We start from the raw sequence: 144,179 nt of genomic DNA on the forward strand, positions 1-144,179 counted from the left end.
AACAAGTAAATATGCATCTCGAGACTTACATCACAAGTAAAATTTTCATCTTTATCATAAATGTTAATGCTATTCAAATAGCCAGACAATTAGCACCACCGTACACGTCAGACTAACGTTGGGCTGTTTGTCACACGGCATTACGGACCAGCTACCGACGGAGAACACACCCTACAGGAACAACAGTAACCATAGTCCCGAGCTCCTGTCAAGAAAGTGTCGACTAAGGCTCTGCTGACCCGCTTGAAAGGTAGATTGTTAAACTATGTTATGACAGACTGCAATAGATGGCTGCGCCGAGTATCAATATAATGTAGAGACAATTAAAAAGCTCAGCATGGCACCTAAATACCGCCATCATAATGTGTCGTGAATCTAAGCAGTATGACTATGTGAATGCCAACATTCCCCACAAAATTTGTATCTGTGTCTGTATAGCCGGTATAACCGCCCTTCCGGTGTAACATACCACACTCGTTCTCATTCAAATGTACAAAATGCTGTCGCCACTCTTTACGACTAGGTCTGAGCCAAATCATGGACCTCATTGTTGCTTTTTTCACTTTCCCACTACACTTACTATGTTTTACGAAAAATGTACCACAAACCTAGGTTTGATTGATGACTTGAGAGAAATTATGGTCGCGGGTTGGATTTCTCCCCCTAAAAAGCGGCTGTCGCCTGAGACGAAATAGAAACTTTAAAAAGCAGCCTAAAACGTAGCAATTTGATTACGGCAGTAGTTTTCTGCCTGGTGAAGTCGGATGGCTAGGCCCTCTGATTGATCAAGTCAGATCGCTCCTGTCACTATTCCTGTACGCCGTGCGAGGTGTTTCATACCTGTCGCCAAGTTCTGTAACATCCGTTACCGCTCAAGTAAGACGGTCGTGCAGTTTAGATAGAGTCACATATAAAACATGAAATTGCCATTTTGATGACTTTTAGCAAGTTTTCTAGGTTTCTAAGAGAAGAAGAGAAGAGTGTGTGCTGTCATTTATAGCCACATTCGCTGAACAAATTGTTTTACAGTAATAAATGTAACATCCGTTACCGTTGTTTTTACTTTCTAATTTTAGTTTCTTCACCTGGTATATAAAAAGTCGCCAGTTTAAAATGTCCGTACTTATGTCCCCTTGTTCTCAATGATGAAGATAAAAACTGCAGATCTTCTTGGAGAAATAAACAAAAACGTCCGTTTTGTAACATCCGTTACCGGTAACGGAAGTTACACGTGTAGCGGAAAAGACGTAACAAGAGATTGAATTTCCCTTCCCTATGCACCATAAACATAATAGTTGGAAATAAAGTGAAAAAATATGGATCCGAAGAAAAATAACCCTCTGTGGCGTCAACAGACTCAGATGTTCTACTCTTCTTTGCTTCCAAAGATATTTTTTCCTACTTCTATACACTACACTGTGCTATCTTTACGTGTTCAATACGTGTATATTTACCAGTAAATAATGAGTTGACAGAAGCACTTTCATAGATACTGACGCCTAAACTAAAGGCTTTTGAAGTGATGTCATGAATACAAGCTTTATCGTACACCCAATTCATGTTGATGTTCCAGCGTTTTTGCCGCACAAAAAATTGCATTGTTTACATATGTCTTATCTAAGTGCATAAATTTTCGGTAACTTCCCATGGCAATTAAGCTGTCCTTTTTTGGTAATCATTAATTGAGATGTTTTCCTAAAAAATAAGGTAGGTTTGCCTGAAAAAACAGATCATCGATTTTTCAACCAAAAAAATCACCATTTTGTACATTTCAATGAGAACGAGCCACCAGCTTCGCATGCACGAGGCGCGGCGGCACCTGGCTGGCACCAGTTAATTAGTCATTTTGTGCATCATTCATAGTCTGGATATTTTTCGTCTGTCTTCTAGCGACCCTCACTGTAGGTTTCTTTTCATTTTCGTTACACTTCTTCCGTTTTATAGTTGTTCGTGCAGAATCTTGAAGCTTGATTCTGTACCCTTTCCAGTTTGTCTTTGTCTTTCTTTGTATACGGATCCCATACTGTCGCGTAAAATTTCAAAATATGTCTGTACATTTTGAAATCGACAATGGAGCGCACTTTTATGCGAGTCGTTTCAAGGGTCTGAAATACAACGTTTGCCTGTCTCATAATCAAGACAGAAATCTGATTCTAGTTTGCATTTCTCTAATACCAGGAATAACAAAAACAAGTAAATATGCATATCAAGACCTGCACCACAAGTAGAATTTTCATCTGTATCATAAATGTTAATGCTATTCAAATAGCCAGAAATTCAGACAATAAGCACCGTACATGTAAGAGGACATACCATGTTGTATCCAGAACCGTGCCTTGTTCTGGATATTCGACGCGTATCCAAGACCGTGCCTCTGTCAAATCTAGCTACGTTCTTAGATACGCGGGGACATCCAGAACCGTGCCTGGCCGCGCACAGTTTTACACACACACGGGCCTTAATAACCAAAGCGTGTTTGGAGGCGGAGCTTGCAGTCTTTTCATCGTGTTGTTTTGCTCTTTTTGTTCCGCCATCTTTTTTTTGCGGCCTACCTTAGTACTAGTTACGAAGTAATCGCTTTAATTCCTGCCCTGTGAAGTACATTGTTCATTTCAGGCTGGTCCTGGATGATTTAGATTTAGCATCATTCTGCTGAAGTAAAAATGGTCATAATATATAGTACATTTGGTATTTAACTTTATCAGACAATCAAGAGGTCCATATTACTTTCTCTCACAATTCAGGACTGGTTGCTACACAATTCAGACATTTCAGGGGAAATCTGCTGAAGCATACGTTCTATAAGGAAAACAAACCAGGAGAAAATACAGTTACTGTCAAACAGGGTCTATGAAGCTGTTCCAAATTACTGTTGTTGTTTTTTGCCAAATAACTTACATTTCTTGATTGTCTGACAGTTTTCCAAGGAAAGAATGAAAAAAAATTCTGGGATGATCATTCGTGCCTTACCACATATTCTCTTCTTTGTACATGTAGAGCAAAACTTTCCTCTTACAACCATCTCATCTTATCATGTAGATTTTCCAGTACGTATAGTGTTATACTTTCAACGCATGAAGTTGAATGAATTTGGCCTTACAAGGATGCTTCCTGGTCTTTCTAGGTGACAGGGCACCATGGGAAGAAAGCTGCGACACGTGCTTATTTTCCTTCTCATCATCCTGAAGGAGCCCAACATGCCAGAAGCTGACTGCAGCTGTGCATCATCAGAAAACTGCACATGCATTGATATGGGCCTGACCAGCATCCCTCAGAACCTCCCATCATCTCTCTCTTGCTTGAATTTAGAACGTAATTGTATAACAGCTGTAAACCAGGCCCTGATGCGGAGGTACAGGGGTTTGGTACACTTGAGCTTTTTTCAGAACCAGATAGCAATGATCCATCCACGTACATTTGCAAATCTACCACGACTGTATTCGTTGGAGCTGGACAGGAACAATATAACAATGATTCAACCAGGTACATTTGCAAATCTACCACGACTAAAATGGTTGGACCTGGACATAAACAAGATAACCATGATTTCGCCAGGTACATTTGTAAATCTACCACGACTAGATGCGTTGAAAGTGTCCGAAAATCAGATAAAAATGATTCAATCAGGTACATTTGCTAATCTACCGCGACTAAGATGGTTGGACCTGGACGTTAACCAGATAAAAACTATCCAACCAGGTGCATTTGCAAACTTACCGCGACTAGAGAAGTTGGAGTTGTGCGATAATCGGATAACGATGATTCGACCAGTTACATTTGCAAATCTACCACGACTAGAAGTGTTGAAATTGTGCCATAACCAGATAAAGATGATCCAGCCTGGCACATTTCAAAAGCAAACACTCAAATCATTGGACTTGAGGAAGAACCAGATAACAAATATTCAGCCAAGTATATTTGGACTTTTACCCAAACTGGCAAAGCTCCAACTTTTGCGCCTTAGGAAAAACAAAATGTCTGCCATTCTCCCTTCGGATTTTGGCCTGTTGCTATCTCTTCCACATCATAGCATTGAGCTTACGCAGAACCCCTGGCTGTGTGACTGTAGGATGGCTCTCTTTAGACTGAATATCATGAAATTTCATTCAATTAAAGACGAGATAATATGTGACCAACCCCCCAAATTTCAGGGACAAAAGCTACAAGATATCAATCCTGAGGAAATGTGTGAAGAGCCAACCATATCTCCACTAACTCTATATATCCAGACCTCATCTGCAGTGACAGTGTCAACAGCTTCAGTTGACAGCAAACAAAGCGACCCTGCAGGCCCTTCAAGCAAGCCAATAGTAACACTAACTTCACCCCTTGCAATTACTAGTACTTCACACAAACCAGAATCTGCCCCCAGTCCCTCCCTACCTGTTCTCAGTATCTCTGTCTGTGGTTCTCATTGGCTCTGTTTGTGGTTTTATGGTTCAGTAGCTGCCTTTGCCCTGATTAGCATCCTCTTGGTCACACTTTGGTACAGGAGGAGGACCAGGGACCCTCCTCCTGGACTGAATCCCAATGCTTCAGGTGGCAACATGAACAACTCACAAGCTATAATGACCAGCTTTCATGACCACCAGTATGAAGACATTGACAACCAACGCGGCCAGTATCAGACCAACTCTGAATCCACCCCCCAAAACACAGCCACCATGACCAGTGTTGAGGATCACCAATATGAAGATATTGACAACCATCGTGATCATACAAGACAGGGTCAGTCCCAGGCTAACATTCGACCTCTATCTCTAAAAGCTCTAGCACATAGCAAGGTGCTCGCTGCGTTAACGCCGAATACCATGTACCCAGGTGTGCAAATACCACCAAAGGACCCAACATCTACCAGCAGTCGTAGCCAGACAGGGCAGATCCTGTCTCAGGTCATTATTGAATCTAACACAAACGCCACAGGTAGTTTGATGGCCAGTGGCCATGATCAGACAGGGCAGAGGCAGCCTCAGGCTGACATTGATCTATCTCGGAAAATTGGTGACGTACCACATACCAAAGTGCTGCCTAACGCTATGTACATGTACTCGTATGCAGCTGCAGAAATACCACCAAATGACCCAGCATATACAAATGTGACCACTGGTTATGAAGCACTAAAGGGTCTATCTCAGGCCACTGGATCCTTGGATGCTGGGAATCTATCTTATTCCACAGAGCTGACTACCCCTAAGCCAAATTCTCTGTACAAAAATGTAGAAGAACCATGACTAAATCGACATTTCCACAAGAAAATGAACGTTGAGCGATCGAGAAACGACAAAAAAGATCGATCCATTATATCATTCCAAAAACCACTAAGCAACTTAGAGATCTTTAGAAGAACTTGGAGGTCATTGGGTACTCACTGAAAGACCACTGAGTGATCTGTTTGATTTTTGACTGTGATCTGTTTGATTTTTGGCTCTCGACAGTCTGACAATGGCCTCAAGTTACAAGTAGAAGGAGCAATAGTAGTAGTAGACTGGGGACTTCAAAAAGTTACAGTTAACACAGAGTTCAAATGTTAGATTTAACAATGCACACTGTGCAGTAACAGTTACTTTTATTGTCTTTACTAGTCATGGCCCAACTAAGGAGAGGGATGGTTGTTTTGCCATCCTGTGTTAAGTTATTATTAATGGCAGTCTAAGTTGGAAAACCTTGGATCATATAATCTATATGCACTACTGCAGAAACTATTGAATATACAAATTACCAATCCAATACCAAATTACACATTTTGAACTCGTCATCACCACTGCTGAAGTTTTTCAAAATGATTGCTGCCTTTACACACGTTATAACAACAGCTGTTTTTTTTCTCAGTTTTTGGAATATTATGTAATGAGTCTAGATCTTCGAAAAACATAGCTGCCGGCGTTTGAAAAAAATGAATATTTTAACCATATGTATAATATACACATATTAATGCGTAATGCATACATAAACCAAGGACATTATTGGTTAACAATACGTATATTTGATTATAAGAGAATAAGAATGTACTGACCCCACCTTTCGATTTAGGTTTCTTGAGTGAATAAGTCTAGTGTTTATATTGCAACGTTCATGTTGTGTGGTGTTATAATGAGTAAGTTGCACTTTTGTTTGTGCTATCTGTCATATTATGGTTATGGTTACATCATTGTGGTAGGGGTTACATTGTAACAACATTGTCCAAACAGACAATATTCATCAGCGGGTATACTGATAAAATAGCCTTTATGCCCTTGGCCCTCCTACATACCGTGTACATTAGGTGCCCATGCACTACCAAATATTGATAAAATCCAATTCTTCTTAGCAAAAAGTATTTTTATCCGTTTTTAACCTCGTACAATGCATGTGTATGTATGTATGTTTGAAATGAATGTATGAAAATAAATACTCAATGGCAAGAGTATTGAATATAACGTTATTACTGAATCTTTATTGATGCTCGCTGCCACATAACTTAGGTGTTGCCTGGCAAAAGGACTATCATTATTGTCAGCAGGGGTGTTGCTGTATGTAATGATGTCGCAAACTACAAATCCCTGTTCCTCAATTAAGTTACCACATTATTTGAAGCTAAAATCAAAATTCAAATTCATCACATTTTTAACAAATTCATATATTTAAAGTAAAAGCAATTACGCTTTATAGTTATCTGTAATATAGTGGAGATTGATGGAGAGTAACGATGTATTTAGATGCAAACTTTAATGATGGAGACTCTAATAATTGTACATTATAAAGTCCCACTGGGCTAAGTACAAGTCACGCGTTTACAACCACACACATACACATACACATGTTGACATACATGAGATATACATGAAGTGCATTCGGCTTTCTCGAGTAATTGTATAAATGTACATGTAGGAGACTATATCAGTTACAATTAGTTCACCAAAAATGTAAGGAGCATTAATTTTAATGTGCAAACCACGTGATTTCAAGGACAATCTCATTATCCTTCAGTCGTAGCTACTGAACCAATAAACACTCGTTTCTCACGGAGTGACTATATTCGACATAGTTAGTGTGAAGCCATCTAATCTAATTTAATACAGTTAATACAATCACAATACAAGAAAGAGCCTGCATGTTCTGTCGAGATAAATACCGAGGTGGATTATATATGATACTTAACGGCTCTATATACTGCATATCTTCTGATTCAAATTGACTATGTGACATGATTAATGTATAAGTTCAAACCGAGATTGATAGTTACAATTTCTTGCAACAACTTGATGCAACTAGTTTTATACATGTACATACAATCGCTATCTCAATGAGTAATGCAATGAGACCTTATAAATTACGGTTCATTTCAAAACGCCTGTCAAGGGCCTTGCAGGGCTGTATCAGCTTATGATTAAAAGCTCAATGAACCACGAATGAATATTGACGACGGGGGTCTCAATAAACTTTCTGCAACCTATGATTCACTGATCATCGAGTCATGATCCTCACGAGTTCTATATTCAAAACGTAACGTCACAGAAGCGGTGGATTGCTCAAGACTGGGGTTTGGGTAAGTAACATTTTTGCGTTGAAACTTACAGTTTAACCTTGCTCCAGAATTGATCCACCGGCACAGATGAACGGTTTAAAGCTTGGTCACACGTTTTGGTTTTTGGTCTTGCTCACCAAACCGGGGCCTGTCCGGGCTGTTTGTGAGAATGAAAAAAATGATATTAAGAATATACACAAATAGTAGTAAAGTTTTTTTTTCTTTTTAACATTTTTGTATTTTTATTTTTTTTATGTCTTTGTTTTCAAGTTCCCGTAAACTGCCCGACCGGGCCCCGGGTTAGTTGAAATAAGTCTACTCAAACCGAGCTTCTGGATGGAGACCGGGGCGCGGTGGGGGGCCTGGCGGGCCCTGAGCGGGTCATGCAGGACGGGGCGGCGTCTCCCACGTCCCGGTCGTCCGCCTCGGTGCGGATCTCCATCTTCTGCACGATGAGCCGCAGGAGCTGGTGCTGCTGAACCAACATGCTGTTCATCTCCTTCATCCTATAGGTGGAGAAAATACTATTGAAATTACGCAATATACTTAATACGACCTTTGAGCAACTGAATATTGAGATCGTGGGGTCGTGTGGCTTAGCGGCACAGTGCTCGACTCGGAACCTAGAGCTAGAGGTCCCGGGTTCGAGTCCTGACATGCCACCGATCTTGTGCCCTTGGGAAAGACACTTTACACGACTTTACTCACTTCGCTCAGGTGAAAATGTATTGTCCTCTGTGTTGGTAGCGGCATTAATATAAGTTTGAAAAACTTGAGTGTGCCGTCACCACGTCTTATGATTACATGTTGGAAATTATAGAAAAAAAGATATTGAGATCACTCAACGAAATTAACACCCTCTGCAGCAACGTAGGAACATGACAAGATAAGTATTTTCGAACTTGGACTTTGTTTCCATAACCGCTACTCACCTACCAAATATCCATTCTCAACTTCTCGAGTTATGGTGAACACATACATAGACCGTCGCAGTACCGTTGGAAAAGCCAGGTGGACCATTTTGAACTTGACCTTCATTTTTATAACAGGTACCAACATACTAGCCTGGGTACCATCCTACTTGTATGCCGGGGCTCCCACACTCGCTTCCCTAAGGGAAGCGAGTGTGGGAGCCCCGGCATACAAGTAGGATGGTACCCAGGCTACCAACATACCAAATATCATAAAGATTCATCTACGACAACTTGAGTTATAACGTTGACCTACATACACACCCACACCACAGCTGCTCCACCAGACCCAAACCGAAAACATACCCTTCTGACGAAGGTAATAAAGACCGAACTTGTCAATGAATACATGTCTTAGCATGAAAGTTCATCTGTGTTGGTACAAGTCATTATGAAATAAAGACTAAGCTTTAACTTCCAACACTTAGATTACGGAATTGGGACTTACCCAAATTTTCGGTTGACTCCATCAACCTTGTTCACGGAATGGACCCGTCTACTCTTGGAACGTCACGTCAGAGACACGTGACCGTAGTAGCGGGTCATGCCGAAAATTTGGGTAAGTCCCAATTCCGTAATCTAAGTGTTGGAAGTTAAAGCTTGGTCTTTATTTCATATTTTGTGCTTGACATAGAAGCTAAGGTTGAACCCACCTTCTCTTCTGCTTGTCCATCTCGACTGCCAGGCCCCGGGTGCTGACCGTGGCGTTCAGAGCGTCTCCCCGGGCCGCGTCGTGATCCACAGAGTTCCCGTCGTCTATCCCCATCCCGGCCCGCAGCTGCGTGAGGATCTGAGGAAAAAAGATAGAAGATGAACTTTTTGTAGTAATATATAAATGAGGATCTTTTCAATTCAAATAAGTCCCCGCATGTATCTGCAAATAAAAAGAGGAGCAAAGATTAAAGAATAATATAACATGTGCCTTCTTTACTCTAAATGCTGACTCTACATGCTAACTTGACGTCTTTTTCTGAAATAGGGCAAGATAAAAAATTCAACTTTTTCTGTAATGTGTAGGTTTTATGGCGTTTAGAGGATACTGATTTTTTTTACACGTGAAATGACACACGGGAAAGCATGCTAAACCAAGAAGTAAAACTTAAAAAAGAAAGCTAGAGAAAACTGCCATCTACTCGGATTCTAATTAATTCTAGTAATATCTGTAGTAATAGCTACATATATAACATTACTGTAATGATATACATGTACATGTAACTACTTACGATACAGCTGTGGTACTACGGGGCTACCTATATATACCTACATGTTTGCCTATATGAAAAGATACTTACGCTGGCTATTTTCCCCTTGCAGGTGTTTGGGTAAACCGTCACCTCGTTTCTATCCACCTTCTTCACCAGCATCTCCGGCAGCTTTGCCTCCAACTCAGTGTGCAGCTCCACCTGTCAAGATGCGCATAGGTTTAATATTTGATTAGAATTAATTTATTAGGCTGCATGAAATGATATACAGCCAGGACTGACCATCAAGCCTGAGACTATTATACAGAGTTAGCCATGGTAACTGGGCAGTATTACCATATACCCATATACCCATATATGCCCATTCAAGTGCGTTGACGCAGGATAAGCTTTTCACGTCGTGGCCACTTCCATTTCAAAACCACCACAGCTTCATGATATCTATTTCATTAACCTGTGCTTTGTACAAAAAGGAGTAAACTGGCAGTATTGATTGGTTAAAGAAACATTACTGTTCATTTCAGGATACCTCACGTGAATAAACGTGTCGCAGTTTTGTATTCAATCATCCTGATGTCTATCGTACATCTTATCTTAATGATTAAAAAATTAACACCAAATCCCCAGACGACAACGGCTTACATACCTGCATGGCCAGACGTTTGAGTTGAGCGTTCCTCTGAACTCCGGAGATGTCCCCGACTGCCAAACCGATCTGTCAAAATATTTTTGTCTTATTACTTGACAAGTCAATCATTCAATCATTTTAGGTGTATTTCTGATCCATGTTACCGTTAGTTCCAAGTTAACAAGATGTAAAACCTCGGTCTTGCCGAGTCTCAGTGGTGTTCTCGCTTGTGCTGTACATTACTATTCTGTAACAATTTACTATTGACCAGATGTGCTTATCACTGAGATTCTCTGAGAAAGATAGTCTGATAGTCATCGAAACGGAAGCAGGTAAGAGACATTACTGGTCGTGTAAAAGAAAAACCTCAATATCCTGTGAAATTATGTTCGGATGTGAAAAATACTCCGTTTTCTCATCAGAAGGTCCATGAGCAGAACGGGGTCAAACCCAGGACCTTTAGATACCAAATCAACAACGATGACCTCAAGACCACCCTGCCACCTACATTACATTAGTGAAAACTACTCTGTTTTCTCACCAGCAGGTTCATGAGCAGGATGGGCATGAGCAGCGCGAAGGCGATGATGAAGACGATGGTGAGCTCCGGGTACAGCAGGGTTTTCTGCACGTACGGCACGATGACGTTATCCACGGCGTCAGGACCCTCCATGATCATCATCGAGGTGCGCAGGAACGACAGCCCCGCCGTGCTGTGGGCGAGGGTGTCCTGGGGGGTAAATAAACAACGATGTTGATGTGATTAATAGATGATCCACTCTTCCAACTTCTACGATCAAAAGAGAATGGAATTGCAACCAAATTCCATCTTAATGTTACCACATTTATTCAAAAAGACTAAAAGAAAACTACTGTCCTCTTAACATCACAGAACCCACACTTAATGTAATACGCAGGATACTTCGTCTTCCACTCTTCAAGACGTCAAAAACACCAGAAGTTTGAATAGAGTCAGCATTTGGACCAGAGTTGTCACATACTATATTTTCTTTCTTGCATCTTGCATCTTTTTACGTAACTTTCCATCGGGAAAGGATTTGCAATAAAGTTAACATAAGGAGTGCCATTACGCCATGATTGAGTGGAATCCTATCTCGTACTTACCGCTGACATCCCGAGGATGTAGAAGGCGAGTCCGAAGGCGATGATGAGGAAGGAGAAGACCATCAGGACCTGCAGCAGAGTCTTCAGGATCTCGATGTACATCACGATGAAGATCCCGAAGATGTCAAACCTGCGGATGGAGAGACAGCCCTTGTTTGTTTGCTTGTCTGACTAGCCTTTGGGTGTGACACGCCCCGCCAGTTTTGTGCAGTTGGTACTGCATAAGGCCGTCTTGCCACCTCGACAGCTTTACGACATTCTAAACCCTGCCAATATTTTTAGTCTTTACAGCTGTACAAATTCTTTGATATTCTGATAAATATCTATGATAGTCTCTGCCAGACCAACAACGGCACGTGGGTTCGAAAATAGGAAAATTTAGCCAAATATGAAGAGTAATTTGCAACCGTAGAGTTCATTTGCCAGAGGGGGAAATGAAACCCTGATGGTGCATGGACCGCTCCCCTGGTCAGTTAGACCCTATTGGTGCCGAATTCTAGTATCCTAATCGCCTTAGGAAGGCCTGGTGGAGGCTAGTTTTACGAGATCCTTACCTCTGCAGGTACAGCATGAGGTTGAACCAGGCCAGGAACACGGCCACGGCGCCCATCTGCCACTGGAGCCGCACGATGTCCTCCCTCTCGCAGGCGTCCGTCAGGAACGGCACGATGAACACCAGCGTGGCCACGTACAGGCACCACTCCAGCAGGTTCGTCACGTCGCTGAAGTACTTCTGCCTCTACAGAGATAAACAAGGAAAGTAGCCGAGATTTCAGACTTCTTGGTAAAGTATATCCGTGAATAATCAAATAAGGTTAGTGCATGATTCGAAGTTTCGTCGAAGTTTCAATGAGCGTCTGTCATCTTCATCAGGGTAATTATGACTTGTTGACTGGCAATTGATTGCCCTGATGAAGGTGACACACGTCGGCATGTGTTAAACAAGTGGTTGTGAAAAATGAAATCTGTCTGAGCAAACAAACATACAAACAGATACATGAACTCACAGTTTAGCCACCCCAAACAATACTTCCGTACCCAGTATAGTAAACATATGAAATAGCAAAATATCTTTGGAACGTTGAACGTCGTAGCTTATAGGGCAATGAACTACTAGCTTTCCAGTTTCGAAATGCCGATTATCTTATTTGTCCTCCGACTTGTCTAGGACATCTTCTTTGAGGTGAATTAAGAAGTTACCTGGTGAAGCATCTGAACAATCTCCTTCAGGACATTGAAGGCGCCAAAGGCCAGGCAGATGACGATACAGATGTTTTCCAACCAGTGTCGCTGTAAAGAAGAATGGAAACATTTAGACAACAAAAATGAAGAATGAAGAAGTGTCCAACACGACAAAATACCCCAATGTCACGTTCGCTTTAGAAGTGTATCCGATAAAATTCATTTGAAAGCTGCTTTGGTACATCTAGTACAACACCCATATTACATTTTAACACGTTCATGCCTCTTTGAGTATTTGCAAATTAACTGTTTTGTCGCTGTACGCTGTTGTTCTTACTGGCACTTCATCTAACGTTACTTTATCTTCATAAGATCTGCCGATGACAAATACATTTCTCAGTAACATAATGCCCGAAAGATGCAGATTCAGACGAAATGTAGGACAAACACGCGTTGTTGTGATTTTATGATACAGACGGTGCAAACATGAACATCCACATTCACGTTCCAGTGTTACCTGCTCGTGAGATATCCATTGGAAGCCGCTTAACTGAACGAAAGGAATCAAATTTCAGTACACTTAGAAAGAAATCATTTAAAACTTAAGTATTGATAAATGAAATCTAATGTTTAAATGTGCTTAGTCGTTTATATTACACATACAACTTAATATAGTTCTTGGTGTGCTGGAAAACTGTCATAACTAAGACCCGGTTGTACCATTACAAAGTGAATGCAATCATGCCATGGAAGAGTTGTGCAATGTGCTGCAAACTGCAGCTGTCTTACATGTGTCTTAGGTCTTTTTCAGTGGTTGGATATACCACAACCTGCTTGAAAATTCTTAGGCACGTTTGTAGGGCTAAGATCATAAGATGACCTTCGACGAATGTAACCGCGCCTTTACGTCAAGATACGGTCTGAATTACCCACTATCGTGTCAGGAACCGTGCCTATATAATTCTGTGCCTGATTGGTTAGGATTAGGATCAGGGCACGGTTCTGGATAGTCGTGGCGTATCTTAGAACATACGCTCGGACTATCCAGAACCCTTACCTGGACACGTTTCTGGATAAAGCGCGGTTCTGGATTAAGCACGGTTCTGGATAAAGCATGGTTCTAGATACAGCACCCACCTCTTTGAACTGGCAGATGTTATGCAGAGCCGTTATGCTTCCGTTTACGCTACTACTGCCGTTCACGCTGGTCCCGTTCACACTGCTGTAATTCGCACTGCTGTTGTTCCCGGCAGCTCCGCCAGCGGCGCCTCTCACAAAGTCGTGGTGGCTGGTAGGGTGAGCCGCGGTGGCCACGAATATCGTCAGGAAGATGAGGAAGATGGCGTAGATGATCAGGTTGCTGAGGTACACAAATCGACCGTACGCGTTCCTGGATGGAGAAAACAAAATGGATTAGGATGAAGAAGAAAAGAGTGTCTAGGGACCAAGAAAATCTGGTGTACGTGGATATGTGTTCACTATACTTGTGTCTATGGAAAAATATCCAAGGGACCCTTTCTTGCCCTTTCACGACAGATTTGGGGCTAGCTGCCATTCGGCGTTTCAGTTCAAGGCTGTAGCATGGTTTTAAACTTTTATGCTACCAAACGGAAGTGGCGTACTCACCATTTCATATCCAGGAAGTTAATGCAGACCGGATGTGACAACAGCTCAACACGGTTGGCATTAACCATTTTCTGAAAAGGGGAAATGTTTTTTAATTACTGGATGAATAACTACACGGTTATTTTTAAATATTTACTATTATTATTCTACTAACTACTTTTATGGTATAGTTATAAAGAAAAAAATAGATAAAAATGAAATAAACAAATATGCAAACTTACATTTAAAACAGCTAAAGGAGGAACATCCTTGATTCCTTCCTTTAACATCTTGTACCGCCACTCAAGGGGACACTGCAGGAAGTTGTACCTGTACTTGATCTGTCATTAGAAAAAAAAACCTCATTATCATATCATCAAACTAATTTGAAAACAGATATCAAACAGATATCCCATGGTGCTTTGCTTGGTGAAACTTCTCACACAAGTTGATGGTTTATCACATACCCAGAATTCCGGGCTCTTCTCATCACAAGTGGCCGTTGTGCGGCATTTGTCCAGCACATTCTGTAAGGCGGGAAACATCAAACAACGTCAAGGCTTGGTGGGAATTATATACCTGACGATAGATGCCATGTAATTCTGATAGTTAGATGGTTGCTATGATGAAACTATACAAAGCTTGAATTGCAACTGACTGGCGTAAGTCACCAACAAACACTTGGTTGCGTAACAAGAGTCTCTTTCTTTAAATAAAGCCTTGCAAATGTATAGAATGAACATGAAATGATTGTCCCGCTGGGCTTTGTGTGATCTAGAACTTGTAGACTGTCATACAAGAACAATTTATAAAATAATAGGCATATTTCTGACCATGCAGATGTCTGGCAGGACATCGATGAGTCTGTACATCGGCGGGACGTTCTCGAGGCTGAACGTAGTCAGAGCCTCCGTCCACCTGCAAAGAGACAAGGCATGGAACATCATTTCCCAGATTTTACGTTTCACCTGTACACTCTGTGCGGGGGAAAAACGATCACTAAGCAGTCATTGAGTTACCGATTTTTAATGCATGTAAATGATGTAAGATGTGTTAGTGTGATTTAAGAAGACAGCATAACACATCGCACACAAAACGAGAACAAACTCGCTTTCTATCTATCTATTTGTAAAATTCGATCTGTAAAATATTCAGTATCGTTGACAGGATGTGGTTAGCGCCTTGATGATAGTAGTACATAGTTGTTTGTTTGTTTGTTTTTTTGGTTTTTTTTTAATAAAAGTTAACCACAACAGTTCTACTCACCAAAAGTGCCCCATTTTCCCAGATGTTTTTCCACCTTTTCTTTTCTTAAAGCAATATAGTATTCAACTTTTCTAAAGAAATTTATATATCGAAGAAAGGATTCAAAATTTACTTTGTTGGACTTTCTATTATTGTATATAAAGATTTTTGCTAACAGAATAATTAAATTTTGGATTGTAGGGGTGCTAGGAAGCAGGTTTCCAAAGATAATGATAAAACTATTTAAATAAATATGTTGACCTGTTTTTTGAAAGTACCAAGTTTTTATTTTTCCCAAAAGCTAATTAGATTAGGGCATTCCCAAATGTTTGTTTGTTTGTTTGTTTGTTTGTTTACTCACCTATCATGCCCTACAATCGCATTGGCGACGTCCCTGTTCTTCAGTTCGATGGCGTCCTCGAAGAAAGTCTGCTTGTTGTTGTTCAACTTGAACTCGGCTTCCTCAGACATCAGGAACAGCACGGCGGATGGCTTTCCCTCTCTCGCCGCTAGGTGTAACGCGGTGTTCTGTCCGGTCGTGTCAAAACCCACATTAAGCCATATTGAAAGCCGTACTTTATCTAGGATTATGCTCAGGTACGGTTCTAGATAGTCCACGCGTGTTCAGAACCGTGCCTGGGGCAAGATCTATGCTCCTGGATATGTGGACACTATCCAAAACCGTGCCTGATCCTAACCCTAACCCTAACCCATTCAGGAATAAAACTAGATAGGCACAGTTCTCTTTTTGTCAGTAGACGTGCAAACAATTAGGATGGAATATTTGATGGATGAAAAGGCTTCCCACTTCTTGTGTTTTCATCGTTGGCTTGCTGTTCATTACCAATTGTTAGTGCAATACGATGACGACATAAAATTTAAACGACCAATCAACTCACCCCTTCCTTATCAGTCTGGTTCAGCAGGTGCGCATGCGTGCTGAGCAGAACCCGCATGGTCTGTGTGTGACCTCCCTGTGCGGCCAGATGAAGGGCTGTCCGGCCGCCTTGGCACCTGAGACCGCATGGAATGGTTATTACAGGGTTAATGTCCCGCCGTGAGGTGTATACAGTGTCACAATTCATGGTCAGTTCCCATAACCACCGAATAAATGACCGAAGTCCGTGAAGTTCCAGAAGCGGACGAGGCCGCTTTTGAGGTGGCTATATGAACGGACCATAAATTATGTCGCTGTGTACCAATCTGACATAAAGACATAAGTGATCATGAAACAACTTGTTTAACCTGTAAATCTTGGTTGTCATCGGAACAAAACGCATTTTCCATTTGGGGTCACCAGCGACCACAGGATGATGATGATGATATAGATGATGAGATGATGTTTCAGTACCCCAAACTAAGTTCGGTGCCTAAAAGCCATTTCTTGGCATTGCACTTAGCAACTGCGTTATCAAAAACGAACTTTCTGATGACATACTTGTGAATGAAGGCTCCCTTCTGCAGCAGGAACTTGACCACCGCCGTGTGCCCGTTCGCTGACGCCATGTGCAGCGCGGTGTCGCCCAGCCCGTCCGGGTCGTTGATGATATTCGGGCCCTGCGGACTGTTCAGCAGACTCCGGACTGTGTTCAGTCGCCCGTATCTGTAGACGTGTTGAATGCAAAGGATTCATAAAGCACGTTTTGTTTGATTATGACTTTGCCTTGCTGTATAATCTTTTTCGGCGTTCTGTTGGCGTTCTGTACTTTGGGTCCTCACTTTCTAACATTATGTATCTCTATCCACACACAAAAAATCCTAATCTGAAAGTTTAGAATAAATGAAAGAAAGTGAATACGAACCAGTTTACCTCCGTGAAGTTGAAGAAATAATCTTCCAGACAGACACTATATACAGTACTTACAGGTTCATATTCCCTAGGAAATTTTTCTAGCTATGTTCGACAAGTATACGAGTTCCCGTGTACATAAGCCGTCAACACGAAGGATTTGACACGTACTTAGCCGCGAAGTGCAGTGCTGACTGCTTCTCGTTGTTCTTGACCTTAGCGCTCGCCCCCTGCTGGAGGAGTAACTCGATACTCTTCAGGTGGCCCTGCTCGGAGGCATAGTGCAGCGGCGTGCAGCCGAACTCGTCCTTGGCGTCCAGTAGGTCTCTCAGGCTTCCCTGGGATACAGGATGAAGGGTGGGATTGCAAGGCAAACAAATGATAAACATCAAGAAATTGACGATTTCTCACACCATGAACTTTTTCGAGTTGTTGTGAATTTCGTTTTTATTGTAAATTTCTCGCCGATTCTGTATATGCACTTTTCCACTAGCTTTCACTAGGCAACACTCTTAAATATAGCACGAAACTGAAGATAGAGAATGAGGTAAACTTTGTACAATTCAACCTTCCGGTAACACCATTTCCCATTCCACAGGTCTTCTCTATTGCATTAAAAAAAAAACTACGCTCGCGCAGACACAGACAGACAGACACACACACATACCGATAGCAATACCTCTGTACACGGAGATAATAAGTAGACAGTTACCGTGCTCAGCTCGCCGTGAAACGTGGCCACCCCTCCTCCCCCTAGTATGGAGAGGTGCAGGAAGTTCCGCTTGTTGAGGTCGCGTAGGTTGGCGTCCGCCCCGCGGGACAGGAGCAGCTTCACGGTCTGCCAGGCGCCGCGGGAGGCCGCCAGCAGCAGCGGGGACCGCTCCTCGTTATCCGTGCAGTTCACGTCAGCACCCTAAAGGGATGAATAAGGTAAATGTAAATGAATGTCCCATAGCTTTTTCGAGCCTGTAGTGTTGGTCGTCTCCATCCTCCAAAGGACGGATATCAAAACGTCGGTTCTTGTTAATCAAGTGGCCATGATCAAAGAACTTTGCTACTCCTGGATAGCCTCTTTTGCCATAACGGGGTGAACATCCAAAGATTTCTCTAAGAACTCATAATTTTTTGCTACAGATATATAATTTTGCTAAGAACATTAGATTTTTCTACAGATATACGTTTTTGCTACGAACGGATTTGTAGCTTACCTCTTCCAACAGGTACTCCACAGTGCCAGTGTGATCAAACATGGCCGCCCTGATAAAGGCAGAGAAAGCAAAATGAGTACTAAGCAAAGTTAGTGCCTTCTTGTATGTGGCTTATGAATCAAATGCATTGGTGGTGCCGATTTCAGCACATCACGTTTTTGAAACGAAATGCATCCACCACTGATTGGCACCAGTGCTAGCTCAATTTGTCTCTTACGGCGCGGTTAGAAGGTCTACAAGGATCAAAGGAAGCTGAATTTTGCAAGCTTAAGACACACCGATGACTATCCCTAGAAAGCGTTCAAGAAGTTTGACTGAGATCGCATGACGATCGTATCGTACAATGTATGTAACCAGGGGCTCACTTGTGCAGAGGAGTCATCCGCTGGATGTCGCGGAGGTGGATGGTCTGCCTGTTCTTGTCCGCCGTCTCCATCATCAGTTTGATGATGTCCAGTGCGCCCTGCGAGGACGCCAGGTGCATCGGGGTCGACTCGTCATCCTGGGAGGGGAGTGGAAAAAGTGGAATGGTAAGTGAGCAGTCGGATCTACTTTCATATGGAAGAACGGCATACGATTGTCGGCAGGAGCAGACCACGAGACAACTCCTTCTCTGCCCCATCCTGCCTGAACCTTGCACCAAGGAAGATCTGGAAGTCCTGTGGTACTAAGCAGTAATAGTTAAGCAATCAAGTCTAACATTACATGAACAAGAACACGAAGCAATGGGTAGCAAAGTTCCTCAAAGTCACAACCACCTGTTCAAGAAGAGCCGACGTTTCAATGACTGTCAGTCATCTTCATCAGGCAACCAGTCATAAATGCCCTGATGAAGATGGCTGATAGTCATTGAATCGTTGTCTCTTGCTAAATAAGTGGCTATGAATAAGGAATCCAATCATTCACCAACCTGGTGAAATTATTCACAGAAGAAGTAATGGGTAAGAAGTACCTGTTTGGCGTCTATCCTGGCGCCTATCCGGATCAGCCTGATCACCGCCTCCTTGTTCCCGCCGTTGACGGCAGCGTGTAGCGGCATCTGGTCCTGCTTGTTTTGAAGGACAGAAGGTCCTCTCGCTTGTAACCCTTATTTTCAGCTGTGGAGAACAAAAGCAGTATTACGTAATACAAAGTACATTAGAAACTTTTAACGTACCATTTGCAAAGCAATTGTACAATATTTACCCCACACAGTCTAGCCTAACAAAGTACTGATTTGTCTTACTCCTACGCATGCATTCATATGGTGACCAGCCTCTCCATCCTGCCACTTGCTACATAGTGTAATCCACACAATACAACATCTGCTACAACACTGGTTACCATGTAAACATAATAAAGCTACTGGACAATTTCTCTAAAGAGAGGTACAGTCCACCCTCTTTCACCAATGACTGCGAATGATTCTCGGTCACTGGCAAAAGAAAGTGGATGCCATCATTAGTCAGTGTAGCCTGGGTGTCATCGTCCATGGTTACTGTCGGCTTCTTGTTGTCGCTGTCCGTGGTAGCCAGCCACGACAGCAGGTAGCCGGCGGTAACTACGGAAGATGACACACAGGCTGTCATCTATGACAATCTTCCATCATTTCTACAACATTTCTCACATGATTTTATGCTTCTTTACTGTTGTTTTGCTTTCCAGGTCTTAATCAATGTCTCTTCGTGAGATTCTACTTCAGTTTCTTTTCTTAACATCCCGTACGATCGTTCCTTGCCCGGTCCCAATAGCTTACACAATTCGATGAGATATTCCAGCGTTCCGCAACAAGCTTTCATGGCAGCCATGTGAATGGACGTGCACCCTCCGTCACACCGCAAGCATGGAAGGGCGCCGTTTTCTATCTGCAATCAGACAAACAACAAGCAAGCAGGCTTGCATTTTGTCAACAGTAAACTGCACCGGCAAAACTCCTTGGGGAGAACGGCCGTTGTGGGGATGAGTGTTACAGAGGGCGGTCTATGCAAGGAGGTTTTTTTTTACCTTCATGGTCTATGTTAGGCATTCATTTTGGTAACTTTTTCTCCAAGCAGATTCATTCGCAGACAGGGGACGATCAACTTGGCCACCGAGTTACCACATCTCCGCGATGCTGTGGCGTAATGGATACTGCCTGACCAATTTGGTACTAGTGCTGTATTGCCAATTTGATAATGCCTTGCCCATTTGATATACTGCCCTCCTTGAGATCTGATTGGACTTGGAGGTTGCAGATTAAACTTTTGCCGCTCTACAGGTGCAGTTTACAGTCAGCGGTTGCCTGTTTCCAGATAGAGAACAGCAGTCCCACCACCCCAACTCGTTCGTCCCTTACCTAATTCTATGAGATACTCCAGCGTTCCGCATTGAGCTTTCATGGCCGCCGCGTGAATGGACGTGTGGCCGGCGCTACACTGGATACAGGGCCAGGCGCCGTTCTCTATCTGTGAACGGGCACACGTACGTGTACATCTGTCGTTTGCAGACTGGGCCAGTTACGGCATCAACGCCACTTCATTTAGATCAAATCAAGAGAGGGGAGGGGGGACGATATATTGTGCTTGACTCAAACGGTTACGGAAATAAGGTACGTCCGTTCATACAGATATTAAGTAAATCGTAGAGATTTAAGTTTTCTATTTTATTGAAATTTCAACTCTGGGCAATACAAAGGCCATCCAGAAAGCGCCGCTGATGTCGATGGCCTTCCAACTAATCTTCAAGCAGTGACCGCAAATACAGTATCGAATTGACCAAACAGTATCCATTAGCCACCCGAGATCTGGTGGCCAATGGATACTGTGTGGCAAATGGATACTGCATGGCCAGTTCGATACTGTCTTTGAGGCCACTAAGAGATCTGCTTGGAGATAAGAAATTATCATGACCTGACGTATTTATGGTTTGTGCCCTCGCTGTGGTATTTTGCCATGTGTACAAACCAAGTCCACGACACCCGATGAAAAATCACACGTACCAGTAGCTTCATGCACTGCTTGTTGTTCCCCCACGCGGCGTAGTGAAGTGGTATCGCCCCGGCATGGCCCGGCAGGTTCACGTTCACCCTGTCGGGATGGTTCAGCAAAGCCTGGGGAATACAAACATCATCTTCATCGTAAGGCCATGTTCTTGGTAAGGTGTTATGCTATTAGTGTCCGCTTTCTACTCGAGGCAGCGACCATTGCTTAAGTCAAGGCAAAGTTCCTTTCCGCACCTGTATATGGTACATAGAGCGGCGCCCATCTCCTGTTCAGTAGCCCATAGGCCACACAGTTGTGTAATCACTACAGCAATGGGCTATAGCCTAAAGTCTTTGGTATGACTTGACTTCTGAGCGACAAAAAAAATGACCGATCGCTCAACGAATTTCCTACATACAGAACAATCTTTTTAAGGTTTTGTTGATCAAGTTCTCACCGCGTAAGCTGCCCTTACCTTCAGACATTCCACCTGCCCGGTCTCCACGGCAGTGTGGATGGGCGCGGCCTGTTCCTCGTCCTGCACCTCCGAGTCGGCGCCGTGCTGCAGCAGGAGTTCCACCGCCTTGGGATGGCCCTCCTTCACCGCCCAGTGGAGCGGCGTCCTCCCGTGGTGGTCCTGGGCGTTTATGTCAACCACTGCAGGGCGAACAGGCAAAGGTGTTACATTCAGAACCGTAAATATTACGATCCATGCGGTTCTGGTTAGTCCACGCGTATCCACTACCGTGCCTGGGGAAAATCTACGTTCTTCGATACGCAGAGAATATCCAAACTAGTGCCTGATCTCTAACTCATGCATAGAACTAGATAGGCACGGTTCTATATGTATATATATATATATATATACAATAAAAGGTCAGTTTTCAGACTGTACCTGGTAAACTGTGTCCCTCATTTGTTATCTTCCAACGACTTTAAATAGCCTGTGGGAGAATCGTATCTTTTAAATTGTAGGAGGAATGTTCTTGATAAAACTTTTTTTTCGAAAGAGATTTCTAAAAAGATTTTGGTCTCACCTGTAGGTTTCTTGTCACCAGGTTTACACAGCACACCCCACCCACCTAGGGAGAAAATAAGATGACAACATCAACTCCATCCATTGGCCAGACAGTGAATTCATTAATACGTGATGTGTATAAAAACACTCCATAATCATCAAGAATATTGCCATCATCGACGAAAAGTAGCGGATGCAACTTGAAACGTCTAAACGTTTTCAAAATCTACCCACTTGGATAACTGTCTGCTTATGTATGTGCGTATCTCATGTCTACCTGGATGTCTAACCTCCATGGAGGACCCTTATTTACCATTGACGAATTTCAATTGAACTGGTCTCCAACTCAACAACAAAAATTTTGGTCATGAATTTTACCAATTCAGATGAACTTTCATACCAAGACCCTTACCATTGTTTATCCTGAGGATGTACTCCATGATGGAGAGCTGGTTATGTCCGGCCGCATGATGTAACGGGGTAGCGCCCTTCCGGTCACGTGACTGCAGGCGGGCGGGGTCGTGCTGACACAGCTGAGTGAAGTCCGCCAGTCGTCCCGAGGCAGCGACCTGGGAAGTAACGAGAACATGTTCAAGTTTAAACAAAGAAACCGGAGATTTCAGACCAGCGGAGTTCTCGTGAATATACAGGAGCTGTGGAAAGTTCATGACTTAAGAACACACACACACACACGCACGCACGCACGCACGCACGCACGAACGCACGAACGCACGCACGCACACACACACACACACACACACACACACACACACACGCACACACACACACACACACACACGTCTCCGCGTATTCAAGAACATGTATTTGACCCAGCGGCTCTGGATACCATGGACTATCTAAAACCGTGCCTGAGCATGGTTCAGGGTGAAGCATGGTTACTGACATGTGTTTATCAAACAAAGGAAAATGGAAAGAAACAAACGCCAAAGTAGGCAAATACTCATTGAAAGGCCTCAAATTTGGACGATAATGATTAAAAATTCCCTGCCGTGCGCTAATTTACTTGGGCGGGAGGGCAACCCTCCCAGCACCGCAGAGATACCGGGGAGCTACCGATGGCATGGTTACCAAACTAATCTTTCTGCCGACAAATGTATACCAACCGGGAAAACGCTCTCGTTCAGTTTTTCGTCCGAGATACACAGTGCAGGCGACGTCCACGCCGCCAGTGCTGAGATAGCCGGCTGCGACTCCAACTCGATCAGAGTCAAGTCGTCCTTCGGGCACGACAGCGGTCGTATGTCAGGCTTTAACTTACGTACACTGTCCCAGAGAGGCATCGCTGTCGCCTGGTGGATTTTGCGTAGTTTCACTACCGTTCACTGTTAGATCTGTTACTCCGCGGCCACTTTTGTACGTTGTATAATTTTTAGTCAGGCTGTGACAGAAAGAACCGCCGACAAGGATCACAGTTATCCTTTTCTGTAACAGAGCAGCTGAATTTGGTAAGACGCTTGCACGAGCTCGAGTATACCGAGAATGTCCTCAGTTCGCGACCAGGCACTTAGTCACCAGCAGAACAGTTGCGCAACGAACTAAACAGGCTTGCAGACGAAAAAGGGCTGTCGTATGGTAGGTTCTGTCCGCCTTGTGAGCCCACTATTCACTTGGAAGTCGTTGCTTGTAGTTGCTCGGCCAGCACTGTTCCGAACTGTTGAGAGCGACGTCCAGGTACTGACGGAAGCTAGGAGAAGTGGAGAAAGCTGTGGACCGTCTTCCGACACGACAAGAGCCCAAGACTGTTCTGTTGCTTCACTGACGTCGCTCAATGTGGGACTCACTTGTTTATAGCGATTGGCAACGGCGTGGATACATTCGTCGTAGGTCAACCTATGCTGTAGAATTTCAGGCAGGACTCTGACAAAACCAAAACATGCCGACAAGTTAGGATCTAGGACAGCCCTTTCTGTGACAGGACAGCTACGCTTGCACGACTATCCGAAAAATGCCCTCGGTTTGGGAGAAGGTTCTTCATCGCCACCTTTCAGCAGAACAGTTGCGCAGCGGACTAAACAGGTTAGCAGAAGAGAAGGGTCTTTATAACGTTATTGACGTCACTGATCACACGGTTGTTTTGTTTCTTTGCCGTTTTCTTAAAGCAGATGGTTTCCAATTCTGCCGAGTCACTGTTAGATAGCCAACAGGCCTCCTTCGTTGTCGAGTTCAACTTCTGTGCCTTTGTATTTGTCCACGTTTGTGTGACACGAAGTTTCCCATGGCCGAGAGGTGCGTACACCGTGGCGTTCGGGTCTAATGTAGCATAGACCGTGAACATCTCTCGGCTCCATCCGGCCGTGTGGAAATGTAAAGAAAGAGGAGCGGCTCATTTCTTACAAATGGAAATGCGCGCTGACCACAGAAAATGTGATCGGGTTCAAGATTTTTCCGAATAAAAAAAGAAACATGGTGCGTGTAAAAGGTACTGACAAAAAAGACTGACAAAAGGCAAACGGTACATATCAGTAGTATACTAAATCATAAGCTTTAACAAATGCTTTGCCCTCTTCGGCATTTCTACCAGTGGAAACGTGCGTGAAAATGACCGGAGAAAATACGACCGGGGTAAGAAAATTTCTGAATAAAGGAGAAGAATGATGCGGCTAAAAATGTACCAAGAAAAGATACTGACAAATAGGCGAAGGTTTGCCGAAACTTTAAGTTACACGAAAAAGACGAAAAAGAAAAAGAACATGTGAACTTTCTAGTCGAAATGCTAACTCTAAATTCGAACTTGGGTTTGACTTCTGAAACAGTGGAAGACGAAAGATTCCGAATTTTCTATGTGCTGGATCCGCATAATGCGATGTTAAGAGGGCAACAGTATACACATATGGACGTTTCTCCTCTGGGGACATACCGAAGCCTCGCTCTCTCGTAGAACCGTTTCCCTGGCTAAGGGTATGAGTCGAGCAGCGGGTTGCGGACAATTGTAACGACTTGGTTGATTTGTTCGGTTCCGTGTGAATCCAGCCGTGACGACAAGTATTCAGCTGCCCATTAAGCTGTGTATTGTCCGCTTCAATTGAAGCTCGCGTAACCAGATAAAGAAGACGTAATACTAATAGACAAAGACAGAAAAGGTCTTCTGGCTTATGCCCGAACCCTGCATTCACTAAAGCTACTACAAGGTTCTTAGATATTTGTTGGCCAGCTTAAGGATATGTTTCTAAGACTTGAACGGATTCTTTAAGTAAATCGCTGTAGTTTTCAAGCAGATGATTGTGTTTGAATCGTTCTGTGTGTCCCCATCCCCAACACGTGTGCTCAAATGGTCGGGTAAGAAAATCGTTCCGCCTGGAAGAAGAACAAAGCCGCGCGACTACCTGGCAACTATCGAGTGTGGGCCATATCGGTCTATTTGAATATCGGTCTATCGGTCTACAATCAGCCAGATCCATGGGGGCAGGGGTATGGATAGTAGAATTTGTAAAAAAAAAAAATAGGGTGAATAGGACCAGGAGAGTGAACCCGCGGTAAGATTTCCTCATCTTTGAGCAAATATTACCCTATTGTGGCTAAACTAGCAAGTTGTTCCAACCCAGAAAACATATAGCCTGGGTGCCATCCTCCGTACCCAGCGACTTTAAGGAGCCAGCGGAAACCACAGAGGATGGCACACAAGCTAAAAAAAACATACCAATTCTTCACTCCCTTATAAATCAAGCCGTCATCAATGGTCTTAGTCAATTTTAAAGCCACGCCGCATCTGTATATGTATCGGTATAGCCGGTATAACCACCATTCGGCGTAACACCATCGTTACTGACCACAAATGGAAAAAAGAATCTAGCATCGACTAACCGCAAACGTGCTCAAATCATGCTTCTCCTCCTCCTCTTCAGTTCCCTCTCCGTGCGGCAGGTCGCACTCTAGATCGATCACCGCCAGCTCGGTCTTACTCCCGGCCCGCTTCCTGAGCGAGTCGCCCGCCGGCGGCGCGGTGCTGTCCTTCGCTGGTCGCCACCAGCCCGACAGGGTGGAGACCACCTTCCCGCTGTCCTTAAACAGGCGAGCCGTCTTGGACATCGTGTCACAAGCCCCGATTCTAGAGTTGGCTCCCTGGGTCTACTTTCAGGGTCTATCTGAGGGGAGTCTGTCTTGAGGTTTCCTTGGGCACAGGCTGCCCCTGGAGCCGACGAGCTAGCCAGTACACTGGCCCTGTTACAGTCACCCGGCTATGGAAAGGCGCAAGGAGCCAGGTGCTGGTCTATGTACATGGACAGGCAGGCAGCCCTGGGTAAAGAGCCTTCAATGCCCTCCCACGGAAGGAACCGTGCCGAAGAAGATCTCAGACTTAGTAACCAGTGTCGAAGTTGGCCTAAACGTTACTGTAGAAGATGCACTTGTCTTGAGCTTGGTGTGGAGCGTTGTGGTCACAGAGTACAAGAAATCGAGATTGCCAGTGAATTGCATACGTTGAAATGAAGTTCTCTGTTGGAACAGTGTTTTCTGAAAATGTATTTACTGTGCGCCAGTCTTATATAGCAATGAGGCGTGGTCTCTTCTCAAAAGGATATCACTGCATTTAATCACTTTAATGCGTTTCTTCCAAGGACAACATCCCCTGTTTGCCTCGTCTTTACAACTCCCAGCGGCCAACGTGATTTCTCAAATATTTGCGCAACAGGTTTCTGATTGGCTGGGAAAACGCTACGTCACGCAAAAATATTTGATCAAGACGAAGTGCCCTCTTAGAAAGGATTAAATACGGGATTGCGCGAAGCTAATACACGTATTACATGTACATATGGGACAATAACAGGTATTACTTTTATCTATGGGGCGAAAGCTCAAATAACCTGCTACATCAATGTCATAATAGAAGGCTTAGATAACAAAGAGTACATTACATCGGAAATCCATCTGGACATTATCATCGTGCATCCTGTAATGGATAAGTCCATAAAATGTAGTATAATACTCGCTTTAAACTCGTAATTACTTCCTGATCTTGTGCACTTAGCATTATGTATCCTGAAGATGGGAACGTAATATACATGTGGGAATAATGAATGGATTACAAGGAGAAAGCATCAGAAACTGAATCTTAATGTGACGTTCTGCCATGGAAATTACGGAGTCGATCATAACTATTTTGGTGAAGGTGGGGAGTCAAAGAATTCTAGTTTTTGGCATTTTTATAATCTCCAATCAGCTTCTACGGTTGCAAGGCAGGATCCATCTGGCCGAGCAGCTTGCTTTAGCCTTGCCACCGTAGAAACCGCTCAGAGATGAATTTTTAGGTAAACTTTTTGAGTCGATAATGTTTCAATCATAAGGCCGATTTCTGAAATGGCAAACACATGAAGTCATCAAGTGCCGGCGGTAGCAAATGGAATTGCAATTTGTAAGTCTTCCTTACACATCGTCATAAGTTTGTACATACGATTTGGTTGGGATGATGTTTCCGTACAGTATTGCAGAGTCATGATGTGTGGACAGAAAAAATGACCCCAAGGGACTTCGGTATTGTTTATTTTCTTAAACAGGGAGGATTTGTAATCTGTTCTTTCGGGGATATTTCAGAGTTCTGCATTGTTCTTTTGAATAGATGGCGATGAAAGGAAAATCTTATGAAACAACATCCCTGACCTAGATCTTTTTCCCGACGTCGCGAGCCCGACAGCTCGGCTTTACACACGCGCAAAGCTGACGTGGATTTCGGAGCTGTCGTGGGGGACATTTTCTGACGTCGGGGAAAGTCATTCGTACAAAATTCATATTTACACCGTGAAAAAAGTCGTTGATATGGCTAGTCCCTATCATTGCCTTTCTTGTCATGGCGCATCTGTAACTATTATAAAGAGTCTCCAAATTACTAGTATTATAACTCACTCCCTCCGTTTTTATGTGTCCTTACCCAAAGCTAGGTACATGTAGTCATTTTACCTGTCGTTGATTCGATCGAGCAAATAGGTGTCGAATCCCAAGGACACAGCACCGGGGCCTGCCAAAGATTCGAGCTGACAACCTTCATATTTTGAGTCAGCAACATTAAGCGCAAGACCGCCTTGCCACCTTTAACACGTGCAGGTAACACAGTCAGGTCCGCACCCTTTCTGGCTAATTACACAATTATAATGGCTGATGTTGAAGTCAACATTCCGTAATGGTGTTTGCCAAATCACTGTTGACACAAAACCGTCTGTCCAAGTCTCATAACAAAGTCACTGAACTTAATAATTGCTCTTCCTGCCCATTAGTGAGCGCTGCGCAAGTTTGCAGAATTTAATAGCATAATTTCCGCGTCAATATTTTGCTGAATCACGAGACGCACTTATCAAATAAATTGAACTTACTTTACCCCGTGGCGAATTATACAAGGTCACCTGTCTGTGTGTGTGTGTGCAGGTGTGTGTGTGTGTGTGTGTGTGTGTGTGTGTGTGTGTGTGTGTGTGTGTGTGTGTGTGTGTGTGTGTGTGTGTGTGTGTGTGTGTGTGTGTGTGTGTGTGCAGGTGTGTGTGTGTGTGTGTGTGTGTGTGTGTGTGTGTGTGTGTGTGTGCGTGTGTGCGTGCACGTAAGCGTTTCACTGTGACGAATGGCATTAATACAGAATGTTTTTTTTTCTTTCTGTTCGATATAACAATCCCTTTGTAGGAAGTGTACATGTGTAAACTGTTTCGCGTTTGCAAGTCAAACAGTGTGTGTGTGTGTGTGTGTGTTTGTGCGTATGTGTGTGAGTGTGTGTGTGTGTGTGTGTGTGTGTGTGTGTGTGTGTGTGTGTGTGTGTGTGTGTGTGTGTGTGTGTGTGTGTGTGTGTGTGTGTGTGTGCACGTAAGCGTTTCACTGTGACGAATGGCATTAATACAGAATGTCTTTTCTTTCTGTTTGATATAACAATCCATTTGTAGGAAATGTACATGTGTAAACTGTCCCCGCGCGCGTTTGCAAGTCAAACAGACTTCTGTTTACAGCTACTCGAGCCGCAGCTGACAGTCTTCCAGCCTGCGCTACGCAGCAGGAAAATGGCTCGCCTGACGGGTTCTAAAGCAAAATTGTTGGCACTTGGCAGTAACAAAGCCTCTGGATTACTGGACGATTTAAGGGACCGTTTTAGGGATAGTTTTGTAGACTTTCTAACGCCCACCTCACCTTAGTCACACTAGTGTATAGATACGTATCAATGTGACCAGTACGTCCGCAAAACCTTCTGTGCCTAAGCGAAACCCGTAATGTATTGTTCATAGCACGTTGGCAAAACGTCTTGTTTAAGGTTGTATTCGCGTAGCCTGGCCATCCTATTTGTATACCGGGGCTCCCATACTCGGTATACAAATAGGATGTCATCCAGGTTAATGTTAGCGTATTTTAATACTTAAAAGGATGGAACCCCCGTGTACAGTTTTCAACTATATTGTGTCGGAAACGATATAGTCTCCAACGGGCAAAATTCTTCTGCAAGGTTGACCGAACGAAAGCCGTGAAAAATTTGGGTTTCGTGCAGATGCAGTTCGTTATGCCGACGTGCTTAGATGCATATGCTACCTTAATTGATGTTCATATCCCCCTCCCTCTCACACAAACACATTCCATACTTGTTTTCACAGGAAAACTACTTCTTCATATGTTTATGTAAGCTCTTCTTCTTAAGTCCCTACTAGAAGTGGTAAAACCAGTTGTTCCGCGGTATTTCGGTAACATGACACAGACGAAAGACCCGTGTATACATGTCCTGGCACGGTGGACCTTTTACCGACGGTTTAGATGTTATCACACGTGTAATTCAATTAGCCGTCTGTAGCTGTTAGCATACGTCAATGAACTGACAGTTGTTTTTGTAAGTCACCAAAAGGCTACCTAAGTTAAAGCCTGTTTGAGGCATAGAAGAATATACAAAACACCCAAAATAGCTTTGCTGCTAATCCTAATCTCCAAGCAGATGTAGAGTGGAAAAATCGTAACGTTTTCTAAACTGGTTTCACTGTTCAAACAGATTCTCTATAATTGTATAGACCTGAGAATATGACGATTTTAATTTTGCTTTTCTGCATCTGCTTGGATACACATGTAGAACTTTATTGTATTACAACAGTGATACCATAACACCACAAACAACAGCATTTTCAGAAACACTTGTTTTGCCTTTAGCAACGATCTCTGATTAGCCGAAACCTTACATTTGCTTCGAGAAAAAATTACCAACGAAAGACACATAAAAATCGATACTGATAAAATACACAACTCGATCATGCTCAAGTTAGGCCGGATAATTTCTTTTAGTGACGATTTTTACCTGAAAAATTGATGAGGTTAAGAGAATATGATATTCAGCTCAGCCATCGCTGAGATGTCCCCGGGTCAATGATTTATTAGTGGATTAAGTCCTTTGTCCTGACATAAAAGTTAAGCTGCCCAACACGCCGACTGTTTACAGAGCTGTCGGAAATTTACAGAATGCTACTCTGTTGCTGCTACTTGTACAAATAAAAGCAGTGTAATTTAGATTAGGATATTTGCAAGCACTGGTTGAATGTTTGTTGGACACCACGCATGCACACATACATACATACATACATACATACATACATACATACATGCATGCATACATACACATACATACATACACAAGCACACCAAAACACATGTTGCAACTATTCCAACATCACTGTTGCCAGACTCCTTAATGTTCATGTCTATTATAACCTGTGCTGTTTACGTACAATTCGAGACAATGATGCATTTTTCATTCTTATTCAGTATCTAAACTTAGAATTTTATGAGAAAAAAAAATTAACACTTTCACTGTGTTATCTATGTGTCCCCGCCCATATTCTTAAGACAGGTTGCACATTCCACAGTGCAGTGAATGTCATTTGTGACAGCGTTGCGTTTAACATGAATATAACCTACTTCAAAAAGTCGGCAGCTCTTCCCCATACAGTCGCCGGTCTCCGGGTCTTCCTGACATTCTCCGTCGATCTCGGAGACTTGCAAACCCTCCATCTCCACCTTCGTGAACCCGCCGTCCTTATGCCGGTGGGGCTGGCGGGCGGCTAGCCGCGTACTGCCGCCTAGAAACGTCCGGAGCCTGCCCCACTCCTTCTGCAGGCTCACTCGGCGTTTGGTGCGAGGGGTTCCCTCTTCCATGTTGTTGCTCATGTCACAGAAATGTTGCAAGCTTGGTTCATGTAATGTTGTCGTATACTTTTAAGTCATCTGTATGACCTTTGAACTTAACATAGTGGCCCAACCACCTAATCAGCAACAATAGGGGGGACAGGTGGGCTGTACCATAACATGATTGGAGGGGGGAGGCAAGTTAGAATATTTTTAAAGTAATTCATTAATTAGCCATAATCTTTTTTAATATTTTTTTAGTTTAGTTTTCAGATGAATTTTTAAGATAGCTGTTGAAAAGTTTTTTTTTCGCAGCGCTGTGCAATTTGGTAATGTATGACAGGGACTTAAATACCTGACGTCAGGTTGAGTAGTGTAACCTTAGCCTCATTGACAGGACCGCGCGGCCGCACCCTTCTTATTTCGCCGTGTAAGTCGCGTCTATGTGACGTTACGTTGCGTAATGTAACGTTACCCTTAAACCCGATACACAAGAGTCATTGATAGGACCACGCGGCCTGACCCTTCCGGTAAAAACTGCAAGTCATGCAGCCTCACCGTCCAGTGCCTATCTATAGCTTGGTAATGACCGGATGTAGTAATTATCGTTTTAAAGCGTGATTCATTCATCGTTCATATTTGCTTTAATACAAAGACATTTCTTTCCGGTGGGAACACGTCCCGTGTGGACAATTGCATATTTGCCACAAATAATTATGCAAAGTCATGTTGCAATTATATGTTGCAAAGGGATATAGATTAAATTCGTTCTTGAAGGGGATCACATATGTTCGATTTACACACTTTATTATTGATGTTCATTTGTTAATAATCTGATGTCACATCAAGTGTGAAGTACCACACAAAAGCCACGCACGGCCATAGCATGTCTAGAAGACGAGATACGCAAACTAACAGAGGCTCTGATGTAATGCCTCAGAAATCCGCTAGAAAGCCTGTTATCGAACTTGATCTTCGTTTTAATAACACCTACCCACATATCAAAAAAGTAATTCAGCCACAGTTTCTCGAGTTATGCTGTGTACACACACACGCGCGCACTCACACACAAGCACACGCACAGAGAGAGAGGGAGAGAGAAAGAGAAAGAGAGAGAGAGAGAGAGAGGGAGGGAGAGAGAGAGCAAAAAGCAGAGACGAAGAGACTCACCATGAACGGACGATAGGGACTGTCGGCGATGTTGCAGACCTCCCCGGTAACCAACATCTCCACCACGTCATGCATCTTCAGCAGAGTCTGACTCTGGCCGCCCGACGTGCTTTTGACCGGATCGTCCTTTTGCTCCACATTCCCTATGCGGAGAAATCTCCTTCTGCCCGGCAACATGCTCATCGGGGCTGCTGTCGTTCCTGTCGATTGAGCACGCTAATTGAGAGAACTGTAGACAGTATTGCTGGAAACCGTAAACAAATATCTGACCGTATGACTACTTGGTAGTTCCTGGGCAACACTTAACGGTATGGCGCGGTAACATACGTCGTAGTTTGTCATCAGATTTTGATGCCATAGAACTTTCAAGCGAGAAATACCCGCCTACAAGACGTTTTCCGTAACGAGACAGCTGAAGATTGTAGGACACATGCACTACTATGCCCAAACTGCAATCAGTTTGTGGGGACATATGTGGCCGGGCCGACATTTAAGTACCATCTGGTCTGTGCACAGAGCATAAAACGTACAGTGTCTACCTCTTTTCTTTACAGCTCATTATATACCAAGTACTGATAAAAGCTCTTATATAACAACGTTTTTATTGTCTTGATTGAAAAAGAAACCCCTCCCTAGTCAGCTCTAGTTTCACTCAATCACATATGACTTTATGGGCACGTTTTCATCCCAGACCAAAGGTATTAGTGCTTCCCATACATGTACAATGGCTATGTCCCTTTTTCTACCGCCTCACTCTGTTATTAATGGAAAAGCGGAGACAGACAAATTTCTGTAGCCTCCACGGGAAGAAGGTTAATGGGAAGTATTGTTGGGTTCAGAGCAACCTAATACAGAGTCAAAGCTACAGAAGCTTACAGGTGATGTCTTGTCCATGCATTATTTATTGCCACTGTCGTAGTTTGCCTTCATACTAACCCATTTTTATCTCCTTTACCAAGTCTAGATATATCCCATTTGCAAAGCAAACTACATAAATGACGTTGAATGTTTGATAATAGAAGAAAGTCGGAGAGAGCCAGTTCCTGATCACGCCCTTGGATGATTGATGGATCATTGATTGATTGATCGGGGGTAATAACTCTTGGGACGAACAACAAAGCAGTATCGTTTGCATTTAGGAGAAAAGGCGTGAGAGTATTGATAACGCCGGATTGACGTCTTCTTACAAAGATCAAACGGAAAGTAACTAAGAGGTTTCTTTGTCAACAATCTCTTGTTGAAATCTACCCAGAATGGTGTCTACAGTAAAGAGCGAGCGAGGGCACTGCTAGTGCTATCGCAAATAAATACTAGTAGTCCTCTAGACATCACTAATCTTGTATTTGCTCAAATTCGTTCTGCATCTGTAGATATGGAAAGGTAGATTTTATGGTTTGCGCAGACATAACTATGTTAACCGTTGAGATGAAAATACCTGCTTCATTCAGGAGAGAAAATATCATTTGTACGTCAAAATGATATGACATAGCCTCCATGTTAACGAAGTTCAAGCGTGTAATTTTCGGGGCTGCTGTTTAATTTTTTTTACCTGAGAGGTTCAGCAATCAGATTCCCTTCTCACGTGTCTGCTTAGTGTATCCTGTATCCTGGTAGACTTCAACCTGTTCTAATCCCAAAGTAAGAGACAGGTACGTAAGAAGATTTTCTATCACGACACTGAACGATTATCGTGTACGCATCATCTCTTACAGGTCCAGGTCTGGACTCTGTCATGTGACGCCATATGCGAGACGGTTTGGCACAATCAAGGACATTATATATCGTCCTTGGTACACTGGTGTACATGTAAGATCGGGACGTGCCTGACACCAAACGGTGCACGGCGTCCCTTCCCTGCAACTATTTCACAGCGTGAACTTCACACTAGACTATGAGGGAGAGGGATGGGTGTCCACTGATGTCTCTCTTGGCTTAGAGTCGTAACCAAAGATTACCATGTCATATAACATGTGACATGACTAGAAAGTACATAAACCAGATGGAAAAGATTCAACATTTTTTTCACTCAAGGGGGTTGGCTCCTCACACTATAATCTAATTCTTTTAAGTATGTACAAAGATTTTAGAATTTTATCACTCCAGAAGAGACTACATTGAAAAACGTGAAAAAAGAGCACAATCGAACGGCAATTGCTAATTGATATCATCGTAGGCAATTGTAAGGTAGGCATCAAATCTTTATGAAAATAGAAATTATTATGTTTCGGGGGATATACAAATTTAGAAGGCTTTTTCTTCTGTCTTGCGCCCTTTTGTTCAATTGATCTCCCGCCATTTTGTTTCTTTACCGCTATCAACTTAACAACCTGCTAACAATCTTACCTCCGGATCCTCTTAGGGTGGTTTATCTCTCTATAGCCTCCTTGCTCCTATCTTGTTTCTTGTGTAGTCTTCCACGGTGATTTCAACACCAAAACTACATAGTTGCAGAGTGTGACAGAAATCTCTCTCGTGGCTCCAGGCCGCCAAGTTAAGCCAACAGGTGCCCCAAACTGACGTATCGTTTGTGAACGAACGTCGATAGAAGAAGAGAAGTAGACTGCGGGGCGTGGTGTCTCATTTCTCTGGTAAATTGTTAGAGAATGCTTTTATTTAGGTTACTAACAACCCGATATGCCCTGCTACTGTTTACCCCATTCACTAGACTTGTCTTGTCCTGTGATTTATGTTGTTACGTGTGTCAACTTTGTAACAAGGGAAGAGTCTTGTGTTAAAGTGCGGAGCCCTATCGTATTCCCGCGTCCGTACAGTTGAGAACACGTTACAGTAGCTGCCCTTTTAAGCGCTTCCAATAGGTACGAAATTCAATATAAACACACAGAGCACTTTTTCCATAAACATTGTGTCTATTAAGCCTCAGCAAAGATAAAGTCGAACTTGAACCAGCTCTCATTGGTGTCAACAGTATACATGAATTGGCCATTTGCCTCGTTTCTAAGAATCCTTTGTGCCAATTCAACGAGCACTGAAAAAGTTCAAACAGATTCTGGCATATGTGGCAGATGTTTAAAAAATCGGAAACCCTTAAACAGGTGATTCATGTAGTGATATATAGCTATTTTTTGGTGTAGTAGCTTTCTTCTAACACGAAAAAAGCGAATGAATTAAACAAAACTCCAAACATGTGTGCAAAAGTTTTAGCATGCACATTCACAAGATCGGAATTCCGACATTTTGTCCTTTAATTCACTCTTACACACTCGAGGTACTAGTAGTTTAAAAACCCGGCAAGGATGTACCAGTGAGTAAACAACTGAAGGCGGGAACTTTGAAGTACAGCCTTGAATCCGGACAAACATCGATAACCGGTAGAGGATACCGGACACAGCGTGGTGTATCGAACAAACTGCTTCAGTGCCTCAAACAGGTTTAAATTTAGAAATTTAGGTTCATCCTGGTCTTCCAGAAGGTAACTAGTCCGTTCTGTGTATTGTCTATCCGGCTGCACAATGGCTGACACCTGTCACACACCCTTTGTGACAGGTATCCTGTGGTTAATACTGACTTGGGCCGCTGTGTTAGTAAGTTCTCAAGTACAAGTACCGTTCGCCAGCAACTGTAACTTTGACGGGGGAGCAGGGGACCTTCTGTGCGGCTTCGTTCAACAAACCGTTGGGGATGACTTCGACTGGGAAGTCGGGTCTGGTCCGGTGGAGTCTCTCGGACTGAGCGGTGATCACACGGGCGGGGGTAAGTACCAAGGATTCACATAACATTTTCTTATTGCTTTATCTCCATATGTTGGATATTTGGAAAGAAATGTATGTTCACCGAATACGTTCAGTTTAGAACTAGATGATTCTTTATAATGTAGCCTTTTCGTCGATAGATAGAGCGGTTACCTATGCTATGATGATGCATTTTATATAATAGAATTTCATTCGAATTTAAACCGGTTACGTTATGCCATTTTTTTAATACCCTACTCTGCGGTTGACTGTCTTCTTACATAGCGCAAACATGAAGCAACGCTGCAGCTCGGGTCGATTCATTGACTATTTGAATAAAGCGTGAGAAAGTAACACGTGGCATAATTGAGACCCTTCTACAGTGGTAACAATGCACTTCGAGGTACACCGGGCATGCTTTTTTGATTAATTACCTTCGCCAAGAAGGTTATGTTTTCAGGGGCGTTCGTGTATGTGTGTGTCTGTCTGTAAACACGATAACTTGAGAAGGCCTTGATGGATTGTCTTGATACTTGGTAGGTGGGTAGGTCTTGATGAGACCTCAAAATGATTAGATTTTGGACCCCCTAGCGGCTTGTTATGGTACTGCAGCTGAACTTCCGGTTTTGATATCTCATGATCTAGACATGCTATGGTGATGAAATTTAGATGGTAGGTAGCTCTTGTGCTGGGGAAGAAGTGACGTGAGTTTAGGCTTGCTCTGGAACTGCAGCGATATATTCTTGAAAATATTCAAAAGGGGATAACTCAAGAACCGGTTGACGGATCGTCGTGATTTTTGGTATGTAGGTAGCTTACGTGATGCTTAATATAATTATGTGACAATTATGCAAATATGGATGTAATTTGCATAATTTATGGGGAAATTCTATAAATCAGCTGTATTCCATGATAGGACAATTAAAGCTTGTGACATTGGTAATTGACAACGAAAGAAACACAGGAAAATATTGATTATGTTAATAATGACCTAATTTGCATAATTAATGAGAAAATTTTATAATTATGTAATGATAACTGCCTGGAATTTCATACTTGTGGTATTTGAAAGTTAAATTGAGGTGAACATCATTAAACATAATTTATTCAAATCAGGACCTCATTTGCATAATTTATGAGGAAATGCTAGAATGCATTGTTTGTTAGTATAAGACTGTTTTTTGGTTGAGATTATGATAAAATGATATAATTCATGAAAATTAGGTTCCTATTTCTTAAATCAGGGGGGAATAATCTAATGTATAATTTGTCAGTCATAAAGATTAACATCATTTGGCGAAGGTATGAGATCGGGGAACTCTAGTTCATCATAATATACCAACTCTCTATCAATGGATTCCAACTGCAAAATTAAGTACATATTGGCATGTACATTGGCATATTGACACATTGACAACCTATGCATTGCGCATACACGCCAGTATTTTTTTTAAATGCCTGCACGCTAGACTTTCACTAATAATCTGTAAAATCACATTCTGATCCCATATATAATACATAGTCTTTGTAAGGTAGATAAGTCTCATATATCTTTACATAACAGTAGATGCCATATACGTTGTACCTTCTACAATGGCTGTGCAATGAAGTTTATTGTTTAACAATCGATTTTTCATGCAGGGAGTTATGCCTACTTCAACACCACCGGCAGAACCCCGTCCCAAACCGCCATCCTGCGGTCCATGCAGCTGGCGTCCGTCATAAACCACTGTCTCACCTTCTACTACTACATGGCGGGGACGGGTGTGGGGTCTCTGGCTGTGCTACAGAATCAGATCGGAGAGGTATGTTAGACGTTTGACACCATTTATTAATGAGAATCTCAAATTGCGGCCTATGGGCCACTTTTCATTGAGGTCATGAGGAAAGAGGTTTCTGTTGATATATATACCGCATTTTTTTTAAATTTATTAGGCTTATCACACCTCCTTATACTGAGATTTTGTTTCGGGTGTGTCTGTGGGTTTGCTTGTGTTTCATTGGTTATTTCTATAAGCTTCGCACGTCAAGGACATTTAGGTAGGTTGACTTATATTCAACACTGTTCTATTTTCAATTCCCATCAGCAATGGCGGACTGAGCTCTGGTCGGTAGAAGGAGACCAGGGCCGGGAGTGGAGACAAGCCCGGGTGGACATCACGTCTCCACTGGATGTTGGCGGCACGCCTATGGGCTATAGGGTTAGTACAAATATATAGTATGAGAACTTTAATCTACGACAATCTTCATATATTTATAGACAAATGCATACTTGTATGTTTGCTTTAGATCAACTTTGACGCAGTGGTCGGCTCAGGGCAGCCGGGACTGATCGCGATAGATGACGTCGTCTTCATCAACGGACCGTGTGACAGTGACGGTAAGGATGCGCTCAAACTTCACTCGAACAACATACAGTTGTCATATAACTGGTGCATACACTGTATTGTGATGCCAGCATTATATTTTGTTCTTCATTGCGGTCACTCGGTCACCAACGCACCCAACACTACGCTTAAGTGTGCTAGAAAATGCAGTAACGTAAAACCAGAGGTCCCGCGTTTCAGGGGAGCCACACATCGAGCACGTTAAAGATCCCACCACGTTTAACGGAAAGAGTAAGATTTACTACTGTACAAAACTGGCGTGTTACACCTAAAGATGGGGTTAACGGCTATGGGAAACAAATAAGCCGAGGACAACTACCAGTTTATCTCCCACTGTGTTCCCCTGACCACGACAGGTTGTAACGTACCACTGGGGATGGAGAGCCGGTGGATAACAGACGACCAGATCACCGCCTCACCCAGCGGCCAGGACTACCCGCCAGCTAAGGCTCGTCTCCATGGTAACGGCTGCTGGATACCCTCCACTCCCCACAGTTCCTGGCTGCAAGTGGAGTTCCCCACTACCATGATCTTAACTGGTATCAGGTTAGTAGACTTTATCATATGATAGGACATCAATACATTAAACTATGGATCGAAGAAAGCACGCCTACAGAGCATTCTGTAAGCCGAATATTTGTCTTCCCTATTTTATCTTGAGTTGACTACGTGCTTTCCTGTGATCGTATTTTTCGTACAACTATTTCACAATTTTTTTCACAATTAAATTTACTGGAAATTTACATTCGAACATGTTTGACCTACTTCATTTTTTTCTTCTCCCTCTTTATTAGAACCCAAGGCTTTAGAACCGGGTGGATAACCAAGTACAAGGTCGAGTACTCCGAGACACTGTCTTCAATGTGGATCACGTGTAACGCGTTTATAACAACTGACCAGGTGAAGTACTTTCTTTACTCTTCGATTCGGACTGAATTATCATGTTGACAGATGCACCAGTCCAATGAAAAAAAAAATATTGTTGACAGAAGTTGGTTGGACTTTTAAGGTTGAAGGTCATTGACAATGCATTAAAAAGGATCTTCAACTTTGACATATTACCCCACAGTGCATCAGATTGTATATATATACACTAGCTTAACTATATCATGACGTTTTCTCCCCCAGCTGACCGGAAACGTTGATGCAGACAGTGTTGTGGAACACCTGTTCTCAGGTCGGCTCCAGGCGCAGCGCATCAGAGTCATTCCTATACAGTATCACATGCAGCCCAGTCTCCGGCTGGAAATCATCGGATGTGGTGAGTTCTTCGGTGAACATAACGGTTACCACGTCTCGGTACGCCCTAAAGCTAATCTCGGTGCAAACTCCCCACACAGACCTTAGAAACGTATCTAGCTTGCCCACCCTACTATAGAAAGCCTCATAATTGCCAATTGTTACGTTACGAATGGTGTTTGGAAGAATTTTTTTTCTTATCTTAGCCAAAAACTGTTAAAAATTGGTTGTTTGTAACAGGCCATCGATCTCAAAACTACTTTGTTTGTAACAGACCATCCAAATTATTGCAGGCAGTCGTTATTTGTCATTGATGTATACGTAGAAAGTATAGAGTAGAAATCTCACGCAATATTGTTCCCAATAACAGACTATGGATCCTGCACGTTTGATGTTAGCTCTTGCGGATACATCAGGAACTACAGCATTGCTGACTTCATGTGGACGTGGAAGTCCGCAACAGGATCAGAATTCTGGAGTCCTACCAGTGATCACACCTCCGGAGCAGGTGCGTGGTCTTGTTTTAGGTACATATTAAGTGCAGTTGTTCACGCGGCCTTGTGGGATGACCACGAGAGCGATCTAGAATAGGGTGATTTCGTGATTCCAGGCTACTCCCCACCTTGGTTTTGGAGTTGTTGGGAGCGAAGTCATGCGAATGTCACATATGAATGTGAATGGCTATGTCAGAAGGCACCTGTTATCAGCAATGCTGCCCGGGGTCGCCTTTGTATTGCAATTTCAATAAAAAAAATAAGTGCAAAGATCTTAAAACCTACTGAATTTTTTGTTATAATCAGAAAACTGATATTTCTACCATCCACTGTATTTAGGAGGCTCCTTCCTGCTTGCCGACGCCACGGGAAGACATGTTGACGACACCGCCATTCTCTCCACGGAGGTTCAGCCGCCAACTCCGGCAAAATGTGTGGAGTTCTTCTACTACATGGACGGTCCAGATGTCGGTGAGCATGACCATTCAAACCATACCTAAATAGGACTCAGAAGTGCCGAATGTGAAACAGTAAAGATCATTGGCGCTCTATCTAACTATACCTTCAAAAAGCATTTGTGCCATATACGCACTGAACAATAATCCGTTTCATGGTTCCAACTGGCTACTCATGTGCAGCGTGATACATCTAGTTGGTAAACTGTCAAAGTTATGATAATGGTACATACATAATATATACATGTATGTTTATGATTCGTGCAAGCGGCACCTCATATCTCAATGCACATTGACTCTTTAGGTGCCCTGAACGTCTACCTGAAGAGAGACGACATGTCATTGACCGATGCGGTTGCCATGACACCCGCGTGGAGGCTTGTGGGACAACAGGGTGCCGGGTGGCGGAGGGGTGGGATAGAGATTACTGCCGACTTCCCTTATGAGGTACTGAAGTAGTGTTTGTTGTAGGTACTGTTTCTGATTTGTTTGTGTGTGCGTTCGTATGTGCGTGTGTGTACGTGCGTATGCGTCCGCGCGCGCGCATGTGCGTGTGTGTGTGTGTGTGTCTGTGTTCTTGTGTGTTTGTACAGTTAAATGACAGCCCGTGGGTGGGGGACTCCCCTAATCACAGACCACAAAAGGTCAGACACTGGAAGTTAGGTCCCAGAAGCTGCTGTCCTGGAGGCAGCCTGGAGTCTGTTTCCCAATGCAAATGTTGTCTTTCGTGCTGCTAAATTCGAATACACCAACCACGTAAAACACAAAATAGCCTTGCAACGTTCATATATAGTTAGAGTTGTTAACTAAATCCGTCGGTTTCCCCCAGGTTGTGTTCCAGGCCGTTATCGGGGATGGGGGTGTTTTCGGGTACGGAGACATCGGACTGGACGACGTGTCAGTACGAGAGGGGCTGTGTCCTTATCCGGGTAAGCTGTCATATCCATACAGATCATCTTACGTTTGGAAATGGTTATAATACAATTTTCGTGGTCAGTACTTAGACTGAGTGATACGAAAGATACCAATGTCAACATGTTTGAATATTGGTCGTAATTCTGCAACGACAAACTCATTTGTACACACGTGCCTGTACATGCACAGAACAGATAAGTGCATTTCATCTCATCTTAAACAATTATAAATGCAATATCACTTAATTTGTGGAGGCGATCGAAAATAAATTTCCTTTGCAATTTCCCATGACAGAGTTTGACGAGTGCCTGAGCTCCCCTTGCCTGAATAACGGCACGTGTACAGACGGGAAGGACAACTACACCTGCACGTGCGGGGAGCAGTTCTACGGACCCAACTGTGAGCACGGTAGGTTCCACTTAATTAAGGTCCCCTTTCCATGGCCACTAGACTAGACGGCGATAGGGACCGATTGTGTGACCCTTGATTTTATAATTGGAATATGATGCACGATGATTAACGGTGATGTTCTATGCCTCACTTTTCATGGTGAAGGTTACATGACATTCAATGAATATGTAGATAAACCATATTATTGATAATTCTAGATATGGATGATTGCAAGAGCGCCCCCTGCCTCAATGACGGGACCTGCATCGACGGCGACCGGAACTACACATGCACCTGTAGCGACGCGTTCTATGGGAGCCAATGTGAATTACGTATGTTTTCCCTCATTTCTTTTAAATGGATGATAAGGGCAAAGTATTGGGTCCTGTTAAAGACTCGAAACCAAAACATTTATAGTCTTACTCTAACCGCAAACCTACTTGAACTTAGGGTAATAAAGATACGAAAGGTTCTTAACCAACATTGTTTCATGGTTTCAGCTGTACAATGCCCAGCTCTGGTGGCCCCAGTTAACGGAGCTCTGAGTCCTGAGGGAGCGAACTCCTACCAGGACGTGGTTACGGTCACCTGTGACCGGGGGTACGAGCTAGCTGGGGCCTCTAGTTTAACCTGCCAAGCTGACCAAACATGGAGTGATGATGTTCCAGCATGCATATGTAAGATAATCACTACAAGTGCAACTTTGTAGTTTAATTGCAACCAAGCGACTAATCGGAAACCTTTGACTTCTTAATCATCCAATGCGAAGTTTTACTACTCACCAAGCTAAAACAAAATATGGATTGCTATATTGAAATTAAAACTGTTATCTACTTGTACACCAGTTATAGTTTGTGTCCCCGAGACCCTGGCTCTCACAGACTCCGTACCAGAAGGATACATCATGTCACCAAACTACCCTGGAAACTACCCAATTAACATGGACTGTTCTTGGACAATCACTGCACCCTCAACCACAGCCGTCCAGCTGGACTTTGTGGAGACGTTTAATCTTGAATATGGTCCGACGTAAGTGAATCACACGAGATTTACGAATGGTTCAAAGATCAAATATCGACATCATCCACATCCAACTCATTTTTTTTACCATTTTTCCCTTCCCTCAGATTTATTTTTGCTATTCCGTGATTTTTGTTTCCTTCGACGAAACACTGATAAGAAATCACACGATTTTGTGTGCCATGGATTCCCAAATAACGACTCGATCAACGCGAGTATCCAAAAGACTTTATCCATTTACGAGTATACGTTTTTTGAAGTCACTAATTTTTCCTTGTGTCTGAATTATTCAGTTGCCAGTTCGATCATGTAAAAGTTTTCGAGGGATACAACACTTCTGCTGTCTTGGGCACATTCTGTGGAGCCACTCTGCCTTCAGCAGTCCGGACAGTGGACAACGTCATGGTGGTTCTGTTCCACTCGGACTACAGTGTACCAAGTACAGGGTTCAAAGCCAAGTACAGTATGGGTAAGTACACCTTACCTTAACTTACATACCTTACATTTTCCCACTGGTGCCTAGCCAGCTGTTGGCCTTCGGCAGCTTCTGAGACTTAACTTCCTGTGTCTGACCTTTTGTGGTCAGATTTGTACCGCTTAACTTTCACTCAAACACAGTCAGAAGCTCAAATAATTCAAGAGGAATTATTTCTTTAAAAATTATTTCCTTATTTCAGTTAAAAAATGCGCTTCTCTGACGGCCCCAACTAACGGAGCGCCGAGTTCTACGGGACCGCACTACTACCAGGACGTGGTAACCTTCACCTGTAACCAGGGGTACGAGCTGAACGGAGCCTCCAATGTGACCTGCCAGGCTGACCAAACATGGAGTGATCCTGCTCCAACTTGCATATGTAAGACGGTTTACAAGTTCAAATACATATGTTTTGAATATACATGGTGGAAAGTATGTGCACTGTTATCTCTTGGATAGATGTGATATGAGTTATACTGGCGTCGTTCCTATACGTAGAGATTTTAGAACAGCAAAAATAGATAACATGGGCAAACACTGCTCGTGCTACCGGTTTGGTAAACCGGATGTAAAGAAAAATATTTTCTGTTCAACTGGCAAGATTTCATACTTGCGAAAGCTAAGCAAAGTTTTGAAATTATCTGTTTGGTCATCAGCTACAGCTTGTGTCCCTGGCGAGACCCTGACTCTCACAGACTCAGTACCAGAAGGTTACATCATGTCACCCTTCTACCCTGGCAACTACCCAAATAACGCCGACTGTTCTTGGACAATCACTGCACCCTCGAACATCCAACTGGAATTTCTGGAGCCGTTTGACGTAGAACCTGGTACTAGGTACGTTAATCACATGAGATCTACATCATTCACATTTAGATATTCTCTTTCCATGTTTCCCTTCCCTAAGATTAGAGCATAACAACAAAACCTAGAGTCTTTTAACTCCATGATCAGAGAAAGGGAAACACGTTGCTCTTTGGTTTTCGTGTTCTCGTGAAATTGAGTGAAAGAATTTGAATACTGCAGTCACTGACGAAAAGTAGTGGATACTACTTGAAACGCCTGACAGTTCTCAAATTCTATCCAGTTGCTTGCTTGAGTTCACTTGTGTATCGGTTCATCTACGTGGTACTGAGTCACTTATTGTACCTTGTGTCCGGTATATCCAGTTGCCAGTACGACTATGTACAAGTCCTCGATGGACGATACAGTGCTTCTCCCATCTTGGGCAAATTCTGTGGATTCACCCTGCCTCCAACCGTGCGGACAGTCAGTAACGTAATGACAGTGCAGTTCCACTCGGACTATAGTTTTCAACATACAGGGTTCAAGGCCAAGTACAGCATGGGTAAATACTGCACTGCACTTTTGGTCCATTGAAATTCTGGGGATATCTTTACATTGAGGCTTTCTTAACTTGACATTTAATTGACAAAAATTTGACCATCGCGTGGGTACGGTGTTACCCTCCATACCTCATTTATTTGCATGTAATCGCACTAAGTACCAGAAGGTACCGACGTGAAAAAATGGTGGGTAGATAAACGATTAATGTGGGCAATTTTAACAGGCATGTATAAAACATATATAAAAAGAAAATAATCAAACGGATTCGTCTCACTTAACTGTCCACTGAAATGTTACAGTTATACAGTGCCCAACGCTGACGGCCCCAGCTAACGGTGAGCTGAGTCCTGCAGGACCGAGCTACTACCAGGACGTGGTTACGTTCACCTGTAACCAGGAGTACGAACTGATCGGAGCCTCCAATCTAACCTGCCTGGTCGATCAAACATGGAGTCATCCTGTTCCAACATGCACACGTAAGACGCTTCAATGGTACAAGACCACATGTTAAGTTTTGAATAAACACTAAGAGGTGATTAAGTAAGAAAATATTGGTCTAAAAGGATCATCGAAAAAAGATGTACAACAGTTCATTTACTTTCAAACACAGACAGTTCTTCGGCTGCTGTACGTAGATGTATTGGTTCGTTTGTTACGAGCACCTGACATGATTTTATATCTGTGACTACTGTCTATTTCATTTTGTGCATCAGCTACAGCCTGTGTCGATGGCGACACACTGGCTCTCAAAGTCTCAGTAAGAGAAGGGTACATCATGTCACCAAACTACCCTAACAACTACTCAAATAACGCCGTGGTTCCATGGTTCTGCTCCAACTTGCACACCTAAGACAATTTAAAGTTACCAGAACACCCGCGATGAACATACATTTAGAGAATAGCTGATACTATGAAAATGGACAAAAGTGTGAGGATGATCGAAATGAAAACTTTGCAACACGCAACACTTCATATGCCAGCAAACATCTGACAATTCGTTTGGTGTTGAAGATGAAGATTTTCTGTTCTTAGGATTTTAGGATTTCACGGTTGTGACTCCTATATAAAATCTTTAAATTGTTTATTTGTGAATCAGTTACAGCTTGTGTTCAGGGCGAGACCCTGACTCTCACAGGCTCAGTACCAGAAGGTTACATCATGTCACCAAACTACCCTGGCAACTACCCAAATAACGCCGACTGTTCTTGGACAATCACTGCACCTTCAGCCATCCAGCTGGACTTTGTCACGTTTGACATTGAACCTGGTACTAAGTATGTGACTTACATGAGATTTACATCAATCACATTCAAATCTTACCAATCTACTGCCATCTTTCCCTTACCTAAGATCAGAAAGGGAGATTTTTTCATTCTCTGTTGCTCTACGAGTTGTGTGTTCCTGCCATGAAACAATCATGATAAGAATTGAAGTTTGACATCAAGTTTCATCAAAGGTTTGTTTGGAGATGTATTGTTGCTTTATCTCACGATTTTCAAGAGAAAAAAAGTATTATAATCTTGTGCTGTAACATTTTCATTCAAGTTCCAAGACAACAATTATAACCTAATGTTGACATATGAGGTACCATATCTATGCCTGTTTTTATTGGATTATTGAGTCATTTAGTCAATCTTGTGTCTGCAATCCTCAGTTGCCGGTACGATTATGTAAGAGTCCTCGATGGACGAGACAGTGCTTCTCCCATCTTGGGAAAATTCTGTGGAGACACCCTGCCTCCAACCGTGCGGACGGTCGGTAACGTCATGTCAGTCCAGTTTCGCTCAGACGGTAGTGGGTCGCGCGCAGGGTTCAAGGCCAAGTACAGTATTGGTAAGAACTGAAGACTACATTAAAGAACATTGTACTGTTGTGTGAGTGGTGCCCTCTTTACAGCAGTCTTTTTCTAAGCAAAACAACTTCTGTTAACAAAATGATTTAATCAGCTATTCTTACCGATGTACGCAGATGTGGCAACCACTGATGTAACGACCACTGATGTAACGACCACTGATGTAACGACCACTGATGTAACGACCGGCGATATGACGACCACTGATATGACGACCACTGATATGACGACCACTAATATGACCACCACTAATGTGACGACCACAGAAGCGACGACCAGAACAGCTCAGCCTGGAACGGTCCCAAACGTCACTTCAGTCGTACCAGAGACAACCTACAGGACAAGCACAACAGGGGTGCACACGGGGAAGCCTACCGATATCTTCACCAAGCCGTCACTTCCTTCAGTCGTAGACGGCGAAGGTAATGAAAAATATCACTTTTTCACTTCTTCACTTCTCTCTATTTGGTTTCTCACTTATGATTAGCAGTACCACACAATGATATCTGATCTTTTACAACGAGTATTAGATATTAAAAGAATTGGTCACTCTGTATACGGCAAACGATGTTGATCTGCAAAGTAATAAGTCACATTCCTCATAGTTCGTCATACTTTTGATGAACTGTATGTAGGGTTGTGAACTTATGGCAGAACAAACCGCCAACAAGAGTCCAAGAGAACATGTTCGGTAACAAGACGACTGGATCTTTTTACGACACAAGCTCGACTATCTCAAGACTGCCTTTTAGGTGCTTGGACGACCATCGTAAAAGAAATGTGGCCGGGCAGTGTTAGCTAGCAGTAAATATCTTACAATCATTCGTAAACGTAAAGAGAAATTTTGACAGGTCTGTCTTGTCTCCCCAAGCCTTCGCCATGTTGGAGTGTACAGGAGAGTCCATGCAGATTGTGTTCCGTCGATCACATATTCCAGACTTCGATAAGGATCATCTGCACCTCATAGACCCATCATGCACAGCGACCGGAAACGCCACACACCTCATCCTGACTGCTCCGTTTGAAGGATGCGGAACGGTCAAGACGGTGAGTACTGACGTTAGGGTTGAGGATTGTCAGGTTTTCTGATTGATTGGTTTCTCTGACAGCTCTCTCTCTCTCTCCCTCTGTCAGTCAGTCTCAAAAGACTATGACTAACTCCGCAAAACAAACAAGATGGTTTATTCCTACTGACACGACAAATCAAATTTGAGCAATTAAGTCATCATACATTAAGTCATCTGACAGCTGCCCACCCCAATAAGCACAGTTTGAGTGGGTTACGCTCGGTTGTTAATTAAAATAACATTCTCTGGTATACACTGACTGTCTGCAGGTTTTTGGTTGAGTAGCTATCAGAGAAGGCAGTCAGAAAACTTTGCGCTCTATCACTCCAACATTGGCTTGGAGACCACTTCTTTATTGGCAAATTGCCCTAAACTTCATGTATCTCTTTTTCGATTTCTTGAAACTTGGCATCATCGCAATACTTCAATATTTCTATTTAGGACAATGGAGCAATGTGTTCTTTGTGTATTTTGAGAATTAGAAAATTTAAACACATTGAAAGAAAACTTCACAGTACTTTTGTGTTGATTCCTTTACATTATATCCTTAGGACACAGAATCAGAAATCATCTACTTCAACAAGGTCCTCAGCCACGACAACGACGGCATCGCCTTCATCACTCGCATCCGGGAACTTGAGGTGCCTTTCGAATGCCGCATGGACTCACGGGATACCGTGAGCGCCATGTTCAGCCCACAGGTCGAGAAGATCTACTTCTTCACGTCGGATCATGGGAAGTACAACTTCGACATGCAACTGTTTCAGTCTGTCACCTTCCAGCAGCAAATAGGTAGCATATATATGTTTTGCCACTTCAAGAACACTTTAATACAACAAACTTTTGTAAACATTGAAAGTATGACTCAAAGGCTAAAGTTTAACTTTCAACTTGAAGCCATTTAATTTTGGGAAGTTGCAATTAAACCGTCAACCGCAAAAGAAAAATGACTGTGAAATTATCAGTATCACTTGCAGTTTTCTCACATGTTCCAAAACCCTGACTTGGTCTTTTCCCCCAGACACTTTCCCGTACGTGGTACAGTTGAACCAGCCGCTTTACGTGCAAGTGGAGGTTTTGACTCCCGACCAGGATCTACAGCTGTTCGCAGAAAACTGCCTGGCCACTCCGACAGCGAACATGCAAGATCCAATGTCTTACACATTCATCAGCGATGGGTAGGCACTACAACAAATACCGTTCATATCAAGACAATGTTTAAGATATCATTATGGGTTCACCACACCACGAAGTGGTGTGGTGAAACCATATTGCTTTTTCTGATGTTTCTTCTTCTTCTTCTTCTTCTCCTGCCATTTTTTAAATGGATTCAGCTTCTTCATTTTAGGGCCCAAGGTCCTGAAATTTGGTATGGAGGTACAGTGGGCAAATACCCCTAGGCGTTTTTTGAATTATTGTGATACAGGCTTTTAGAATGGTTTTATTTGAGTTTTTTGGCTGTGTTATAGCAAATGTATTACTGTGTTAGTGTGCCTTGTTTACCACGTTTGGGCATGAGTCATCACAATGGAATGCAGGGCATCAACCAATAGGCATGCAGCTTTCCTCTATTCTTCTTGCTGATTGGCTGTTGGGATTTAACTTGATTAACACCTGCACAGAGCATTTCCACCTGCACAGAGCATTTCTTGCTGATTGGCTGTTGGGATTTAACTTGATTAACACCTGCACAGAGCATTTCCATACTGACAGTATGTCTGTATTCAAGTGTTTTGGTAGGTATTTCAAGCTTTCCTGCTCCAGCATTGGAATGCGGGGCATGGACGTTTTTTTTTTTTTTTTTTTTGAAAATCAACAGTTTGCATTATGCAATTAAAAATCCTAACCAATAAAGTAGGGAATAGCTATCCAACTGTTGTTTTAGTTGTATTTTACTTCATATTATAGTTATATCAATGTAAATCATTGTTTTCCCTTGTGTTTCTCATTCTTTCCCTGCCATGTCGTAAAATGTGGTGAACCCATCGCTGTATTTGCTCCATAGCAAATATTGGCCTTTCTAGTTTTGCCGTTAAATTTTGTCGTTGTCGAACGTAACTGTTTTTGTTTCATTTAGATGCCCGGTGGACAGTACCTTTCTGTCGCTGTTCTCGAGCAGCCTAAAACAGCAGCGTTTCAGTATCAACTCATTCGCTTTTGTCAAGGACTATCCTGAGGTAGACGCTTACTTTTCTCCCTAATTATGAGCTACATCGTTTATCCATCAGCACACACCTTCAACACATGGGTATTCAGAAAGATTTATTTGCTTCCTAATTCGAAAGCAGTATATAAATGACATTTCAAGAACAAAGGGATGAAATCTTGCAACATTTTCAAAGCAGCCATATTAGCCCTGATAAAAATCACGGTCATCGAAACGTCGGCTTACTAATGAACAAATGATTGTAAATAAAGAACTATTTCTATTCAGTATAACTTATTGCACGTTCCTTGCAGGTGTACTTACACTGCACGGTGATGGTGTGTAACGCCACAGACCTGACTTCTCGGTGTGCCCAGGGCTGCCTGCCGCCTTCAGCCCGGCAGAAGAGGACTGCTCCAGGTGCCGAGCCTCGGTACAACGTGTACAAGGGACCCATTCTGAACCCAGGGTACAAGCGATCCAGGGACACAGGTATGTTATCAACGGTGGTAATATTTAGTAAAGAGACTCTTTTTACACAACTAAGTATTTTATTCGGCCATATTGCTTGACTAAAAGGCTTGGTCGGGTCTTGGTAACGTTGTGTCTCTTTATTCAGTGTCTTACCAATCTGATGAAACTATTCACGGATATGTCATATTAGATTACAAAATTCAGAAACTGTTATGTATTACAATAATTTTGGAGCGAATCTGCTTGGAGATGATTACATTGATACATTCCAATACACACAAAAGACTCGTGGGAATTTCGACAGTATCATGCAGTATTACATGCAGCCTTCATGGTGTTCGGTCAGAAATTGGTCAGAAGTGCCAGGAATCTAACAAGGCATTTTTAATTGACCATTGCACAACATTGCACAGTAAAAGACCTATGCCAGTCATACAGATACACATACAGAAAATCAGCTTTCCCCACATGTCTTACAGAAGATGTTGAGGAGAATCGTGGGGCCCGCGTTCCTCCTGGCGTCATGACGTCACTGGTTATCGCCGTCGGGCTGCTGCTGTGCGCCGTCGTCACGCTGGCGGGCGTCATCGTCTACATGCGCAGGCGCACAGACCACAAGACGGCCTACATGGCTCTGCCGACTGACGATGGCCCGGAGTGAATGTAATCTCCAAGCAGATCATAGGGTGGTAAAACACAGTATCAAATTGGCCAGGCAGTATACATTGCTTGTTTGTTTGTTTGTTTGTTTGTTTGTTAGTTTGTCCAATACGCCACCCTTTCTGGTCAATGGATACGATTGTGGATGGCGTATTGGGCCCTCTCTGGCCAATAGATACTGCCTGGCCAATTTGATACTGTATTTTACCACCCTAGGATCTGCTTGGATATTAAAGTGAATGGCCGGCATCCATTCCTACTGGCATGTTTCGCTTTTAGGGCTTTATTTCCTTCACCGTCGGATACAAATGTTTGTAATCAAGTAAGTTTTTGTCTTCTTTCAGCTAGCAGGTAAAGCAGTCTTGAAGGCTAAAAATCTCTTTTCAGAAATCAAGTTTCATCATTTCCATCTTAATCTAATGAAGATTAAATGAATGCTAATCTTAATAATATCTTATAAACTGTAATCATGATTCGAAGCTTCTGCAGTTGTCATCACCACATGCACAGCCACATCAGAAATAATAGACTGGGATATTCTCAGTAACCTTTGGTTGATTTATGCCACTTTCATTTTGTCTCCGTAGAAAAACAATGTCCTCAGAAAATATAGGGCATGGGCAATTATATAGAATTGTGTTTTAGGCTCTCGTAATCTTTCTTGCAAATTGAATAAATCGCAAATACGAAGCTGTTTTACGTACATGAACGTGTCGTTTCCATGACCCATTGATAGCCTTAATCAGATCGTTGCTTCTCATACAACTCAGTAAAAACTGAATTTCTCAGTGTACAGGACAGTTCTAATAAGTGCTACTCCAAACAGGTCTTTACTATGCTGCTAAATATCGCACTTAACTTGTCAATAGCTAGTCACACACTCTAAAATAGCAAATTCTGCACAAAAGTGCTGCTAAGATAAAAGTAAACATGTGGCATGGGTATACAAAACCACTTCGCTCAGACCTTACATGAACTTATACAAAATTTTATTCCTTTGAAATAATTTGTTACTCCTAAACTCGAACTACAGCAATCTTTTCGTGCTTCATACAAACGTCATAACACCGGCCTCTGTGGCGATTTAGTCCTCGTCAGGGAAGAAGTACAGAGGCTTCTGCAACGTGGATAGAAAGTCGGCCTCTTGTTTTCCCCCGAAGGATGCTTTTCGTTTGGACATGTCCTTTTTAACCTACAGAAATAAGAATATAGATAAAACGTTGCCTCTCATACCTCCTTTTGTTTCCTTTTTTACCTCCGGGGAAGGAGATATCCTTCCGCGAGGAGGTTTTACTATGGTTCGAACATTTCTGTCAGCAGCTGTTTCTCGCGATCGGCTGGACGGATTTGTCTGTGGTTCGGTATACGTATTGCTATTGGGCTGCAGATGATGCAGAACGTTTTTGTTTAATTGCATATGTGTTTATGGGCGTCGAAATAAAGGTTTTTAAGTGCTCCGGACACCCCCGCCATGCTGAAAATGGTAATTACCATGTTGTTAAGGAATGGGGCGGTTGCAGTTTTGGGTCTTAGCATTCAAAAGGGGTCAAACAGAGGGGTGTCTGGTTCCGATAAAAATTTTGGGTGACGGCGCAGCAATGACGGCGCGGGATGACGGCGGGGGTAATGGCGCGGGTGACGGTGCAGGCTGTCAGACTGTGAGACACGTTAATCAACAGTCCATTCCGAACCAACCGTCAGTAGCCATCAAACACATACAAACATATTACGCACATAACTTTCATACTACACACAAACAAATAACCTAAACCAACAGAACACAAAAAAAAACCGGAGGTTTGAAATCTGCGATTTCCCTTGTTGTATCTATTTAATTGTGCACACTTTGTTTTGTTACATATAACAACCTGCACTACCTGTAGAATAGAACTCAAACCCTTTAACAGCTTAATCGGCTAATGAAGTAGACATAGACTTAGAATAGGCAAAAAAGAGGGAGACCGTCCCAAGAAATACAGTACAGTCTCACCATTTTCATCATGTCGATCAGGCTCGTGTTCTTTGCGTTCTTCATGAAGACTTTGGTGATGTCCTGGATGAACCAGCTGCCATTCTCAGTGTTCCTGATGGCCTGGTACCCTGAAAGGATAGAACACAGAAGACAAGGTATTAACTAGAGGGAAAAAATCCCTGTTCAAAATGTTCTGATCTTGGGCATGTCGTTGTAGCATCGTATCTACAGTATCTGAAACCACCACGTGTCGCTTTGTTGTTTTATCTTATCTCCAAGCAGATCTGATGGTGGCTACAAGACAGTATCAATAGGCAGAGCAGTATCAAATACTATTAAATTGGCCACCGCGTGTGATTGGCGAAAAAAGATATGGGTCCAAAAAGAAAGCCCACTAAAAGACGTCAAAAACAAGCCAAAGCCTAAACCTGTGCCTAGAGAGTGTTTTATCTACCTAGCTGTGTGGCGTATCCACAGAACATGTCGGTTCTGGTTGGCGCCACACCTGGTCCATCTGTCTCATCCTGCTGAGGGCACAGGAGCCTTTCTAGCTCGCTCTTAAGGTCGACCTTAACGTCAAGGTCAACCTCTGGCGCTGCGCTGTCTGTTTGGTCTTCGCCTTTGTAAATGTTTTCTGTGATAGAGAAAGAACAACTTTTTTAATCATGGGTAAGTAAAAAGGTGATGTAATAGGTAATGTAAAAAGGTGATCGGTGCAACTGACTGCTGGTAAATAGAATTTTTTGCTGTTAATGTGTGTGTGTGTGTGTGTGTTTGTGTGTGTGTGTGAGAGGGAGAGAGGGGGGCGTGAGTATTGAGAGACATGAAGAAGAGTGGTGCGTAGAGAAATATCAAGAAACCTACGTCCGCGGCATGCTTGAATGAAGAACAGCTTTGGTTTCCCCTTCAGACGAAGGCACTTCTCATTGTCAATGCCACTCGTATCCACATTGTCAAACATGGCGAAGATGTCGTCCAGCTGTACGGGGATGTCGTCGGTTCCGTAGATGACGCCTTCGTCCCCATGTGACATCAGCACGACGACGCAGCTGTCCACGTGGCGATGCTCCTTACGCTGAGAAAACGCGCGCACCTCTACTTCTATCTCCTAGAATGAATGCAAGGTATGCAGGAAAATGTTCAGTACAGAAGGGCACTAGCATTCAATCACCGACAACCATGTAAAAGGATGTTTAGGTAGATGCTATCGATGGGGAAATGAATCAATGATCAGTTATAATTTTTGGACTCGAACCTTAGCCGTCTTGTCTTCCAGGACGTGTGTTTTAAATGACAGCCCCTCCAATAAAGCTTTAATGTTGCTCAGATCAACGCCAGCGCCCCGTCGATGACGCATGTTTGTGAAGTTTGCGTTGTTCAAAATCAGAGCGTGTCCTCGTGGCCTGCTGTCCATTCTATATGGTTTCTGGATTGAGAAATAATAGTAATTATGACAATGATAATTCTTTCCGTAACGTCTCATTACTGTACAGATACCAAGCAAGCATTGAGCAATAAAATAATCCAAATTGTTTTGATAAGTTCAATGTCATATTAACACTCTTAATGTCATGAGTCGAAACATCAGCAAAAGTATTACTATGACAATAACGGAGAAAGATAGTGACCAATTTCGCCTCTTGGGCAATGTCTAATCTAGTCTCGTATGTATGGAAAAAAATTACCTCATTCCTGGTTTTGTCCCAGAAGTCATCATCACACTTTTCTACTTTCACGGCGATCTTGCCGTCGCCCTCGTCAGTCACCAGATCTTCGTCTCCACCGGCCTCAGGCTCAGCAGCTCTCTCCTGGTGACGTGGTGTCGGGCGATCTGCAGTTTCAGATAGAGTGCATAGGTCAAAACGTTTACGCAGAGTTTGTTGTAATGATACCTGTCACTGTCAACTGTTACATACGCCCCCGTCACCTACCTAACTACACACAGAAATGAGAGAATAATAAAAATTACCTGCTGTTGATCCTCCGCTAGATTCTTTATCCAAGTATATGCTGCTTGGTCCGGCACCTCCTGCAAAGCAGAGTTGACAAACATGTATTCCAGAAACTAGAACTGATACATGTAAGTTATTCAACTGTTTCAGTAAAGCATAAAATAGTCCTTTACAGGTACCAGAGACGTAAATGGATTCCGTTCTGATACAATAGTAACAGAACAATGTTATAAAAACTGTAGTTATAAGAAATATTATTATTCATTTGTTCATGAGTAGTAATCAGCATGGTTCATAAATGCATACCTTCCAACTTTTCTGCAGTTTCTTCCTCCTCGATGTTGATGAGAGCATCATACAAAACTTGTAAGGTGGCTCTTCTTCCGTTCTTGTTTTTCCACCTACAGAGCACCTCCCTACACTTCCGATCCTGGTCATGAAGGTACTGGTCATGTCGTAACCCTTCTATGTCGTTCCGGCTGAACCCAAGCGCTTTCGCTAATTGATCCCACTTGTGACTGACGTCTTTTATCACTATGTCGAAATGTTTGTTCTCATCGACTGAAATGAATACAAACTTTATCAAAGAACATTCACTTACTCATTATTGCTAAAAGTAATTATCATTATTGTTATTTTATTTTATGTTGCTGGACTCTAGGAAGAATAGTATGGAATTTACCATACTAATGGAGATCTTAATAAACAAACAAACAAACAAACTCACTCACTCATTACCTCCGCATGCTCCCAAATGCTTATGAAACCAACTAAGTTAATATTTACTTTATATACAATAGTTATATAATGGTGCTGCTGTGCTATACTGGTACTCAAATTTGGAAAAATATTTCCCGTTTAAATTTGATTCATCCTGTTTACTAAAAAGACATTGTACCTTAATAATCCCTTTTTGAAACATATATCGCTTAATAATATTACAATATCATACGTTAGCTGGAAATCATTCACAGTTTCCGGACAACCTGTACCTAAATATTTACTTTGCACTCACCAGCAGTTGTTAGCTTAGCACTCTTGTCGCCGAACCTTGGTCGTTTGGAGGGTGGCACAGCGAGTGTGTCGTCAGATGAATCAGACGCGCGATCAGATTTCCTCTGCGTCTTTGAGGCTGAAAATAATCATCAAAATGTACAAATGAATGAAGAATTCTTACACCCAAGTCATCTCCAAACACCTACAGCCTATAGCCACATGGTTTTGTTCATGTGTGCATTGATAGCGTACCAAAAGACCATGTCAAAATGTACGTTACTTGCTTAATGTTTTACTTGCTTGCGCCCCAGGTTATCTTCAGTCACAGTGCGAGTGCAACTTACACGATTCTTGAGTACGTTGAGCGGTGTGCCAAAATGTTACAAAGATAGGTGCGTTTCTTTCAAAGCAAGGCCTGTGTCGGGTCCCTCACAAAACACGGAAAGCAACCCTTTTCATGCTTACTCAACCGTGAATGTTGAAAACGAAAGCAGTATACAAGGTCGATGGCGTGTTCGTCTGACAATTCTACGAATGTTGCATGAATGTACGACTACACCTGTATGTATACAATATGTACATGACAAGTACACGAGACACCAGGCCCTTCTAAAGGGTTATAGATGATAAAATTCGGCAAAAAGAAGGCCAGTTAGGCAGGTGGCGTGAGCCGCTGTAAGTGTAATCCCCCTGGCAAATAATTTTCCCTATACAAGACAGTTAGTCTGGTAGAGACTGTGGTATTCTCACCTCTCCTCTCCTGTTCAGCAATCTTCTCCGCCTCCTTAGCCAAGTCGTCCCTACCGATCTTTTTCATCATGTCAGCAAGTAGAGACAGGTCTCCCTTTGGTAACTTCAGCTTGTGTTCTAGTTTCACGAAGATCTCTTGCGGGTTCATGTGCTCGATGTCTCCACCTGGCAAAAGTTCTTTGCTCTCTACGTAGGTGCGAAGTGCCCTGCTTTCTTTGGCTTTGAGTTTCTGCGAGATCCGCAGAAACAGATCGTGCCGAGACATTTCCGCCATTTCAGTCACACTTCAGACAAATATGGCGGACTCACCTGTCCCGTGAGTGTGAGCAATCCCCCCGTTAAGTTTCACTATCAGTTGAGGGGGGGCAGGTAGTTTTAACTCCAGTTTTGTTCTTTCTTTCTTTCTTTCTTTGGATTTAAACCTTGCACACATTGCCCTTCAGACCCTTGAAAACCCTAACTGTTTTTTTTACTCTTGCAAGACTACTTAAACTAATGAATTAAACAGAAAAGACTATATTTGGCCCCCGTTCGTACCTTGGTACGGTCCCATTGTTGTCTCAAGGTTATAACCTTACAGGTGATCTCATCGCGTATCTTGTTTAAGTACAAGCAAGTTGGGGTAATGTTGCCTAGCCGCTGGTCTGTGAGTGCTCGGGGCTACTGTAAAGAATATGATCTTTGATATAGGATTGGAAACAGCTACACTGCTTGTAAAAGGCGGTGATTTCCTTAAAAAAAAACACGTAAAGTAAGTGTTGACTGAATAGCGGAAATGAAAGTTATCTCGTATGTCTAGTCTAGCTCAAAAATGATGAGCTCAATAAACAGCTGAGCTACTCTTTTACTACGTTTGACAGAAAAAAAAAGTACAGTATATATAGGGAAACTTTTCCCTAGCTCTTTTGGACAAGTACGATGAACAGTACGCCAAATCAGAAATCAGAAAATCATTAAATTTGTGCGCCCTGCCCCTGTTCCATATTTTAGCATAGGCCCTCGGTACACTTGCGCTCTTCTCACTCGTCTTCGTCTGGGCACTTATAATTTAAACTCAAATTTGTACACACGTTGTCTGGCAACCAGTCCTACATGTACCTGTGGCCATCCCATTGAAAGTACCCAGCATTATTTTTTGTACTGCCCTAAATATACACAATATCGTGCCTCCCTTTTTAGCAATTTAGCTAAGTTGGTAGGATTTGACATCAACCTCAATGATCTCTCTGATGATGTTTTAGTTCATTTATTCATTAGAGGTTCTGTATCACTATCATATCCAAATAACTTAAAATTTTTACTTTATGTTCAATCATTTATAAAGGAAACTAAAAGATTTGAGTGATTCTTTCCTATCAATTTTGTAAGTTTTGCCTGGAGTACTTTATACATTGTAACCTTATTTATTCTATTCTGTTATCATTAAGCTTTGCATGTCTGTTCTTGCATTTGCTTTTGTATTTTTGTAATGTTAGATGGCGACATGAACATAAGCTCCGGCTTGAGTGTGTCGTCATCCTGTCCACTTTGTTCCTAAATGTTTTAATAAAGAAAAAAAAACAGTACGCCATACTTTAACGTCCCACTCAGGATTTTGATCCAATAGCGATATCTCAAAGCAGATTATGTGGGACAAGGGGAGTCTATATTGGCCGCCTGTATCCATTGGCCTCCTTTAACCTTTGGCCACCCCAATAATTACAGCCAGGAGGCCGATGGTTACAGGCGACTAATATAGATAAACTTATTCGCAAAATCATGCCCGAAGGCTAATTGCTTTTACAATCAAGTATAATACTTAACAGGAGGCAGGTAACAACTGTCTGGAAAAAAACTTCTACTTCTACTACTACGCTAGCTATTATGGGGTTCGACTTCTTAATATAGGCTCCCCTTGCCCCACAGAATCTTCTTGGAGATTCCCCAGAACTTCTGAAGCGTGCATCATCATAGGGTGAGGTTGCTATTCCCCAGGTAACCGCTAGGTGGCGCGCCAAGACACTGAGAGAGGCACATGTGACCCTTGACCTTTATTTCGGCGCCAAAGAAGAGGGATTCTGGATCCGTGGTGAGTAGATGGATGCAGTTTCAAGCTGTTTTATAACGTTAGATTTGATCTTTTATGAGGTATCTTAACCCCCGTGTATATGAATGAACGTCGCGGTGGCATAGCTAGATATGCAGTGAGTGTAAGGGGTACGTTTTAAAACTTGTCAAATTATGTTATAAAGGCAAAACAATATGTTCTATATTTCAATATTTCTCTTGCAGGGAGGGAAGGGGAAGCCACCATAAAACTAGTATAAGTAAGGGAGGTAAGTAACCGTCATCTTATTCTTTTTATGGGCTGTGTCTTCATTATATATCTTACAGACATGATATTCTTATAAGACTCTTATAAATCACAAGTTGTTTTGAACTTACTACGGTATAAGATATAACTGCTTTCAGGCCATTTAAAATGAAGTGACAAAAAATATAAAGAGCAATCAGCTTTTATTGTTGTAACATTTTATTCTTCATGAATTCCAGCATCTCAGAACATTTGGTCAACAAAAGATTAAATCTGTGACAAAAAGCCCATTTATTTTGTTCAGCTCAGTGGAAGATACATCTTGTATGGCTTTTCAGTACATCAAAGTTTCTGTAACATATTTATGAATCTACATCAACTCTCAAAACTCCATAGGTAACGTTTCCCTATAAAGAAATATTCAAGACCGCCACAATTGAGGATTTTTGAAGTATGCCTTAGAACTTGGGGATTAACGTTACTGATGCTTAGGTCCAAGCAGATGCTATGCATGGTGGGCAGACATTGTCCAGAACTTTGGCCATTGCCCCCGGTCTCAGCTCTGGCCAACAGATACTGTCCTTGCCACCGTAGCATCTGCTTGGAGATTATACTGAATTACTGATGCCAAATTAGTAGATTTAATACTACATTTATGTATTTGTAGTTATTTTTGTATGTTTTTTTATGGGCGAGTTGTGCCTGAAGCAAAGAATAAACGAAACGAATTCACCGTTTTTTTTCTATGGTTGTTGTTGGTTACCCAGAGGAGTTATGGGAGCTGATGTTGTGGACTCATGATCATTGGAACCCTGGTTAATTTTACATTCACTTGGTAAGACCCTTCTTCTAATAATCGTTATACTGGATGTCAACCATAAACATCCAGACTGTGTCCCCACCCATATATTTAAGCCTTGTGCCCTGTCTGCTTCAGTATGATAACAGATCATCAAGTTGCCAACACCTCAAGCATTAGGAAAATGTACAGCTTTTATGATGCCATCTTTTACCACCATGTCCAAGTTGTTAATTTTGACAACAGAAGCCTTAATTTCTTTCCAAAATTTGCTACATTGAAAATCACCGTTTCCTCTACACATACATTGAATAACATCTATGGTAGAAGAAAATGCTGCTACTTGTAGTTAGAGACTTAAAGATACCATCACCAAGTTGTTTACTTTGTGACGTCATTTTATCACTCTCAACAACAAAACAGGCTAAAGTTAAGACACCTGGAGATTTCTGTGTTTGCGTTTTAGTTAGTGCAACATTCATGATCATTGTCATTTATACGTTTATAAACATAGCTCTGTCTTTTTTAAGACTTTTGTGTGCTATTAAACATTGATCGATGTAGTAATTGATCTGGCTTCCATAGAATTACCAACAGTGTGGTGTCACTAATAGTAGCCCTGCTCGAGATGTCAGGTATTTTGCAGTATTATGTACAGCAATTACACCAGACAAAAATGTGTTTGTGACAAAGAAAGCAGCCTGTAACAATATGTATTCCTTGGAGTATTGACTTTGTACTTTTTCATTGCTAAAGCAACCAAAATCTATGTACATCTTTGTATCTGTCAGGAAAAACTCTTTTGTTTCCAAATCTACTACCATCCTACATCAGGAATCAGATGTGGTCTCTGATAGGACATTAAACAGTGTAATGCATTGTTCTTTGTACACATTTGTCACGAATAGAGTTCTCTATTCTCCATTATGGTCCAGACAATTCGGAAGAGTCTAACTCTAACATTTATAGCTAGACATCCTAGCCTTTCTTAACATTATCACCAGTCTGTTCACAATTTCTTCTCTTACATTGTATGGGTACATGTAGTTAGTACAGTGACATTCCCATTCCAAGCCCATTCCTTCCCTATTCCGTTTACTAAATAACTTCATCTCATATACATACCAAACCTTGGTACTTTGTTAAACATTGCACTGTCCCTTCACCCCTGGAAATTCCTCCAGTGAAAACATCTACCGTACGTATGCATTTTCTAGCTACACCTGAACAAAACTCCGCAATCTACGCCTCCCGGATGCGTTACGCACACGAGCAGAGGAGACTATACCAGATATTTTTGCACGTCCCAGGAATTTTTTTCACGCGGTTCTCGCGTAAACGCGTCAGTTTTTTTTCGCCCGGGAGTTTGGGACGTTTTCGTGATGACTTGAGCACATCGCGGGGCAGGCAAGCTGTGTAACCAACGAGAGGTTGCCCCTAGGTTGCCCCTGGTTGCACTTGCGTGGTGATAACAAAGGCATCTGGTGAGTCACGTGGGTCAGGAGACGGCGCACTTCCTCGGCGACTGAGAGGCCTCCGCATTCGCCTTTCTTCTGATGTCGTCTGGAACATGCAGGGATCATATCGTCAATGCGTGAGACAACTTTTGTAGTGTTTGCATACTCAGGAGGTACATGTATATTAATTTTTTGTACTTTGTCAAGAAGAGATGTTGAGTTGTCTGACTTAGCATAACAAAACTCAATGGCAGATTCTTCTAGCTCTTGTGGGTATGCAGGAATAGCACTGTGTAGATGAAAGTTTATTCCCATATCGGTATGGGAAATACTTTCATCTACATGTACACAGTGGTATTCCTGCAGGGTCTGCCATCAAACCATGGTGTCTATGTACTAGAATGTCTAACGCTTATGAGACGTGCATTGTTCAACAAATGAACAACAGAAGATAAACCAGATAGTGAGAGTTTAGTGATGGCTGATGTTTTCTGTAGGAATACCAGTACCAGTAGTCAAGCTTGTTTAACCATCTAATTGTTAGAAATGTACACTTGTGTTATAGATCAAGACACCCACCTGCAAGTTTTCTCCTGTCGATCGTCAGGAGTGCTTCGTAGATACCTTTGATGGGGTTGTTTTGGCGATGCATTCACCGTGCAGCCAGATCAACAACATTCTGTAGCCATGCTCGCGATAGCTGTTGGTTCCTGCGTTTGGAAAAGGTATGAAGCACTGTAAACAACACCAGCCCATACATTGTCATAGAAATCATTTTCTCATTACATTATGTTTATATGTATCCTTCATTCATGTTGTCTTTGGATAAAGCATGGATACTGTTCTGGATATAACAGAAGCCAACCACCTATCCCTGTTATGCTTTCTCATGGGCCAGTCTCAATACTCATGGGCCAGTGCAGGTTAGGTGCAACTACTGTAGAAATTGGCTTGCACACCCCAATTGTACTGCCACTAACCTGCTTGTGTAGGTGGTAATATTTCCATTAGCCTAATGTGTATACTTTACTCATCCATGAGACAAAGGCCATAACTTTTTGTTCTATCTGGGTCTATCTTGATGAAAGCCTACCCAAATCTCTGTTAGGTAAAATTAAATTAATCAGCTGACCCACCCGCGTACTGATGCTCAATAGCCTTGATGTGTCCCTCACTGAACTTCCAAATCCTGGCTAGTCTCTTCCACTCGTTGGACTTCAGGTACTTGGTGGCGAGTTTGAAGCAGATGTTGCGGATGTGCTGCGTCTCTGAGGACCTGTCAGTGTTAGAAATACCCATCTGCAGTCAGCTTTTTTGCAGAGACATTTTCAACATTGCATGCAGATGAAGAAAAATGAAGCAGAGTAAAGAGACTCTTTTTAAACAAGCGTTTTCTGTATAGCCAACATTTTGGTGACCATTTGTCACCTTCCTAAGGGCAATTCTGACTAGTTCAATTTCCCTGCGGAAGGTGACAGACAGTTAAAATGTCAGCTGTGCATAAAACACAGTATAGTCTTGGTTGTGTAAAAGGAGTCTTCTGACAGTGCTTCTCACCGCTATACATGTATGTTGTCAAATTTTGTGGCAAGAAGCAGAACTCCAATCAGAAGCTCTTAGGAAGGTGTCTGATAGACACCAAAATGTAAGCCCATTCTTGGTTGTGTAAAAGAAAACTGCATGTATCCTATAATTTATTAACCTGATGAAACTACTAGTATACAAGGTATTTCTACCACTGACCTGTCCTGTCGGAATGACACCTTCCTCAGCCGCGACTTCTGCGGCGCCTTGATGGTGACCGAGTCCTCCGAGACGTACGTCCCCGAGAACTCCTCCCCCTCGCTGAACTCCTCTTCGTCCTTGAAGTCCTCGCTGGGGATGGAGTAGGGGTCATGGCCATTGAGATCAGCTGACTCTTCGTCAAAGTCCTCCCCGTCCAGGTTGTGCGACCTAAAAAATGTTTAGAGTTTGATGTTCAAGGGTTAGGTGTAACAAATCGTTCGGTGTAATGTAGCCAGCTGCCGCTACTCCGCACTGCAGCAGAAGCTGGTGTGTTACACCGAAGGGCGGTCATAGTGAGACTATACATATACAGAATTTGGACAGGTGTGTTATGCCAAAATACCAGCTATACGGATACAGAAGCTGGTGTGTTATGCCAAAGGGCGGTTATACAGGCTATACAGATACAGAAGCTGATCGTGATGTGTTATGCCGAAGGGCTGTTATACCAGGCTGTACACATACAAAAGTTGGACAGGTGTGTTGCGCCGAAGGGAGGTTACACCGGCTATACAGATACAGAAGCTGATCATGATGTGTTAAGCCGAAGGGCCGTTATACCGGCTATACAGATACATAAGCTGGTGTGTTATGCCGAAGGGCAGTTATACCAGCTATACAGATACAAATACTGGTGTGTTACGCCGAAGGGCGGCTATACCAGCCATTAAGATACACAAGCTGGTGTGTTACGCCGAAGGGCGGTTATGCTGGCTATACAGATACAGACCTCCTGCGCAGCCGCGTGGCGGACCGGTAGCCGCTCGTGTCGCTCGCCCTGCTGCTTCCTGTCTCGCTCTCCTTCCGGTCGGGGCTGTTTGGCGTGTTCAGCTTGTCCTTCCCGTCGACCGTCGGGTGGTCGCCCCCCGCCTTGCTCCCCTTGTCCAGTTCGTCGACCAGTTCGTCCTCGAATTCGTCGTCGTCTTCGTAGTCGGAGTACTCATCTGAGTACCCGTCCTCGTCTTCATCCAGGTAGGCGAATAGCTCGTCCTCGTAAAACTCCTCATACTCCTCCTGGTCCTCGGGGAGGCCCTGGGGATGGAAGGAGTTTCTGATCAGTTACAATGGTGTTTGTGGTGTTGTCCCTCATACATTTTGTATATAACTTTTGTATATAACAGTGCGTCCTCGTAAAACTCATACTCCTCCTGGTCCTCAGGGAGGCCATGGGGAATGAAGAGGTTTTAGATCAGTTTCCAAAAAATCACAGCACAAAATGATAGTTGTTTCAGCACCAAGGACAAAACCATGCTGGGAATGCTTCTGCAGTTAAACATTATACATGAGCACATCCTGGCACTTAACTCAAGAAAATCTGTGAAAGGTTGAAACTCACCTACCTTTAAAGACACCCAAAGTGATTTCAGGGCAGTAAAGCTGGATTTTTCTTTTCAATTTACTGGCCATTTTTAAAAATGTTTCTACTACTCAAAGATACAGGAAACTCATTGCCTTAGTGTGACACTCAAGACCACAACCTGGATGTCATAATTATTTTGGAATGTAAAGTACCTTTCTCATCTCATTGTATCGCTCTGCCTTGATCATCATGTCCACAATGGCAATGTGCTCTCCCCTCGCCGCCACTCCAAGTGGGGTCTTCCCTTGCTGGGGTGGGAAACAAAATGGAAGGCTGTTCACAAATACTGTATGTCATATATATTAAATTTTGTATGAAACTATTTCAACTTAGAATTCAAGCAAAGCATTAGTCCATGACCAGTATGCAATGTCATGTCACTTGGATACTTTATTATGCTTTTACTTTTTAGCTTGCATACAATTCAAATACAAATGGTATTCTGCCTGAAGTCTTCAATGAAATATGAAATAGTACAATTGCATGATAAATAAATGATAGGTGGTTGTCACTGACTTGCAAAACTTGCACATTTACTGCATGCATGTCCGTGCCTTTAGAACGTAATGGCATGGCAGCTGATTCCACTCTCTCATCTCAAGTTTTTCGTGGAAAGACATACATTGTACATGTAATCTTCGCTATCTTCAGTCGTTGGGATTCTGGAGAGTGGCCTGTCGTACCTTATCATTGATGTCCAATCTGGCTCCAGCCTTCAGCAGCATCTCACAGACGTCATTGAGTCCGTTCTCCGAGGCCAGATGGATCGGAGTCTGGGTCCTCTGTATGGGACAGAACATGATTTAGTGGTATCAGGAACATGATTTACAAATGTACATGTGTACTAGCCTGAGGTCTGGAATTAGACAAGTCAAAGTCTTGGTAATTTTTGTAATTACAGTATATTGAACTTTAGCTGAATCCACAATTAGCTTGACTTTTCAGGTCTTGTCTTATAAATTGATTATTTCCTAGTGTACTGTAACAGTTATAAAAAATCACATAAGAGACAGGGTGACTGCAAGAAAGGAATCAAAGATAATATACATAAATAGAACATAGAAATATAAGAAGAACAAGTTCATTCAATAAACTTCTGATTATTCCAGTGCCACATACAGTTCATGCATTTACAATAGATAACTCAATTATGTCTTGTCACAGGGAAGACAATGTGAGATTTTGATACTTCCTTTCTGCATCTTTGCTTTGTGTTATACATAATCACACTATCTAATCTTACACAGTGACCGTGGGGTGTCTGTATGAATAAACAGGAGCAGGTACTAATGTATAAATGCACATGCACACTGCAGTCAGACATTATTGACAGAAGCTGGGCTGCATATCCCACACAGCCTAAGTCATGCCTGGAGGCATGCGCCTTCCATGGGTCGACATGAAGGAGAATATTACTATGAGTTATTAATGTTACATATCTGCCATACTTTGAAGGTGATATACTTCTTTGTATGGGTGCTCACATCAAGGGAATATGACGTATTGATATTACGAAGTCGAACCTCCAGTATTAAATGTATTTAAAATTTAGATCAGATAGATCTAAAGACTAGACATCTGTTTTACCTTTTCTTTTGTCCATTTATATTGTTGTACCTCTGTGTTCCCTTGTAATCTTGTAATTAGCTTTCGGCAAAGGAAAACTTTGAACACTAATCCTTTTATCGTACTTTAAAGCAGATGTATCAGGGCTCGAAATACTATTTCTGCATATCTGCACTGCTGCAGGTACAATGTAACGTCTTAAATTACCTGCACCACTCAGAATTTAGAAAGTATGGATCGCTGTTCAGAAGCCATTGCCATTATTCCTTTAATTTGTACTTCATAGGTGGTAACAGTCAATGAAGCAATCAGAAATCCAAATACACCTACATTATATTCAAACCAAGTACATGGGCCAGTGCCAATTAGATTAGACATCAGAAATACCTGCATGCACAGCTCCAATTTTACCTGCACCAACATGCATATATATGGTTGTAGTATTTCGAGCCCTGTGTACTCTTATGTACAATGTATTGGTACTCACGGCGTTGATAGCGTTGATGTCACAGCCAGACTCGATGAGTAACCTGCAGACGTCGTACCAGTTGGACTGGGCTGCCAGGTGCAGGGGTGTCATGTGATGCTGCAGGTCAGACCAGAACATGGGCAGATTTATCTTAAAGTTTATAATTATATCCTGACTAACAGTGCAGTCACATTCATAGCTATAGGGCAATGTATAATTTGGATGTCGACTGCTAACAAGAGCAAAATGAGATTATGAAACCTGACTATGGCTCCAGTCACGTCATACATAGAGGAAAACTAAATGTATTTTCAGGATAGTTGTACATGTCAACGTCATTGTTATGGAAAGGACTGTTTTAGATAATTGTCAGTGGTTGGTTCTATCATAGACTGCTTGATAATTCGGCGGCATCAAAATTGTACAGTCAATGTCCACTTATCTATCAATATACTCTTTATTATAAGCTCAGACATACATGTGCTATAGCTACAATTGCTTGAAATGTCTGATTACAATTGTTCTTCCCTTGTCACAATTTTAAGAAGACTTAGAGAAAAATAGTACTACGTAATTTACTAATAATACTAGGTAACTCACATGGTTCATGGAGTCCACATCAGCTCCGTAGTCGATGAGGATTTTGGAGACTCTCGGATGGCCGTTCTGGGCTGCCATGTGGAGGGGACTGACCTCTTTCTGTGTCCAAAAAACCAGACGTTTGTAACAGTTAGCTTCTTCATAACTTTACAACTACATAAAGATCACAAACACCATGCAGTCCACTGCACCTTAGTCTCTACCAGACTCCAATGGGATGATGGCCAAATAGACTGAATAAAATATGGCAGAGGAGTTAATGAATGTTAAACATCCTGGTAATGAGGTACACATTGTCAAGGAAATTGTTTTCGAGCAACTGTATATAGATTTCCAGTTTACAAAATCTGTCTAGTTGCTTGATAAGTAACAATTTCCTTGTGTGTGCCAGATGAGTTAGCAGGGTATGAAATGACAATTTGCCAAATTGTAACTATTGCTGACTAACTCCAATGCCATATTAGTCTATTGGGCCAATTTATACAGCATTTCTACAGCCTATCCATTGGAGTCTGTAGACACTAACCACACCCCTCCACTCCTCAGTTAGCTCTTCAACTGCACCACCATCACCACAATAGAGCACTTTGATTGGTCAGTATTTTATTTAAATTTGTATCCCATGATGCTCAAGTCCATGAAGAAGCATAGTGACTGTTGAACCCACTTTCCTTCCACAATAAGTGATAAAGAATGTCCTGTTGAAAGTGGTTAGTACTTTTATTGCTGTATATCTGTTAGAGGCCACCACACCTTTGTTAGGAACCAAGTACACCAAACTAGCACTGTGAATAAAGGCACCATGTAGGAAAACCAACACAACACTGCAATTTTGCTCTGTGGTTTGACATACTTTCACATCAACAGGCTTTTTGCCTGGCACAAATGCTGGATGGGCCGCAGGCGTACATTTCTGAAAGTAAATAATCACAGCATTTTAATCCATCAAAAGTAACTCTGGCTTACTGTACTAGAATGAACTGTTGATATTATAGCAATCACAAAATAACAAGTCTCCCATTCTCAGATTATGTGGGAAAATACAAAGTAGCAATCTGCTCAAATTTGAAGTGCTATCATTTCATGATTGATATTTGTTGTTAGCATAACTTACAGGTATTGAATGTTTACTATATCTATAGTCTATTACATTTTGTGTATAGTAATCTGAATTGTGATAGTAATAATGAAAACAGTTTTATAATGGGACTCTGTTCTTTTCTAGTTCATAATGTGTAGATTCCATCCTCCACAAATTCTAACTTAAAATACATGTAACATATATATATATATGGATTTGTTCGAGCTTCAATCATGAAACCTAGCCTGCATCTTGTTTTATTTTTTCTGACCCTGAACTCTTTTCTCATGAATTAGTGGCCAGCAGACCAATTTGAGTACACTGTATTTCGTGAATAAACTTCTAGCTCAAACAAGCAAACTCACGTGGGCATCTGCGTTCACGTCTGCGTTGTTGTCCAGCAGTATCTCAGCGATATCAATCCAGCCCTCCTCTGCAGACAGATGGAGCGGCGTCTTGCCATCCTGGGAAAAAAACATGGATGTTAATATTAATATACTGTTATCTACTTGTTGCATAAATGCATAAAATGTTTATAGATTGGCTATTATGTTCTACTTGAAGCCTTAGAATGCATGGTTAATCCTAATTCCATGTAGCCTGACTACATGTACATCACCCTAACTTTTACATGTAGCATTCCTTCTATTGGTTAGGCCCCTAGAAGCTTGATAATTAAAACCTCTATGTCAGGAGAATTGTTAACAATCCTGTTCATTTATGGATAATTGTGCTAACAAGGACCAATCATTGTTAGACTCAAGAAACTGTCTGTTAGGTATTAGATTTTCGATTTTTAGTTCGTTAACGAGTTGCTTGTAATTAGAATAGATACCGTGTCTCTCTCGTTGACCTCAGCCCCGGCCTGGATGATCTTGGTCAGGACCTCAGGGTGGCCGTTCTTGGACGCGTAGTGGACAGCTGTGCTTCCATCCTGAAGGAAAATAGTACACAGTTTATTACCTTTGCAGGAGGAAAACATATTGTTTTTGTTCTGTTGCATCTTCTTCTCCAAACAAATAAAGTCAATGACCTGGACCAGATGACTATCAACATGGTAACTGGTGCAAGAATGCTGGGTTTGATTCAATAACAATCATAGTACAAAATGATAAGTGTTTCAGCACCAAGGACAGAAACATGGTGGGAATGCTTCTGCAGTTAAACATTACAAATGAGACCGTCCTGGCACGTCATTCAATGAAATCAGCAAAAGAATGAAACTCACCTTCCTTTTAAAGGCACCCAAAGGAATTTCAGGGCTTTAAAGTCAATTTTCTTGCCATGTTTTTTGATGTTACAGTAGTAAGTTGCATCAACTCTTTTCCATATCATACCGATATCTTTGAGGCAAAACTTTGATGTTGCTGACAGAAAATAGTTGCTTGTTTGACTCCTCACGTAGTTTGTTTTTGAGCTGTTTCAAAGGCTTCAAGTATGACATGAATGATGAAAATTAAATGTGCTCGGAAATGGCAGTACAGGAAGTAAATGTCAGTATCACACAGATTTTCTCATCGAGAATATATTCTGTTTTTCCACCCTGACATTGCAACGGATGCCTTTAACGTTCACTCCTGGCGTGGATTCATGTCTCGTTCAAGATAAAAGCCGTCATTACATATCAAAGGCTCCAGATTGCTCCCCCTCTTATCCGGCAGCATGAAGAGAGTGCCAGTAAAGGTCAGGAGTTATCCCTCCCCCCCATTAGAGCGGCGAGGGAAAGTACCTTGGATCTGGCGTTGACGTCACAGCCCGCCCCGATGAGGTACTCCACCGGCTCCAGCTTACCATGCTCCGCCCCGATGTGGAAGGCAGTCTTACCAGTCTGCAGTAAAAACATCAGTGATTGAAACTCTACCAGTGCTAATGAAGGTATATAGAAGTTCTATTGTATTAAGTGTACCTTCTCTAGTATATTAATTGGGCTACATGCAGTAGTTACTTTATATGGTGCCAATGTGGAAAGCAGTCTTGCAAGTCTGCAGCAAAAAAGTAAAATGATCACTAACTTTTTTATTGCAAATTTTTACCAGAGAACTAATTGCAAACACTTTAGAACATTTGATAATGAAATGCAGTGGCAAACAATATTCCATAATTAGAACTAAAGGCTAACTGGTTTTGATTTGTTTTTTTGAGACAGACTGAGGAAGACAAAGGATCCCGGTTTTTGTGTGTAGGCTTACATTTGTTGAGAAAAAGGTAGTTTTCTTTAAACATTTATAAACATGTGAAAGTTGGTATAATTTGGTGACTTAAAAAATATCAGATGAACTGAGCGTGATCAAAACTTTAGTGTTGAGAAAAAAAAAAGTTTAAAGCATGTAATCTGAAGGAGTCATAGGAATACATGTAGATACGAATGCTGGGTTTCCCTCATACCTTATCCTTCCCATTGAGATCAAAACTCTCCAGGTCCTCCAGGATAAACTGTATAACGTCCACATGGCCATTCTGTGCTGCACAGTGGAGGATGTTTAGCCCTTGCTGCAGTGGCAGAGAATTACAATATACTTAGTAATCAGTATTAGAAAACTTCGTTACACAACAATTGTACAAGGTACAGCATATGGCATCTACTGCTATTATAAATGTAACAACAAACATGTACATTTTACATCTTACCCTAACAGTATCCTATCAAGAACATACTTGGAGACTAATCTACCTTACAAAGACTAATATTAGAGGAGGTATATATTAGATGAGAATGTGCTTTAATTTACAATTATCATATAGCCAGGTGACGTTGACCAATCAGAAGGCGCCATTCCACATTCCTTATGACGCCGTAATGTCACAAATAGAGTCAAAATCGGGTATTTATTCATCCCAATCCATACATTCAGTCGAACCGCAGACCGCTATGCGCATCGGTTCTGCGCAGCTCTCTCTAAGATCTCGTTTAAATCTCGCGCTTCTTTTCCAAGGTAATGTGATCCGCGAGAATCCGCGAGAGTTTGCTACTGTTTACTGTTTCGCTTGTAACTCCGCTTTGCGAAAGTGTTTCCTTGTCATACGTTAATGTGAGATGTAAGAAGGGCCGGCGTCACGCTCAAGGTCGCAGATGTACATTACCGGTGGTGTTTGTTGGAGAAACGAGGTTTCAAAGTTGACCGTGTATGATGGAGTTGATTCCACTCGAGATAGGTACCCTTTAGTTTTTTTGGGGGCAAACCCGTTTGCCCTATTTCATCGTCGATTTGGTGTATTGTTTAATAAAGTATAGACCCTCCCTCATCTATCGTGTGTTGTTTCTTTTGGGATCCTGTAGTTGTTACAATATAATAACCGATAGTAAGTTGAGCTCATTCAGTCGAATTCTCAACGATTTTTGTTCGAATCTCAAGCTTTTGCAACTAGTTCTAACCAATACACCTGTAATGTAAGATATGGCTGAAATATAGTTATGTTGGCTTGACACCTGTGTACTTAATTTTGAAGTTGCACAATGTGTATTGCAGCTCGACCTTGAGAAAAAGTGTAATTTCTTTACAGTTTCTTTGCCTTTGAAAATGTTCTGTTAAAAGTTATATAAAAAAAAAAAGAAAGTGACAGAATATCGACCAAATAGTAAGCTTCAAAACGATACCCACTTTACGGATGAAAACAGAAGAGAAGGAATTTGGGCATGAACAAATACAACAACAGGTTGATTTTTCATGACCTAATTTTTGAAGGAGAAATCGGACACTATGACCTGTTACTGTAAATATACAAACATCGGGCATATGTACTGACAAGTTGGTATAGTTGCACATGAATCCCACTTTCTCTAGCGTCTTTGTGATATAAGTCTGACTTGGAATGGGTTTCAGAAAGTCTGTTTGTGTCGAAAAAACTTGATTACTTCTTTTTATGAACTTTCGCAAACAGCGGTTGAAAGTTGCAACATTGTTGGCGGCGCGAAAAATGGAACGCGCTGCCTTGGTTCCATGGATCGAACGCAAGAGTTCGAAACCGATTGACTTCAAATTTGACGATTTTTGAATGGTCAGAACCTTGTGTTAAATTCCTCTTTTTGTATATACTTGAATGTTATCATATCACGTATTATATTGCATGTGGTAGCCAGATTCATACAGTTTCTCATACCAAGAAACGAATTTTATGACATCACGCGAAATGTATCTAAATGTAGCGGAAACTCAGGATGGTGTGTGTCAGTAGCTTACAACTGGGCTAACATTTGACCACCGCGATGTGCGCATCGTCACAGTTTTTTTGGGGGCAAACCCGTTTGCCATAAAATTTACCAGGGGTCATTGGTATCAATGTAAAGGTAAAGAAGTGGGCTATCACAATGTGGTATTAGCCAACGGGATCCAGTTAAATAGTAAAAAAGACAAGCACAAATAAACTGACCAAAAATTGCTAATTTTTGGAAGGCCGTAGCGCTCGCTGTCATTTTGCAATACACGAAATATCTACATGGTTGTACTGGGCAAATCCTGTAGATGTGAAAAAATGTAAACATTGTGTAGGTCTGAGGTCTTTTTGCTGCACTATAGGCAGTTGTTTACACCCATGCAACGGGGTCAAATCGTGACCCGGCAAACGCCGTATCTTAGAGAATAACGCGTTCTACGGTGACCTGCGGTTCGACTGCATTAAACAAAATGAATAATCACCCGCATATGACCTCAGGTGACCCAATAGAACACAGCTCTACTTCTAAAAAATCCAAAAATAACTTGAGTTGTGTTCCGATGACCTCAGGTGACTCCCATAAGAACACCTGTTCCCTGCCTGTGACCCAGATAGAAGGCCATAGAACGTGAACCCCCCAGTGACCTCAGGTGACTCCAGATGGAACAAATATTCTATGTTCTATTCAGCATGTGCAAGGGGTAAATTGTACATTGTGTCACTCTTCACTGCATCAGTTTGGATAGGCTATCGTGTAAGCTATATGATAATAGCGTTAATGGCCCGCCCTTTCTCGGTGAATATGGTGTGATAAAGCCTTGTCAGTTGCTATAACCACCTCATAAAGCCACCTCGTTCGCTGCGCTCACTTGGTGGCTTTATTCGGTGGTTATAGCAGCTGACAAGGCTTTATCACACCATATTCACCTCGGGGCGGGACATTAACCCTTAATTATTGGAGTTTCTTCATCTGATTTGTACAATGCAGGGGTTTTCAAATACCAAACTGCACTTGAATTTGCTTTTTTGTGACTAATATGAGAAAAATCCTGGCGTCCTTTGTAGATGATACTACCATGATTATAAACAATGTGATGATGCCAAGACATTAATATGAATTTGTAGATTATAAAAATGTGATGGTGCCAAGACATTAATATGAATTTGTAGAGTACATTTGTTCATTAGGTAGCTAAGTATTGATGATTCAGTGAAATTTATGGGCAGCCACTTCTGGTTCAAAGGTGCTAGAGAGATAGTTGGAATGTTTCCAATGGAGGTGCAAATACTTCCTGGCAATAAGTATGATTGCATATGAATGGAGACAGTTCTAGCTCTATAATCATGACAGTCTTTAACAGAAAGACATCAACTGCACAGCAAATTTCTTCATACCCTGGAGAGGCGTAATTACATATGCCATTACAGGGAACACTACTAAAGGCTGCATCAAGTTGTTTTTGCTAATTGGTATTCACATCAGGTTTAGATCACTTTCCAAAGAAAAGTCTTTTCAGTTATCTGGAAATGTTGAGCACAAAGAACATTTGTGGCAGTCATGCTCGCATACAATCCCTTTTTAATGATAATCCTCCAGAGAATATTTTTTTTATTATCTCCACGCAGATCTCTTAGGAGCAAGACACTATCTCTCTCTCTCTCTCTCTCTCTCTGTATATATATATATATATATATATATATATATATATATATATATATATATATATATATATATATATATATATATATATATATATATATATATATATATATATATATATATATATATATATATATTATATATATATTTATATGTTGGCCTGGCCATATGCCATATTCAGTTGGCCCCACACACTGGCAAACCTAGCATCTTGCCCCGAAGAGATTTGCTTGGGGATTAGTCATTTGAAGTGACATTGTAATCCTGTCATATTCCTTCTTATTTCAAATCCTCCTGCAGTTGACCTTGCTCCTGGGGTGTTCTATAGTTCAAGGTGATCAGGTTCCACATCACCAGACACATAATTCACATTCTACCAGTCAGGCAAACCAGCGTGGGCACTGAGGTTTGAAAATTGATATAAATTTACAACAGGAGCTGTTTCAGTACCTGGGACATCACCAATTCAAGGTATATATAAGGTGAAGGTAGTCCCATAGTCTTTTTCTGGCGGTAGGGGCAGTGGGTGGGTAATCCACTATTTCCAGGGCATGATATTGGAGGGCGGAGCCTTTTCCAGTCTATTCACAGTCTTTTATCTTTTCAACTGAAGAGTCAGGTACCCATTTTATCTATTACACCTGTTTGTGGGTAGAGTGAGGAAAACTGTGCCAAGTGCCTTTCCCAAGGATGGAATTAGCAGTGTCTACATGTAGGTAAGAATGCCAGGAATCAAACCCTTGACCTCTCCATCTCGTGTCTGCTGGTTTTACCCATTCAGCCAATCGACACCACTGAGGTCTTACCTTGTTTTCACATGTTGCGTTGGCTCCAGAGAAGACCAGTGCTCCAACGGTGTTTCTGTAGCCAAACCAGGCTGCCCACAAAAGCGCCGTCATCCCGTACTGAAACGGAACAAAGGAGTTGATTTTCATCTTTATTGCCTGTTCTTATATGTATACCCACATGGGCTAAATGCAATAGTTGTAACGGAGTATATGAGTCTTGCATTTGGGTGTAACAGGTTGTTCGGTGTAATATAGCTAGCTGCTGCCGTGCCACGTTACTGCAAAGCTGATGTGTTATGCTGAAGAGCGGTTATACCGGCTATATATACAAATACAGATAATTAATTATAGTATTGATAGTAAACAAAGGGAGACAAAACTAAGCATATTCATTGATGTTATCACTATCATATACATCTTAGATCCTAAATCTATTATTTGACTTGATACCTTCTGTTCGCTCTGGAAACTTTCAATTAATAGAGATAAAACTAAAGTAATGATTTTTTCTAAGAATATGCGAACAGGTAATAAAAGAAACCCCAACTTCCAATCACAGGGCCAGATTTTAAAGTTAACAAGCTTTTACACATACCTTGGTGTAGATATAACACCCTCAGGTTCATTTCATCGTGCAACAAAACAACTTAGAATCAAAGCCCTCAGGGCGTCTTTTAAGCTCAAGTCCCTACTCATGTCAAACCACAACCCATCCATTCCTTTAGCTCTTGATCTGTTCAATAGTCTAGTGAAACCAATTCTCCTGTATTGTAGTGAAATTTTAGGACCAACGGTCCAGTCACGGGATCTCATTCTCAACGGAGTTACTGAATGTCCCAATGAAAACGTAAGAACTCTAGTATCCAATATTATATTTCCGATATTGGGCAGAGATATAAATTTCAACAAGGCTCACCGTGTAGGGAAAAAAGCCGATCCATCTATGTCATCATCTAACCGCCCTATTCTTATCCGACTTAGTAACTACAATGACAAGTTAGATATTATATATCATTCCAAAACACTAGCTAACCAAAACATAACAGTAGTCCAGCCTACTATTTCTTACGAGATTTCCGACTTAGAATACGTTCTGCTAAACTTCTGTAAGATACTTCTCCGCGTCCCTAAAAGCTCAGTTAACGCTGCTGTAAGGGGCGAATTAGGCATATTCCCACTGTACATAGATATCCAGACGCAACTGATCAAATATTGGATAAGACTAAACAACCTTCCTGATGACAGAATAGTTAAGAAAGCATATCACGAAGCCGTTAGACAAGAGCAAGACTGGGTAGTCCATGTACGAGACACACTCTGTAGACATGGTTTCCAAAATATTTGGTTGAATCCCATTACAGATGCCAAATATTTCGGATTCATTTTCAAAGAGCGCCTTAAGGACGGATTTCTATCTGGCTGGAGGCAAAAGATAAATAGCTTTAAAAAACTTGAGACATACTCAAAAATAAAAAAGAACTTTCACATCGAGAACTATCTCCTTTCTGTTCAAAACAAATCCTTTATAGTTAATACCACAAAATTAAGAATCGGAGCACACTGCCTAGAGATTGAAAAAGGCAGACACAACAATATACCAGCCAGTCAGAGATTATGTCCTACGTGCAAAGATGGAGTTGAAGACGAATATCATTTCCTGATGACATGCCCCACATATGACGAAGAGAGACGCAAATTAATGCAGATGATCCGATGTAAGACTACTAAAACATTACCCAACACATCTAGAGAGACGTTCCATGTACTTATGTCATGTCCAGACACATTTTCTGTATATATAGGTCAATACATTTATAATGCCATGCAAAAAGACATCTTAGAATAGCTGTATAAGTAGAGTCACTGAATTTTTTATCAACTACATGTATATAGTATAGCGTTTCGTAGCATTTGTATGTAGAATCTTAACATTCCTGGCAAGTAACTTAGTATACACTGTTTAGTAGCCATATGCGTAGAACATGTTTAGTATAATTAGGTACAACTGCTCACTGTACCCTTCATGTGTATAGTCTAGCGTAATGTAGAATGTCATGTAGAGTCGAAATATTCTCTAGCCAGTAGTTATTTATAATACTCTGTCAGATACAATGTCCGTTGACCATATATATAGCATTATGTTAGACACATACCAACTAGTAATCTTATTATTTGCCATACATTGTACCCGTGACAATCGTTGTGCAATAAACTTTGACTTTGACTTGACTATTATTTACAAACAGTTAAATAATTGTATAAAGCTTATAATGCTACCTTGAAATCTATCATATACATGTACATGTTACAATTAAATCAATAATTGTTGACAAATCAGTTAAGCATATACATGTACAACTACTGAAAAAAGATTTCATTTATTTAGTGGCATCTGCAATCTGTTACTAACTTAATGTCTATATTATTAAGACAGATTAAATGGCACTGAGTATCATAGTAACAATACATGTACATGTACTGACTTTTAAAAAAAAGGCAAAGCTAGATGATCAGGACAACTATTCATTGAACTCCCTTAACTCAATCTGTAGTCTCTCACATCCTTTAAAGCACTAGTTGATATAATAATAACTAAAGTCAATACCCTGCTCAATAGAAAGGTGAACTTGCCAAATTATCACTTTGATAGGAGAGCTTATGATCTGATCCAGTCTGTGGACATTATACAGTAAAAGTTTTTTATGTTCGGCGCACGAGAGAGCTGAGCCGATAAGCCGGGGGCCACAAAATTGATTATAGATTTCCCTGCCCTAATCGTCCCTTTCAACAAGCCTCCCGTGTCACGTTTTATTACGATCGGTCTGTTCAAGATCACATGCGATCCTGTGGAGCAATAAATACTCGGCGCTTTGAAAGAAAACGGTTTATTCTGTGGTAATGCTTTCTCAGCCTGGATTAGCATACACATACTAGTAGTCTTTCATATATAGCGGCTTTGTAAAGGCGGGTCATAATTCCAGGGAACTCCAAAGAGTACTCTCATACAGTGTCATGTATTTTGTTTGCAATATGCCTGGTAGGCATACAATATTTCAAACTGTAATGGGTTCAACCTTACCTCTTTCAAAGATAGAGTCAATATATTGTGAGTTTCTATCACAGATTGTATCTATATATTCAGACATGCATGCATTGGGAATCTGTATTCAAGTGAGGAACTCATGTAAAAAGCTCTCTCTCATAAGATAGCTGCACTTGTGAGGGAATGGCTAAATTACATGGGCAGTCAGACAGGCGTGACTTTGCAGTAAGGTCAGACACTCAGGATGTTCACTGATAACGTCTCAAGAACAAAAGCAGTATGATCGCGGCAGCATCTGCAACGCTACATGCATATGTTTGCAGGGCTCAGAATTCTTGTTCTGCATACATTTGTAATAAGTACATGTACACTACTGCTAGCCTGAGTGTCAGCCTTGTTAGCTTTCGTCCGCTACCCAAGGTCCGCTCCCCGCGGGGAGCGGACCTTGGGTAGCGGACGAAAGCTAACAAGGCTGACACTCAGGCTACACTACTGCAGGTAATTAAATGAAAAATACCTGCACCAGACACATTTTACCAGCACTGCTCAGAAAGAGTGGATAACACTAAAAACTGTTCCTAAACCACTGTCATTATTTCTTCTACACTCCAACATATTATGTAGTGACAGTCAATTCAGCAAAATGGAAATCCACGAGCTTATTTTGTATACAAGCCCAATGCATGGCCCAGTACAGGTTAGATGCAGATAGATAATCTGCAAATTTAGGTGGTATTTTGAGCCCTGTCTTTGAGACTAAAAATCAGCAGATAGGGGCACATTCTGCCATGCTGCACATGGAATGCTGAAGCTGTCTTTCAACAAGAACAGGCAGGTCATTCGTCTTCTGTCTGTTCGAACCGGTGAAAGATATGCGTGTATTAGACATGCGTGTAACGATATTGGCACGGTCTTATGGCTCGGAAAGGGGATCACAAGATACACCGGTAGAATACTTCAGCTCATGATCATGAAGCACAATGCATGTGTGCACTTAATCCTGTTGTTCACATAGTTCTAGGGAATTCAGAGAAACTAGTGACAAGGGGCAAGGAAAAACATTTCATGCAGTGCAATAGCTCAATTGGTAGAGTGCTCACTTTGTAACCGGGAGGTTGCGAGTTCAAACCCCGGCCGGGTCATACCAAAGACTTTAGAAATGGTACACACTTCTTTCTGCGCTTGGCACTTAGCACATATGAGAAAGAGTATGGGAAGGTCAAACACACCGCACTACCAGCAGACTAGCCCCCTGCTGTAGTGCATAATTTTATATATTGCACAACTGTGTGTCGCCCAAGGGCTACAGATATGGATATGGGCACCTCCCTACGCTCTGCATAAGGGAACGGGAGACCTTTCCTTTTCCTTCCTAAGCTAAGTTGCTAATTTCTAAGATTACTACAGTTACTGTAACTTAATACTTGATAATCTTACATTTACAAATGCCAGTATTTCTACGGGAGATACAATTTTGGGACGGATCAAAGATTGATCTAGTCCATTTAATATTTCAGTAGGAGCACATACTAAGGACTTTTTCTGACATTTGGGACCATTTAGGGCGATAAGGGTAAACACTAACAGCTGCTGTGCAGTGGTAATACTGAACATGCTTAATTACTTCCTAATGCTTGCCTACAGAAATTACTATAATAAGTTATGCTTTTAAATTACATACAGTCATCCAAGGCAATGAAAATGTTCATGGACGATCGATAGATATCTTCCTCTATGCAGTCCCAAGGGATGGAATATTACCAATACCAGTAGTGACGACAGGGAAGTGGTAGAAAATCACTTTCCTTGGGCCAAGCAATTAATAAGCATTATATTGCATGACGTATATGTTATTATAATGGCTTGTCCTTTGTGTGACATGTTTAGTGTTCAAGTAGCTAGAGTACATGTCAGATGTTGTGTTGATGTTTTGGTCATAGCTACAAAGTAGCTTTGTACCAGATTCATATTAGTACACAACATAAGGTAATAGATAGTGAAGACTATTGTGTGAATATAAGAATATAAGGAATAACATAAAATGCCCTCTCCTTGAAGTTCCTACAAAAAAAATCTTTAAAAAATCAGACATTTGAGTCTTGATTTTTACCAGGATTACCACGATCAAAAATTACAAAATGTACCTTGGGGTTTAGTGGTTCAAGATGGCAGTTTGACAACATTAAATGTTATCTTTCACATTTAGAATCTCTGTGATTTACATCCAATAAAGCAAAAAGTCCTACAATAAATTTTGTATGTAAACCCAGTATATGAGCTGGTTTTGGAGCTGATGCAAGTAGGCATCAGAAATACCTTGCACAGCTTCAATTTTACCCGCACATAATGCAGGTGGTATTGTGACCCAGAAAAGAAAAGAAACTCAAGGAGCTTAGAGAGCTTGCGAGGCAGAAGGCACGGTGGAAACAGAATTGAAGAAAGACTGAATGCAGCTACAGGATATTTCCACACAACTGTAGACGCAGAACACAGTGAATGATGATGATGATGATTGTGACCCATGAAACACATTCGGTTTCTCCTCGATTTCCATCCTGTAGTTCACAAGTGCCTTCCGCAGGCCCACCCATTAGCCCGTCATGACGCGCTTGGCTGGGAGCCACGCACATAAAGCTCAGAAGGATGGCTGCTCAAGCTGTCAGAGTCACGACTCCCTCCCTTCTGTGCAACAACCTGGCACTGAAGGCTTTTCTGAATTCCACGCACACTCTTTAAGCTCTGTCAAGTCGTCCTTGCTTGACACACCAAAGACAATCAAAAACTTAGTCTGCAGTCGGTGAGCATATTGCAACACACACATAGAGCTTTTATCATCAGAGATTTTGAGTAAAAGATAACTAGTGTGGGCCAAAACAGGCTAATAATAACGCTGGTCCGACTTTTCTGAATTCTATGCACAAGCTCTGTGAAATGATCCTTGACTCGGGCAATCAAAAACTAACCACAATCTGCAAAAATATTGCATCACACAAGGAGATTTCATTGTCAGTAATATACTAAGTATTAAACATTGAGGCACAACAAAATTATGAACATCTCACTGAAGGTTTTTCTCAATTCCGCACACAAGTCATGTGAAATCATCCTTGACACACTGACAATCAAAACTTAAACCGCAGTCTGCAAGAATATTGCATCACACAAAGAGATTTCATCATCAGAAATATGAGACAGTGTGCATCAATGTATTCTAAACGAAACTAGGGTGCTTTTCTGAATTTCGCACGCATTTCTGTGAAGTACATTGTAGTCTTTGACACAGAAGATCAAATGTGACAGCAGTCTGTGAGATTCATCTTCCTTAATATTAATAAAAGAGACAAGGGTGGGCTACAACAGGCTAACAAGGTGGCACCGTAGGCTTTTCTAAATTCCACACACATTAAGCTCTGTGAAGTCATCATTGACACAGACAATCAAATGTGACAGGTCTGTGATGAAATTCTATCAACAGGAATGTTAAGCAAAAGAAACTAGGGTGGGCCACAACTGTAACAACTAGGCTTTTCTGAACTCTGTGCACAAGCTCTGTGAAGTCATCCTTGACATACCAACAATCAAAAAGCAGTCTGCAACAATATTGCATCACACAAACGTAAGAGATTTCAACGTCATATGAGTAAAAGAAGTAAAAGGGTTTGTCGCAACAGCAGGCTCTAATTAGAGACTTGTATGTCATTTCAGCTGGGAACAGGAACCCAACGCGCGTAAAGTTATCTTTTGTCTGAAGCGTTAAAAAGACATTAGGGTTGGTGTTAACGAATATGAATCATCCTTGCACGCGCTATTGCTCCTCTGGGAGAGATAAAGACCGAAAAGGGTCCTTTTATCATAGTTTTCGATGAAACGGAAGACCTAGTTTTTACTACCCTTATCTTGTGATTGGCATTTAAGACCAGTTTAATGGACTACTTGGGAATACTTCAGACATGAAATATGTTTGCTGCAATGTTGGGGAACCTCTCACCAGTCTCTCGCAAACTGTCGTATTAGAAAAGCAATACAGGCAATCCTGCCCAAGAAGACCACTCAGGGGACCAATAAAATCAGGTCTATGTGGACAGGTGGTCACTACACACAGGATTCTTGAAATGAATGTGTCAATGGGAAAAGTTATCTAACTAATTATAAAGGGACCACCAACAAGTTGGTGACTGTCACAGTTAGACCAGGTGGTCCTTATGTATAGATGGCCACTTGCACACTAACAGGTTTGGCAATGTAGTCCTTGGAACACCTGTGTATCCAAGGTTATCGTGGCACAGCTATGACATTAATGCAGGACTCTAGCCAGCACCAGTTTTTCTGTCAATTACCTGAACTTTGCGGCGTGTGACAGAAATTTTTTTTTAAAACAATCCGTCAATATTGACAGACAGAATTAACACAAATTTTGAAGGCTTGAAACCCCCCCTTGATTGTGAGCGCCTCCCTGAATCCGGTGATAAACCTGGACTGACGGAGAAAAATTTTAAGCTGGCTAGAGCTCTGCAGCATAAATATTATGAAACAACTGTCTCACCTTGTCCTCTCCATCGATGTTAGCGTCATGGCTGGAAAGCATCTTGACAATCTCCGTGTTTCCATTTCCCGCTGCCCAGTGAAGGGCAGTTCTGTCAACCTGGAAATAATATTATCATCATGTTCAAGAGTTTACAGTACTGTACATTTTAGGCATTCTTTTCTTTCAGTTACAACCCTTTAAGAGATAGACTAGATCTGTCCATGATATCAGCGTCATTGTCTGAGAAGTTTTGGATAACGGAATCTCCCAAAGTCACCATTGCCACATTCTTATGACAGTAATGTTCAGCCAAGTGATTTGTAATAATACACTAGTCTAACTTGTATCTTACACAACATATTTCATTTCATATATTCATGACTTTAACTACTGTGCTGGTTGCAATAATATGATAGATATTTTGAATTTTTCTTCTATAAATGCTATGGAACAAAGAAAGCAAATAGACTATAGACTAAATTGGGTCCATTCTTCATTTTCTTTGATATTCCACCATCGTTAATGTCTCTTGAGAATTGAATGACATTGAAAAAAAAACATTTACAAGTTATTGAGTTATTGGGTCTAACCTGATTCCTAGCATTGACGTTGACGCCTGACGACAGCAGTGCCTGGACCCGTTTGATGTCATTCTTTCTGGCGGCCTGGTGCAGTTCCTTCTCCTGACGGGTCACTGCAAGGGTAAAGGTTAGAAGACAGGTCACCGCAAGTTTAAAGTTCAAAGCTTACAAGTCACCAACTAGTACTACAAGTACATATATCTATATATATATATCTATATATATCTATATATATCTATATATATCTATATATATCTATATATATCTATATATATATATATATGTGTGTATATATATATATATATATATAGAGAGAGAGAGATAGATAGATAGATAGATCTATATATATATATATATAGATAGATAGATAGATAGATAGATAGATACATAGATAGATAGATAGATAGATATATAGATATAGATAGATATATAGATATAGATAGATATATATTTAAATATTCCCTGTCATAAGTACATGTAGGTACCGACTGTGATTAGAATGTACTAGATTCTAGTAACTATTAGTTATAGGGAAAGAGCAGGTCCTTCCAATGTCACCACCACTAGCTGGACTGCCTTTGAAATTGGCAATCATGAACAGATATTAAGTTTCTATTTTGCTCTCATCCAAGGTAAGTGCAGTGAGTGAGGAGAATGCCACATTCTGAAATTCTGTTATCTCGCATATCTTGAGATCTTAAAAGACTTTTTAAGGAGACAGCTGCATTCAAAAGCAAGTGCAGGTGCTAAGAATATAATAGTACGGGTGGGCTGTTAAGCAAGTGCTTATTACTAAATAATTTTTGCTTAGACTATCTTGTATCAGAAGGGATCTGTATTTAAAAATATCTTGACATTAGCATTTTAATCTTGATTAACGTCAACAAACACATAAGTTAAGGAAATTTCAAGCACACTCTTCAAGTTCCTTCATGCACCTGTATAATTTTTTTCATAGATTCAAAACATTCTCATGCACGAAAACAAATCTAGTCTCTACCATACTCCAATAGTTATAAGATTTAGCCAAATAGAATAGTACGCCATTGGAGTCAGGTGGAGGTTACAGAAATGTCTTAATCTACACTAGTTAAGTGGCAATGAAGCTGCTTTGTGTTTTGTTGTGTGTATGGCCCAGTGATGAACACATCCTCTTTATAACATATTAAGCTGACAGTGTGTGAAAATTGCTCACCCAAACATTAACGTGGGCAATTTTGCGCAAAAGTGAATCAGATGTGCGATTAGCAATAAGTTGTAAATGAGGTTGGATGCAGGGAGTGTGTGTATCATGGGCAAGGTTATAGGGGATTATAATGTGGCTTTTATACAGCCAGTTACGGTAAGAATGAAAGGCTTCACTCTGGTAATATTGCTGCATCATAAAGTGTCATTCATTGGTTGCACTTTTTGCACAATGTGCAAATTTAGCATACTCCTACTTGTATCAGGTCCTTCTTCTGCCTTGCCAGCTTTCTTCCAAAACAGCCACATGCTGTTCTCTGGTCCTTCTGTCGTCATTCTCTTGCGCACATTTTCCCATCTCCGTTTGGGCGGCCTGAAGGGAACGGGCATGACCGGCACCGGCCTGGGTCTGGTGGGGTCGTTAGCGGGTTGATAGCCGGGGCGACTATCCGGGACCACCTCAGCACCCCGCAGCAGGTTATCGGTTTTCCACTTCAGGATCTCGTCATGCGTGCTTCCCGGCAGTTCCGCCATCTTTTATATACTATGATATTAGAATCTCCGACTTGACGTATAGGCAAAGTTCCAACGTAGAGTTCAGATGATGATTGAAAATGAAATCGAAGTGAATCGTTCCAGAGTTTTTAAGCTCAGGCTGATGCTTCCAGGCAGTGCCAACATCTTCTAAATAGAATTTCCGATTTGACCAAATGTACAGACAAAGTTCCAGCGTAGACTTCAGATGATGATTGCAAATGAAATCAGAGCTTTATTGAATCCTCCCTTAGTTTTTAAGCTACTGATGATGCAAGACTACGAAAGGAGTCAGTCAAGGGAGGGGTTTTTCCACAGGAGTGATGACACTTTGAATAATGATGATGATGCACATGTCCATTAAGTTCAATCTATTGTGATGACAAGGTGGAAATGAGGTGTCCATCACTCATTGCTTCCTCCCTGGTAAATTACATCCTGTAAGGGACATTGTAAGTTATGAGATATCTTCCCCCAATATGGTACAGGCCTAGTCAACAACATTGCAATCACACACTGTGACACAGGGATGGATTTATCTCATGGTTACACATTAGAGTATTAAGCTTGGCAAATTTGATGTATGTAACACACAACAAAAGGGGGCCTGGAATATTTAGTTCGTCGGGAATAGTTTGTCGTGTCGTTGAATCAGGTATAATTTTTTTTTTACACAAAAAGTGAGACGAAATGAATGTTTTCCTGCACAAGAATTCTACAAGTTCAGTAACTATTGACGCATAACTAATCTGTCTGTTTACAGATACATACAAGGTATCTAAGTCTTACAATAGGGCATTTTAGAAGGCATTTACATTAAATTTTGCAAACTGGTTGCTCCATGAAAGCAAAGGCAGGTCAATTAAAGCTATCCCTCTAATAAACTACTAAATCCCAAACATTTGCTTACACACACAACTTTACATCGTTTCCCAAATTCGCCTTAAGCACCTAGATACGTGCACCTAAAACATTAACCCTGTCACCAGGTGCTAATGTCTGACTCTAAGATACAATTTCCCTGCAGCATGTTTCATTTCATCGCCCCAAGTCAGAATATCATTACTCTGATGCCATTGTGAAATGTTGTAGTTCGAGTACCTTAATGTGGGCCCAACCGGAGGCAAACTGTTTCAGAAAAAGGTGCAACAGAAAGGGGTCCCTTCTCAGAAACTGGGCTCCTGCATGTAATAAACAATATGGCTGCCGTACTGGTTGGACAGGTCAGACTAAGGGCCAGGGGGTCCACATGTCTAACCTATTGGGTACAGGTTGTCACGTGCATGCTTAACCACCCATGACTGGTATAAAATAGGCGTAACACACCAGTTTTGTACTGTAAGTACAACCTGCTTAAGACCGGACTATAAGGCCTCCACTCATACTTGGATAGACCTACTATTTTAGAGGGTGTGACGGGATCATCTTTAACGTACTTGAGGTGTGGCTCTCCTCAAACACGGGACCTTTGGCTTTACATCCCATCTGAGAGGACGTCCCTACCCAAAACTTAAGGTACTGACAACTGACATTCATGACAGTCACTGTAATGTATGCAAGTGTGGCACAATTATCACCAACTGTGTCCCTTTTCTTAAACATTTGTAATCTACAATTTTAGTCACTGAATCGGTACGTTATTTATTCTTGTCAGCAGCTGAATACATTACGTACATTAAACTCATCTCTGCTCCAAGATCAATACATTAATAGGCACAATAAAGTTATCTTTGCTGCAGAATCAATAGTGACTCCGAGGTCAGCCACAAAGAAACCAGGCTCCTTTGGCGGACGCGGAGACATCAGGTGCAGTCATCATGTTTGTGGTACAGGTCCAATCAACCTTGACACACGCAACCTCTGGCCTCCGAAACATCTTGTCGCTTTATAAATGCCCCGTCCGCGGCTCTGTACCTCATTTGTACGGCAATCTTCCCCCCGCCGAAGCAGCCGGGCCGTCGCTACAAACTCCGCGGCCCAGATGTTGGTACTGATCATCCATCAGTGGTGCTCTGGGAAGGAGGCCTGGCCAATATCCATCCCCTCGTCTTGCTGTATCCTCTGTAGGCAGTCGATGGATCACACAGGCAGTCATGGTTATCTTCAGAGTGGCTTTCTTTCTCTGAATTTGGCACACGTCGGAGCAATGCTGCAGCAGTTGAGGTCCAAAGGGATCCGCTGCTCATAAATACCTTGTACTTTTGCACGGTGGGGTCCTTATTGATTATCAATACGACTGTGTTGGATAGCTGTACTGTATGGGTTCAATGTACCATTGATAGTAAATAAATAAGTTATCATGGATAAAACTTGGCACCATTCAGAGTTGCTGTACTAAATCAGAGTTTCATCTTATGATCTACTCCTTCAAGTCCAATTCAGTCTATAACCATTCTGGCATTTTTTCACTTTTATGTCCATGGTTTTCGCGGTCACTTCTGTACATGTACCGCGTACATATCATTACTATGAACAAATAATTTGCCGACTTTCTCTTTGCTATGCATGCCGCCGCTGCGAACATATGATATAGTTCCGTGAGCATTTCCATTTTTTTCTGAGGCCCCAAACTTCTGCTATCACGAACATAAAATGAGTTACTGTAGCGTTGACGGATAAATTTCAAAATTCTAATGACAGCACTACAGCTATCACTTAACCAAATCCCTTGCAAAGCACAATTTTGCCTGCAATCAATACCTGTCAGGACTCCGCCCGGTTCTGGCAGGGCTCCCTACTGTAGATATACCATTTGAGTTGCTAATGCATCGCCAACACTCTCAGTCACGCATTGATTAAAACATAAGCCGTGGCTACAACTTAATGCATCAGGCTAATTGAAAATAACATCTTGCCATCTTCGCACTGACAGCTTCGATAAATAACGTTACAGAAGTCTCTACTCAACTTGACAGTCGACAAAAATGCAGTACTGTGACTTTCGTAAGGTCTTTTACAATACCTACAAACTTTCAGAAACAGATAGTGTATACAAATATGCTTGCATACAGTTTTGATACAAAAATCAACATGTTGAGTTGTAGATTTAATGCAGGTTTTCACTAACTCCTGCTTCTAGGGTCTAAAATATTTGACATATTTGCCTATTTGTGTGTTACCAAATATAGTATATCTTTTCAGATTCATTCAATAGACCATTGCATTGAATATGATTCAATTGCAGCAGCATAGAGCATTGGAGCATGTACATATGTAAAGTCATGTAAACACTGTTTGACTCTTGTTTTAAGGACCATGTGGTTTTTGATGGCTTGTCCAATAATTACAGGTGACAAGAAGATCGATCTTTTGAAACTACAGCACCAGTAGAACAATGTATTCAGGGCTCAAAATAGTTTTTTTCATCCCTGTGGCATCGGAGATAATAATATATCTGCATGCTTGGAGGGATATCACCATATGGCAAAAATGGAGGTCAGAAAAGCAGATGGGTCATATGAATTATGTATCGTCAAATCTAAATACATCTTGTAAATGATCAACAAACAATATATATTATGCAACTACCCACGTACCCATATAATGTGACAGTCTTAAGGTACCTGTTGGAATTCTGAGAGTTGATGGTATACTACTTGCATCAGTTCTTTATATTATGTTATGATAACCTCATATTTATATTATGATAACCTCATTTCTCTATAAATGACACATTCTAGACTCATCCAATATTCAGAGGTGCCGGACACCATGGTCATTATATTATCATGAATACATTTCTAAGCATTTAAATTTAATATAGTACTTCAATTGTCTATTGTTTGTTTTCGATGTTGTGTGTACAAAATGTAGTCTGAGCCAGTAGTATACTACTCAGTCGTTGATGATAAAGGGGACTGGACCAGGTGTCTAGTACTTGATCCCTAACAAACAGCTCTTGTTGACAGTGCCAACACTATATAGTGTAGATACCTTTCTCAATTTACACACACAGTAGCTAACTTGACGTTTTACATTCAAAATATCTGCCCAATTTCCATGTGTGGCTGCATAAGTATAAAGTTTAAAGTATTTCAAAAACATGACGTACATGTACCGTAAATATTGTAATGTTCACTGTGTTATTTTTTTCAAGTTTGTGGTTTTTGTGGCAATTTTTCCCCACGACTGCCATTACATACATTTAAGATCATTATGCCTATTGATAATCCATTGTGTTATTACTAACAATAATTGATTCAGCTGCAAGTTTAACAGCTAACTCTAGGTCTTCACTGTGACTGGAACTTAAAACCAATTTACAGTACATGTATAACTGAGTAAACAACGTGAAAGGCCAAGACACGACCACCCAACTGAACACAATGGTCATGTGACCGAGGTCGCCTCGCCCCAGGGTTCTGACTCAGCTCAGGTGACGTCTTCTCTGTAACTAATTGGCCGACAAGAATGCAGCTCACCTGGTATTATTTTTACATACCGACCTACATGTACCTGTACTCAACAACAACACAAGAGTCCTCAGGACACTTTATGTAACACAGAGTTTGTTTTGTCTATAGCTATTTTGATCAATCAGAAAAGAATGACTTTACGTTAAATGAATGAGTAGGAAAAATTCTTAGCAAAATCCACCTACACGTAGATTTTTACGTCCAGGTATGTATGTTAGGTATATGTAAGTAAAGTAAATATGTATGTTAGGTTGTGGGTTTGCGTGACTCTGTTTGTCTGGGCACAGTAGAACTTGACAGTATGTAGGTGAAGGCAAAACGACAGTTAAGAGGTCAAAAGGTCAGACACAGGAATCGGGGTGAATGAGATTCTCAGAATTTGACCGGAAGCCGGCAGGAATTTGTGGTCAACATTACTGGGGAACTCAGGAAGCTGAAGATTTGCATACTTCCCAGAAATCCCAGATTTCTCTTTCATCTAAAAAAACAGACTGCTCCTTTTCTTATCGTTGCCTATTTGGCAAAATAAGAGCAACGCAGTTTTATGCTATGTTGACAACATTTTCATATGGCCTGTATTGTCTCATACATGTATATAGGACAATACATGCATATAAGATCACTAATGTGGAAATAATCAACATGACAGGTCATATTCAGTATTGATAACTTATCTAATGTTTGCATATCCCAACAGACATCAAAGATACCAGTCCCTTGTCCTCACAGGAAATAAAGCTAAAAAACTCATTAATAAAAATAATTTTTGCAGCTTTGCACCTAATTTGTGACTGTTTGCAGTTTGCACCTAATTTGCACCAGGGGCTTGGATACATTGTATTTGTATAGTGTTAGGTACATTAAGGTATCATATGATAGTTGTACTAATGTCAGAAAAATAGTAAAACCTTTTGTTGCATTACAATTTAATCAAAATTTTGAAGTTAGGTATTAGAATTTCAGATTCCAATGCTGAAGAGAGGCAGTGCATTTTGCTCAATGACATGTTCTTCTTTTTTTTATGTGTTCTGCATCAATTTTTTTCTGTGCACCTTAAAATTTTAGGTCAGACCTGTGCGCCAGTGTACCTATTCCGAAAAATGAATTTGGAGTCCTGATTCAATCTTATTCCAGGCAGCATGAAACAGGCCGTTGTTTATGTACACGGGACACGTGGAGAGGATTACGATGTCTGCTCTGTCTTGTTAAAGCCTATAGTGCGTGTCTAGACAACAGTGCTGAAACCAAACCTAAAAATATCACAAATTTATCTTATTTATTTTGTAAATATGTACATCCTCCCCAGAAAAAAGAAACAACTGAGTGTCAATATTATTGCATATTTTGCCTAACCATGTCAATATGCCAATACATACTTTCATTATTTGTGAAAAAGAAAGCCTATAATATTATGGACATTGCCCCTTGCTTTTTGGAATAATAACTTTTTTTCTAATTATTCTGGAAGTAATTTTATTTTCTTCTGTAGGTAATTTGCCAGGAGCTGTAACGTGCTAATTCAGCACAATGCCCCCCCCCCACTCACGCTACTGTGCCTCGTAATGCAATTCCGATGAATCAACATCAATTATAGAGCATTACATTGTAACCTCCTTTGAAGCCAGATCCCCTATTGAAAATTTCATATAGTAATGAAAAATGAAGCAATGTTTGTGAATTATGTCTAGTCCATGCATGTGGTGTAATGGCAAGCTTCTGAATTATTCCTAAATATTATTATTATAGCAAAAACTAAAATTCTTTATAGCATATGATATTATAATTACAAAAGTTCGACAAAATCCTTGAAATGCAAGGACTCTATAAACCATGTAGTTTTGAGAAATATAATGACTGTTTGGAAATTGATATTCATCTGTGTTGTGTATATGTTATTACTTACTTTGAATTATTTATTATTAATAAGTCATTTTCAAAAAAAATAAATTCCTTAGGATGTCATAGAATGTATAGAAAAATATGCTGACATTGATTCCTGTCAATACTGTTGAAAAATGTCTTGTTTTCAGAAAATTTCTAAAATAAAATAATATTTGGATGTAAATTTTCAGTAGTAATTTATAGTAGAATGTATTGTAGTAAAATGACAAATATATTGTCCATCATACAAAATTTGGCAAAGGCCCAAATTCCTCAGCAAATATTGCAAAACATGCTGACAACCCCACAATGCCTATACAACATTACAATACGTTCACATCATATACAATAAACGTATTTCATTCCACTACATTATTGTCGGCGACTTCATCCATATAGAATTTTTTCATACTCGAGTGGAGCTAATTGCAGACGAGTGTGTGAAGTTTATGATATCATTTTAATGTTTGTAGGTACGTTCAGAGTTTAAAATGGCCTGACCAGGTCTCGAGAGGCGTCGGGTTCGTCAATGGAGAATGTCATCTCTGAAGATTGATGATGGTATACTAACGTCACTGCATGAATAAATTCTGCCGCTGCCAAACTGTGGACTTGCGCTCGGAAACGTTAGCTTAATGCGGTGTGATCGGGCGTGTTTTGTTGTCATATTCAACGGTGTTTATACGTAAATATATCAAGAGGAGCACCATTTAATTGCTAGATTTATTATCAAGCAAATGTAGGGCGAAAAGCAACTGTACTGTTAAGCACCCCAGTAGACAGACGAATATACCCGATGCTGTATAAAACGTACAAAAAGACATCACGTCTACCCAGCGCATTATATCCAACCTTAAGAGATTACTAACACATCAAAAGGGTGACCTTTTAAAGAAGATGGAGCCTTGATATCGTTTCTGTGTCGAGTTTGTTGAATATTTGAGGTTTTCTAACAACCACCTGCCTGCCCCTCCCCAACCCCCTTCCGCCATCTTGTGACTATAGAAACCCGCAGACAAGCAGCCAGCCAGCCAGCCCACAGAGTCAACAACAGTCGTTACGTTTGATGCGTGTCGCAATACGATATCCCACTGCAAAACCAACGGATTTAATCCTAGCGTCTGTGTGTCTGTGTGTGTAGATGTCAGGGTTGGTGAGATGTAGACTACAGCACGGTCAGTGTGTGACGTATGGTTGCCTGTGTACTTACAGACTTCCCCAGTGTCCTCTTGATCGTCGTCGTCGAGGTTTACCGTGATGCGTGTGATGAACTCGCTGATCTTCTTGCCGGCCGGCAAGGCGCCCTTGTCTGCACGCGGCATCTCAACCTCTGCCGTGCCGTCGAGGAGGCCAACCGCATGTCAGCAGCCCTTTCCTTTTAGGTACTCGAGATCCCGGGTTCGAATCCCGCGCACCGTCCGACCGGCGAGCGCTCTCCCTCGCTCAGGCCTTGCCAGCAGTGCACCTGCCCGTGTATCCCGTCAGTGCTGTACTGAGCGTCCCGCTTCCGTGTTCCGGGTTCCTCAGTACGCAGGTGTGTCCTTCACACAGATGCACCCAGCCCAAGTCTTCACCTGACCTTGTTGTACCGTCCGTGTGTTGACGTACGCAGACGCCAGACCCACAGGATTCGCTCCCACTGCTCCTACTAGTGCAGACAACAATCACACCCGGGAGCGCGCTCGCGCTGTCTTGGCGGGGCCCGTGCAGGGGGAGGGCAGTGGCAGCGCAGCAGCAGCCGCCATACTCGCTCTTCTGCATTCACCTGATTCCTCCCGACACGCCCCGCCTGGCGGCTTTGTTTGGTGATTCACGTTACACTGGCTCTTCACGCAAGACCGCCGCCGCTGACGCTCCGGTGCAACACACAGGATCAGCGTTCTGCAAATCCCGGCGGAGACGGCCTACACTCCGCATCTCGTCAAAGAAAGCGGATCATGTATTGATTGAGCGGGCCGTAAAAATGAGCAACAGGGCGGGCATGCCGGGTCTTATCTACGACACGGGCGGAGATGCCCATTGTTCCGGTGAAAGGGGCTCGCAGATCCTATTTAGCAAACTTGAATAAAGCTAGGCTGAAGGCTGGAAGCTGTATAATAAGAGTTCGCGATCGGCCTAAGGGTATTCCAAGATGTGTTTCGTTCCCAGTGTAATACATGTAAATTGTGCACATACACTTAAGAAGTACTAGTAGAGTGTGTGCGCTTGTTAAAACGTCAGCGACGTCCTATTTTTTAAGGCGGGAGGCCTTAAATTGGGCCAGCAAGCACATACGCACTGAACCCACATCGTTTTAACATAGCCAAGAAGTTTAGAATCCAGCACGATGTCCAGCAAATACAATATCTGAAACTCACAGAATTTCATAGAAGTTCAACCTATAAAAAGTCTAGATATTGAAGTATGAAATAGGCATAAGGGTTCCCTTTTAAGTTTTGAATGATTGGTCTACTTAATGCGTTTCGAATGATTGGCGCCGCTCCGTTCAATACGGCCGTCTGTTGGTTCAATTCATCATGTACATACACAACGTCATACTCGAAGATTTTCCCGCAGTGGCCCGGGGCAAAAAAGCCTTTTTCTGGTCATTGACCTGTGAATCACTCATCTGATCTACATCAGATATGCATCGGTCAACACTCAAAACCTAATCACGAACCCAGGATCTAATTCCACCTCAAATGGCCCAATCAGCCGGTTTAATAAGCGTCCATTCGCGGTAACATTGAATACAGTCATTAGGAAGAGAAGTGGCTCAGGCATGTATACATACAGCGTACAGACAGACAATTCTGAAGCGCTGCAAATTATATGGCTCCGCCCATATAATTACGTGAAAGGTCAACCTCGGTTGTCTCACACGTGTCTCAATGTGTCTGTGTGTACATTGTACATGTACAGTGTATGCGATGCAGACCTTTCACAATGGGACCATGCTTCTATATATTAGAAATGTGGTAATGACATTGCTTAATTTTTGCATAGACAGGTAATGGATGAATTGTTAGAAAATCGGGAATTAGGTAATGACGCATAAGTATCTGGTTTAGAATGGCCAGTGCTTGATACTGTTGCATACCACGTTAACCTTCGTATGAAGTGAAGGATTTGAATGTCAAAGTGTTGCCCTATCTGCCCTGTCTATAAATAGAAGGATTTGGGTCGGCTCAAGAACGATGCTGTAAGGAATAAAACCGTTGTCTACAAAAGTAAACATCTTCAAACAGATCTTTCGATGGCAAAGTCATAACCAACCGACAAGACAGTATCCAATAGGCAAGACACTGTCCACTAGGTTAATTGAGTCGGCTGTTAGAAAACTGTCCATAGAAGAAGGCCACAATCTGCCAAATCAACCTTTGCTTGTACAGTAAACAAAAGGAACATCTCACGGGAGGATATGAGTCGTTTAAAACCAACCAGCATAAAGTGAGTTGTACAGCATCATGTACAGCAGGTTGTTTTCCCCTGCAGAAGAAAACGAAAAGATCCACTGACCGTGACGAGTTCTTTATGTGGCCTTGATGAAAGACAATATTTTGTCAGCCTCGCAATCTGCGATGTCTGTCTGTCCGTATTGAGTGTTGTATTGAACGGCGGACCCCTCGAGGCTTTTGGAAATATGATTCGCTTCTAAACTGTTTTACTTTTTCATTAATCATCCAACTCAGAACAATTTGTTCCAATCAAAGGTATCTATCGAATTTTGGTTGCTGCAATTTCTTCAGTAAGCGAACTCTGGCCAGGTCGTATCCGGTTGTGGTTGAAGTGTGCACAGCGCTTTTTATTTATTTACTTCTTTTCTTTTCATTCAGATAAAACAAAACAAGTATAGTACATAGTAGTGTCGTACTGATGAAGTCATCCCCATATAATGTTCTTGAGTTTACAAACTTATCAATGCCAACACTAACACAAATAACACAGAATTAATTGGCAAAGAATACACTTAAATACACAAATGAATATAATAGAAAAACAGATTAAACAATACTACAATATTACAATGCACTATTTCAATAAAATATAAATTTGAGATGGATACATTTTGAGAAAGAGGTACCCCAATTTGCATTTGTGAAGCATAGAATAAGGCTGTCTGTCCTAAAGGTACGCCCAGTGTGCGTGTATGTGTCTCTTAGTGACGTCACTGGGGTCGCACTGAGCGCACAGTGATATCCCAGCCGTCCCCTGCAGCACATTTACCATGATATCTGTTACATGTAGAATTCGTATCCCTACGACTGAGAGGATTTCTCAGACCACAAATCATACAGGTAACTAAACAACGGCGGACATTGTATCATATTGTGTCAAAGATCAGGTCACATTTCATTCCATATTTCACTTGAATTCTTGATCATGACATTTAGTCAAACGGGTTAGAGGCCGCCAATACAATATGACGGAAATTTTAAAAACAAATCTTACCATTAACACAAACATACATCGAAGACACTAAGCTCTTCTATATCTTTTTGACCGGTGCACACAATCGTCATTACAAATAGCTATGGAAGTCACAGCGTTACACTAGATTCTTTAGAATAAATATGAAACGAAGAGTTAAACGCCACATTATCTTTGGTTTTTGGCTAATGTCAGAAAATCTCACTGTTATTTCTCAACAAATTTGACCAAACGGTCGAACGTGTTTTGCTCTGACGTCTGCTCCCTAGATGTCCCAAAGCCAGCAGTAGTATTGGGGTGATGGGTTATTAATGTAGAGAAGCTCAGCTTTAAGTGGCATTACGTGTAGAAGGTCGCCGTGAGGTCAGCAGGTGACACACCACACCAGCGGACGGATGAGTAACGAGGGTGTTGTCTAGCCCAGATACATGCTCTCCCGGACCTTTTAGCTCGCCTTAATACATATGGGGTATCCAATAATATACAATTTCAGGACGGCAAATCTGGATTGGATTTTTTTCAAAGTCTTTTTCTGGTCATTAAAAGCAGAACCTGTACATAATATGTAGTTTTACTATAGATACATTTTGTCTACCATCGCTATTTACCATGCCCATGACCTGTACTTAGTTCGCAATGAGCAAAAATGTGCAATAAAGATCTTTCATTCATTCTTCATTCATTCTTTTATTCTATTATTTCAATGTAACGTTAGCAATTTGAATCAACGCTGTCCCATAGCATACTGATATCTTGGAGGCAGAAATGCGATGTCACTTATGGAAAATGGTTGATTGTGGTGTATCGTAGGCTGGATCTAGCTTGCTACATCCCTCAAGAATGAAATGATAACGAAATGTGCTAAGAAATGGCAGTAAATGTCAATATCAGACAGATTTCCTCATACAGAATATTATTTTTGTATTACCACGCTGAAATTACATTGGATTCCGTGTAGTAAGTGATGGGCCGTATCTTTGGATACTGAACGCGTACGCAGGGCAATGACTCAATAATTGCCGCGTTATGTGTGGTGCCTTGGGAAATTTTTAGGCGGTTATTCTTCAATATCGAACATTACAGTCAACGGGTTCGTAACGAGACCGTAGAACACATTCAGGTGGTGGTTTCTCTCATAATATGCGTTTCTCTTACTTTGGTGGAAATCTGAAAGCAGATATATGATGCACATCGTGATCTGGAAAATGTGTTGGTGTAAAGATCAGCTATTATGATATTTTTTTGTCATTAAAAGTACATTCAACACGTAATATTACCGATGTTTGTTACGGAATTAAATTAATGATGGACCGTTCAATGCTATATGACGATGCATGAAGATGATTCAGTAGATACATGTATATGCCACGGTCTTATTTTACGTAACAATTCGGAACATATGTATATGACGTCCTTTTGCGGTCATGCATTGCAGCACAAAACCTAGTGTTAAATCCAGAACCGTGCTTTATCCAGAATCATGCTCAGACACTGTTCTGGATAGTCTACCCGTATTCCGTGACCGCACATAGGGCAGATATACGTTTTTTGATACGTGGAGACTGTCGAGAACCCCTCCTGATCCTAATCCTGACCCATTCAGGCATCAAACCAGACAGGCACGATTCTGGATACAATAGCCAGACAACGTTGGCTGTGTCCCAAATAGTTGCACTTTACGGAATGTTTATCTCTCTCTCTTGAACGTGGACATCAGCGATGTCATCACGGGGAACAATGGGCTCTTCTTCTCCACTCGTCCCTGTCCTCCATCAGTGAGCGGAGTTCTGCTGTGGTAATGTCTCTGAGCCCAGCATCCCGCTTCAGGGTGTCAATGACGGTTGTGCTTTGATACGGAATATATGGAATAATGTATGGAACCCCCATTTGACGTTTCCCACAGTGCACCGCGCCGGTCACGAGGTCACGTGACAGCGCCGAACCCGGGTGAATTATTCATCGTTATTGAATGACTTTATAAATCACGCGGTAAAGGCAATTAGAGATGCAGGTCAAGGGATGGATCGATTCGGCAAAAATTTGCACGACACGTTTTGTATGGATGTTAAACTACCCCGGTCAGGGAGGCCCGGCCATCTGGCCGATTATCGAACTGCCGATTGTCGCTAATACGTACCGTTATGTGGGCAGGGTCGGCGTCTGGTCCTGCTAATTTCCGTCTAGTATAGTACCACGGTCGTTGCCGCTTGAAACGGTCGATGCCATATCGCAGAACGGCAGAAGTTTAAGTGTATTAAGACTATCCGTCAACACCCTGATGTTTCGTGGGGTAGAGGATTAGGATTTTAGGCTTTTTGACCCGGGTTCGAATCCGAGATTATGCACTATTTATTGTTTTACTACTACCTTTACTATTTTTGACAATATCGATATACTGTCGTACACTTGCAATTGAAATGCTGCCGCTGTTTGAATGTATTTTTCCCTTCAAAAAAGTTATGATACGTTCAGGTATTGCATCGACCATTTCGAATGGCAACGACCGGGCTACCAGACTGCTTTGGAGCGCTAAATAAATGTTGAGAATTAACTAAAACCAGCACAGTGAATATTTTTAAGGAGTTTAAATGGCTAGCTAGAAAAGGTCCCGTCGTCCCCAAATAAACATTCTCTGACTAGACACTTATAATTTTTTAAAATTTTCTACATCATGTGCAGTCTTCAAAAGTAATTGGTAATTTGCAAGTTCACATTGTAGGTAACCATTGTCTGCTCTGTACTTGCACCTGTCAGCACCTTGAAAGTGTTTTGTGTTAGATACAACGTGTTACACACTAATGTCCTGTGTACCAGCGCCACCTATCTGATTTACATTGTATACCAACTAAACCATACCTATGATCATTAGACAGAAAGGCGCCCAAAAAGATGTAGGGGAATAAATCGCTTTATTGCATCTGGAATATTTCAAAATACTTACTTGTGCGAAGTTTCAAATTGATTGTACACGTCTTTCATTTCTTTTTAATCACCTGAAGCTGGAGTGTTACACAGAAGGGCAGATTACCCCGCTATACAGATACAGGTACGGGTACAAGACTGGAACAGATACAGATCTCTGAAGCATGATATAGTTCTTTAGTTAAGGCCATGTTGATTTGATTATATGGATGACATCCACGCGCGCATGAATTTTCGGCCGTTTCCAAAAAAAAAAGTTTTCAACCATACTGTAAATCGTACAAAACAGTTGCAAAATGAACAAAAATATACCATAAGTTACAAAAAAAATTAATAAAAACTATACCGGTACCAATGTCGTAGAATGCCAAAATCAAACGAAAAAAGACGAAATTGTAAAGAAATGAACTTGAAGACTAGATTATTCGCCAAACCATATTCTGTGCCATTTGCTCAACCCTCATGACCATGTAGATTTCATAATGAAAAGAACTTTTTTTTTTGCAAAACTTTTTTTTTATTCGCACGCGCGCATCAGTTTTGGGGCTCCCGGAGGATGTCATCCATATAATCAAATCAACATGGCCTAAATTTGCGTAGAGGAAGAATGAGACTCGGCAGCTAAAATAGGTTTGGTAACCAGGCTAATAGTTCTTATATCTGGTAGCCACGTACAACATTATCTTAGTCATTGTCAAAGTCTTTATAACTTGATACCAATCTGCAGCATTTGGGCGTCTTGAGTTCGTGAGATAACACAAGAATTTACTAACAACATCATTTCCCCGTGGTTTCGGTTGAATGTTCTTTTGTATCGTTGACAGGGTCAGCATGTTCTTACCCCCGTCTTGTTCTGACGTACACATGTGCACTAATTATAGGAGGCCGTATCATTTGTTTACATTCTGGGCCTCCATGGATAAAATGTTGACGGAAAAATGGCGACATTTCTGTTTTTCATACTCTCTATGTAAAAGTTTAGGATCCTCGGCTTTTTTAATGTGTTTCACCGACAATGCGTACTCGTCAACGCGAAGTTTATTTTTGTTTTAGCGTTGTCAGCTTAAAGACGACATGAGACCAATAACATTGAAATACAATAGTTCCTTAGAATAGTCAAACGTGATAGGCATTATTCAATGAACAAAGACGTTTGGACAAAATACGCTCTTCTGACGTAAGGGAACATCGCATCTTGATAATCATCCTTTCAGCTCTTGATTTCGACAGCCAGTTAATTCCCACAAGTGACGTCACGGTAACCATGGCAGCAGGTTCAGAACCTGGCACCACGGGTCGTAAATAACGTTCTTTTGAAAAGCAAACAAAAGCAAACGTTGATAAGTTACAATTGTGTATGATCACGATGATTATGTATTGTTTGCCGCTCGAAAGAACTCTCTCTATTCACGAGTAGCGGCGACTAATTCTGAACCGGCTGCCATGCCTATTCACCGTGACGTCAGTAGCAACATTTACCTAACTATTATTTAAGAGAAGTGATGAGTATTTTGTGTTGAATTACACGAATGTGACTTTGATTCTTGCCATCATCATTCAGTTTAAAATTACTTGAGTACTCATAATAAAACTCAACATTTGTTTAGACGGTAAAACCTTGGTGGTCAAATAGCCTGTGTTTACAACAAAATCTCTCCCTGGCTGTGGTTTAAAATTCTCTCCTCACGGCAGACTCTGGTGCGGGCCGGCCGCTAGGAGCTTGCTTTAGTCAGGCTAGGTGGTCATATAGCCTCTACCAGGCTCCCAAGTTGCAGGGAAAATAGTAGAAATTGGCCAAATAGACTGAATAGTATGCCAGAGTAACCTAGGGTTGCAACTTTTCATATAGCCTCTACCAGGCTCCCAAGTTGCAGGGAAAATAGTAGAAATTGGCCAAATAGACTGAATAGTATGCCAGAGTAACCTAGGGTTGCAACTTTTCCTCCTCTAACCAGCTAACCTCTCTGGAACACTATTTGGTCTGGCAGAGGTTAGTTGTCAGAGTGAAATAGTCAAATGCGTCCCAACAATTTAACCAGAATATCCCAAGAACAATTTCATGTCAAAATTGCTCTCCACGCCCACACAGACCATCAATGGGGCCTTCATGTCGGTTTTACGTTTGTTTTGGAGTTTTAAAGCAAATTTGTGGTATTGGAAGATGACAGTATTCTCCAACAGCGCTCTAGGCAAATGACCAGTGCATCAAACGATGAGGGACGGGGGACAATATTGGAGACTGAATTCTATGAAGTGTGCCAGCTTAAAGATAATTTTTTTCAACTCATATATTGGTCTACTGCAGCCGAGCCATCTATTCCTCACAAAGTCAATATCAAGCACGGCTATTGCCCATTGCTTCGACGTTACAGGCTGTTTAGCTCGATTCGGGTGAAAATTGCGCAAGGAAACATGTACGGAGGAAATTGCTCTGGTGATATAGAATTGAGGTAAAGTACTTGCCTGTGTGATGTGTTAGAAATTGTCGCCCACTGGTCACCCATTCTCTTTCTCTCACACACACACTATGTATCTATTGATTCTTTAGAAGATGAATATTAAGACAATGGAGAGATGGTCCCTCAATTTAGTTCTTTTACGCCGCAACTGTGTGGACCAGGCATTTACTTTCTAACATTATGTCGTCAATAAGAAGAGAAACGAGATGTCATCGTCATTTGTCAACGGAATCATCTGCTTTCTAATCTGTTTGTCACCTGTTCCCACTGTGGATATCGGGAGTACGACAACTCCTGTTCTAAAGCATCAAAAATAAAGCTCGTTTGTTCGTATACGAACTCCTGTACTATATACCTTACACAGATAGGAAACCTGATGGAGAAATCACTTATCATATCATATCATATGCACGGTATCAGACGGTAAGCATTCGTGATGTCTACAATTTGTTTTTTATTCTCTAAGACCAGCTTGTTTCTTTCTGTTTTCTCCGGTATCTGAGGTTCCGTTTTTCAATTCCTGGTGCGGATGTTTCACGGGTCGTAGCCCAGGAGCTGTAGGTAGTAGTTCACCAGGTCAGCCTCTGACTCCCCCAGGGCATTCTGGGATGGCCACGGGTCCCGGATGTCCAGTGACGGGTCCCGGATGTCCAGTGACGGGTCCCGGATGTACAGTGGCGATGGCTTGTAGTACGCTTGCGCAGGGTGACGTGGCCTGGTTGGTGATTTCATTTGCCGATGTAGGTACTGCAAAAACAACAACAACAACAAATGAATAAATAAAACAACATTCATAGCATGGCCAGGTATGTAGGAAATCATTGATAATGGGCAAAAATCGAACTATTCTTCTATCTTGCTATTATTTTTCTCCATCCATATCGGTTTTAACTTAAAGTCATGCTGGTCCACCCATTCTCTGATGTTATCCTCTCATTTTCCGTACTCCTTTTTCTTTCTCCCCGGACTGTTCCTTGGATTATGGTCCTGAGGATCTATTAATGATCTGTAAGTATTTCTTGGAATCATATACTAGTATGCCACAAACATCACCGTGGATTATGTAAATGATAATCTCTTAACAGCATTACGCAAGGTTGTGCTTTCTGCCTCGAATTTCCTGTCATTAAGAAACCAAGTAGTCTCTAAGATCGTTACAAATGTCGTCGTAACGCAAATCAGTGTAACAACACATGTATCACACAGCAGTATATGGTATACATAGTAGTAGATATAGGACCTTATGTGCAATGCTACAAATGTAAGAAAATAAGTAATGATAATAGAAGCCACATTGAGGTTGCGTGGAGCTCTGTTTCAAGTTTTCTTTACATAAATCATGTGCCTTCGAAACGGTCGCAAATGATTGAATATGAGATAAGCTGACATGCATGAAAAAATCCATTCTTTCGTCTAGAATATTACAAATAAGCGCGTGATGCTTTGCAGTACTTAATATTTACTTAAAGCTACGCCCAAAAAGCGCATTTCGGTGCTAATATTGGCGTGCGTTTTGCTCACGCAAAACTGCTTAATCATGTAAAACAGCACGTTGCTGGTCCCATGCACACAGCAGTCTTACTATAGCGGAGATTAACATATCCGGCCGGCACTAAGCACAGCGCACCTGTTGTCCTTCTGGTACATTTGTTTCCATGGAAACTTCAGATGTTTGGATTATTTTGGAATAAAACTTGAATGGGTCTGCCAATATTTTCGTGGTCATTTTCGCAGTGCCAAATGCTTGCATTTTTTTCTCCGCAAGGGAATTTTGGTAGATACAGCCAGAGGTGAAGTTTTACCGCTTGATCGCCGCTTTGATGTATGTGTTTTAAAATATCTTGTAAGGTTTCAGACGTTGCAATCTTTTCTAACGTCTGTTATAATAGGACGCCAACCAAGTATAACAGCTTGCGCTTAAGTCTCTACATACCTTGAAAACTCCACAGGGACGATGGTAATTTTCATAGTGCCAAATGCATTTTGATTCTTACATATGCATGTTTGTTGTATTTTTTCTCCGATTCAATGATTTTTCGAAAATACATATTGCATGATTTCAGCAATCATTTCTTTATTAATGCAGCGATGTATTTTGTAAATAGGACACTATAACCAAGTATAATAGCTTGCAATCAAGTCTCTATGTACCTTGAAAGCTTCCCAGGGACGAAGGTCTCCGCCGTCCATGAAAGTGTCGGCCTCAGGTTCTGCGGGTTGGAACGGGTCCGAGTTTTCGGGGTTGAACTCACTCCCGTCACCAGCCAGCCTGTCCTGCCAGTTCACCAAGAACTCCGTCTCCTTCGCTGGAGTCTTAGCGATTTTCTGAAACACGTAAACATAATACGTCGATGAAGGCTAGACGTCCAGGTCATGAGATAACCACAGGAATAGTCACAAGATAGTCACAAGAAAACAGTTACTCAATGCAAGCAACTGGATAGATGTTGAATGCTGTCAGCCGTTTCAAGAAGCATCTACTACTTCAGTGACCAGTTGTTTGAGTAACTTTTTTTGTATGTAAAAATAATGTTTCTCAAGCTTCCAGGTTACATCTGGTGAGAACACAGCAGATGGTTTGTTTACAATTTCTAATAATAATGCAGTACCGTTTGTTATATAATAATATAATAAGACATAACCAAGGAGAACAGCTTGCACTTGAGTCCTTAAAGCTACGCCCACTTATAAGTCTTATGGTATCCTACTTCAAGGCTGCCCTTTTGGGCTTAGCTGGCACTTGAAATGTTGTTGTCCCTTTAATTAGATCGGACAGGTGCGAGACTTACAACACCTAAGTCTAGTGGCGTTATCAGATTTCATGCTGCATTTGCTTGTAACATAAAAAGTGGACCCAATGTGTGTTGATGTTGCAACCACTTGTGGGAAACTGGTATTCTTATAGTTAGTGTTGCAAAAGTAGGAAAATATATACATCTATACAAATACTACATAATTTATATAACATTATTGTTGGGACTTGTTACTAGGTATCTACGCTTCTACAAGTTCAGTTCATCCTCTTATGCTGAAGTTACATTTCTAAACCGGGGGCCGGCCGGGCAGTCTTATGGAACGAAAAGTATGATATAATAGACAAAAAAGCTCCACCAAACGTTGAAAAAAATAATAATGGGAAGTTTTGGGAACGTATATTCCTGATATAAATTGTTGATTTTTCGTTAATCGAAACAGCCCGGCCGGGCCCCGGTTTGAAAATGTGACTTCAGCATTAGAAGGTGCCACCCATGGCGTCTCCTCGGATATTTTTTTTTTAAATTGAATAAAGCAATACAAGACAAGGACGAAGTGGGGCTGAACTCAAGTTATACAACTTATTTTACAGCCCCACTTAACATTTAACTCCTCGGATATTTCCGTCCAGCATGGCGGCTGACAAGTCACGGTCGTTCAGGCCAAGTTTATCGGATCCTCTAACACTTTTTAACGCTCGTCCGTGGGGCATATTTATGGTTAATGTCTCACCACGCTGTCTGCAGAGTCCACGGGCTCGGAGATCGGTACTCGGTCCTCTGACTCCGGGGCGGGGGCGGTCTCGGCAGCGGAGGCTGGAGCGGGTTTAGCAGCGAACTGGAGAAAAAAAGTCAATGATTACTGTTAAGTTTACCTTCGCAGAGGAAAATATACTGTTTATACTCTGTTTCTTCTTCCTCATCGCCAAACAAATAAGGTCAATGACCCGGACCAGACGGCTGTCACCATGGCAACCGGTGCTATAGCAGACACCCTGTGGTGTTGGGTTACATTATGTAATAGAACAGAGTTGGAGTGGCTGGTGAATGTGTTTGAGTAAGATAAACAGAGCAGTAGTTTGTTAGACTAGACCATGTGAAGTCATTTACTTTGCAAATGTCACTTTTCTAGTTTGAATATACGTTTGATATATGTATACAGTCGTTAATTGAGTGCCAGTACGTGTACGTTGGTCATTTTTTCTTTGTTACCTGACTGTACCATGGACATGGTCTGACTGAAGCAGAGATGGTGTAGAACAATGAGTTGTTTTGTCTTAACGTTTAACAATTGTAATAGGTCTCATGCTTGAAGCTTAGATGTCATCAAGAAACCTTGAGAAGTTAAAGAGGAGACAGTGAGGAGATAGGTTCCGTCCTTACTTTGTCCACATTCCTGTCGTCCTGGACGCGGTTGTAGTCAGTGTACACCCTCCCTCCGGACTGGTAGGCCGGCTGTTCCGGCGTTCCGTGCAGGATCAGCACCACGTCCTCTACAACGCCGTTGTTCTCCGCGTGGTCAGACTGGACGGCAAGAGAAAAATATAAGTAAAAGGTTCCCAAAGGTGAAGCTTCAGGACCTGAATACCGGATTTCAAAGTCAATATATTCTAGACATTTAGGTAGGTGATAAATTCAAACAACACAATTCCAATGGATATCGACATTCATCGCAAAAATGGTATGTGGCGACAACGTGATGAAAATCTGAGTACGTAACTAACACTTGATCCATTTTTTTTCTTCTCCCGTAAACCATACGGGCACCGTTAGGTTGTATCGGCTAGTTCACGGGGTGAACTTTGATATATTACCCACGTTGCATCACGCTGAACTGCATATATATGGTTTCCTTGAGTCATCAATATTGAACATGCTAAAATCCTCTTTGAGATCAGCCCTACAGCTTCGGGTATGGCTGAGCGAGCACTTTGAACCATGAACAAGCTTATTAAGAACCTAAACAGTATCGACTTTTCAGTTACTGTAGCACTATGCGGGCCATTAGCACTGACCTTGTCCTCGATGGTGAGTGTCCACTTGCCCTGCGGATTCTCTCCCCAGGTGTGAGTGGACATGAACGGCCAGTCTTGGAAACCCATCTGGGACTTGTCCTGACGACGGGTGTCCAGTAGGGTGGTCTGGGTGCCTGGAAACGAGACAAACAATTTCATACACCATTTAAGTATTTGGCGACTTTCAAGCTGACCGCGTTTCGTGTGTCCGACCAGAAAAACAAGACAACCAAGAAATCAGAGACTTCAGACTTCCGGAAAGTTTGTTGGGTTTTCGTGACTTTCAAGCTCACCTCCATTTTCTGGATCTGACCTTTTGACATACCTCTTGTCATGTCATTTAAAATGGGAATGGCTATGTAAATTGGACCCACTCATAACTCTATGTTTTCAGCACCAAGGACAGGGAAATGTTTCTCGGGTTTATTTTGATACTCTGCCACCAAGGTCTTGATATACTTACTACAAGTCAAGATCATCGAGATCATGACATATCTTGTGCTCACCTGAGGGAGACGTCAGCACTATCCTCAGGTCTCCACGTCGGGTGTAGTCGATCGTCGTCTTGACCTGCACGTGCTCCAGAGCGCCCACGTGACTGTCGCCTTGGCAACCGTCCGTCTCCATCTCTATGTTGATCTCCTCACCATTTCCCAGGGTCCTTTTAGGCAGAACCAAAATGACTTCAGTGATAGCCAACTACTTATCAACGTTTACACATAGTCGACCCTTCTCCTGAATTTACAAAGCGATGAACTTGTATAGTAGATGGTGACCAGCCTCTCCGGCTCTATTCTGCTACAATGTAATCCAAAACCAATGGGTGTCTGCTACAGCATCAGTTACCATATGTACAGCCGTCTGGTTAAGGTCATTGGTCATATGCGCTTAGAGAAGATGAAACATAGCAAAAACAGTATGTTTTTCTTCTGCGCAGGTAAACATAAAAATAAGTAGATTTGGAGTAGTTCTTACCTCGGCTGGAAGTTCTCCAGTCTGACTTCACAGATGGTCTTCTCGGGTACAGTCTTCCACGTCAGAGCCATGTCCACCATGGCCTCGGCGTTCAGCAGGCCGAACCCGAACCGGGAGTTCACCCACAAGCCGGCGCCGTTCTGGAACCAGCCGGGGTTGCTGGACAGAGGGTCGTACTCTGATGTCCACACGATCAGGTGCTGGACGTCTCTCCACGTCAGGTCCGGGCTGGAACATAAATATGTTTTCATAAACATTGAAACGTGGATTTACGAATGGCAGTAAATGCTAGTTACGTCAGGTAATGTAATCCAATTGCAGTAGATAGAAGTCAAGTTCCGGTACTTTCATGTGCTGCCATTTTAAAGCCTAGTACTGTTAACAATGTAATTATTACCCGCTGACATTTACTACCACTTGGTAACTTCAACTTTTCGTGATCCCATCACACTTATAAAAAGAGTAGCTCAGTATAGGGTCCATCAAGGTGTCAAGTGGATCAAATCTTACAGTCTTTCGCAGCTTGTACTTGTTGTACAATGCTGGTATGTTAAACCTAAAGGCGGTTTACTGCAACAAGCAAAAGCTGCAATGATATTGGGCTTTCAAGTAGTATATTTCAGTTTGGTAAGATGGTAAGTGTCTAAAGGGGCTTACTTTGCTTCCAGAGCCAGCGCCAGCACGCCCGCAGCCAGCGGTGCCGCGGCAGATGTTCCCGTGTGGCTGTCCGTACACGCGTGGTGCAGGTCCGTGCTGCTCTGTACACGGGGAAACACACAACATAAGGTGTCACATATAGAAATACAAGAACCTAGTATTTACGTGCTTGGTGAAAATGAAAATGTATGTATTGACCTAATGAACAACGTTGTAGGTGGTTGAACGGTTTTGATGCTGTTCAAGCGGGCTATGACAAGCACGCCAACAGACCGAACTGCACCTTCGCGGAACTTCGTGGAAATTTTTCACGGCTTTCGTTGGATGTTTGGTCATCGTTGCGTCAGATGTTTGACCGGCCGTTGCAGACGATGTGTTTTCGACACACCATTTGGAAACGATGGGCGGGATGCCACCCTTGTTATACTCGAGTACGACCTTAAACGAGACGTTTTGTCGATGTGCTATGCACAATACATCACGGGTTTCGCGCAGACGCATTGCGTTATGCTGACGTGCCACCATAACAGAAGTAACCACCGATGATAAACTAAGGCAGCCATTTCCGTCACAAGCCAGCAGCTGAATTTCACAGTACACAGACACGACGATCGTAGACTACGCTATGTTGGTACATAGAGGAGGAGCTGGCTTACAATTTTCTGGTCCTTGTACTCTCCGCTGCTGTAGGCCGTGGCCAGGGTGGAGGCGCACTTCTCTCCGTACCACGGGGACCTGCCCTGCTGGGACGCGGAGCTGATGGAGACCGTGTAGATGGAGCTGGTGTAGCCGTCACAGTCGCAGTTGTCGCCGTTACTCCCGCCGTTACCGGACGCCCAGGCGAAGATGGACCCCCTACCGCCACGTCCCTGGTAAACATAGATAAACAATAAATAAATGAATGAATGAATGGATGGATGGATGGATGGATGGATGGATGGATGGATGGAATGATCGATGAATAAATGAATGAATTGCTTTATTGTACATCCATACCCATGTTTTGTGTTTGTTTATGTGCACTTTCCCAAAACCTGAATGCTAAGCAGAGAAAGCAGCATGTACTTGTTTTTACTCAAGTTTGTTGTTATGACTCGGCCGGGGACCAAACTCACGACCGTACCGTCCGAATGCAAGCGGATCACACCCACTTTGCCATCGCACCGGTATATGGCAAACAATTTTTTAGGTGAGATAAGAGACTGCAGACATGCACATTCACGTACTTGTGTGCTCGATGGCACGTTGCCCTCCTTTTGTAAATTGTGCGTGGTTACCATGTCACCACGGTTAACAAGAAAAACAACTAAAGAACAAAAAGTTCCAAGTACAATGGTAGAAAGGGCCTTAACAGCAAGATTGGAGTAAGATTGGTCATTACGACGCAATTAAATTCTAGCTGTCCATTAAGCCATAGTTGAAGAGACTCCTCCGTTGTATGGTTATCGCTGCATTGTGAAACGATTGCGTGCGAGACAATTACCTATATATATACGAAGATTCTATAGGAACGAAGAAGTTTTTGAGAAGGACATGTCTAGACAGTGAACCTGCTGCATTTGTATTTTGCTCCAAATGTAGACAACGTTTTAAAAAGGCTATTTATATATATTTATATAGGGGAGGGAGAGACAGACAGACAGAGAGAGGAAGGGAGAGAGAGCCCATATATATTGTCATAAGACTTCGTTTTGTTTGTTTTCCTTGTTTTCTAATGTTTTGATTATCTGATTTGTTATTATTTTGGCATTAATGTTTGTACTTTGTCTTATGTATAATAACTGAAGATTTGACTGGTGCAAAAGTTTGTCTTACTTTATCAATTATGCAGTTACCTGTAGTTCAGTTTTTGCTAACTTTATTTTCTTGTGTATCTGGTTTGATTTATGTTCGTCACTTTTGTTTTTCCTAAATAGATAGTACATGTTGTAAAAGTAATTTAGGAAATGATATACGAGTATTTGTAACTAATGTTTTTTTTATGTGCACACTGCAAATAAACAATTAACAAAACAAATAATAAACAAGTATTCGTGTATCCGTCCTGACCTCCCTGATCCCCTTCTCGAAAGCGGCCCTAGCGAGTTTCTCTGGCCCCTCCACGGTCTTGCCGTCGTCGTTAGGTCCCCAGGAGGCGCTGTAGATGTCCACGTGCTGGATGTTGAAGCCGATGGAGTTCGCCTCCACCGCGTCCGTCACCACCCCGTCCAGCATGCGCACTCCTGGAGATCAGAAAAGTAAGGACGTGTTAGCAAAGTTTCTACATAGTCTACGCGGCCAAATATGGCCTCCCGAACATCGCCAAACTCCCATCGACCATGGTTAGGAATGGGTCGGCTGTGGTTGTCTGGTGTTCAGCAAGGTCGGCTAATGTTCGGCTGCACCTTGTTTCAAGCTGGTGTGTTACGCCGAATACCGGCTATACCGATACAGATACAGATACAGAAAATGTTTAAAACATTCGGGAGTGAACGGGAGTTCGCCTCCAATGCGTCCATTACAACTCCGCTACAACAGGGCCAATAAAAGTTCTAGACGGGAACTATGCAGCTCCAGGTGTATTACTGATGGACGACTGCGGTGTTCTAGATGTCGGTTAGCTTGAAGAATGAAATCCACTCTACTATGTACAAAGTTTCTACGTAAGGAATAGCCCTGGCCTGATAGAGCCAACGCATACAAGAGCATTCTGATGGCAGACATAAAAAAAGGGACTAAGACCATTCCATTATACGGTCAGAAAGAAAACCTTGGATGGCGATTTGGTTTTTGATTTTGCGGTGCCAGATAGCTTTTCATTTCATGCATGGAAAAATTTATGTAGGCTTGGGCCGATAGTATGCTAGCAGATTGTCGGGTAAGCTATTTTCCTGCTATGTGAGATGAGTGTCCAGACCACTGCAACAGCAGAACACATGTGGATGACGATGATGATGAAAATATGCTGCACATTGTTCATAGCTATGTGACGGAATAGCCGATGGATGTTTTCGTCTGCATGATCCATCTGCAAATTCTCGTGAGCCGACCACAACCCCACCCACAAATCCACCCAATATAACGGCCCACTGGTTATTAAAGGTGTTTTGAAGATTGGTTTGAAGGAGAACAAAGCAAGATGTTATTACAGAATCAACCTTTTCTTTATCACAGGCTATCGGGCTCTGTATGCTGCCCACGACACCACCCACAGGTCCGCCCACAAACACACGGCTCAGAAAACATTAAAGACATCTAATGCAATTTTAGGGCAGCAAAAAAACATTCCAGATGATAAAATCTGTCTGAAGCGTTTCAAGTAGTCTCAAAACAAGAGGAATGCACTTTTTGGCACCACCAATTAATTACTAGAACCAGCCTGCGATACGAAACAATTGCAAGAAACGTTTTCTGTCGGCGACATCGCATATTTGCCTCACAGATGTCAGTATGCTATGGTAGGTTCAACTTAATGCATTTAAAAAAATAAAGAAAAACATTATTTTGAAAACAATTTTGCTGCCATAAAATTGCTTGGAGTGCCTTTAAATAATTGGAAAACTTCATAAAACACAAACGCTATAAAGGCACAAACTAGAATGACATCACGTCGCTACTTCAAGGGTCTCCTGCTAGGCCCACCTGGCACTTGACACGTTACTGTTTCCCTCATTAGATCGGGCATATGCTGACTCCAAACACTTCAATCTAATGACGTTACGATATTTTGAACGCCTGTTTGTAGTCAGAGGTCCTCCAGATGGGATAGGAGAAGGTGAAGGTGATCATATTTCATGTTGCGGCTGCACGCACGTCAAGATGTATATAACCCAAACTATGTATGTATACCATGTTAATTGGATAGCGCGCATATGAATGCCATGTCATTTGATATATTTTTACGCCATCTATTTACAACGATAATTGAATCCAGTCGTTGTGCAAATGTATGGGCTCGCCGGATGTGTCCCTAACATACAGAGTCTGTAAAAGCTGTTATGCGCAGGCTAACGAGAAAAGAACATTTTGTAAAAGGTCCCAGCTGTCTTCGTGTGACTCCTAGTTTTCAGAGGTCGCACGTGGAGAGAAGACGTCCACGTGACAGGCGATTCACGAGGCTAAACTGTCCTTCAAAATGTTCACATCTGAGCAGTTCTGCAGCAAGTATCCCATACTTTTACGATCCCTTAGCTATGCGACTAGCTGTTCGATATCAGTTCTGACTAAATCACGTCTAGTATTTCACTTGCAAGATTTGCAGGAAATCATCCATAATCCATGTTTGAAAGCGGGGGATGGTGCTGTGATTCAACAAAGATTGCCGCCGAAGTAAAATCCATGGTTTTTGGACATAGCCAGAGACGGCAGCAATCATGAAAAACCCTATTCTTGCAAACTTTCCAAAAAAAAAAAAAGAAGTACGAGTTAACGTAGCTGACGATGATGAGTAATCCAATTTTTTTCTACCCAAAAAAATATCTAAAAATTGGAAATTTGTTACAGGAACAGATTTGAAAGAGCACAGCAATCATACACCCAACAAAACTACATGATTCATCGTAACGGTGCAGTTTGACCATGAAAAGGCTTTACATTTGACGATCGTCACTGATTGCGCCATGAATTTATATCTTATATCAAACCATGCTATTCGTTGCCTGATTACCATTAAGGCAGACTTCACGAAGAAGACATGCATGTGTATACATTCATTTAACGCACAAAGAAGGCAAAACAAAGGCCTGAACTGTACATGTGCTCCCATTGGCTCGCCCCCGCACCTTGTAATCAACGCCACTTATCTGGTATCAATTCACGAGTGATTTCGAGTGCAAACCTTTCTGGACGTTACTTATGAGATCACTTTAATGTCAGGCGGTGTTCAGAAGCGATCCTGCTTTGGTAAATGCCAAACGTCTAGGACGGTTCGGTCTCCCGCGACGCCTACCCGAGACTTGCAGTGCCTTACCGATACTCAATCAAGTCTCTGGGTACAAAGCCTTGGCTGCCGCCCAGCTTTGCGACGGTTTAGCATAATCAAGACGAACTTTTCTCCAAGACACCTGAGAACTAGTGAGGATTTAGGGTGGGAGATGAAGCAGGAGCGATTGTACCAAAATTAGTCTGGTCTTACTAATCTTAGCAGCCGTTTGTACGGTTTCATATTCGCCTTAATGTTTTCAACCCACAAATAGCCACTGTACACATAGAACATCGACGTCGAGATCAAACCATAAAATGTGGCGTCAGTGCATGCTATGCTACAATTTGTTATGTGACAGCAGTGCAGCTTTTTTGTGTGGAATGCAGCAGAACCTGCAGCAGATATTTCGGGATTTTCTTACCTCCTATCCTTGCATTAAACGCTATTCCCACGCCGCACTGAGAGTTGTTGGCCGCCATAGCGATCTCCCCCGCACAGCGGGTCCCGTGCCTACCAACCAACATTAGCATAAACGTTAACATGTATCTTATATCTTTTAATGCTGTTTCCTACATGTGTCACGTTTCATGTAAGCATCCTGTATCAATCTCTGTGGAGACCGTCTTTCTCTGATTGCAGTCCCCCTATCCAAGGAAATAGGCCATAATCACGACACTGCTTTTGCATCTTTGTTTCGTCCAAGATTTACGACATCTTGTTAAAATCTGGAACATCTTGTTAAAATCTGGAACTTACGAACTTATGACAATCGTTAGTCATCATCATTGCACAATGTCAATGGAGACCCTTTAGTTTATCCCCATGGCAATGCCAATTATTGTAACCAAAGTTGCGCCGCAACCTGAGCTCTTTCCTGTATAAAAATGGGTCTCGGGAGGGATAAGCACATCGCATTGTGCTTCAGTAGATGACCTTTGCGAACACCAACCGTATGAAGTGTTGATGTTATAGTGTTATAGTACTATGAAAAGTGACGGCAAATCTTGGTTTATGTAAGCACCTGAAGTGGTGCTGTTCTTGTATAACGGCTGGAGTAAGTGCTTACAAAAATAAAGTTCATTGACACACAACGTCAACTTGGAAAAACTGCAATCTTTGATTTCGTTTTTAAATGGAGTAGAATTTTGGTGACTTAGTCCCATATCTATGCAGTTTGATTACTCACAATGCTTGAATGTACATGCAGGCAGGCAAGCACAGAAAAAGTTGAATGAATATATGACAATCTAGGTACTTAAAACATGTCTTTCTGGTGATATGAAACTGTCGACAATAAATGTTGGTAGACACTTACTTGTTTTCATTCGTTTCTTCATATCTTGGCTGGGGGTCGTCATCGTTGTCATTGAAGTCATAGCTAGCGTCAGGATCCTGTAACATAAACGATATATGGCATTGAGACATTGTGATATAATTTTACACGACAACGTAACTTGGAATGACAATGTAACACAATTCAGGTATCATCCTGAGAGGATTACTTTGAGGTTAGACTCAGGACTGGAATGGTGCCCAAGGTACGCCAAGGTAACAGAATGGGATCTTCCACATCATCGTAGGATTTTCATACTGTAGAATTTTCAAGAAGGCTGTGACAGACCCAACCGCTGACAAGGATCTAAGACAAGTCTAGAACACATGTACGACTATACCAAGATCATCGTACCACGAGCGCACGACGTACATGCATGTGATCTCATCATCATCTGGTCGTGAGAGTTTCACGGATGGTCGTGATCTAATCTAATTAAATGCCAACGTATTCATTGTTTGTGCAATAGTTGAAACTTACATAGTTGTCCTTGAGGTCTGGATGGTCCTTTTCAATCCCGTCGTCCAACACGGCCACCACCACTCCTTTTCCCGTGATGCCTTTTCTCCAGACCGGAAGTACGTGCAGATCTAGTTTGGGCAGGTTCGTCGAAGTTCTGGTGTCGTGCTGGCAGTAAAACGAGAAACTATACGTTTTATTCTCCGTTAAGAATGTTTTGATTGACATCAAAACACACAACGAAGTATGATACTTTCAAAAACCTTCCTATGTTGAAGAAACAATGGTAGAAATAATGAGAAATTTGTCATATGATGTCAGTCTTACTGGCGGTTTATCACAAAAGGAACATGGCACATACAATATTTGAGTTGATTGTAAATGTCATAGCAAAATGATGAATCACTGGAATGCAAGGTTCTTTATTCACAACCACTTGAATATTGTAGGCTTTTATTAAGCAAACGGTTGTGAATAGAGAACGATACCATTCATTTGCTCACCAACTTGATTCAAATTACGCGGCAATAATGGTCATTGTTCGACAAGAGCAGCAGTTTATTGACCTACCAGATACCACTGTTTGTCCCAGTAAGGGTCGATGAAGGTCAGGGGTGCGGGGTTGTCTGATTGCCGGGGTTGTTGGGGGATGGGTCCTCTTTTACTCCGATCCCGTCCCACCTGTTGTGCCACCCATTGTATCTGTGAACATCCGTGAAAAACGTAGTTCAATATTCATGCACGGGTCATACGCATCCACCAGTGAGCGATGTGTGAGAGCTGCAGATTCAGTTACTACGACGTCGGAGGCTAGGGCGAGGTGTTTAGTCTTATGATTGTATCTGTCTCAGCACTAACATTGTAAGGTGGTTTCAATGCTATTTTACCAAACCTAGTGGATTTTTTCTCATTAGATGCACGTGCACAATAAGTACATGATGTAGAATTACTTTTTCATGGCCCATACGAGACCTACTACTTGAAGATATATATGCACGTGTACGGACAATAACATGTTCATAGATCCCAAGAACGCATGGCAGATGTCAATGAGAGAGGGGAAAAGTATAAAGTTTTTTTCTAACATCTACTTTCAACACCACCTACTCGGTCACAATGGAAACTGTATGTTTTACCGGTCACGTGGCTAGGTAGGCACGTGTATCATAGCATATCGTCAGCCCCTTACGTCAAGGCCTACACATGATGTACAGGTACACATTGTGCTATCTATTTCACAGACGTCAATGCTATTTATACTGTCCACATTCATCTGAAGTAACAGATCACACGCCATTTGGAGCTTCGACACACGCTGCGTTTCATATTGTAGTAGACTACCATGCGTTAAAATCCATGGGGGCTACCTGATTACTTGCCAGCCAATTATAGTTTCTTGCTACTGAAGAAACCTTCCTAGAATTCTATTGTCGTGTTGCAACATGTTTTCTAAGGAACCACATTCACATCTTCTCAACCTCCATTCAGCACACTACAAGATGACAGATCTGTGAGAAGTGCTCGTTGGCTGTGAAGCCTCTGAAGCAGTCATTAAAGTAAAGATCTTCTACAACACAATTGCCCATACATCTTTTAGCTATTGTAGCACCGTCTTGTGCGTGTGCGTTTTGTGAGAATGTGTTTTGTTGTTGCTCACCCTTTTATCGTCTCCGAGCCTCTTGGTGTGATGGTGTGCTTCTCTGCGGGACCGGTGAGGCACGTCTTTGTGACGGAAGAGGTAGTGGTCCTCCAGGTTCCCTATCTGCACAGGTGGAGAGAGAGAAAGAGCAGTGGTATTAGCTAGGTGTTAGACTTTCCTTTGATTTCCTTGTTAATTTCTCTATACATTGTGAAGTTTATGAGGAGCCGGCCTGGTAGAGAAACTAGGTTTCTGTTGTCGACTCCTCACCGATCCCCTGCTCTTTGTTTCTTGAATTTGAAATCTGGGAGGACAAATAAATGAATAAATATGTCAAATGCATCAACGTCCTACCAGCCTGGCTGTCATAGGATGTAGTGATACTTCATTGATGATCCGTAATACATACATCATTTATTTGAGGGGGGGTCTGTATTCAGCTGGCAACCTTGTAAGAGGCTTATGTATTCTGCGAATTCCTTACCTCAAAAGATGGATTCTACTTAAAGCCGATCAAAAATTTTGATGAGGTCATGTAATTTTCTACCAGATTCTGCTCTTCTGCTTTTCCAAACGTAACATACCGCGCTGATACAAATTATATATTCACCAACCGCCTTCCATGGTCCTTCCTATACCATTCCTGGGTTATACAATGTCCCCGAAGAAAAGAATACGAGACAGAGTGTCCTCATTTATTTCATGATCGAGGATTACATAAGATAATAGTTCATTTTGTACCAGAGGAAGTGGGAGATGCAGAAGTCAACGCAGTTGGAAGCAGCGTACATCAACCCTGGTTCCCAGGATATAAGTTGTTCAGCTCCTGCGAGATTCATATGCTTCCCTGCCGGGTTATGGACCTTGACTAAAGAAACGGGCCTGCAGGGCCGCGATACTCTGGCACCCTGGACAGTGTGCGTCTGAGTCATCTGACTCTGACTATGAATACGCCAACAACGGAAATGGTCAAAAATGAATATAGACAAAGCTATTTGGTCTATCGAGATTTTTTTTCTTTTATTTTGACTTGCTAGGTAGTGACGTTTTCTAGAAAATACCATTTGGCCATACTTAGACTTACGTTTAAATGCTAAATCGTGACATGTGGCGCATCCCCCGTCTGAAGGCATGGCCCGCAAGACGGACAAAGTGTGGAAACTGTCCTGACGGGGCTATCACTCTTAAACCAACTCGCCGGAAATCTCCCGCGGCGTATACTTAACAAAATCGATAATGGAGTCAGATCGGCTTTAAGAACGGCAGTTAGCAAAAAATCACCATTCCGCCAGGAAATATGGACTAATCGTACGAGGTAGTTGTTTTTTCTATGTACTTTCTAATTGGACACCTTCTTGGTCTGCTCGCTCGTTATGGTACTTTCAGATATTTTCCCAATGACCACACCATCTGCATTCATGGTGGTTGATAGGGCCTAACGACGTTTTCTCTGTCGCTAATTGGCCTCTCAGGCCTTCGCGTTTGCTGGATGTTTCTTGAAAGGAGAGGGCGTCGCTCTTCCTTTGTTGGCCTTAAAAGCCCGTCGCTTCCCCCAATGACATTATTGTACAGAGTTGCAATCAATCGGGGCTTTACTTTCGGTTGCTGTTTGAGAAGGAAAAAACCTCTCCCTGCCCATTTGGGCCGGTTTAAATGGCTCGGAAAATAGGCCCTGTGAATCGATCCCGGGTGTGCGCGGTTGACCTTTACAAGCGTCTGAATGCACAGGGCTTACTAAATAGGGGCTATTATATTTAACGGTTTGATATAGATGGGTCATTTGCATCTACCCATTGGAGAATGTTGATTGCAATCGATGATTTAGTACACACAGCGTATTGGATTCATATTCGGTAAAACCTGGAACTTGCAGCTGTCAGCAAAAGTTTTTGTTATTAAATTCAGTTTTGACATAATGATTTCACACTGTACTATCGTTAACTGTTTGAAACTAGAGGGGAGGAGGGCTGTATATTCTAAATTTGTCAGTATAATATGTTCCTGGATCGTAAGGGTTTTTGTACCGTCTAGCATGATAGTTTAGTTTTTTACGTGGTCGTTTTGATGTTCCGCATCTTTAAGAAAATAATTAAAGACTTTCCGCTTTGAGATTTTAAATGATCCCATTGACGTTTGCTGCGCGAAGCTCCCCTGGGAGTACTGACGTACAGAACACCCACATGGACACTCCTCTGGTTACTGTTCTTAAAAAAACTCCGTATAAGGCATTGTCGTAACTTCTTTGTTATTTTTCCAAGTACTGACGTTTGTGTGACGTGTGTTCGTTGTTGACCTATTTGCATATGAATGACCCTTAATGTACAACAATAGTCCAGGGTACAACGTATGCCAAAAACAAGAACTATAACGTTGTACCCATGTTGGACAATTGTTGTGTAATAAAGTTCAAAAACGATGTTAAAACCACCTGTGTAACTTTTGTGGGGAAAAATCTAACTACTTTTGTCACTTTTTACTGTCTCACTGATATACTGAAATCTGGAGACCTGGTTCCCATGTCCGGGCAATGCCCTCAATTTGCCGCCAGCTGTGACGAGGATTGAATGGTTTACTGTCTCCGGTATAAGGTTTGATCTTCTGAATCTGGTCTTAGTTGCCTTAAAACGTGATCTTTGTCATCGAAGAGTAATAGATAACTGTTATCTGAGAAGGAAGGACTACAAGGATCCAACCAACCAAAATCTGCCAGAAACAATGAGAAGTCGTAGACATCATCCCTCCATGAAATAGCTTGTTATTTTGTAATCTTTTGGTGTATTTCAATAGAGATATTATGAGTCAAACTTTGTTTTTATCAGCAGAATGATTTGTGGTGGCACTTTGTATTTTATCAAGCTGTCATGTGCAGGCGTTTACTGTCTTGTTACCATGGTTTGTTTACTTTGATGGCCAGCAGGTCATTTGCCTTAGCCTGGGTACCATCCCCAGTAGTATATTTGCAAACTCTATAACTGTTATAGAGTTTGCGAATATACTACTGGGGATGGTACCCAGGCTACACTTGCCTGTACATGTAGGTCAATGACCAGGCAAATGACCTGCAGACCAGACAAACAAGATTTATTTTCCTGCAGACTGTCTAGGGGTAAAAATAGATAGGGCTGCCTGGGTCTGACCTACCAGCTGGAGGTATAAACAAAAACACTCTGTCCCAACTTTTGGGTCAAACAGACCATCCTATTATGAAGTAGGGGTGAAAAAGTGAAAATCCTTTTAAATTAAGCAATAAAAATATGCGACAACCTGCTAATGCACTCCAAAACACAAAGAGACTCAACAACTACCCACATACCAAAAATCATACCAAACCATCCCCCAGATTTTCCAAACATTCAACACAAAAAGTCCAACATTAAACATTTTGTAAATATCAAACGCAAACAGCTAGGGGACCCAAATTTAAACCACTAAACCATGGTAATAACAACTACATGCTACCTTAATATCGCACAAACAGTCCATAACGCGAAAACAACAGAATAAAAAAATTAAACTGCAGTACCAAGGTCAATCACCAGGGGCTCAAAGTCAACCTACACAATCTCCAAGGCCCCATCCATCAATCTGCCAAATATCGTACAGTTCCTTCTCACCGATCTTCAGATATCAGACCAAACATGAAACGGAGTAAAAACAGTACCCCCATTTTCATGGAGGGTAATTACCAGTCGTTGTAGTAGTTTCAGTTTTGTTAGGCATCAGCTGATTACCGACAACTGTAACCTTACGGTCCTTAGATTGCCTCATCAGGTTGTGAAATCAATTCAACATTGTTGTCACCATACGACAACTTTCATCTTTCTTTATGCTGATGTGGTGATCACGACAAATGTTGGGACAAGGAAAAAGTTCAATTTTCCCTGTTGAAGGCGGCAGTTCAGCCACCAAATCTTCGGTTGAAAGGAAAATAAGAAAACTACGTTGACCCTCATCTGACGCAGACGTGGGCACATCTGACATCTCTAAGCATAAAAAAAGGTGTGGAAAGCTGTAACAACTTTTCAAAAACGTTGAACTTTGCTCAAGCTTAAGAGAACAGCCCTCTGAAATTTGTCTTGACTCGCGCCATTTCGGCACCTTGGCGTCAACTGCCAAGTGCAGTCGTCTCACCAGGATGCCCTCAGGACACGGTAAATCCGGGTACATTACCCACTGCCGTGGCATCAGCTGCCGAGGCGCAAACACGGTCTACTCGTGCTGTTTATTTTGCGTCCTGTTAATGGACAGAGGAGACTGTTTTGTGATGGTTTCTCCATCGCTACGGTGTAAAGATTTTATTTATACATGTATCGGGATTTGCCACATTTGTGGTAGCATTGGTGTAACGAGTGACTATCCGGAGACCATATAGTAAGGTTTGAACCACTTACACCGGGATGGACCCCGACTAATTTTGATGTGTGGTGGGTTCTTTAACATTCTTGAGGTGTGGCTCTCACGAAACACGGGACCTCCAGCTTAACGTCCCATCCGACAGAACGTCCCTAACCGAAACTAGGTACTCATTTATACCCGGGTCAAGTAAAGAATTAGGTATAAAGTCCCCAAGGACACTGATGACACAACAGTGGGACCGAACCCCGAGATTCGAACCCATATCCTCTAAATTCAAGGCCTCCACACTCGGATGAGAAAGACCTCAAACTGTTTATCGCGCGACGCTCTTCATATATTGCACACGCTGAGTCCTAGTAGTTTACTCAACTCATAGTATCGTTTGCCCGTGGCTTTAGATCGGCAAACAGTCTACCGTTTAGGAGGCTTTATGGAGAGGCCTTGGTTGAAACAGGAGTTAGGTACGGCATTACGCACTTATACAGTCTGGCGGAAATGACTAGGAGAAACGCTGGGTATACCAGGCGTACTGTGCAACACTGTACGCTTTTTTAATCATTGCAGCCTATTGATATAAAATGCAATACTGTATAAGAGCTAGTAAACAGTATTGTGTTCAATAGTGTCTGTTGTAGCATTTTTAAGCATCAGCTGTGAATTAAATGCAATTCAGTGCTACCCCTACTGCAGTATTCAACATCTTGAACACAACGTTATTGGGAATCCTCTTCTTTTGAAACCAAGAGCTGAAGAAAACGACGATTGGTTTACTTTTGGAGTATGTTGGCATCATCTTCTATCCAGACATGACATCAGTGTTCACGATCTAGAGGGAGATTCTCAGAAGGGGCCTAGAAAATAAGAAACGGAGCCCGCCCTGTATCAAACGAGCAGCATCAACCGATGAAACAGGCGAGTTAATGTCATTAGCCCGGAGCATTTCCACGAAGCACTTCTTACAGATGCTCAATGGCCATATACGGCCTCATCCCTGCGGCATCATCATCATCATCAATGACGGTCACTAACCCGAAAGCCTTACCCGCTTCAAAGTACGAGTTTAGTCATTCCTACTTTCCCAGCAGAGGCTTAGGCTTCCTAGAGGTTTAGGCTTCGGTGTTTTAGGCCTTTTTATCGGGATTTGCATTTTGTACCAGTATCTTTATTACGCCAGCCCAACGGTTACTGTCTTGCCAAATTTAACTGTATTGCCGCCACTGATCTGCTTAGAGATTAAATCGCCCCAAGTTTTTAGAGAATTCAAGTCACGAGTTAAGCCAATAACAGGAGAAGCCACGCTTAAGGGTGGTGCTTTGAGCATCTAATTCTACCCGGCAGGTGCAGAGAGCGCTTGTAAAGAACTAAGCGGCGTTTGAAAGATCCAATTTGAACATAAATATTACATCAAAGAACCTGTTACATCAGGAGGAGATACCCGTGTAGGAGGAGTAACCTGGTGTCAAAGTCCCCGGCTCCGTACTCGGACGTCAAAGTTGAAAGTGAAAGAAAAGCCAGGGAAAGTCAAGAGGATGCGACCTTGGTTCTTAGAATGCCTGCACAACTGGAATCCTAGAAGACGTTCTGTCTACCGTGTAGATCGTACTCCTCAGCAGAGTAATTAAGCTGTATTGATGTCACTTGCAGTGCTGGCGTGCGGAATATGTTTTTTATCTAATGCTTAATTGCCGTGTTATAGTTGTATTATATCATATTACATTATGTTGCATCTTTATGTACATCACGAGATCTCTAAACTATCGTACAGCGACCATTGCAATAAATAAATTTATCTGGCCCTTGACGTCATAATTGGAATATGATGCAAGAAGATGTAAATGTATGATTTAAAAAATAACAAAACACGTAAAACGCTTTAAAAAAAGCTTTTTATCTAATAGTAAGCTTACGTATGAGATTCGTTGAGTGATCAGTCTGTCAAATATTTGGTTCCTCAGCGGACCTCTAATGCAAAGATGTTATCGGTTCCGTACGTACAATCCTATACGTTCTACGCACTACTGCGTTCAAAAAAAGACGTAAGTTAAGGACTAGCGCCTGGAGACGCAAGCATTTTCATTCATGCGTTGTTCTGTATTCAAATACGTGTTATTAGCCTTACCGGACACCGAATTCAACATGCGGGTTTTTCATTAATAGGCTGCCTCAGAGGGCTCGCTCCCGAGCGGGGTTTGAAAAGGCGCCACAAAATGTCTCAGATGGGATGAAAGGAGTCTGATAACAGGGTTACGGATGCAATTAGCTTTAGAGGGTGGTGGTATAATTGAACGTATGTATCGAGGTAATTGCTCACTCTATGTAGCATTCCGAATATACCATGGTCTCCACAGGAGTTCTGAACCACTGACTGAGTTTCAAGCTAAGAAAGATCGGGAAGGTGGTAAAAAAAGGCTATTCTGTACAAGGGAGTTAGTGGAATTACATATAGGGTGGCGATATGATTGCACACACTAGCTATTGAAGAAGACCACAATTATGGAAAAGAGTAACGGTCCATCCCGGTGTATAAAGTAGTTCAAACTTTACAGTTTGGTCATCTTGGAAAGGCGATAATCACCTGTAACGTCAATCCTTTCACACATGTGGTAAATCTCAGTAAACACCCCATCCAGCCATCCAAACGGGTAGATCGAATGGTTTGTCGACTAGAGATGATAATAGGAGAACGATGTCGTATTTCTTAGCTCCAGGACGCGTGTTAAGCGCCTGGTGTTTGTAGTATTTTACACCGTTGTTTGCCTGGGACTCAGGCCTGCCTCCTGGTGCCTGGACACCTCGCGAGATGTGACATCCACGGTGTTTGTTTGAATCCATGTGTATTCATGACATGAGAAGCTCAAATCGGCCTGCAGGCCGCTATTCATTGAGCGTGAGAGCTAGGGCGGCACACCATTCGTACATGTGGAGATCACTAGAAATGCGGGCCACCTGCGCAGACCGTTCTAGCGTACTGTAGTTCTAGCGGACGTCGTTTGTTTCTACGTTGCGGGGGTTTCTTTTCAATCGGGGGAGAGCTGTGCCGTACCGGCGGGAGAGTGTTGTAACGAGAACCGTGCTTTACCCAGAACCAATGCACAGTCCGCACGGTTCTGGATAGTCCCCGCGTACCCAAAACCTAGGGGTACGCGTACCTAAAACCTAGGGGTACGCGTGGGGTACTATCAGGCTTCATAGGTGTCTGAAAAGCTGCCAAATAGTCTGAGATAATATGTCAGGGGAGTTTGTCCGCTAAAAGGGTACAGTTTAAACTTCTATCTGTCTATCAGGCCAGTTTCTACTCTTTCCAGCCACTCTTAGGGCCCTGAAATCTGGCAAATCTACTTTCTTGCATAAGCGGAGACTCTCCAAAAGTGCGCCTGATCCTAACCTTAACCCATTCAGCATAGAACTAGACAGGGCAGGCACAGCACTGGATACAGTAGAGGACTAGGCGACCGATACAGTCCTATCCATGAGAAGAAGTCGCCGCAAATCGGCACTCATAGAAACAAGGGAGGGCCGCATGAAATGTCTGCTCAAGAGGCTAGCTCGTGACGTGCTGTCTTCCATTCACGTAAATACGTTTGACAATTAGCACCCGCACCATTAGTCAGCCGGAAATGACGTTAAGCGGACAGTTCCACGTCAGTACCAGTCAAGTAGCGCCCGTTGGCAAACACACCAGAAGTAATGACGCAATTACAGTTTTGAGGGGACCCGGCATGTGGCCGTTCTATGCGGGAAATTGTAGGTCTATTCTGGTGAGTATTTTTCTAATGAGAATCTAAAGGCAAATATTTTGGTGGCTAAAACACAGTATGCAATAGGCAAGACAGTATCCATTTGCCACCCGTATGGCTGGTGTAAGAAGATACCGGTACAAAAAAGAAGGCCTGAAAAAAACGTTTAAAACACGTCAAACATAAGGCGAAGCCTAAATTTCTGCTTGGAGAGTATGTACATGCAATTACTAACTTACTTATTACCAAATAAGGCAACAGATACTCATGTAGCAGGAAATGGAAGACAGGAAATTGAGATAGCCTTTTCTGTCCATTGACCTAACTTCCTGTCAGTGTCCCTGACATACCTAGCATGAGGAAGTAACTACGGGCAACGCAAGCAAACACACGAACAAACACGCTGAAGGCGAAACATCCGTACACGTAAAATGAGAAAAAAACAACGATCTCTAACCAGAACATGCTGCTATGAGATCAAACACACACCACTTGTTCCTGACATGGAAAGCTATCTGCCACAAAAAAAATCAGAACCATAGGACAAAAGATATAGAACGAGAAGTTCTCCTGCAGTACCAAGGTCAGCCACCAGGAGGCCCACAGTTGACATTCCTAAGACATGCCTACATATCAAATATCATTTAAATCCATTAAGGCCTTCTTAAGTTATATTGACCACGAATACGCGGAAACACATACACACACACACACACACACACAGACGCACACACACACACACAAACACGCGCATGCACACACACATACACACGCGCGCGTAGTGGTGGTAATGAAGCAAAACAGTGAAATGTCTCCGGTTTGCCTGTTTGCGCAAGTTGGAGCCGGTAGAAGAACTCTTCCTGGATACACAGGCCTCCTCCTACCCATGGCCAGCTCACGGTGCGACTCAACAGTCACTTCCGGTTCAACATACGCTAAATGGGTCGAGAACAGTAGGGGCGTTTTTCCATGAATTTCGAAACGCTCCTCACTAAAAAAGGAATGGAATCGCTAAATAAGCTTGTAACACCCAATTTGCTGTGTTGTTATTTGTTTTGATATTTACCTTGTATTTTGTATGTCAGTTTTGTCCACCAATATGTTTGGTACTCTTATACCGTTCAATAAAGAAATAGTCTCACGATCACAGTGTGCGTGAGTGATGTGTTGCTCCGATTGACATTTCTCTTTGAGGAGCCTGCGCAGCTCTAATTCGGTTACACGGTTGATATTTAATCTCCGTTACGTCCGCAGACGTGATGCCTGGATACCTGACGTCACGGCGACCCGGTTTGTTTGTCCCGTCCGGTTGTCGTTCCGCCATGTTGGAGTATTTATAATCCGCAGCGCAAACATCATCAATAATACAAAAAACCTGTAAGGGCTGTAAGTGTAATATTGTGTCTACTTGCAACGAGCTTAAGCGTAAGACAACAAGGTTTATAGTCTCATGCCCCATTACTTTAATTTTCTTTGAACTGCCGACCAAACATAAGCTAAGGTTAGAGAGCTAGTACAGGGTTATTTCTAACGATTTTAGATGCTCTCGAATGGAACGATGTATACTGAAAGGTAGTGAATGCTACCTAAAACGCAAGACCGTTTTCAAAAGCTATCCAGTTACCTGAGTAACTGTTACATAGGTATTCTTTACACTTGTTTTGAACTTCCCTGTGCCACGCCTCGCGGTTCTCAGTCCTACCATATGGTGGCCTCCTCGCCTGGTACAGACGAACTAACGGAAACAAAACGTAGCGCTCAGATATGGAGACCGACCTTGTCCCAACTAACCATCAGAACTTCCCGATTGTCGAAGGTTAACCTCGAAGATGATCACCTTGGAGCCAACATTCTTCTTCTGGTGTGGCATATCTTTTAAGAATGTCTATTGACACCGTCCTCATTCTTCGTATGCATATCATGTTTTTACATAACAGGCTTTTTAAAACAGTAGCCACAATCTCCCCCGAGCTGTCACAATCTAGAAGACCTCCAGAATTATATTTCTACTGAAACCACTTATCATGAAAAACAAGGGACTATTCATTATCCATTGCCTCCAAAGAAGATGTGACCCCCACCCCAAGTAATGTATGTAGAAACATCAGATGGATCTATAGAATAGATATTTTTGTAAACCCTTTGACGTTATTGTGTACGAGTGTTCCTTTCAATTAGCCTTCGGCATAAGTTTACAATATTTTATATGTTTAATGGGACCAGAGCAAACACAAAGTACGTCAGAAAAAAAACACAACGTTGTATCTGTGCTTAAAACCGAACCAGGATCAGACAAGGTTTCGGATAGTCCACGCGCATCCAGAACACGTGTCTGCGGCAAATCTACCTTCTTGGATACGCGGAGAGTATCCAGAACCGTGCCTGATCCTAACCCTTCCCCATTCAGGCATAGAACTAGATAGGCACGGTTCTGGATACAGTATATGAGACCACCCCCACTCATATTTCCGCAAACGCACAAAGTAACTTTGCGGTGGAGATAGGCCGCGGTACAAGGCCAATGTCGCGCCGGCTAATCTCACTTGACCCTGGTGAAAGATAAAGGACGACCCCTTTTCATGATCACTGTCAATGTCAGAAGCAAGTAGTGTCACCGTGAACATATTAGATTGTAGACTGTAATGTCAACACAGATTCCCGCAGTACAAAATGTAAGGTTTGTCTGTGAACAATTTTTGGGAATGGCAAGTTGAACGTTCTTCACTTGTATTCACAACCGCCTGTTTAACGCATTGCTAGCAGTAACGCCTAGTTTCAATGCACTGTCAACTAAGCTCTCTGATAGCGACAGATTGTGTAACACAGGCTAACCAAAAATTGATAATCATATCCTTTCACAATTTGATATCTGCTTTGCTTTAATGACATTTATTTGGGTATAAAAAAACTCTTCTTGTATTATACCCAGGTCTCATCTAAATGTCGCTGTCAGCTTACATTTCTACTGGAGTCAGGTTGCAGAGTTGGAGTGCTTCTAAAATAGATCGAGCGTAGGCTCACTACAATTGATCACGTAAGGTTTAAGTGAGGTTATGTGGAGTAGACAACGCTAATTCTATTCTGTGTACAGCCGAAATAAAACTGATTGTCTTCAATCGGACACACGAGTCACATCTCTACATGGTATGCATGTTAAAGGCACACAAAGCGATTTCAGAGCAATCAAACTTGATTTTCAAAGTCAATATTTGCTGGTCATTCTTTGTAGTAAGTTCGATCAACCCATCACATAGCATACTGATATCTGTGAGGCCGATGTGGCTGGCGGAAAACTGTTTCTTGTTCCGTAGCATAGGCTGGTTACTGGCGGTAAAAGGATTACAAAAAATAAAAGAATTCCGCACGTAGCTTGGTTTGCAAACGCTTCAAGTATGAAATGATGACAAAAAATGCTACAAAATGGCAGTTAATGTCAATATCAGACAGATTTCCTTGTTCAGAATATTTTTTCTTTCGGTGAAGGTTAGACATCTAGGTAATAAGATACGCCAAAATATAGTTACTCAAGCAACGGGATATGATTTTGGAACCGGTCAGACGTTTCAGGTAGCATCCACTACCTTTCATCAGTGACACTGTGTCATTCTGTGACACCCTGAAATTGCATTGGACGCCTTCAATACATCTTTGCAAAATCTCTCTCTACAGGCAGTTTTCCGAGAATCCTTTTATCGTCTCTCATTTTACCGACGGGCGGGAGCGTTGCATAAATGATATTTTGACAGCTGCTACGAACACTGCACAGGATGCAGACACCTCTGCTATAGGAACACTGCATGTCAAATCATCTACATGCCTTCAGTCAGTAGAGGAACAAAACCACAAGTATATATTGGGACAATGCAATTGCAAACCATGCTACAACATGCCTCTGTTATATAGCGAAAAAGCATCTATTGCAATCTGCATTGTGCATTTTATTTGCATGGTTTACTTTGTATATCTAGAATAGGTCCAAAAGACCAAGACAATGCAAGAATTTCAATTATGAATGAATAACCTGCATTCCAAAAATCACAATATCATCTATTTTTCGTCGTTATGTAATGGCTCTATCAAGTGCATACACATCATCCGATTTCCCAGAAAACGATGTTGTCTGCCGAATCAACTTCGCTGCTGGAGGAAAGGCTTCAGAAGTGTAAATGTCCCGTGTTACAACTGTCACCGACGTACAATTTATTACTTGACGCACGGATTAAGTCAGTTTAAAGGTGGCAATTTCGGCGGGCGCGATTTTGGCCGAGGGGTCTTGAGTGCCACATAACATTGATTACTGTCCTTTGATGCTTCTCCGTGCAGGAACTGTTACGTGGCGGAAAGCGGCGCGGCTGGTGTCGGACCTGTTAGTGCGCGCCACGGGGCTTTTATCGTCAGACTGGCAACGTTTCTACCAGCGAGGGTTTTCAAGGACAGTGAATGTATCGTCTCCGAGCAGGGGTTTAGACTTCGGCTTATTGTTTTTCACTTGTCTTGAGGCGTTTTTATCGGGCTTTCTTTTTTGTGCGGGTATCTTTTTTGCCAGTTAAACGGAGGCGTATTGGATCATATTGCTATGCCAATTTGATACTGTCTTGCAGCCACCATGGAGTTAGAAGGAGAGCAGCCACCAAAAGATCTGCTTGGAGATTACAGTGAATGGGAGGTGCAGTGGGATGCAGCAAAGACAGCAAGCGCTAAGCAGATACTAGACATTGAGGCGGAATTGAAAAATCAACGTTTTCTGGCCTTGTTGTCCCGGTGTTTTTCCTTAACAAGAAACCATGATGAAAACATTTTTATCAACAACCAACTGACAGAAAATGTTTTGATTTTCCATTTGAGAAATTGCTTGGAGATTAGTGTAGATAAGCTACTGACTCGCGTACCGTTTGCTTTTGTAACGGTCGTATCAGAAGAGGGCCAGATACAAATGAATGTTTGCAAAAAATAATACAAATCTACAGAACGTTCGCTTATACATGTAAGTAAGTGATCATTAATCCACAGATTATACACGTGTCTCTTTTAGGTCTCTATATCTACTGTTCATAATTTCCCCCCTGACATCATTATCAAGGCCTGATCGTGAAATAAGAGCCGCGTGTCTTTGCAACGTGCGATAAATTGAAAATCGCCTTGAAACTGAAAGGCCAGTACAAGTGGCTGACTTCCACTTAGCTATCTCCGCAAGTCCGCTTTGGAAAAACACTTCATAAGGGAGAGTAAAACGGACAGCAGATATCCGTCTTTGAGCGTGTTTCTCTCTGATTTTATACATCGGCAATGAGAAAAAAAAGAAAATCTCCATCCTTATCTTTGGATGAATTTTCAGAAGAAAAAGATAAATGCTGCAAAATGCGATATCGGCATTGAAACAAAATACCGGCATGAGCCAAGGCAACAGCGAGTGATATATGGGGCCACGAGTGCTGTTTAAACATGTGGGTTGTACCCGTGCGAAATTAATCTATACCCGGAGATCTCAAATTTTCTGACGGTAGATGGCAGACGCTTTATTTGCAGTGCAAGTCAAACGGTCAGATCTCTTTGCATAGCCGAGTCGTTGACAGAATATTTAACTATAAAGAAATACATCATTAGGTGGCCAGTCTGACTCATGTGATAGTGGGTCGTTTATCTTACTTCACACACTTTTTATAACAATATGGCAGGAATGAAATACTCAAAAGAATATTACCTAAACTCCAACACACACTTACGTAAGCCTATACAAGTGGTTTGAATCATTTTAGGGTTGCAGGACAATTCTCCAAGCAGCAAAACGAGAAGAAAGCAGCAGGTTTACCTGTCCCAAGTTGACGAAGTCATGGTCCAGGGCCAACAGATCGGCTACGTCGGGCCCTCCGTGGATTTCCACCGCCCAGGTGTTGGTGTAGTGGCCGGTTTGGTCCTCTCCCTCCTCCGCAAGTCCGTAGGAGGAGCACGCCACGATCAGAAGGACCAGCCAGGCAGAGAAACGTCCCATGTTCCGCGCCAGATGGAGAGAAAAAGTCGTCCCGGCTTTCTTTCTGTTGACTGCTCAAACTGAAGGCGCTAGCAGTCGGAAACGTGAAAATCAGATAAAGTCCTCATGTAGAATATAAGTAAAGCAGTTTGCACGGGTCCGTGAGAAACTATGTGTAACTAGCAGCTGTACTGTTCCCCTGCGGTTGGTGTTTGCCTTACAGTATTGCCTAACTCGGACGGAACGATCGCACGCTGTCGCGCTTATCTTTACATTGGAGGCACGGCCCCATAGACCAGTCATTTAATTGCCTGATAGGCTTCCGAGCGTCCTTCCCACAGGGCCCCGTAACTCCGGTGACGTAGGAGGCGGCTCAGGGGCTTTTGTCAATGTTTTACGTCGCCGTCATTTGCTGTGGCAAGCGGAGGCTACAACATCTGCCGTGTATAAGGCGGAGCTGTGGGTTCTCCCACTCTCGCTAGGCTTATAAGGCGACGGAAGTATATGTTATGCAGAAAACTATCAAACCGGACGTATATACACAAAGCACGTGCGTAATTCGTGATACCAAAGTTATCAATGTTATTAATAATTGCCTGAAGGTTGACAAACTGGATTCCATTATTTCTTATTACTAATGGTAACGGCTTTAGTAATTTACTTGTGTTTACCCTGTTTGCATTACCTTGTGTTTATCATTTACGTATGTTAACTTATGTTTAAATTCCTTGATCTGTACGTGGTATTTCTTGGTATTTCATACGTTTTTTCCAATAAGTCATTCTGCCCAACATCATATTTCTTGCTCCGTATTAATGTTTGCGTGAATGGCATTCACTACTGTTTAGACTATACACATGTAGACTTGTGTTTGTGTCAGAAATTAAAACAGGATGTTTCCCTAACATTGGCCTGCTACCGGTGCCTGCAGAACAAATAATGAATATTTGCCCTTCAAATATAGGAACAGTATCTACTTAATATGGTAGCAGGTGAGGACGAACACACCCACTCGTACAACTTCACAGGTTGGCATTATTTTTACCTACGCGGGGAAGTAATAATGAATTCGGTCGTGTTCATGTGTTCACAGCTAACTCATGGTGGGTTTGACGGATTTCTTACATGTAGACTTTCGGTATATGATCGGTTTTTGGGTTCCTTTTTTTTTCTTTGTACTTGCAATTGTATTTTTAGGAATTAAAATAAAATAATTTGACACCCCCGTGCAATATATGGTTACTGTTAACATAGCTGTTATTGTGATGTTTGAAATTGTCAGCAGGTGTTGTGAACATTATGTACTATATACTTCCCGGAAGTTTGGAGCTTCCCTCAGATTTCTAGTTTTCTCTCTCGTTTCTGGACATCAAATGAATACGCCTACGTTTGTTTTGCATAACCGGTACACCGCCTTCAGGAATAACAGCAGTTTTGCACATTAGGTAATGGTATAAGCTATGTTGGACGACCGGACTTTTAGCTTTAGCCCATTCTCACCGGGATGAAAAACCCTAGTGTAGCACTCTTTTCGATAGGTATGAAGTGGTAACGATGATATCCATGTATTGATGATACAGATTTTGCATAACGGTTTGATGATACAGATTTTGCATAACGGTTTGATGATACAGATTTTGCATAACGGGTAAACCGCCTTTAGGAGTAGCACACTAGTTCTGTGTAATATATACAGTAGTAGGTACTGCAAAAGACCGGACTGTAAGGTTTTATCCACTCCATGCCCGTAGCCAGGGGGGGTTCGGAAGAACCCCCCCCCCCACAAGCCTCAAAGGTCCACTATTTGGGCCACTTTTTATGTAAAGGTCCACTTTTTGGTCCACATTTTATGTAAAGGTCCTCTTTTTGGTCCACATTTTATGTAAAGGTCCAAGATTTTTCTTTAAAAGATGGACTGGAATCGTAGAAAAACTGCTCCCTTTGTCATTGAATAAAAATCTATCTCTGATTTTTTCTTGGAAATCCTCTCAAAAATGCACGAAATGCCATTTTAGAAAGTTCATTTTTCAAAATTTCCCGGGGGAGCATGCCCCCGGACCCCCCTAGGAACCTCGCGCCTTCGGCGCTCGCCTCACGCCTACGGCGCTCGAGGTCCACTCTAGCAGTCGGAAGAACCCCCCCATTCAAAATCCTGGCTACGGGCATGCACTCACACCAGGATGGACGTCTACTGGCCTACTCTTGACTTTTCAATAAGTATTCTCGGGGCCCATAACGTATGATACGATGATACAGATTTTGGTTATGGAAACGACTTGAGGAAGTGACTCAGGAAGCGACGTGACGTGTCTGACGGTGGAAGTACGCACGTCGCGCGGTCTCGCTTCTGATGTGATATTCAGATGTGCCCGCCCGGCTAAACGTATTTGCACCTATGTGATGAAACTAATCTGGGACAATGCGTTACGCACTTTGATGTGTAAGTCATTGAGCAGGCCAGTGGTAGTTTCGGCCTTCGGTCTGGGAATGAAATTAAACAGAATCATCGAACCCGGCTCAATGAGCCTGTATGTACTGTAAGCCTCTGTCACACATTTGGCCTACCGAACACTGCCGAACTCTACCCCCACCCCCACCACCTCCGCCACCCCAACATGGTTAAGAGTAGGTCGGGAACGTTAACAAGATCGCCAGCCGAATGTTACAAAAATGTTTCAAACGTTCCCGTGTGGACGGGAGGTTCGGCCATGGTTGGCTGGTGTTCGGGAGCTAGGCCAGCAATGTTTAGAGTGTATGGGCGTACATTTGCTCAAATTCGATTCGATTCGTATTGAAAGGTAGGCGTGGTGTAAATCCGGTCACACTGCTCCCGAACTGCAGCCGATCCTGGTTGGCTGATGTTCGGGGCTAGGTCTGGGGAAGTCGAAGGTCTTGAATGTGTGACAGGGGGCTGTTCATGGCTGTCTTCTCTGTTACGACTAGTGGATCATGGCAGAAAAGCTTAACTCTTCTTTGAGTTCATTGACCTAAATTGGTTCGAGGGCCGTCCATTCCATTCCTTTCCTTTTTTTTTTACTTTCATCTTCAATTGGTAATTGCGACCAGTTCCATAACCGAAGGCGTTTTGATGGGTTCCAAATGATTCAAAGATACTTTGATATTTGGTAAGTCCGTTAGATGACATAACACATGAAGATTAGACATCCAGATATTGAGATACACAAGGAAATTGGTACTTAAGAAACGTTTCAAGCAGCCTCAACTACTTTTCGTCAGTCGTTTATCCAATCCTTTGAGTAACTAAGTGTATTTGCGTGTGAATTTCTCACGTTCATAAAATGTCTTTCCTACCAATATCCAATATAGATCCTATATATCCTATAGCCCATGTAAATGTACTTTTTGAAGACAATGTTTTTCTTTGTAGATATAGAAAGATTATATCATCATATAGATCTCTTGTCACGTATGGGGCCTTTCTTGAGCAACAAGAGTCGGTAGGATCCGTCTGAAGCGGACCAACTGACGTGACCGGACGGCGCGTGACGTAACAGGACGTGACACGCACGACGTCGCTGCGTGACCAGTGGAAACGCCCTGTACGAGTACCTGTACCTGACAACACAAAGGAACGTAACGACGTGGGGTCGTGTGGCGTAGCGGCAGAGCGCGCGACTCGGAACCGAGAGGTCCCGGTTTCGAGTCCTGACATGCCACCAAGGCACTTTACACGACTTTCCTCACTTCGCTCAGGTGAAAATGAGTATTGTATTGTCATGTATTTGTTAGCCTGTGTTGGTGGCGGCATTAATATAAGTTGAAAAAAACTTGAGTGTGCCGTCACTACGTCTGATGATTACATGTTGGAAAAAAAAAACGTAACGACGTCCTGGTCCGACGGGAAACCATCATCGGCCTCCTACCGTCTGGGTAGACAGTTTCGGTTTATTCATTTTACCAGAAGGTGACACTCAGGTCACTTGACCTGTTTTTAGGTAGTTCTGGGACAGTAAAACTATACAATCAATACAGAAAATAATACACAATACTTACAATACATGTATAAAATTTAAAATTCAATCATATAACATTACGCTCTTATGCAATTTATTACACTTTAATGTTTGCCTGTGGAATATCCAGCATGTGACGATCCAAGACGATGGGTCTGTTACGGTGGCCTCGATCAACTTAACAACACCCTCTACCAGGCTTCCGCTAGCCTCTATCAGGCTTTAGCTAGCCTCTAAAAGGCTTTGGAAGCAACTTGAAAGAGGAAAGACAAGAAATTGACCAAAGAACATACCAGCCACCACAGACGATAGCAGAAGCTAGCCTCTACCTGGCTGGAAAGAGTAGAAAATGGTGAAATAGACAGATAACATGCCAGGGCAGTTAGTCCGCTAAAGGGTCTTCGGAGGGCAAACTGTACTTACTCCCCTGGCATATCATCCGTCTATTCGGCCAATTTCCACCTACTTCTAAAGTCCTGGTAGAGGCTAGCTTCTGGCATCGTCCTTCAATTGGTTGCTGAACTAGCCAATTCTTGAGCGGCAGACTCTTCCACATGTTGTTCAAACGAATGTAGTGGTGTTGACAATGACAGTAGACGTGTACAATCTACGTATACTTCTTACACTATCTTTCCAGTAGAGGCTGCGACTGCTGAGCAGGCGGATATTTGATGTCAGATCACTCAACGAATTTCATATTAGACTGATCTTTATTGATTAAGCTCAGTGTGTTTGTTTGTCTTTTAAATTATACTTTTATCCCGTGTATCATTTTCCAATTATGAAATCAGGGGTCACACAAATCCACTTTTGATCGCTCAACGGTCGCCCAGCGATCGCCTGCTGAATCACGTGTAAAATCATGAGTGGTGTCGTGTGGTGTAACGGCAGAGTGCTCGACTTGGAACCAAGAGGTTTGGCACTTTACACGACTTTCTCACTTAAGTGAAAATGAGTATATTGTGCTGTCCTGTATTTGTTTCTATGTGTGGGACACAACATCAGCAATAGCTGTCTGTTTCTCCAGTGTATTGTATTGTTACAATTTCAATAAATCAAATCAAATCAAACCGTTATGATCCCCTGATTGCGTTTTAATCTATAAAATCATCCCAGAAAATACGTGGGTCGGCTCTTGCGTCAATGGCTCCAATCGTCCCAGCAAGGGGCTTTTAGGATTTTTTTATTTCGCGGTAAGATGTCGATTGAGCGCACTGTGGGGTGTGTAGCTTATATAACGACCCACTCGGTCCAGATTCGCAGAGCTAATCTTAGTGTTAGGACAGGTTAAGAGTCGTGACCCTTACCAATCGTCTATACAGGAAAATCACAATACTCGTTGAGTATCACATGCCTGTACAAGAGTGCAAGAGAAATTTATGCCTGGGTCAGTCTTTGCGTCAAAAAGAACAAAACAAAAACTACGTAAAGCGACTGTGAATAGTCACAACTCAACAACTATAAGTAACCATTCATGTCGTACATCTCCAAAGAGAAAAAAAGTCACATGGTTTGCGCCCATGTGCAGGCGTAGGCGACGTCATGACCCACTTGGCGAAGTTAACCCGCAGTCCTCTCCAGACTGGGATCCGGACATACGAGTCGTTCGTCACATGTTACTCTGTAAGGGTGTGGTCAGGGTTACCGTAGTTCATCCTAGGTCGTCGTACGATTTATCAAGCAGGCTGTGACAGAGCCAACCGCCGACAGAGATCCAAGACAGGCTTTTCTGTAACAAGCTAGCTAAATTTTTTTTCGACACGTCATGGTCGACCATCCAAAGAATGCCCCCAGTTTCCGATCACACGACGTATGTGATCAGTAGTTTCAGCTCAAACTTCCGTTTGCGCGGGGTTAGGTTAAGTGTGGAATTTCTGAGGAAACCTTACTGCAAAACTACAAGAGGAATGGAGGTCCCGTGTTTGGGTAGATCCACGCCCCACGCACGTTAAAGAACCCACCACACCTTTCAACTTAAAGAGTAGGGGTATGTCTATGTCTCGGTGTGCGGTAGTCCAAATCCTACTGCCTGGAGTTGGTGATTCACTACAAACCGTCACATTGTAGCAGATTCATTGACAGGTAGATGTTTGCTACCTAAAACCGAAGAGGAAGAAGGTCCAAGTTCCCCCCATTGTTGCGCAACGAAAAGGAAAACATCTTCATGTATTTCTGTCCCTACATTGCTTCTAGGCAATTAGCCTGCGTGTCTCGAAACATGCACCGGCCACCCGTGTGGCTTGTTAAGATCACTGTTCCCACCGCCTCCGGATCCAGTCTGAAAGCCCTCGAGCTCGTGCGTCAGTCCGCACAGAAACGGTGGGCTCCTGAATGGGTCCACAGCCTCGTGAGGACTACTCTCGAGTTCGGGAAGAAGAAAAGGTAATAGAAACACTACAGTATCTGAAAGCGACGGGCGCACTTCTGAAGCCCAGCGAAAATTCGGAACCTTTTGAAACGACAGAGTTATTCAGCGTCATCCAAAATAACGAGTTCCGTAGGGTTCCCGAGTGTGAATGATCCGCAGGATCTATCCGTTGTGCTTTTCGTAAACACGAGCCAGAACTACGCAAGTTGATCGCACTTGAAAGAGTTGACCTGACTTTAGTGCTCATGTTAAGGTCACGTGTCAAAACCGGGGCCCGGTCGGGCTTCTTGTAATAACGAAAAAGAATTCGGAGATCTCATACCTCCATGAAATGTTGGGAACTTGTGCAATCCCCTCCTTTTGCAATCTCCGTATTTATCATGCAAGGGGAAAACACCAGCTGTCAAGGAGACCATGTAGTGAAAACAGCATGAAAACACCGGTATGATCAATGACTTTCTCCCTCTGTGGCAGCCTGAACATACATAATACATACACACACACGGACACACACACTGACACACGGACACACACAGACACATGCAGACATAGATACAGAGATAGAGAGACAGGGCGAGACCAAAAACAACACCTCCATTTTTCATGGAAGTAAAAATAAACAATACATATCAAGAATATGCACATATAATGCTCATGATTAGTTCTTTCAATTTTTTTGTGTTTGTTTTTGTCTTTTATATCATTATTTTCATATTACTACAAGAGCACCATCCATACTTAGACAATAGGCCTGTCCTTTAATTTTAATTGTGCTGAATATCATCCATACTTAGACAATAGGCCTGTCCTTGGTGCTGAATACCATCCATACTTAGACAATAGGCCTGTCCTTGGTGCTGAACACCATCCATACTTGGACAATGTGCCTGTCCTTGGTGCTGAACACCATCCATACTTGGACAACATGACTATCCTTGGTGCTGAACACCATCCATCCATTCATTTTATTCATTCATGTTATTTTACCAGAGTAATACGCTCAGGTGTACTAACCTGGTTTTCAGGTAAACACACACAGGCAAACAGGTCTGTCCGGCTTGTTTTTGTCTTTTATATCATTTTTTTCGTGCCTGCAAGCCACCTGGTCGGCCATGTGTTGAAGATTAGTTATTATGAACAAAGATAGGCCTTTCAAACAGACTGAACATCAACGAGCTTCATTTGTTCTCTGCTGTCTCAAACCAAATCATTAGCGGTCGCTGCACCTGCCAATCAGCCGCATTATATGATTATTCTAGTTAAAAAAGCAGGTTTTTACCTTTGTATCAGTGTGAACAATATGAGCGAGTTGTACCATTTCTGCCCTACATTAGGCCACACCAATTTAATTTGTTGGTTCTCGGATTCGCCTCTTCATTTTTTCTGATTTGCAAAAAAAAAAAATTCTGGTTCTGAATCAACTAAAAAAATGCTCATATTTTGCCTCCAACAGTTGAGGAAAGTCCTTTTCCTTCTAGTTCTTACAGTTCCTCCATCTATCAATGTAGTGGTTTGATTAAAAGTTCAAAATTCATTGTTTAAATTTTAACACAGCCTTTTGTGTTGACTTCATGGCTCCTATTGTAGCATTTGGGGCTATAATAGGATGCCTAGACCTGTTTTTTTTTCGCCCTGTCGCTTCATATTTTTTCTGAACAAATCCGAGAACCAACAAATTAAATTGGTGTGGCCTTATAACGCCTCGTCCTTAAGTTGCCACAGGTGGCCATAAGGGGTATAAAATGGCGATGCTGGATTAGCCCGTTAAGAGCCATGTGGGACCGGGAACCGCACTCAGGCAACCAATCCAAAACACAAGGCTTGGTCGTACAGATATGTGGTATCAGTTGTTTTTCGCTCACACCTGGAATTTGCTTTGTAATGGAAGCACCACCGTTACCTGGATAGTAATGAAGCTAGGTATAGTCGCATCCTGTGAGGTGGGTGGTAGAAACCTTGCCACGTAGATAGATAAATGTAAAATTGTTCTTTATGTTTTTTTACCTTGTTCAACCTAAAAAAAAACACAAGGTGCTGAGAAGTATGTGTTTGTAAGTTAGCCTGGTTACCAAACCTATTATAGCTAACGAGTTCCAAATATATTTTAGGAGAGGATGTAGGACTCTGGAGCTATAATAGATTTAGTAACCAGACTATTTATAAGTCCCCTGTAATGTTTTAATGCCTATCACACTTTATTACAAGGGCAATGTCCTTGGTGCTAAACACCATCCACTAACGGCCCTTAGTGCTGAACATCATTGCACAGCAAACATGCCTATCATTGGTACTGAACACCATCCACACACAGCTCAACATGTCCTTTTGCTGAACATCATCCACACACATGTACAGGCAAACATGCCTGGCCTTGGTGCTGAACAGCATGCACACTTGAATGAAATGAATACTATTGACAAAAAGTACAAAAGTATTAACAACACTACAAGAAGTCTGTATAACTGTGGATATTAAGCATGTGAGTTCTTGTGGCTTAGTATTCAGGACTGGCTTTAAAACATGGTTTCCAAGAATTTCAGCTAAGCAGGACAGATATTAGTAGCCATGTAACCATGTGTGCGTAATAAACTATTTACCTTTACTCATCATCTAACACTTAGCCGAATTTTAGGGACAATATTGGATAGATTCTAATATATAAGGAGCCATTTAAACCAAAAAGATGAATGTAAAGTTGTGATTTATTCCCAGTCATACATAGTGCAGTACATGTACCCTTGTTCCAAACTACACTGTATTGTCATTCATAGTCAGAGAAAATCTGGTGAAGGTTCTTCATATACTGCTACATTATTACCTCTACTTCCAAAACATAAGTTACATAACCCATCCATGATTTTGGAATGTTACATTTTTCATCCATTGGCAAATACCAGTTGCAAATTACAACATTTAGAAACTACAAACTACAATTATGTGAATTTGTTTGAGTAGGCAAATATAACAGACAAAGCTAAATAAACATTTTTCATCGGAACTACAGCAGTAGTTTAGACTGAATATCGAACTCTGGGTGGACAGATACAACCTAGTCTAAGAGTGTGCCCATTGAATAGATAAATGTTTGGGGTTGACTTTTGTTTTTTGTGTCTTTATGTCTGCTCAGATCAGGCTGGTGCATACTGCTTCATCAGTCTCTCAAATTCATTCTCCTGCAAGTTGAGAACAAATTTCTCATGAGTGAATTTCTGTACACAAGTAGTGCTAGTATTACAACAGTGAAGTCAAAATATTGAAAGATGTAAAATGTTTTCAAAGTAACATAAACTCTCATAATTCTGCCAGGTACCCATGAATGCCACACTATAAGAAAATAGTGAATGAACCAAGTGTTCAAGATACTAAACCTTGGTTAGAACTTGGCCAGTCAATAGTTAAGAGTATGTTATAAAACTATTACCTTAGCTGTGAACTCCTTCACAAATGGGTGATTCTGATGAGATGTCTTCAGCTGGGAGAGGTATCTGTTGCTGATCTGGAGACATTTGGGAAAAAACAAACAAAAAGTCTAAATACAGGTTTAAAGTTAAGAATAAGATGCAATACAAAGTGCATCAATACCTTTGAATCATCTAGATTATATTTCTAAATAGTTCATAATCTAGGTTTTACATTTGAGTTTACTTTTCAAAGGTGAAGGTGACAGTGTTTGTGAACAGTTTCATCAGGTCTGTCACTTAACAAAGAGACTATTTTTACACAACACAATCGTCTTAAAAATACCATACTATGTGTGCGGTAAACTGTTAAGGGGCTTTGGCCATGCTTACCTCTGGGGCCTTGCCTAGATGCTGTGACAGGACGATCATGTTGATGAGAGTCTCTGGGTTGTTACTGTCCTGTAAGAATAGATGTGTAAAGGTTAGGTGTAGCTGCCACTGCGCCGCGTGCCTGCGAAGCTGGTGTGTTACACTGAAGTGTGGATATGCCAGCTATACAGATACAGATACAGAAGCTGGTGTGTTATGCTGAAGGGTGGTTATACCGGCTATACAAATACAGATACAGAAGCTGGTGTGTTATCCTGAAGGGCAAGTCCAATTTCTTGTGCTGGAAATTACAGTTTAATCTTGCTTCGTTGAGATAGAAAGCACAATGTTAAAGCCTTATCCATGGCCACCTGATTACAGTATGGCCAGTGAGGGATTCTCCTGAATCAACCACACACACACAAACCTTGTCCATAGCCTCCTGCAGAATGCCCTCGGCGTCCTCGTACTTGCCCTGGTGGATACAGCATGCGGCCTGGCCGTTCAGCAGGAGAGGGGAGGAGCTGTTCTTGTCGATCATCTCCTGGAAGATGTAGAACGCATCCTGCAGCTTCTCACCACCCTGCAAGGTGAAGATACGAAGATATTGAAGTCATTGAAAGGAGGCTTGTAATTTGTCACTATGATTACAGAAGAAAAAAAAATTAGTGAATTTATCTTCAGTTGCTTCAAAGAGTAAAGAAATCTTCAAGATAGATTGTATAGAATGTAGTACATAGTATAAAATAAGAGATAATGAAATATCTCATGACTACCCGAAGATGTACATATATAAATCACCTTCCTGTATATATAATAACAGGTGTACTCACCACTCCCATGTTAAACCAGGCCAGCGCCATCTGGGTCAGAGTCGCATCGTCATCTTTCTCCTGCATCAGTTTTAGTTCCTTCCTACAGAAACAGGCATCTTATTTTAGTTATTTTGAAGACAACAAGGTATTACATGTACTAGGAAAAAACAGGGTCAATGAATATTCCCCAATACTTTAGATTCAAGTTTATGTTTCAAAGAAAAATAAAAACGACATCACTAGGAAAAAAGTAGTAGGAAAAAATAGGATCAATGTCAGATAAATGTAGCTTCCTCAATATTTTGTTAGATTTAAAATCCTTCCCACACCATAGAGTGTATAGGGCAGCACCCATCTCTGTTTCCTTAGTCCTTGTGCCATACAGCTGTGCTATCACATGTATCAAACACTACAGCAATGTAGCAATAAATGTAGAAAGACTTTATACTTTGCCAAGTCCACTCTGTCCATCTTCAGGTAAATTTGGACCGTCAATGCTGAGCTGAAATAACAAGTGCAGACTTCTGTTACTATCCAAGCATGGAGAAATCTCTTATGTGAACATTTAGCAAGTATTTATTGATGTCAGACAGTTATTGTTAAATATTTAGCATTGTTTGGAAATCATCTTCGAATGCAATTGTTTTTTAGAATCTTTACTTACAAAATGATGACAACTGTTGAGGTGTAATCATTTATATACACTGATACTTTTGTAAACAATTCAGCCCTCCAATACGGCTGACACGAGGCATGCATACCTTTTTGCTTATAAGAAATATTAAACCAGTCTGAAAAAATCTTCTGTGGTCATTACCATGGGTTTTGCCTTCTTGGTGCAACATGCCACATTTTCGAACAATCACTTAAGCCATCCTGAAATCTCAGGATACACAATACAGTACTCCACATTGCCTGCAGTTATCTAACGAGGATACCAATTATAAATGGGAGTGACTTCCAACTCTGAGGAGAACAAATTTTAACAGAAGTTTTTTATTCACTACCACTTGTTTAACAAAAGCCGTCGTTTTGATGAACATCTGTCATCTTCGTCAAGGCAATTAATTACTAGTATGACTGATTCACTGTGCACTAAAGCTAGGTGTTACTGGTAACAATGTTGTTCCCAAATAAGTAATTGAGGCGATTGAACCAGTCATAATTGCCCTGATGAAGATGACTGACGTCATGGGCACATCTGCTCTTGTTATTAAAAAAAAAGTGGGTGTGAATAAAGAACTTTCCTATTCAATCATTTTCCAACTGGATGGAATTATGAACATTAATTTCAAAAGACTTTTTTTTAAATTTGTAACAGGCGGTTGTAGTCCCTCCCTCGAGCGGGGCCGGCCACCTGTTCGAACACGACGCAGACACGTGTGCTTGCACGTGTTGGAACAGGTGGCCGGCCCTGCTCGAGGGAGGGAGTAATGTAACGGATGGTCCTAGTCCCTCCCTCGAGTGGGGCCTGGCCACCTGTTTGAACACATGCAAGCGCACGTGCCTGCATCGTGTTCGAACAGGATTTTATACCCATACCGTTTGAGGGAAGGGGCTCAAGAACTGGACAACTGGACAGGGATTGAATAAAGGAGTTGAGGTGAAGTCTACACTGAGAGTGGTGATGCTTTTGTAACATATTCTTAAGTACAATTATAGAACAGTACCATTCTAGGGAGTCTGACTGGTGTAGGCATCTTAGTGCTGCGTCATAGTTCTGGGAAAAGAGAGAAAAGAAATGTTAGAATAGGCAATAATACAAAAAAATGCAATAACCTGCATATGCAACTGGTACAGTATATTAAGCCCTGATGTATATACTAGTAATGAAACAGTCAGTCTGTTAGTTTATTACACATGACTGATAGCTCACATCTTCGTGCAGGTAGATGGAGGAGGCCATGAGGAGGAAAGTGTTGTTCCCCACATCCAGACTGGAACTCATCTGTCCCTCCAGCTCCTTCAGCACTGCATCCCTGGGGAGGTGCAGTACAGGTTAGAATACACAGGGGGAGCTCACGACTACAGTACCACCAATGGATATACCGTAACCTTTATAGTTTTAAACCATTGTCTGGTCCACATGTACAGTGTGTACTGTATGGCATGCAGCACAAGTCTGCAAGGCCTTAGAGTTACTGTTGCAGAACATATTCAAATATAAACGTGTCAATAATAATACTCATCTAGAGTAGAGAAGGGCATTAATCTACTGTACTTGTACTTGAGTAGGTCTCCTCATCAATCTAACACAGTAACACACTTGTAAAAAAGTTCTTTGTATACTGTCAGAAGACCAAGAAGTATATATATGTAACAGGAGATTCCTAATGCTTATGCCAAATTTTCAAAAGTACATGTATGTTGTATTTTAATTTACAACTTAATACATATACATGTATACTACAAGGCTGGGATTCTGGAAAGACCTCTATACCTAAGGGAAATGAACATTCAAATCAAAATTATAGAAGTAGAGAAGAGAAAGTTTTTTTTTAAGTGTGTACCTTCTCTGTTCACTGGACAGGTAGTCAGCGTACAGTCTGACAGCCTGCAGCTCGGAGGCCGACACTCCAGACACCTCATCCAGCACAACTCCATACTTCTTCTGTCAGGTTTAAACAAAATACAATCAAAAAAGACTCAGAACTAACTGACACGACCATTCAGGGGCCAATCAAATCTGGTCTATGAAATGTCATCCTTGAATACGAGGATAAGAACTTAAACAAGACATTCTGACAATACGTTAATTACGGGTTTCGCGCAAATTGACTATACAGAGACACTACGAGTATGTATTACCTGTGCGATGTAGGCACGGTACATGAAGACATCCCTCTCTGTCTTCACATCGGGTGAGGAAGGCTGTGGAAGATTTTAAGAGTGTTACTAGTAAACATATGACCCTCTAGTGCCAAAATTATGGCAACACAAGATCAAAACAGGTGACGTATAAAACTAGAAAACATATATAAAAGTTACTTTAGTTAGGTTAGGCCTAATTGGTTGTAAGTACAATTTTAGATTTGTTTTGTATAAACTTCTATTTTGTACAAAAATGTAGCTTGGAGTTGAATAATTTGACCTAAGTAAGAAAGTAAGAAGCACCAGTAACCCTCTCATATCAGTCTAAACGTTAGAGTTTTTCACTACTACATGTCTGATCACCAGAACAGACACATTAATTCAACTGTGCTCGCTCAGGCACGTAAAGAAGATCTCACGAAAGACAAGTACGTTTGATATCGACACGTCACCGATGTTTCCATCATCATTTTTGTTGGGAGGGGGGCAGGTGTACTTTCCGCTCGCGTTTACGTCAAATCTGGGTAATCAAGCCAGCTAAAAATCACGTTTTCGGATACTATGTACAGCCTTACCTTCAGTTTCTGTGCCTCGTTGATACATTGTTGGTAATTTCCCAAGTAAAAGGCGTTTTTGATGTCGAAAAGTTCGTCCACGTCGCCTTGGGCTGCCATCTTGTTGCAGTAATACCGACGCTCGGCGGTGATTGGACGATCCTGCGAATCATTATTCATGCA

The 144,179-nt window shown here is 42.0% G+C and overlaps 6 protein-coding genes and 1 pseudogene across 6 annotated transcripts; 2 read left to right on the plus strand and 5 right to left on the minus strand.

The window, feature by feature from the left end:
• The first annotated feature begins 3,137 nt into the window (after positions 1 to 3,137).
• Positions 3,138 to 4,678, plus strand: LOC109482240 (leucine-rich repeat and immunoglobulin-like domain-containing nogo receptor-interacting protein 3). Its single transcript, XM_019784933.1, has 4 exons — positions 3,138 to 3,329; positions 3,387 to 3,856; positions 4,070 to 4,186; positions 4,660 to 4,678. The coding sequence occupies exons 1-4, from the start codon at positions 3,138 to 3,140 to the stop codon at positions 4,676 to 4,678; spliced, it is 798 nt and encodes a 265-aa protein (XP_019640492.1).
• Positions 4,679 to 7,823: 3,145 nt separating this feature from the next.
• Positions 7,824 to 31,631, minus strand: LOC109482242 (transient receptor potential cation channel subfamily A member 1-like). The gene is given in 29 exon segments (XM_019784934.1): positions 7,824 to 8,010; positions 9,129 to 9,265; positions 9,768 to 9,878; positions 10,324 to 10,392; positions 10,847 to 11,035; positions 11,431 to 11,560; positions 11,985 to 12,169; positions 12,631 to 12,720; positions 13,750 to 14,002; positions 14,239 to 14,309; positions 14,460 to 14,558; positions 14,685 to 14,744; positions 15,051 to 15,135; positions 15,824 to 15,990; positions 16,362 to 16,476; positions 16,901 to 17,065; positions 17,423 to 17,589; positions 17,964 to 18,164; positions 18,460 to 18,508; positions 18,825 to 18,961; positions 19,412 to 19,515; positions 19,518 to 19,556; positions 19,895 to 19,999; positions 20,774 to 20,882; positions 21,416 to 21,526; positions 21,874 to 22,055; positions 22,436 to 22,480; positions 22,829 to 22,985; positions 31,288 to 31,631. Coding segments are annotated over 29 exon segments (3,768 nt in total). The 5' UTR covers positions 31,537 to 31,631.
• Positions 31,632 to 36,093: 4,462 nt separating this feature from the next.
• Positions 36,094 to 51,316, plus strand: LOC109482347. The gene is made up of 13 exons (XM_019785031.1): positions 36,094 to 36,375; positions 37,995 to 38,158; positions 38,441 to 38,554; positions 38,643 to 38,733; positions 39,097 to 39,286; positions 39,535 to 39,640; positions 39,869 to 40,001; positions 47,799 to 47,974; positions 48,546 to 48,786; positions 49,016 to 49,172; positions 50,072 to 50,171; positions 50,455 to 50,639; positions 51,092 to 51,316. The coding sequence occupies exons 1-13, from the start codon at positions 36,135 to 36,137 to the stop codon at positions 51,273 to 51,275; spliced, it is 2,082 nt and encodes a 693-aa protein (XP_019640590.1). The 5' UTR covers positions 36,094 to 36,134; the 3' UTR covers positions 51,276 to 51,316.
• A 406-nt stretch (positions 51,317 to 51,722) lies between these two features.
• On the minus strand, positions 51,723 to 57,267 carry LOC109482351 (annotated as a pseudogene).
• A 4,124-nt stretch (positions 57,268 to 61,391) lies between these two features.
• On the minus strand, positions 61,392 to 84,904 carry LOC109482605 (ankyrin repeat and death domain-containing protein 1A-like). The gene is given in 19 exon segments (XM_019785397.1): positions 61,392 to 61,599; positions 62,073 to 62,135; positions 62,138 to 62,203; positions 62,630 to 62,769; positions 63,237 to 63,446; positions 64,009 to 64,310; positions 64,791 to 64,886; positions 65,322 to 65,420; positions 66,692 to 66,790; positions 67,274 to 67,372; positions 68,127 to 68,186; positions 68,720 to 68,818; positions 69,190 to 69,288; positions 70,084 to 70,182; positions 70,740 to 70,844; positions 74,973 to 75,071; positions 82,541 to 82,639; positions 83,113 to 83,216; positions 84,546 to 84,904. Coding segments are annotated over 19 exon segments (2,280 nt in total). The 5' UTR covers positions 84,823 to 84,904; the 3' UTR covers positions 61,392 to 61,534.
• A 15,718-nt stretch (positions 84,905 to 100,622) lies between these two features.
• On the minus strand, positions 100,623 to 129,999 carry LOC109482637 (neuroendocrine convertase 1-like). The gene is made up of 16 exons (XM_019785443.1): positions 129,546 to 129,999; positions 115,662 to 115,766; positions 114,575 to 114,706; positions 114,026 to 114,172; positions 113,528 to 113,604; positions 112,634 to 112,722; positions 109,359 to 109,531; positions 107,966 to 108,178; positions 107,310 to 107,410; positions 106,653 to 106,880; positions 106,184 to 106,338; positions 105,678 to 105,811; positions 105,046 to 105,186; positions 104,396 to 104,500; positions 103,061 to 103,234; positions 100,623 to 101,656 (listed from the first exon to the last, which is right to left on the minus strand). Exons 1-16 carry the CDS (start codon positions 129,723 to 129,725, stop codon positions 101,444 to 101,446), a joined length of 2,367 nt encoding a protein of 788 aa, XP_019641002.1. The 5' UTR covers positions 129,726 to 129,999; the 3' UTR covers positions 100,623 to 101,443.
• Positions 130,000 to 138,730: 8,731 nt separating this feature from the next.
• LOC109482648 (coatomer subunit epsilon-like) lies at positions 138,731 to 144,157 on the minus strand. Its single transcript, XM_019785465.1, has 11 exons — positions 144,018 to 144,157; positions 143,440 to 143,502; positions 143,142 to 143,242; positions 142,508 to 142,610; positions 142,302 to 142,351; positions 141,080 to 141,133; positions 140,650 to 140,731; positions 140,244 to 140,399; positions 139,838 to 139,906; positions 139,468 to 139,542; positions 138,731 to 139,219 (listed from the first exon to the last, which is right to left on the minus strand). The coding sequence occupies exons 1-11, from the start codon at positions 144,114 to 144,116 to the stop codon at positions 139,175 to 139,177; spliced, it is 897 nt and encodes a 298-aa protein (XP_019641024.1). The 5' UTR covers positions 144,117 to 144,157; the 3' UTR covers positions 138,731 to 139,174.
• Between the last annotated feature and the right edge of the window lie 22 nt (positions 144,158 to 144,179).

This window comes from Branchiostoma belcheri, unplaced genomic scaffold (genome assembly GCF_001625305.1).
Source record: "Branchiostoma belcheri isolate BF01 breed outbred unplaced genomic scaffold, Haploidv18h27 scaffold6, whole genome shotgun sequence".
Lineage (NCBI taxonomy): Eukaryota > Metazoa > Chordata > Leptocardii > Amphioxiformes > Branchiostomatidae > Branchiostoma > Branchiostoma belcheri.

Coding starts and splice junctions, on each gene's coding strand:
- LOC109482347 (XM_019785031.1), top strand. CDS start 36,135: ATGGCTGACACCTGTCACACACCCTTTGTGACAGGTATCCTGTGGTTA. Junction 39,641..39,868: donor CGTTTATAACAACTGACCAG/GTGAAGTACTTT, acceptor TTTCTCCCCCAG/CTGACCGGAAACGTTGATGC. Junction 50,640..51,091: donor TCCAGGGACACAGGTATGTT/ATCAACGGTGGT, acceptor CACATGTCTTAC/AGAAGATGTTGAGGAGAATC.
- LOC109482637 (XM_019785443.1), bottom strand. CDS start 129,725: ATGGGACGTTTCTCTGCCTGGCTGGTCCTTCTGATCGTGGCGTGCTCC. Junction 109,532..112,633: donor GTTTAATGCAAGGATAGGAG/GTAAGAAAATCC, acceptor TCTGATCTCCAG/GAGTGCGCATGCTGGACGGG. Junction 101,657..103,060: donor GTCCCTGGGAAGCTTTCAAG/GTACATAGAGAC, acceptor TTGTTTTTGCAG/TACCTACATCGGCAAATGAA.
- LOC109482240 (XM_019784933.1), top strand. CDS start 3,138: ATGGGAAGAAAGCTGCGACACGTGCTTATTTTCCTTCTCATCATCCTG. Junction 3,330..3,386: donor AACGTAATTGTATAACAGCT/GTAAACCAGGCC, acceptor AGCTTTTTTCAG/AACCAGATAGCAATGATCCA. Junction 3,857..4,069: donor CAGCCTGGCACATTTCAAAA/GCAAACACTCAA, acceptor GTGTGACTGTAG/GATGGCTCTCTTTAGACTGA.
- LOC109482648 (XM_019785465.1), bottom strand. CDS start 144,116: ATGGCAGCCCAAGGCGACGTGGACGAACTTTTCGACATCAAAAACGCC. Junction 143,243..143,439: donor ACCGTGCCTACATCGCACAG/GTAATACATACT, acceptor TAAACCTGACAG/AAGAAGTATGGAGTTGTGCT. Junction 141,134..142,301: donor CAGTCAGACTCCCTAGAATG/GTACTGTTCTAT, acceptor TTGTTATTTCAG/CTCAGCATTGACGGTCCAAA.